Source organism: Megascapheus bottae, chromosome 10, assembly GCF_031878675.1.
Source record: "Megascapheus bottae isolate mThoBot1 chromosome 10, mThoBot2.hap1, whole genome shotgun sequence".
Classification (NCBI taxonomy): Eukaryota; Metazoa; Chordata; class Mammalia; order Rodentia; family Geomyidae; genus Megascapheus; species Megascapheus bottae.
In genome coordinates this window covers 38,682,487-38,818,068 of record NC_143518.1, presented here as the reverse complement: position 1 = coordinate 38,818,068, position 135,582 = coordinate 38,682,487, and the positions used below count along the sequence as shown (strand labels likewise).

The window sequence follows — 135,582 nt, the reverse complement described above, 5'->3', positions numbered from 1 at the left end:
CCAAAGCTTCCTGACTGGCCAGCATCCACCAGCCCCTCAGAAAGCTAAAGCCAGGTATCTCGGTCTGCTCTTCCACTTCATTCAGGACTGGGAGCCCCCAATCTAGCACCCTCTCTAGAGCTTGACAGCTACAGTCTGGAACAAACAAATTCCAGCAGGTTCCTCAACTGCTCCTCCAGGCGCTGTTCATCTCCATGGTTCTCAATGACCCAATCAAAGTCCCCAAAGTTGTCCAGGCCACATTCGGACTCGGCATCATCTACCCCTGTTGGAAGAAGCATGATGGAATAAGACAAACACCAGGTATGGATGCTGGCTTCCCAGGATGGGGTCTGCCCTTGACTTGTCTCTCCTCTGCTACCCCAGAGGCAAGCTTGCACACCTGGAACACTTGTCACCAGGTGACACACTGTGCCATTGTAATACAGGTGTAGCGGCCCACAGCTGGTCCCCAAGTCACTCCCCCTTCTGCTTCCTACCCCCCTCTTCCCGCCCTCTCCCCCTCTGGAGCACAGAAAGTGGGCTGGTTATCTAGAGCCACACTCATACCAAGGGGTCACACATCATGTTAGATCTGGCTAGCCGTGTCCTTTTCTACCCTTAAATCTAAAATTAAAATCTTAAATTCAATCCTCCTGGGAGGCCATGTGTACAAGGTTGGAGACAGAGGGTGAGAATCAGGCTCTTCCTCTTACTTTATGTGGCCCATCTACCATAGGTACAGGAACCGTGGCAGCAGCCACGGGGTGGGTTTGATGCAATGGTCAAGTGAGATGCTATATTTAAAAATGCTGCATGCAGCTGGCTGGAGCTAAGCTATGAGTAGTGGTTATAGCCATGGGATCTGAGCTCATCTGAGCTACAGTAACCTGGTATAGGACAGAAGCCTGAGCTGGGCTTCAGAACTTCCACAAGAGCGAGTCCTAGGCTGGTATCAGAGATCCCAGGGCCTCCATTAATCAAGTAGAAATGACGCTTTGTCAGCTTGTTCTCCAGGATCATGGAATGGTTCTATCAGAACCCAGAGAAACACAGTGGCCTGGAGAAGACAGCCCCAGCAAGACAACCGGGAGATCTTGACCCTTTCAAATACCCTCTGCCAAACTACTGTTTTGTATGTATGCCACTTCTGGGGCTTGAACTCAGGACCTGGGTGCTGCCTCTGAGCTTTTGTGCTCAAAACTAGCACTGTACCACTTGAGATACAAATTCAATGTCTGGCTTTTTTGGTGGTTAGTTGGAGATAAAAATCTCATATACTTTTCTGCTTTGGTTGACTTTTAACTGATTCTCAGATCTCAGCCTTCTGAGTAGCTGGGATTGCAGGCGTGAGTCACGAGGGCCTGGCTCCAACCCCTCTGGCACAAGGTGGGATTGCTGACCCTGTGTGCCATGCCTTGAGAACAGATGCTACGAAAGACTCACCTGGTGTGAACACCCAGCCCCGCCGCTGTCGGCTCTGCTCCGAAGCCACCACACGGACTGTCTGTGCCACAGCCCCATAGGCCTCCTGAAACCACTGGATGTCAGACAATCTCCGTGCGTCACTCACCAGCTGCAGAGGAGGGACATGGACAGGTGATAGGCAGAAGAGACTGCTAGAAGCCAGGGAACTATGGAAGCTGGGACAGCGATGCAGCTCCACTCCCATCCACTTGAACTTGTGACAGAGAACAGGCCTCATCTTCCACTTGGTTACTCACTGAGGAGATGCCACTGAGCACCAGATGGCTCATTCACCCAATGACAGCACCACGCGAAACACACCTGCCCTGCCCTCTCGGAGCTCCCAGTGCAGAGGAGCCACATGAAACCACAGCATCCTCAGTAACAGGGATCAGCACAGGTTGACAAGGGTCTCAGCGGAAACTCAACTCTAATCCCCCCCCCAACATACACCCTTCCTGTCTTAGAAAATGGCAGCTCTGCTTGTCCAGCTGCTCCAAACTAGATTCTTGGCACAGGCTCCTTTCCTCATACCCCACAGTCAAACCGTCAACAACTCAATTCCTGTTGTCTCAAGACATGTGCAAGGCTGGCTGTGTGGCTCAGCAGAAGAGTACCCCCTAGAAAGCATGAAACCCTGAGTTCAAATCCCAGGACCACACACACACACACACACACACACACACACACACACACACACACAAGCTACCTCGTCTCTCTATTCTACCAAGCTCTGAGAATACCAGTTTTGTTTTTGTCCTGGACTAGGCCTCTGCTTCTGTCCCTGCTCCTCTCCTGTCAGCAACAGAATAGCTTTTTTCCAGTGTTAAGCACTGAATCCAAGGGCTTAGTTGCATTCTCCCACTGACTACATTGCTGGCTAGCTTTTACATTTTAAGTTATGTCTTTCCTCTGCTCAAAACACTCCTCTCCTCAATGAGTCCCCATCATACATGGAAGTAAAATCTAGACTCTTCCCAAGCCTCTCAGGATCGTCTTTAACATCTTATAGGTCACTACTCTGGCCCTCTGACTTTTCTTTAAAACACAAAGTATAGCCCCCTGTAAGGCTTTCCTCCCTGCTCCTTTCTGGAGTACTATTTTCCTAAATATCCATTTGGCTCACCCTCTAATTTTGTTTATGCCATAATCTGCCATTGTATCAATAAGGTCCTTTCTGACACTCTTAATATAATAGTAACCCTGCCCCAACCTGCTTCATACCCTTGGCTGCTTTGTTCATTGCATGGTCTTTATCTTTGCCTGATAAATGCTATGCTCCACTCTCTCCTGCCCCAGCAGGACAGAAGTAAGCTCTAAGGTAAAGGCTTCAATGCACTTTTGGGCCAGTGCACCCTCAGAACCTGGAGCAGTATCTGGTATACGTAGATATCCCCACCATTTACTATGGCTTTGTATAAGGAAGGAAAAACAAGGGGTTCCAGGGAGCACCTGCTAGGAGCACTTATTAAGACTTGAGTTCTGGGGCCAGGAGTTTGGCCTAGTGGTAGAGTGCTTGCCTAGCATGCATGAAGAACTGGGTTCCATTCCTCAGTACCATATACATAGAAGAAGCTGGAAGTGGTGCTGAGGCTCAAGTGGTAGAGCGCTAGCCTTGAGAAAGTCCAAGGACAGTGCTCAGGCCCTGAGTTTAAGCCCCAGGACTGGTAAAAAAAAAAATAAATACTTGAGTTCTGGCCAGGTGTCATTGGCTCATACCTCTTATCCTAGATACTCAGGAAGCTAAGATCTAAGGATCACAGTTGAAGGCCAGCCCAGGAAGGAAAGTCTATGAGAAGGAAGGAAGGAAGGAAGGAAGAAAAAAGAAAGAAAGAAAGAAAGAAAGAAAGAAAGAAAGAAAGAAAGAAAGAAAGAAAGAAAAAAAGGAAAAGGGCCGGGAGTTTGGCCTAGTGGTTAAAGTGCTTGCCTAGCATGCATGAAGACCCAGGTTTGATTCCTTGGTACCACATACATAGAAAAAAGCCGGAAGTGGTGCTGAGGCTCAAGTGGTAGAGCTCCAGCCTTGAGAAAGTCCAAGGACAGTGCTCAGGCCCTGAGCTCAAGCCCAGGACTGGCAAAAAAAAGAAAGAAAGGAAAAGAAAGAAAGAGGAGAGAGAGAGAAAAGGAAGGAAGGAAGGAAGGAAGGAAGGAAGGAAGGAAGGAAGGAAGGAAGGAAGGAAAGAAGGAAGGAAGAAAGAGAAAAGCCTGAAATGGTGCTATGGCTCAAATGGTGGAGCACTAACCTTGAGCAAAAAGAAGCTCAGAGACAGAGTCCAGTCCCCAATTTCAAGCCTTATCACAAAAAAATGGTTTGGGTTCCCTAGGAGAGGAATACAAAGATGTAATTCCTATGTGCTTCCGATCGTAAACAACATTCATCAAAATGAACTCTAAGAAATGGAAACAAACAAAATCTTGGCCTGTAATCCTAGCTATTCAAGAGACTGAAATCTAAGGATCGCGGTTCAGAGCCAGCCCAGGCACAAAACTCTGTGAGACTCTTGTATGGATTTACTACCAGAAAAGCAGAAGTGGGGCTGTGGCTCAAGTAGTAGAGCGGGAGCCTTGAGCAATGCTCAAGGTCCAAGCCCCAGGAACAACAAAAAAAGAATCTTGGGTTTCCAGGGACTTCCTCGGGGAAATGATATGATATGGAGCTAACCAAGTGTAAAGGGTGAGAAAGGGCAGGCAGACAGGCAGGTAGAAGAACATATGCAAAGTCTTGATTTATTTAAGGAAGAGAGAAAAGCAGGGTGGTAGAAACTCAAGGAGAAAAGTGAGGCTAGCTACTCAGTTTGAAGCCAGAATAGGCAAGAAAGTCTGTGACTTCAATTAACCACCAAAAATTATCTCCAATTAACCAGCAAAAACCTGGAAGTGGAGGTGTGGCCTATGTGATACAGCATCAGCCTTGAGTGATAAAGCTAAGGAACAACAGTCAAGCCCAGAGTTTTCAAATCCTAGTATACACACACACACACACACACACACACGCCAGAGGCTAGACCATGCAAGGCCCAGGATTAACGACAAAGACTGATTTTAAGAATGGGATATAGTTCAAATGGTAGAACCGTGGCCTTACGAGCACACAGCCTTGAGTTTAAACTATGTACCACCAAAATGACATTGATTTTATTCATGAGAATATTGGGGAGCCATTGAAATAGATCATAGGAGTAAAAATGAGAGCCAGGCACATGGACTAGAGCAAGTGCCAAGGCAGGATTCTTAAGCCTTGGGACAGGATGGTAGCAACAAAGACAGAGAGATGGGCACAACAGAGGGTTGGGGAGACAGACTTGCCTCACGCTGTCATGGAGCCCTCTTACCCAGATGGGCTGGGACACGCCCTCCACGATCTTCCTGCAGAAGAAACCGGGGTCAGCCTGGCGCTTCTCCTCCCCCCAGCGGATCATATCCTTCCGATAGGCCTCCTTGTAGGTGCTGGCATCCAAGAGTTTCTGGAAGTCCAAACCATGGTCCTGCCCAAAGCACAGTCCATCCATGGTGCTGTCTCTCCTAAAAAGGAAGAACCAGCCTGCCCCGCCACCTCCCAGGCCAAGGCCAATATAGGAACAAGCAAGCTTTTCTCTGTAAGAGCATCCAGTAAGGGGAAAATCCTATTAGGAGATGGAAAAAAGGTCTTGGGATAATTCCAGAAAGTATTTGAAATGTGAAATGAGATGTGTTTTTTCTTCTGCAGTTTTTTACCTTCCCCAATTATTTCTGGCTTAAACTAATCCTGAAATTAGTTTGCATTCCCCAGGCATAGGCTTCAACCAATGATATATGGAGGAGAAGGAGGAGCAGAAAGAAAGAAATAGAAAGAAAGAAGGAAAGAAGGAAGGAAGGAAGGAAGGAAGGAAGGAAGGAAGGAAGGAAGAAAGGAAGGAAGGAAGGAAGGAAAGAAGGAAGGAAGGAAAGGGCACTGTGGCTCCAGTAGTAGAATGCTTGAGCACAAAGAAGCTCAGGGAAGCTGGGTGTGGTAATTCACACCTGAGCTACTCGGGAGGCTAAGATCTGAGGATCAAGGTTCAAAGCCAGCCCCAATACAAAACAACCTGAGACTCTTATCTCCAATTAACCTCTAGGAAAAAAAAAAAAAAAACCCAAGAAGTGGGGATTGGCTCAAGGGTAGGGCAGTAGCCTTCAGCTGAAGAGCCGAGGACAACACCCAGGCCTAGGGGTAGGGCTGTAGCCTAGAGTTCAAGAGCTCAAGGACAGCGCCCCAGGCCAAGTTCAAGACCTACCAAAAAAAAAAAAAAAGAAGAAGCTAAGGGACAGTGCCTGAGTTTAAGCCCTGCAACTGTGTGTGTGTGTGTGTGTGTGTGCTAACAAGAAAGAAAGAAAGAAAGAAAGAAAGAAAGAAAGAAAGAAAGAAAGAAAGAAAGGAAGGAAGGAAGGAAGGAAGAAAGAAAGAAAGAAAGAAAGAAAGAAAGAAAGAAAGAAAGAAAAGAACATTCCCTGTCCTTCCACTATCCTATGGCATCATTTGTCTCATCCCAAACCCCAGAGGGACTGTGACAAGTTCCAGAGACTTGCTGGAACAGCATCACGCCATTAGACTTTTGGCACATCTGGGCCCTCATATGCCCAGCCGGAGGATACCCTGCCCCAGGGGAACTGCTTCAAGATCTGGCATCCCCTTTCACCCAGGTACTGACAATCGGAACAGTCCCTCCAGAGGGCCTCAGGAAAGGAAGGGGTCTAAAAAAAAAAAAGTCTGGCTCTGCTACTAGCTCATTGCAAAAAGCCATCTTCCCTTGGGCTCTCACTTTCCTGGTCCCTATTCAGGACCTGCTGGGCAGCCACCTCTTACTTGTGAGCTGGTATCCTTGCAGGAGCATCATGGCCTGCCCATCGGTTCTATTTCCCACTGTGACTCTAAGAACCAGTACAGAGCCAGGCACTGGTGGCTCATTCCTATAATCCTAACTACTGAGGAGGTTGAGATCTGAGGATCACAGTTCAAACCAGCCTAGGCAACCATGAGATTCTTACCTCCAGTCAGCCACCAAAAAGCCAGAAGTAAACTGTAACCCCTCTATACATTATCCCGACAATAAAATAAAATAACAAGCCAGAAGTAGAGCTGTGGATCAAAGTAGTAGAATACTGAAAAGTGAAGGGAAACACTCAGGCTCTGAGTTCAAGGCCCATGACAAAAACAAAAAAGCGGGGCTCCAGTAGCTCACCCATGTAATCCTAGCTACTCAGGAGGCTGAGATCTGAGGCTCAAAGCCTGCCATGGCACAAAAGTCCATGAGACTCTCATCTCCAACTAACCACCAGAAAACCAGAAGTGGCACTGTGGCTCAAATGGTAGAACAGTAGCCTTGAGCTGAAGAGCTCAGGGACAGCACCCAGGCCTAGAGTTCAAGCTCCACGACAAAAAAAAAAAAAAAAATAGAATAACTTTTCCTTTGAGATCTGTATTTTGAGGTGAATAACAGCTGGCCTGTCAAGGACAGCCTTAAAACTGCCATCCCTTGGGCCGGGAGTTCGGCCTAGTGGTAGAGTGCTTGCCTAGCATACATGAAAACCAGGATGTGTACCACATACACAGAAAAAGCCAGAAGTGGTGCTGTAGCTCAAGTGGTAGAGCTCTAGCCTTGAAAAAAGCCCAAGGACAGTGCTCAGGCCCTGAGTTCAAGCCTTAGGACTGGCAAAAGAAAAAGAAAACAAAGCACACTAAAAACCCAATTTGAAACCAGTCTGAGCTACAGAGTGAGACTATCTTAAAAAAATAAACAAATAAATACATAATCTAAATACATAATCCTTTCCCAAAAATATGCTAACTCCCAGGTCAGGCATGGTGGCTCATGTCTGCAATTCTAACTATTCAGGAGACAGAGATTTGGAGGATCACAGTTCAAGACCAGCCTGGGAAAAAGTTAGACCTCCAGCTATGCTTGAGTCATAAATAGGAGGATGAAGATCCTAAACAACAACCACCAAAAATACCAGACTCTATTTGAAAATTAACAAGAGCAAAAAAGGGCAGGGACCATTGGCTCAAGGGGTAAATCTTATAAGGCCTTGAGTTCCCCCAGAACTGCCAGTCACCAGTACTAGAGCTTGAACTCAAGGCCTCCCACTCTCTCAAGAACTTCCTGCTCCCAGCTGGTTCTTCACCACTTGAGCCACATCTTCACCTCTCATATTTACTGGTTAACTGGTGATAGTCTCTCACATTTGTCTGCCAAGCTGGCTTTAAATCACAATTCTCAGATCTCAGCCTCCTGAGTAGCTAGGATTACAGGAATAAGCCACCAACACCCGGCATTATCTATATATCTTGACAATTCTAGCAACTAAATGTCTCAGGAGAATATTCCAGAGGTTGCATCAGGTCAGACAGGTAGGGAGGGTGGTGATGTGAGGTGTCATATATTTTCAGTAAGAGGACATGCTACTCACGCAGCATCAGAACTGTCAACTCAAAATGTCTACAGCTTGTTCTGTCTACCCTTCTTGCATATGCATAAATAAGGTTACTAGAAAAGAAGTTTAAGCTGACAATGACCCACCCCCCCTCCAAAATCCATTCACAGAAAACTAGGAGTTGGCTACCACCCGTCTAGCAGTAGTCATGGAAACCATGCTGCTGACTCAAACAGCAGCCACAGCTCCAAAGCTCTGGAGTCGCTGCTCTCAACCATCAGATTTCATGAGCTACCACCTACCTTAGCAAACTGCTCCTTCAACGGACCAGAGAGCCGGAGGATAGCACAGACATCATTTCCAAGCCTAGGGGTCAGAGAGATTATGAATCCAGTTAACTTTGAACTTTGAGTTGATTCCAGCCTCCAGAAGAGAAGTATAATAGCCAGGACTGAAATCTCATTTCTACTACTGGTATCTACACAGCTCTGACAGGTCTCAACTTTCCTCATTTTCTTTCGTAGTAGGGATGACGCTCTTGCTGCCTGTTACAGGACTGTTGTGAAATTCAAAGGAATATAAGAGTTCAGAAACTAACAGGTAGGACCTAAACTTGAGAAGGATGTGTTCATTTCTAAGCTTGACTATCTTCTGGCTGGATTCTATTACTGCTGGGACTCGAAACTTATTTTCTCACTGTTAGGGTTATTGTGGTCTCAATTGACCAAATCACCACAACATAAGTAAATAATGCATTCCTTCAGTTACGCAGTATACTTAAGCAGTGATTTATTGGATGGTACATTTAGATCCAGGGAAATACAAATGGGAATAAAATACTTGATTCCTGCTCTGGACTTGAAATGCACACACATACCTTTAAATATTAGCACAGTAAAATAAGTGTTTTGGATGAGAAAACTGAGGTTAAGTGAGAATGATTCACCCAAAGCAACATGGTAAAAAATGAAACCAGTATTTGTAAAATAAAAAGAAAAAAGCCAACATTTAATTCCTGAACCTTTACTAGCCATTTACATGCATTATCTCATTGAGTCCTTCTTTACATCCCATCATTATTCCCACTTAACAGGACAAAACGAAGGCAGAGTGGATAAGTAATGTGTCCCAGAGTCGAAACTAGGATCTGAGACAGGACATGAAAGCCAGCAATATAGCTCCAGAGTCTATGCTTCTGATGACTATCTGATCTCAGTGTTTGGGACTAAGAGAAGACCCAATTTATGAAACATGGTAAAACACCTAGAAAACATGGTAAAATACTTGGTAGTGGCCTCTCCCTGAGGTTTTTCCAAATATCTCAGAAGCCCTGAAGAGTAACCTCACCCCATTCTCTCCCTGCTTCTCTCCTGTCCCAGCCCAGGCCTTGCCAGCAATGCTGCCCTGATCATGCTTCCAGGCAAAACACAGAGAGAGAGGGGATTGGTATTTGGGGAGATAGTGAATATAGAAAGAAGCCAATTCCAGGAGCCAAAGTTGAATTTGATGAACTTTTTTTTTTTTTCTTTTTGGTAGTATTAAGAGTTTCAAGTCAAGGCTTTGCACTTGGTAGGTAATGCTAGTATTAAGCCATATCCCTGGAAAAGACAGAAAGAGGCACAGGAATTTGAACTCAGGGCTTCAGACTTGGTTCACTTGCTTGTTAAGTTGGTGCTCTACCATTTGAGCCATGCTTCCTACTCCTTTAACGTTTTTTTAAGAGACGAGAACTATGTTGTCTAGCGAACTAATCTGTGACAAACAAATGCTAAGACTACGAATAAAGAGGTCTTCAAGACGAAATAGCACATGGAGACACATAGTGCCCAGCATGTAATAAAGATTCCACAAACCCCTTCTCTCAAGATGGTGTATTGGATACAGATTCTCTATCCACTGGGGACGTTACTAATTTAGGGAAATCTCCTATCAGCACCTCAGTTTCCTTATCTGTGGCAGTGACTTTAGGAGCTTAACGTTGACAATGGCACCTGGAAAGTGGTTTGGTAAGAACTATTACTAATGCTTCTTGAAGACAGAGCTACAGCTTCGGGGCTGGTTTTTATTATTATCATCATCATCATCATCATCATCATCAGAACACGTGTAAGCATGTGTCCTCCGGTCCGCCACCGACGACCCCTGATTCAGATGGGAACACCCCCCGAGGAAGGTGACGCGCAAAGCTCCCTCTCCTCTTTCCCGCCCCGCAAACACCTGCTCCGCAGCGCCTCGGTGACGAAGTCCTTCCCGGATTTCCTCTTCCCGCTAAACAGCAGGACGAGCCGCGGGGCGCCTCCAAGCGGGGCCATAGGGTCTCCACGCTTCACCATCCCCGAAGTTGACACTTCAGCCCCCGCAGCTCACGCCACCCGCGGAGCGGAGTGGACTCGTCCAATAGCGGCAGCCAGGGGGAGGCATTCCGCCCCGCTTCTCCACTGCTGCGGGACCGACCGCAGCCTGCCGAGACTCTAGACATTCTCCCCACGTCGGAACAAATACTGAGAAAAGAGGGAGGAGCTGCACCTAGAAAGAAAGAGCTGTGCGTCCAGGGCAGCCTTCTTCACGAAAGAAGCTCCCCCACCCGCACTCACTTGGCACAGCCCAGCTCCGCCCACGACGCTGCGTCACAGCCCCGCCTTCTTAACTGACGCCTAAGGGCGCAGTGGACGCAACTACTTTCCGGGAGGAGGGGGGGGAAATGGCTTAAAATTTCCTAAAATGACACCCCCTACCTCCCTTCCGCACAGTTCTACCAACACTCCGGGAGAAATGAACAAGCGCCCTAATGTGAAGACGGCTTCCATGCGCTATTTGTTTTGTTTGTTGTAAAAGCAAACCTGTGTCTTCCCCTCAGTGAAGAATGGGTCTGCCTAGCCGGTGAGTCCTGAGGGTTGGGGGGTTGGGTCGTGACGTCACACTAGAGGAGCTCATTAGAGCTCTCGCTGACTTACTGCTGAACAGGTTTTCTAACTAGAGAAACTCTTGATGCTCAGCAAGAAGTATTTCGTCTGTTTCCATAGCTATAGCATCCTCTCTAAAACTCCCTGGAAGCCAGCGAGTGCGGGAGACAGCAATAGCTTAGTTGGAAACAGACTTTTTTTTCTTTTCTTTTTTAAACTCCAAACCCTTTTTGGACCAAGATTCCATAATTTTACTCAGGAGTCCAGCTCCCTGCCGGGAAATGAGAGGCAAAATTAGAAGTCCAGTTGGAGTCAACTCCAAGTTAACTATGACTTTCTGTCGTGATTTTTTTTTTCTCCTGAACCTCAGAACAGAATGCACTGCCTCATCTTGATGTGTGTGCACACACCCTCTTCCAGATATCAACTCCTCTGGGCTTTGTCATCCCTACCACCTCACACACTCATCCACACAACCCTTCCAGTCACATGCTCACATTCTCCCCAAAGCAGCACATCCCTCCTAAGTACTCCACTAGCTGTTCTACAATAGTTGCCCTGCCTGACTGCCTTCCAGTGCCAAAGGGAATGTCAGACAAGGGGGTGGGGAAGGAAGTCTCTGCAAGCTGTGGAAAGCTCTGGAAGCACAGATGTGAGATACTGGTTAAGTAAGTGATGGCTGGATGCTGGTGAGGTGGAGACAGGAAGAAGGGGTGAGCCAGTACTGCCTAATAGAGTCCTGGGAAACTGAGACTATAAGTTGAGGATGTTTGATACCACTGCCCCCAAGGGGGTTTCTGGAGGCTGATGCTCAAGGAAGCCACTGCAACAGTGAGGTGTCTCCTGTAGTCAGGAGCACAATGACACCAAAAGGCATCCGTCACTAAAAGTGTGGACCACTGAAGAAGAGGTTTGCCTCACAGGCCAAGAGGACAGCTTAGATGTCAAACCAGACCTATTTGAATGAATGCTGCTTGAAGTATTCACATACCTTAAGGTGTTATAAGCGTGCCGGGCTATTCTATTCAGCTGCACAGAGCCTAGGAAATGGGGAAGGCTGGCTTTGTCTGTGCTGGCATAGGGTGCCAAGGTCAACCCCCTCCCAAGGCCAGCCTGTCCCTTCATGGAACAAGAATTAATATGGTCCAGCTCTCAAACACTGTCAACTGCCGCTGCTTTCTCTCCATGCTTCCTATTCCAGTTTTGTTCTCCCACAACCCATTGCCAGCAAATACAGGCTGTGGATATCGATTGTGAATTGGTCTGCCTGATACCATTGCCCAGGAGCAAGGAAGCCTGGCAGATGAGGAATAGAACTGGCATGGTAGGGAATGAGAAAAAGGAGAGGATGAATCTCTGGGGGCTGCCTGGCAGGCAGGGCTAGCTCCTTTCAGCAATTTTTTTTGCCCAACACTATATGCAGTACTTTTCTCAGTTTCAGGAAAGCACATCAAACCACACCGACCGAGCCTCAAGCATAGGAAGAGCATCCCCAAGTGATAGATGATCAGAAGAAGAAGGAACACACAAATGGGGGATTCTTCAGGGAATTAGACTTTTCCTCTGAAGCTAGACGAGCCCCCTCCATGGGTATCCCCAGGGCTTGGGGGATACAACTTCATACCCCATTATGCAAGGTCCTGGGCTCCTTAAAGCCACTCCTGCCCTTCCATCTCAGTCCTCCAAGAGCCACTCTCCTAGCTCTCTTGCTGCTGCCCTCCTGTGGCCACCATCAGACATCTTTGCCCACAGAGCTATAGTAAGGTCATATCCCAGAGACAAGAACCTGACTTGTAGCAAACAGCTCTTCCAAGCCTCAGCTCAGAGCCTAAATCCCAAACTCCAAGAGTTAAGGATAGGGAGTGGAGTGAGGAAGGAGGAATAGGAGGGTCCTTGGCTCTAGTGGTCGGACCACTGCCTAACAAATGCAAAGCCCAGAGCCAGATGCCAGTGGCTCATGCCTGTAATCCTAGCTACTCAGGAGGCTGAGATCTGAAGATCAAGGTTTGAAGCCAACCCAGGCAGGAAAATCCATGAGACTCTTATCTCCAATTAACCACCAGAAAACTGAAAGGGTACTGTGGCTCAAAGGGGTAGAGCATTAATAATAATTATAATAATATTTATTATTATTATTATTATTAGCTAGGGGTCAGCAACCCTAAATTCTAGGCCACACTCTGTTCTGAGCAAGTTGGGATCTTGGACAAGTCACTTTCTGCTCTGAGCCTCAGGTTTCCATCTCTGAACAAGAGGTGGGACTGATTATCCTGAGAGGCTCTTCTCAAACTGCTTCTCACCTACCTACAAGCCAGGGCCAATGAAGGAGCAATTGGTGGTCAGAGGAAATTCCTTCTGGGCCAGCTGTTCAGATAGCTGGAGTTGAGATAACAAATGGAATGCACAAAGCCAGTGACACAAATTTACCAATGAAACAGAAATGAAGGCTGGAAATGTAGCTCTGAGCACTTACCTAGCATCCTGAAGGGCCTGGGTTCAATCCTCAGCAGAAAGAGAAAGAAGAGAAAGAAAAAGTGGCTCAGAGCTGTACACAGTGGTTCACATCTGTAATCCTAGCTACTCAGGAGGCTGAAATCTGAGGATCTTGGTTCAAAGCCTAGGCACTAAAGTCCGTGAGACTCTTACTTCCAAGTAACCACTAGAAAACTAGAATTGGTGCTGTGGCTCAAGGGGTAGGGCAGAAGCCTTGAGCTGAAGAGCTCAGGGACAATGCCCAGGCCCAGGGGTAGGGCAGTAGCCTTGAGCTGAAGAGCTCAAGGACAGCACCCAGGCCCAGAGTTTAAGCCCCATGACCCACAAAAAAAAAAAAAAGTGGCTCCTCCCAGACCCTGCTGTGAACATGTGAAAGGAGACTAGGACAAGGCTGGAAAGAGATCTGTGTTTGCACTGAGGCATGGCTTACATGATAGAACACATGCCTAGAATGCTGCAGGCCCTAGGTCCAAAGCCCTAGCACTGAAGAGAGACAGAGACAGAGACAGACAGAGAGAAATACAAGGGAAAAGGAAAGGAGGGGGACAGGAGAAGGGAGGAGGGGGAAAGGAAGGGAAAGAAGAGAAGAAAAGGGAGAGAAGGAAGGGGAGGGGAAGAGAGAGAGGTTTCTACAAGGTGGCCTTGGGAGTTTTCCATGCCAGTGGCCAGCTGGGCGCGTATCTGTCCTTGAGCCCAGCAAAAGAAAATGGGAGTGACTCTCAAAGGAACACATGCCCTGATTCTCATGGAGCTGACAGGGATGGCCAGGCCTGTAGGTGACTCACCACCACCCCAGCGGTCACATCAGTTGGGAGTAAACAATAGGGCCTAAAGGACCTGGGAAACAGGAAGACAGAAGAGATCTCACAGGAGGTGAGAGGCCATGGATAGAAGGTGGTAGAAAGCTAACTTGAGGGTGCTGGGGGAAAGGGAAGCTCTGGAGGAGCCTGGGAAAGAGGTGAGGGTTGGAGACTGAGAGGTAAGAATGGAAGGAAAAGTGAGTGGGAGCCAACTGGGATAGTTCTGGGAACTGGCCAAAGAAATAGAATTTGTCCCTTAAAAATAGAAGGTCTTAGAGCCGGGAGTTTGGCCAAATGGTAGAAGTGCTTGCCTAGCATACATGAAAACCTGGGTTTGATTTCTGGGTACCACATACATAGGAAAAAGCTGGAAGTGGTGCCATGGCTCAAGTGGTAGAACTCTAGCCTTGGGAAAGCCCAAGGACAGGGCTCCAGCCCTAAGCCCAAATCTAGGACTGACAAAAAAAAAAAAAAAGAAGAAGAAGGTCTTGGGCTGGTTGTGGTGGTGCATGCCTATAATCCCAACTACTTGGGAGGTTTAATAGGAGTATTCAGAGTTTGAGGCCAGCCAGCCATAAGTGGCTCATGGCCTACAATCTTGGCTACTCCAGAGGCTGAGATCTAAGGATTGAGGTTCAAAGCCAGCCCAGACAGGAAAGTTCATAGGACTCTTATCTCCAATTTACCACCAGAAAACCAAAAGTAGAACTCTGGCTCAAAGTGGTAGAACACTAGCCTTGAGTGAAAAATTTCAGGGACAGGATCCACTCCCTGAGTTCAAGCCCCATGTGCCTGAGCACAATCTCACCTCAAAACAAACAAGAAACAACAAAAAATAAGGAGTGTGACTCAATGGTGCTTGCCTAGAATGCAAGAGTTCCAGCCCTGGGTTTAGTCTTGAGTACAAAAGAGAGAAGAAGAGAAAGTCCAGGGCTAGCCTCCACTCCACCTCCAGCCTTCCGGAGCTGTGCTTTTAGGGCAACTGGTCCATTTCCCCATGAGTTCAGGTAGCTCACTTAGCTGGGAAAGGCCAACAGGGATGTGGGGCAGAGTCCAGGGTTTCCACTCACAGCCTGGACCTATCCCCAAGCCATGTTGAAGGAAACAGTGCTGTCTGCAACTCTGTCCTCCCCACCATAACTTTACACACTTGCTCCACAGTCAGAACACCCTGTGATCAAGCTGGGTCTCCCCTCTTCACCAGCATTTCTGGGCCACATGGAGGTAATGGAGAGAGAGGCCTTAGAACTATGGAGTGTAGGAGGAACGCTTTCCAAGGGCACTCGAGAAAGAGAGAGTCGTGTGGTGGCTAATGTCCCGGGTCTCTCAGCAACTCCCCAGCATGTCACTTAGGTTGCTGACTCTGAAAACTTCAGCTCCGCGGATCTATTCCTGAGTAGGTAAGGAGAAGGGGACTTGGGGTGCCCCCAAAGGCCCTAGAGTTCGTTATGCAAACAAGGGAAATGGGCCCTAGAAAAGAAACCAAAAGACTTGAGGCGCCCAGGTGGGACCCACGCACATCTCCCACCCCAGGCCGCACCTCCCTGCCTACCCACTGCTCTGAATCTCTTTCAGCATCAGGGCTACAAGTCTGCTACTCAGGCGGTAAGAGACCCTGTGAAGGAGGGAAATGGTGGTCCCCACAGCTGGCCCTGGGTGATACTCACTCCTGTGCCACCCCTATTCTAGAAATTGAAGAGTCTTTTTCCAGCTTATTTACCTTCTACCTGACAGGAAGTTTCTTCCTCAGGTCTAAATGCAACCCTTTCTGATGCAGAAAGTACTCTCCACTAGACCACAAGCTTCTTAAGGAGGCGCTGTGGTACCAGAGCCTCACTATTTCTGGTTCATAGACTTCAGGTTTGCTAAATAAGTGGTTCCATCCCCAGCCTGGCCTGCTCTGTCCCAGAATCATAAATTTAAAGCACTTAAAGAGTGGCACAGCCTCTTGCTAGGGCCCTCCTCCTAGCCTCCCCCTCTTCCAGAGCCCCTAGACCCTCCCCTTTGTAACTAGCAACACAGCTGGTCTTGAGTGCTTACTTTGCTCCCAGCACTATGTACATTACCTGGGTTGTCATGAGGCCCATTGAGCTGTCAAAAAGGATGGGATTAGAACTGAGGAAGGACTTCCCAAATAAGTAGTCAGGGGGATTCTGGGTCTTCTTTATAGCGAGTAAGTGGGGTGGGGGGTCTGAGACTTGGGGATGCTTAATAGTGGGGAGGAAATGACTCAAGAAATGCAGAGCCAGGGTGCCACCTAGTGGCTTCCTCGATTTTTCCCCCCTCCCGCCCCCCCCCCCCCCCGCCGGGGACCAGGGTGAAAGCTCTCTTCTCTCCACCAAACCTCGCTCCAAAAAAGGCAAAATTTCTGAATGCCAAAAACAGGTCATCCACTTGCTTTATTTACTCTCTTTCTCAGTCCTTTGATCCCCAGAGTTGACTTAGCCAGGACCACCCCGTCGGGACCCAAGCCCAAGGTCAGACTCCAAATTGACATTTTTATACCATGAGGACCCAGCCTCAAGGGCAGAGGCTTCATGAGGAAGGTGAGGCAAGAGGAAAGGACATCTGGGGGGAGCTAAGTACCAGGGCCTAGGAGGGTACCCATCCACTCAGGTGTCCCTGTATTTATGTTTAAGGTGTCCCCTATGCTTAGAACAGCCCCCCCCAACACACACACACACACACACACACACACACACACACACACACACACACACACACACAGTGGCAAAGCTCTAAGTTCACACAGGGAGGAAAAGCCATGTGAGAAGCAGGAGTAAAAAGGGGACTTCACCCCCAGGGGACAGCTGCTTCCAAATCTAACAAAACCCCAGGGAAGGTCCTCACAGCGGGCTTCCAGCCAGCAGCTCCAGTCACGTCCCAGAGGCGCCTTGTCAGCATGGGGGGTGGGGGAGAAGAGGACACATGTACACACACAAGAGGACAAAAGCTCTTTGGCTTCAAGTTCAGAAACCCACCCATCCTCCCCCCTCCTCTCCCAAGGGCTCTGCACACTGGCACAACACAATCAGTCTACTGGGCACAGCCCAGGCCTAGGTATTTGCATACTACATTTGCAAAGACAAAACAGCAAGTCCGAGAAAGTCCTTTTCTAATGAAAGTGGAGTCAGTGCAGGGCTGGGTGCTGTCTCTCTCCACAGTGAAGGGCATTCAAGGACACCAAAGAGCCAGGGGAGGACAGCTGGATGGCAGGAGCGTGGCCTCCAGGGTTCAGATGGGGATCATGGGCTAGGTTCAGGCCCAGGCCAGTTCCCCGGAGGCAGGGGTCAGAATCAGCCCCTGTGGGGATGCTGGTGGTGGTGGTAGTGGCTGGGCTCCTCCTGGGGCCCCACAGCTCTGGGGCTCCGCAAGTGCTTATCCTTCTTCCCTGACCTGTGGAAAGGCATGGAGCAGGAAGAGGCCTTTACTGGACAGTCCTGTGGTGAGAGGAGATCCCACTCTCCCAGGATTAGGGACCCCCTTCTCCCTAAAAAAGAGAACTCGGGCAGCTGCCATGGGAAACAAGGTCTGTTCTGGATGAAAGCTCCAGCTAGAGAGGTAGAAGGTACATGCAAGGACAGGTAAAAATCCCCTAGCCCAAAAGACTACTGTGGTCCCTCAAAGACACATAGGACACCTGAATGCCATCCGGGGACTGAGAAGTCCTTGGGCTATGGTCTACTCGGGGCTAGTGCTCCTTTACAACCCTCTTGCCCTACCCCCCTCTGCCTCTCAGGCTACCCTACCCCAGAGCTGCCCACCTTTTCTTTAGTGCTTTATCTCCAAAGAAGTGCCTGAAGATGAAGTCCTCAAAGTCATCCACCTCATCATCATCACCTGTCTGTCGCACTGCCACCTCCTCTAGGCTGTCCTCCAAAGCATCCACAAAATCCCGGAAGCGAAGGCGGTCATGACGGAAGACACCATCCTCACCAAAGTAAGCAGGTGAGAGGGGCAGCTCCTTGGTCAGTTGCCCCGCCCAAGGCAGGCGTGCCAGGTATGTTCTCAGCAAAGAGGCCAGCTCATGTTGTCGTACTGGGGCCAGCTCCATGCCAAAGAAGGCTAGACCCTCCTGCCGGGCACACTCATCCACACCTGAGCAGCCCTGGGGTGCCCGGTACTTGTGTCTCAGTAGCTGTTCCCAGGAGGGCAGGGGACCATGACTGTCTTTAGCTCCCTCCTTCCCCCAAGGATGCTTCTGCCTTTCTCCAGAATGTGGGCCTCCATGTTTCCTTTGGTACTCTTTGGGGTCCTGCCGTTTTCCATCCTTCCTGCTCCCCCACTCCTCTACCCTTTGCTTACCCTCTTTCCACCTCCCTGACAGCTCTTGGTGCTCCTCACCCTCCCAGCTCTTCTTCTTCTTCTCCCAGCCAGATTCCTCCTTCTTCTGCTTCCAGTGCTCAGCCTTGCGGTCCCTCTGCCCACTGTGCCACTTTTCCTTTCCACTCCACTCTCTGGGATTCTGGGAGCGAGGCTTCTGATACCAGGCCTCGGATGCATTGGCAGGTACAGCAGGATCTTTGCCCCAGTGCTCCAAGCCCTGCAGAGTCTGAGCCAACCTGTGGCCCAGTTCGGTCAGGCTGGCATGAGCAGGGGCTCCTCGGCCAGCTGCCTTCAAGCCCCTCTGCAGGTCCTGCTGCACAGAGCCCAGCAGCCTCCGTTGCCGCTGGAGCTCCTGCCTAAGGGCCTGAGCCTCAGCTTCCAGCCGTTTCTGCTGCTCCAGGAAGCCAGGATCTGGCTCCTGTCCCCTGTGGCCTTGCTCTTCAGGGGCCTTGCCACCCTGTGGGCCTCTGTCCCAGCTGAGGCATACCCCATCTGGGCCCCGAACACAGTTGGCCTCTAGCCCCTGGAGCCGAGCCCTCAGTTGCTGCAGCTCTGACTCCAGGGCCTTCTGGGAGGCTTCACCCTGCTGCAGGGCCCCCCGGAGCCGGGCATTCTCCTCCTCCAGTCCTTTGGGTTGGTGCATCAGGCTCTGAAGCTCTTCTTTCTGGGCCTTGAATGTGATTAGGAATCGAAGAAACCACAAGAGTCCTTGTCAGGATGGGCCCAATGTCTTCTACCCCAATTCCATTCAGCTATTGTGGGCAGGGGTTGAACATGAAACTCCACTGGTAGAGTTCTCACCTTGCACATGTGAGGCCCTGGGCTCAATCCCCAACACCAAGGTGAAACCCAGAGGATTTGGTTCTCATCCTCCTTCCAATGCTCAAACAAGAACCAGACTCTGGGATTCCCAAATGTCATCCTGGGCCTTGGCATCTATACACTTCTTAACTTTAAAGAGACAATATTTGGCTCTCATAGTCTCATTTCTACCTCGCATGCCCTCGCTATTAATTGAGGTCAGTGCTTGGGATATTTGGTATAGCCTTGGTAGGTGCTGGGGCTTGAACTCAAAGCCTGAGCACTATTCCTGATCTTTTTTTTTTTTTTTTTGCCAGTCTTGGGCTTGAACTCAGGGCCTGATTAATGTCCTTGGACTTTCTCAAGGCCAGAGCTCTACCATTTGAGCCACAGCACCACTTCCAGCTTTTTTCTATGTATGTGGTACCGAGGAATTGAACCTGGGTCTTTGTGCATGCTAGGCAAGCACTCTACCACTAGGCCAAACTCCCGGCCCTGTTCCTGATCTTTTTTTATTTTTTTGGCAAGGCGATTAAACTCTGGGCCTGGACACTGTCCCTGAGCTTTTCAGCTCAAGGCTACTGCACTACGCCTTATGCCACAGCCCTACTTCTGGTTTTCTGGTGGTTAATTGGAGATAGGAATCTCATGGACTTTAGTGCCCAGGGTGGCTTTGAACCTCAATCCTCAGATCTCAGCCTCCTGAGTAGCTAGGATTATAGGATGAGCCACCACTGTGCGGGTTTTGTTTGTTTGTTTTTGTTTGTTTGCCAGTCCTGGGCTTGAGCTCAGGGCCTGAGCACTGTCCTTGGACTTTCTCAAGTCTAGAGCTCTACCACTTGAGCCTCAGCACCATTTCCGGCTTTTTTCTATGTATGTGGTACCGAGGAATCGAACCCAGGTCTTCGTGCGTGCTAGGCAAGCACGCTACCACTAGGCCAAATTCCCTGCCCTGTTTGTTTTTAATTCAAGACTGGCATTAGAGTTTCAATCTTGCTTGCCTGGGCTGGCTTTGAACCCTCATTCTAAGATCTTAGCCTCCTGAGTAGCTAGTATTACAGGTGTGAACCACTGGCACCCAGGTTGGCATGTTCTTCAAAGCCTTCTTTATACAATGACCACGAAGGCCACACAAATCAATCAGAGTTGACATGCCAGCCTCAAGGCTGTGCCCCCTCTAGCATGAGGGATGTGAACAGGGAATCAGGAAGATGCTCAGGCTACAGCAGGAAAGGGAGGGGCTCAGGGTGTGAGTGAGAAGGGAAAACTTTAAGGGGTGGTCACTGGGACAACATAAGGGACTAGCCAAGCCCACTCCCTCCTGCTGATACCCACCTGCAGCTGAGCCTGCAGCAACCGAATGTCCTGGTTCTCCTTGGCCAGCTTGTCCAGCAGAAGACCCATGTTCTGCAAACTGGGGACACCATCAGAGGACACTGAGGTCTGCAGCTGTTCCCTTAATCCATCCTGAGAGCAAAAGAGCCAGTTACTTCATACTGCCAAATAGCCAGGGCATCCAGTTTCTTGCCACCAGGCGCCACACACCGGTAGAGATATCTACACATACCTGCCTGTCCCCAACAGTATCTACCAACTCGGCCTCTGACCCAGGATCTGGGAAGACCTGCAGCTCTGCCTCTTCCATTTGCGCTGTGAGAAAGTAAAGTGTAAACTGGGCACCAACGCAACCAGAATCCATTCTGTCCTCTCCCTGTCACCTTTCCTGCCTTTGATGTATCCCTTGGCTGAGAGGCCAGTGAGGTAAAGAGCCCAGGGACATGCTGAAAAGCTCAAACATTAGTAACTAAGAAATAATGTGCTCACCTAGTATGCATGAAGCCCTGAGTTCGATTCCTCCGTACCATATACACAGAAAAAGCCGGAAGTGGTGCTGTGGCTCAAGAGGTAGAGTTCTAGCCTCAAGAAGCCCAAGGACAGTGTCCAGGCCAGGCCCTGAGTTCAAGCCCCAGGACTGGCAAAAAAATAATAAGGTGTGACCCCTCACACACCTAACACCCAACCCAGAGGACCCCAACACACACACCAGCACTCACCAGTCCCTGACTCTGAGAGACCACCTGAGGGGGGAGATAGGAGTGTGGTGAGGTGTCAGGGGAGGAGGCAGGGCTAGCCAGGGAACAGGTGAGGAGGGCAAGGCCAGAGTGCAGGCCAAGGCCCCACAGGGGAGAGTCACTCACCTGAGAAGAGGAGGATCCCCAGGCCCAGCAGAACCAGGGCCCCCAGGAGGCACATGTTGAGGGAGATGCCCAGCTCCCCACCCGAACCCTCGCCTCTGGCTTGGTCTTCCACATCCAAGGCTACCACAGGCTTCAGTGGACTAGGCTCCCGTCCTCGCCGTCTCCGGAGACCTTCCACGTCCAGATCAGTGTCATCGTCACTGCTAGAGCGGCGGCCCTCCTCCCTGATCCAAACTGACGGAGGACAGGACAGTGAGGCAGCTAGAGACAGGACCCAGGGAGAGGAAAAGAGGAGGAAGGCAAAGGGAGGCCCCTAGCCCTGACCACGGAAAGGGACATGAAGACTGCCCACTTCTGCCTGGACATCAGTGGCCGCACCTGCCCAGACCGGAGGCAGGAGACCTTTCCTTCCAATCTAGAAAAAGCCACATTCATGCTGAAACAATCTTCCTTCCTCCAACTTGAACCTGGCATCAACTTGGGCAGCCATGCTTCTGGAAGTGCTCACAATTCTCTGGCCACTCATTCTGCCATCCTTGTTCTTTCCCGGTCTTCTCCCTTCGAACCTTCCTAATTCTAAGCTTCTCACACTTTCTACAGGATCATAACTCTCTCACCCACCAATCCACTTCCCTGACTGGAAACAAGCTCCTAACCTACCGCCTGTCCCTCGCTCCCCAGAACCCTGGGCCTGTGGTCTGACTGCCTACAGCCATGCTTGTCTATTTTCCTTATGGACCAATCAGCACACTGCCCTTCAAAATGGCTCTTTTCTGGAGTTTTCCAAATCAGGTACGAGTACCACTGCTGTTATCTGGCTGACCTGAGCCATCCCTCTCCAAACAATTGGCTAGGTCTGCCCTTGAACTTCCAGACTCTACTCTCTTCACAAGCCCATGTCTTTAGGTCAAGTCTGTATCACCTTTGCCTGACCACTGTGGCTGCTCCTAAATGGCTTCTGGCCTCAGCTTCTCTTATCCCTCCCCTTTGGCCCCTGTCAGTCTTCAACAGAGTTAACTCCTGTATGTCAGGGCCACCGCTTGGAACACACAGGCCCAGGGTTCTGGGGAGGCCAAGGAGAGGTTGTAGGTTAGGAGCTTGTGTGTAGTTAGGGCAGTAACTATTTATGTTGACCAATAGTCCAGGCTGATGCAGGAATAATTTACAATCCTGCCTTAGCCTCCCAAGTTCTGGGATTCTAGCATGACCCGCCAAACCTGATTTCTTGTGGCTCTAAGTCACAAAGTCACTGGGGCTAGGATCTCTCTGAGATTCCTGAGACACATTCTAACACTGAGCCAGAGACACAGTTAGACCTATGAAGGAGTACATAGAGGAGATGTAATTAAGGAGCTCCTAAAAGAGAGGAGGGAGGTAGTTCAGTCAGAAGGCATGCAGAGAACAAGGGAAAAACAGGGATAACTGGAGGTGCCATTTGAATGGAATTGAGCACAGAGTAGGTAGAGAGGGCAAGAGGAAGAGAACATTCTAGGCTAAAGCTGCAGCATCTGGAGGAGTGAGGCCACATGTCTGTATTGATAAGGCTCTACATTAGACCACAGGCCTAGGCTTCTCAGTTGTCCTGGGAGTGGCTGCAGACTTTTTTTTTTTGTCAGTTGTGAGATTTGAACTCAGGGCCTGGGTGCTGACATTAAGCCTCTTTTGTGCTCAAGGCTAACACAAAGAGCCACAGAGCCACTTGCAGTTTTTGAGTGGTTAATTGGAAATAAGAATCTTATTGGATCTTTCTGCCCAGGCTGGCTTCGAACTGTAATCCTCAGATCTCAACCTCCTGAGAAACTAGGATTATAGACATGAACTACCCTGGCTAACATGGACTTCTTTGTGGAGTGAACGTAAGGAAGAGACTCTAAAAATGAATGTTGAGTTCTACTCAAGAAGAGGACACACAGAAGAGAGGAGTCACCCAGCTATTGACCTCATTCACGTCCTTTTCTCTGAGCTTCCATGTCCTGAGGAGTGGTACTGAGGAAGGACGGCAACAAGCTGCAAAGTCTTGACTTTGAACATGTGGACTTGAACATGTACTCAGGAATAATAGCTGCTCCCTTGCCCATACCTCCTAGGACAGTGAGGGAAGGAAGCAAGGAGGTGGCCATCACCTGTTTGGGGACTTGAGGGAAGGTTCTGGTCCTCCAGGTCCTCTGCGTCTGGTCCCAGGCTTGTCACCAAAGAAGTGTCCTCCAAGTCTTCCTGGACCACTGTGTCCCCCGGACCAGGAGACTCTGTCCCATAGTCATCACCTCCCAGAACAGACTATGTGGACACAGCTGTGAGTAATGTCCTCTCCTTCCCCCTAGCCTTCCTTCCCTCCCCCAATGAAGAGCCTCACCGTGGCCTTGGTCTCTTCCACCTGAGTGGGACTTTCATTCTGGGGGCTTTCAGTCTGGAAGGCGGTTCCTGTGGTAGGAGAAAAGCCAAGGAAAAACCACCATCCTCAGCTGAGCTTTCTACACAGCCTTCCAGCTCTATTTGAACCCCACCAGGTGGATAGGGACAGGAAAAGGCCTGGGTGGTGAAAACAGACATCTATAACCTGAAGCTAATAGGGAAATAAGACCAAGCAGTATCCCCTTCCCTGAGGAGACAGACACCCCAGAAGATGGAAGGTAGCTATGCCTTACTCTCCATGGCGTCCCCTACCTTTCCCATCCAAGGTCTCAGCTAATTCTTCATCATCTGCCTTGGAGAGGCTCTCGGGGTCCTGAGTGGGTCTCTTGGATTCTGAATCTGTCCTGTGTTCAGGGCCCAATGTCTCCACAGGCAGGTTCTGTGGAGTGGGATATGGAATGCTCTCAGGGATGATCCAGAGGAAGAAAGGTAGCACAAAGGCAGAAGCAGGGATGCTGATGGTGGTGCTTTGGGTCAGCTACACTCAGGGACCCCCGCCCACATCTGGTTCAGTAGCAAGCGGATTCAAAGTGAGCCTCAGCTCAGCCATTCCCTCACCTTATCACTGATCCCATGAACCTCCAGAGGCCAGGCTCCCAGGAAGCCAGGAAGCACCAGGCCCTGGGCCACTGCATAAGCCTGCTAGCCTCTGAGAGAGGCCAGCTGGAGCCTGAGGCCCTCCTGTCCCACAAGACCATCACTAACTAAGGGGTAGGAGATAAGAGGACGGCAAAAGAACAAAGTCTGCTGGGAGGCCAAGGGTCACAGACACATTTTAAGGGACATCCTATAGCCCCTCTCACATTAACCCAACCACTTCCAAGTTCTGAGCTTTTCTGGTTTTCCCCACTGTCTCCAGTCTCCATTCCCCCATACTGCTGACAGAAACCCAACTTCCCCCTGCTGCAGCCAACAGGACACCCCTAAGTAGTGCCTTCTCCAGCCCTGAACACAAAGCCCTGCCTCGGCTTTCTGCATGCTTCCCAGTGGCAGGCTCAGAGCCCGCTCACCCACCCTGTCTATGGCTCCTACTCCCTCTCCAAAAATAATTTGTGACCTTAATATATTTCTTTGCAATTGTCTAATCATGTGATTCTGGATACCCTTACAAGGCAAGGATCATAACACTGGTTTTCCAGAAGAGGACAGAGGTAAAATGGCTTGGCCAAGCTCCCCCAGCTGTCAGCAAAGGCACCCCTACAGAAGGCCAAGGCCAACTAAAAACGCAGCGTCTATCCTCTCCCCAACCTCCTCCCCCTCAACCCATGAGCCATAGGTCTTGTGTCCTGCTCCAGTGCTATTACTGAGGGAAACTCCTCACTCCCATCTGGGCTCTTCAATAGCACCTCAAAGTCCCAGGACCCAAAAGGAGCTTCTTAAAAAAAAAAAAAGCCTACTGGCCTACTGACCAGTAATCCAGGCCAGGGCAGGTACAACGAATAATGAAATAATGCTTCTGCTTCTAGGATTATAGCAGGACCTACCCAAACTGGTTTCTGGTGGCTCTAAGACACAAAGCAGGAATCTCAGAGAGATCTCAGAGACCAATTCTTCCCATCCCCCTTTTATCTACCAGGGTCTCATTTTGACAACTCTTCTCTCTTTTCAAGGGCTTCAGGGCTTCTCTGGGTTCCATCCCAACAACCGCTACCTGGATAGCTATAGAAACTTGGGAAACACTGTCCCTGCCCCAGCCCATGGAGTGGCTTTGCCTCTCTCCAACCCCTTCACTGACTGGCCATCAGGATAAGGCATGCCTGCCTCACCAAACCCTTCAAGCTTCCTGAGATTCCCAGCTCTGCTCTGTCTCTATCCAATGACCTCCTCAGTCTCCCCAACATGTCTCCCCCATTGTTGCCTCAGGTCCTTGTTCCAGCAGATCTCCCCACCAGAACTCCTTCCTTAATCCTCTCAGTTTACCCAAATGGAACCTTCCCTTCCAGGTATGACCCAAGTCTCAGCACAGGCCCAGATCTCTCTGCCATTGAAATTAATTTCTTTCTTCCTTTTCTTTTTTTCTTTTCTCTTATTTATTTATTTATTTATTTATTTATTTATTACCAGTCCTGGGGTTTGAACTCAGGGTCGGTGTACTGTCCCTGAGCATCTACTATGTGAGCCACAGCACATTTCCAGCTTTTTCTGTTAATGTGGTACTGAGGAATAGAATCCAGGGCATCATGGCCACACTCTCAGCCCCTGACATTTCTTTAACAGCCAATAGTAGGCAATGTAGTTCGTCAGGAGCAAGGAAGAGGATGGACCCAAGAGTAGCTCAGCCCAGCAGCCCTACCCCCAAATGTGGTTCCCAGGACAGTTTTTCCTACCTCTGAACCAGCCAGCACCCAGCTATTATCTGAGTCCGGGCAGGAGGCCATCGTTGCTGAGGTCCCAGGGGTTGCCGGGGTTGCTACCTGTGGAAGAAAGCTCTGTTAAGGACAGGAAGCTCCCTTTAGAAGAGGCAGGATGTGGAAAGCAAACTTGGCAAAGTTCTAAGGATAGAAGGTTGGGCAGCAGCCTCCAGAACCCAGGCTGCTTCCAGTCCTGCCCCTGATCTCTCAGCTCTTCTGGGCAGTATTTGCCTTGCAAATCAGCACCTGCCAACAGCCACAGAGAAGCTGTCTCTTCCCAGAGCCTCAGGCCCTTGGAAAGCTATCGTGACCTTGAAAGGTCAAAGCTAAGACTGGAAAGGGCCCTGGGAACATAGGGTACAACCCCTTGATGATGCTAACAGTCAGGGAAAAGAAAGCCCCAAAAGGCTAACACAATTTGCCCACAACAACAAAACAAAACAAAAACTAATATGATTAAGAAAAACAACAACATAGCCAGGCACATGGCTCACGCCTGTAATCCTAGCTACTCAGGAAGCTGAGATCTGAAGATCTCGGTTCACAAAGCCGAGAGACTCATTCCCAATTAATCACTAGAAAACGGGAAGTAGGGCTGTGGCACACGGGTAGGGTAGTAGCCTTGAGCTGAAGAGCTCAGGGACAGTACCCAGGCCCAGGGGTAGGGCAGTAGCTTGAGCAAAAGAGCTCAGGGACAGCTCCCAGGACACAGTTCAAGCCCCATGACCCCCCTGCCCCCCCAAAAACAACAACATGATAGGACCTCCCTCTTTACAATATCACACAGCTCACAAACACCTCCTGGAGAGATATGATGTGTTTCCTTCCAGCCTGAATCTCCATTGTCAATTTCCCATCAGTCCTCCTATATCTAGCTCAGGGTTCTCAACATTCCCTGGCAGTGATGTCCCCTCCTTTCTGTGGGACTGCTTAGACAATTCTCAAGTGTACCTAGGACTAAGCAATGCTTATAGAGCTTAATCCACACAACACACCTTTGTTCACTCTCCTTGTAACAGGACTGTGGTCCTATCCTCAGCTTATCTGCTCTGACTTGGCAAGGTCATGGTGAGGGCATGACTTCAGCCTCCAAAGCCTGACACAAAGCAAGGCAAGAAAAAGGGTCAGGACCACACTGGGAAGCTGCAAAAGGGACCAGATATGGCAAAGCGATGGATGGGCTGATTCCTTCAAAGTCCTGCATGGAGGGTGATCTCTCACAGGAAGATAAATAACTACTTCCCAACGGACCACAAAGGCAGTATATGGAAAGCAACAGTGAGAAGGGGCTGTGGGCTGAGAGGCTCAAGAAGTGCTACCCTTGAAATCAGCCACACGGCCCCCATCTGTTTCAGCTGGTTTTAAGTTCTGTGGTTCTCACAAGTGAAAATTCAAGACCAGAGCCAGCACCAGTGGCTCCTCCTGTAACTCTAGCTACTCAGGGGGCTGAGATCTGAGGATCAAGGTACAAAGCCAGCCTGGGCACAAAAGGACCTGAGACTCATCTCCAATTAACCTCTAGAAAATAGGAAGTGGGGCTTGGCACAAGGGTAGGGCGGTAGCCTTGAGCTGAAGAGTTCAGGGACAGGGCTTAGGTGGAGTTCAAGCCTCACCCCCCCTAAAAAAAAGATTCAAGACCAGGATCAGTGAAAGACACTCAACAGAGGTATAAGGTTCATGCATCCCAGACACACACACACACACACACACACACACACACACACACACACACACACTTGATGCAGAGCCAGGAGAATGGCTGCCATGACTACTACCAAGTCCAACAAGACACCACTGGGTAGGTTTCTCTAGATCCATCGTCACTGCTGTTCAGCCTTCTGTTCTCAGTCCCTCCTCCCCCACTGTTCTGTCATCATATCCCCCACCCCCCCACATTGCTGCTAGTGACTGTTAACAGGTGGTGTCAGGAAGGAAGTAGCAGCAGCTTGGGCTGAAATCCCTGTTTATCCCTGGCTTTGAACAGCCTGATCAGGTCCTCCAGAACCAGGCTCCATGGCAACTACAGTGATGTCAGACCCAATGTTTCCATAGAAACCAGCAACAGTATTTGGGTCAACAAGACAAATACTTTAGAAACAAAAACAGGAGATAGTCTGGAAGCCCTGCATTCAGGGTCCTAAACTATGACACCTGTCTCTGGGTGTGTTCACCCAAGACTCCAAGATACCCTGTTCCCAAGGCAGCCTCTCACTGCCTTATTAGGAAATTTCTTTTTCTACTTATTCTCCACCCTTTGCTGCCATTTTCAGAGTTTTATCTTCTGAAATCAAAACCTCTGGGAAGAAAACTCCCTCTCTCCCCTCCATCCCATTCTCCTTATTCTGACAAGATTCAACAAAAACATCTTGTTTGAAAGGTTGTCAAAGACGTCTGTCATTTCTAAGAAGCAGCTAAAGGGGGAGCTCTCCCACTCTGCAAGAAGGAAGTCTCGGCTCCAGCTCAGTTTACCCCAACCGTTCAGTTGTTCCCCCAGAGCTTTCTGGCAAACAGACCTAAGGCAATAAGAACTTGCCCAAGAGACCCAGAACAAGTCCTTGAGTTAGAAATACCCATATCCCTCCTACCCCGGTCCCTGAGGTTCTTGAAAAGCAGCTGCGTGGATCCAAGGTAATGGCCATTCCTCCTAGACTTTTGTCTCTTCCTTTACCTAGGGATAAGGGAGTCTGTGAGCCCTTCCCAACACGGGCATTACCTGACCCAGCTCTGCTTCGGTCTTCAGCTAACTTGTAGCAGTCAGCCCAGGTTTCCAGCTCAAGAAAAAGGCTGGATCACGTGATCAGCAACTAACCAATAAAAAGTCGACTTCCCCAAGGAGGGTGGAAACTTTAAGCGAATAAGAGCTAAAGCTGGAGAGCCTGGGGGAGGAAGGAGAGGTCTACGCAGCACCCTAATCTGCTTTTGCCTCCTGGTGGGCAACTGGGGACTGCTGCGAATAGAAATGAGTCGTCTCCCTTTCTTTCCCAGTGTGTAGAGTGTCTGGGAAGGAAGAGCCTAGCTGAAAAGCTGGTGTCTGCTGAGGTGACCAACACAGGGAGCCACACTGGGCCCTAGACAGACAGAGACAGCTGTGGGCTGGGGGGGGGGGGGAAGAGAGGAGGAGGGACAGGTGGCAAATCTGTAAATTCAGAAATAGAAATAGCCTGCTACGCTCCTCATTGGTCCTAAGGGGCAGCCAACTGAAGTGCTGCTGTGAGAGAACAAGAAAGAGAGAGAGAGAGAGAGAGAGAGAGAGAGAGAGAGCGCCAGCCACTGATGGTGGCTCATGTCTGTGTTCCTAGCTACTCAGGAGGTTGAGATCTGAAGATCAAAGCTAGCCCAGGCAGGAAAGTCTATGAGACTCTTAGCTCCAATTAACCAGAAATGGAGTTGTGGCTCAAGGTAGAGCATTACCCTTGAGCAGAAAAGCTCAGGGATGGTGCCCAGGCCCTAAATTCAAAAACCACACCAACAAAAAATAGGAAAAGAAAAAAAAAAAAGCAAGGTGGAGGGAAGTAGGTTGGAAGTATAATCCCAGGACTGAGCAAGGCAAGAAAGTGAGTTCTAGGCCAGCCTAGGTTACCTACTCCTGCTCAAAAAAAAAAACAAAAAAAAAAGGAACAACAAAATGGGAGTGGGGCTGAAAATGGATTAGGAAAACATCTAGAAAATGAAATCACCAGATTACAGGTGGCTGGCACCCGGAATCCTAGCTACTCGGGAGGCTGAAATCTGGAGATGGCAGTTTGAAGCCAGCCTAGGGAAGAAAATTAGTAAGATTCTTATCTCCAATTAACTACAAAAGCTCAGGGACCATGCCCAGGCCCTGAGTTCAAACCCAGGACCAGCACAAGAAAGAAAAAAAAAACTGTAATAACCTGGCAGACTTAGCTGCCAAATTGTTTTTGTTTTTGTAAAAATGCTTAACCTGCTCAAGCCCCAGCGTGTGGTCTCATCCTTGTGGTTATTGACTATGAGCATTGTAAGGTAATGTCATATGGTGACGACCATCTACATGCAGTGTTTACCTTTAAAAGCTCAGCCCTGCTGAGGGTCGGGAATGCTATCAGCTAGAAAGTGGAGAGTAGCTGCTGTGCTGTGCTGCTATTAAACTGACTCCTAGCTCAGCTCACTGAGTGCTGGTGATTCTATTGCTGGGGGGTTCAGATCCCCCCACCAAATGGCTGGGATATTACAAAACCTGCTGGGTGCTCATGATTGGAGTTACATTTTACAGCTAGCCCAAAATAACTGAGAAGTATTAGTGGGCACTAAATCCAGAACTGAAACACGGGGTCTTCCAGAGGCTTTCATGCTAAGTCTCCTGCCTGGCTCCAGGCCCAGTCCAGGAATGTGCCCAGAAAGGAAACATGGTTTCTCACAGCTTGGGACATAGGGAAGGGAACAGTAAGGGAACACTGGCCAGCTTTGGCAACCACAGAAGCAGAGTCTGCTGAAGGTTGGGAGTGGGCTCAACCTTCTTGTCACTCCCTCTTCCAGGGATCTTTGGGAGGAGACATTTTATCTTCAAAGCATCCTCCTATTGAAGAATTATCCTTGGCTAGTAACTATGCTCAAGGTAAAGGCCAGTTTCCTGGAATGTGAGTTGGGAACAGACTAGGTAGGGCTGTCTAAATTGGTAGTGGGAAGCCCACAACGCATTACTTTAAATAATACAGAAGAGGTAGTAACAGGATGTCATGACTGTGACTATACAGCTAGAAAGGAACTGCCCACCTGGTCATATCAGCGTGCCCAACCTTTTGTATATCTGACTAATGCCCACTTTTGCGTGTAGCATCTTGTATAAAACCCAGGGTGTCTGCTCCCCTTGGGTCCAAACATCTTTCCCACACTAGCCTAGTTTGGGTGGCTTTCAATAAACTGCTTTAACCACTCTAAAAAGTGGTCTTTTGGCCAGGAGTTTGGCCTAGTAGTAGAATGCTTGCCTAGCATGCACAAAGACCCAGGACCCGGGTTCCATTCCCCAGTACCACATACATAGAAAAAAGCCGGAAGTGGTGCTGAGGCTCAAGTGGTAGAGCCCTAGCCTTGAGAAAGTCCAAGGACAGTGCTCAGGCCCTGAGCTAGAGCCTGGGACTGGCAAAAAAAAAAAAGTCTTGATCTCTGCTGGTCGGCACTGATGCAACATTAGCTGTAACTGTGGCACATTCCGACCTTCTTGCAGATAAACAGCAAGAAGTCCTTGTCTGTATTTTAAAGTCATTTTATTAATCCAACCATACAAAAGATCCCATGACCACATCTCTGCCACCCCACTTTCTTCCAAAAAGTAGAGAGGACAAGGTGGCAGATGGGACAGACACTCCCCAGGAGCATTTTACAAACTGTGGAGACCACACAAAAATACTAACAAGTATAAGAAAGGCAAACAGAACCACAAACACAACACAAAGTGAGCAGCAGGGAGCTGCCACCTACGCTGTTTCAACGTTGGGGAAACTGGGCAAGAAAAGCCAGTCCTCTTCCTCACAGTCTCAAAGGCCTACTGGCTTCACCAAACAATGTGCAGGGAACTGAGAAGTAGGGGTAGTAGGAGACAGGAGGGCAGGCAGGCTATGCAACCAAACCCAGCACTCAGAGCTCAGACTTCTCTCAGGAGGGACACTCCCCAGCTTGCCTTCCCATCCCTTTTAGGAATGTGTGCATGTTCACTGTTAGAAGAGCACCAGAGAGAGCTCCAGGTCAGGCCCCAGTCTCATCACTGGCAAGCATGTCTTTAAAAATAATAAAGACAGGGGCTGGGAGTTTAGCCTAGGAGAAGAGTGCTTGCTTAGCATGCACGAAGAGCTGGCTTCAAATACTCCGTGCCACATACATAGAAAAAGCTGTTAGTGGTGTGGTGGCTCAAGTGGTAGAGCTCTAGCCTTGGGAAAAAGTGTTCAAGGACAGTGCCTGAGTTCAAGCCCAGGACTGGCAAAAAAATAAAACAATAGGCACACAAACCTACAATCCAGCAGCTCTGAAGGCAGAGCCAGAAAGATCATGAATTTAAGCCAGACCAGACAAAGTTAGTGAATCTTTATCTAAAAGCGAATTAAAAAAATTAAGAGCTCAGAGTGTGGCTCGACTCCTACAGTACCTGGTTGGGTAAGGCCCTGGGCTCAACCCTTCAGAACTGCAGAAGAAGGGAAGGGGAGAAGAGTAGAAGAGGGGAGGGGAGGGTAGTCCAGAGAAGGACTTTGGCTGAGCAATGAGAATTGCTAGATCACCAGGCCTAAGAGGATACCAAAGGATAGCTAAGAAAAACAAAAACAAAAACCCCAGGCTCTTGTACCTTTTAGTTACCATGGCATTGTGGATCTCACTGCCTCCCACTGCCTCCAAGGCTGGATCCTTTCATATGGAAGGAAATGAGGTATAAAAGCTCTAGGCCATTCTAAGCTTTAGTTCAATCAGGCCAGAGCAGCAGGGAAAGAAGGGCATCAAAAGCTGAAGAACAGCATGAGGTGTGCAACAGCTGGGGGAGGGGTTACCACCAAAATTTAGACTATCAAGATGGCCCAAACTTCAAATATTCTTGTTTATAAAACCGTATATCCAATTTTTTGGCAAAAAATATGGTCATTAAGAGAAAAGCACAAGAGAAGCTGAGAAAGGACCAGTGACTTTGGTATGAGGAAGATTTGTCCTGACAGCATCCCAACCTTACCTACTGTCTTGAAGCCACCAAGAAACTGCAATAGCCAGGCACGCTCCTGCTTCTTCAAGCTATTTGGTGCTCTGAATGGGGAGGGGTTAGATAAGCCTAGGGAAGGGCAGAAAAGGGGAGAAATCCCCAGATAGCCCCTAAAGCTGTCTCCCAGAGCCCATGAAAGGGTTATGAAGAACTCCATTTCTTTTTAGAGCCAGAAACCTTGAATACTTGACTTTAAAAGCTAATGTTGGAGCTGTGGGGCTAGACAGGGATGTTAGGCACAGGTAGTAGGTATCATCTGCACATAGGACACCTTGCTTTCCAGGACTTCCTTCATCCCCTTTGCACCCCCAGGCCTCTAGAGGGCAACACACACAAAATGGCTCTGCTCAGCAGGGCTTTGGTTTCCTGGATCTCTATAGATCTCAAGGCATGTTCCAAGAAAAGTAACAAATATGGGCTCTTCTACTTGCCCACATCAGTTTTTTTCCCCCGCTCCCAGGAACAAGTGTTTCTGCTCCATGGAGAAAGAAAGCCAGTGGAAACAAGTACCAAGAGCCAGACAATCACCCTGGAAGAGCAGGGAGGAAATATACATTTTCCCAGGCCATCCTGTCAGTGTCACCCATCATTAGCAGCCACCAGCTGCCCCATTCCCTCTCGGATATAGACAGATTGAATCTCCTTGGTCTTCAGGCAGAGATCACAGGCCCAGACAGCAGAGGCCTCGGTGGTGAGCAGTCCATAGGCGTTCTCAGTCATGCCTGTGCATTCCCGGTGGAACCACTTCTGGCAGGAGGCCTCACACAGAATGGCATCCTGGTCATCATTCACCTCACTTCGACAGGCACCACATGGGTACACCAGGCCTGGGGGAGGCTGGGGCCCCGAGCCCCCACCTGTCTTGCCAGAGGGCGCCAGGCTGTTGGCATCTGGAGTGCCCCCACCACGTCCACTGCTATTTGGTGGAAAACTGGGCTGATTCCCATTAACAGCGGCAGCAGGGGAGCCTGAGTGGGGCTCTTGGGGGAAAGCAGTAGGAGCAGGTGGGTTCAGGGGCTTTCCCCCATCCTCACCACCAGGACCAGGAAAGCCAGGATCTGGACCAGGGAAGGGACTTGTGTTAGGAGGCAGGCTGGGGAGCCCTTGACCAGGTCTCTGGAGAGGAGAAGGGCCAAAAGGCGCCCCTGGTTGAGCAAAGCGTTGGGGAAGGGAAGGAGGGCCCAGCTCTCCTCTAGGAGGCTGTCCCATGGTGGGTGAGATCATGGGGCCAAATCCTCCCACTGGACCTGGCATCATCTGCCCACCAGGAGGACTAAAGTTTTGCCCCAGTGGCTGGTTGAAGGGTTGGTTGGGAAAGTTCATATTGCCTGGTGGTGGGTAGCCAGGGCCCTGTGGAGGCATGTTGAAAGCTGGGCCCATAGGATTGGGAGGGAAAGGGGGAGGCTGTCGACGAAGAGGCTGAGGACCCCCTCCTCCCCCAGTGGCATAGCCTGGGGGTACCTGGCCTGCCATGCCCCCCTGCACACGAAAGCCTCCAAAGGGCACAGGACTGCCAAGAAATGGAGGGGCTGCAGCCCCCACCTTAGGGGCTCCGAAGTCATCCTCAAAAGGGTTAGAAGCAACCAAGTGATCCACCATGGGAGTCGGCGGTGGTGCAAACTCGGTCAGATGTGAATATGCAGGGCCCTAGTGGAAGAGAGGAAGAAGACGATCAAAGAGGGAGACACAGCCAAACACAATACACACCACGGAGGCACAGATCAAAACTCAAGATGGACCTTAAGAATGCATAGAAAAAGCCAGGCACGGTGGCTCAGACCTGTAATCCTAGCTACTCAGGAGGCTGAGATCAGCTTTCTTAAGCCAAGTAGAGTGCTAGTGACTCCTTGTAATCCTAGCTACTCAGAAGGCTAAAATCTGAGGATCAAGATCCAAAGCTATCCAGGCAGGGGCAGGGAAGTTCCTGAGATTCTTATCTCTAATTAACAAACACTACCACCACCCCCACCCCCACACCTAACTAGAAAATAGGAAGTGACGCTATGGCTCAAGTGGTAAAGCACTACCCTTGAGCACAAGGAGACTCAGGAACAGTGCCCATGCTTTGAGTTCAAGCCCCACAACCAACTAAATAAAAAGTAAATAAGAGGGCCGGGAGTTTGGCCTAGTGGTTAAAGTGCTTGCCTAGCATGCATGAAGACCCGGGTTCGATTCCTCGGTACCACATACATAGATAGAAAAAAGCCGGAAGTGGTGCTGAGGCTCAAGTGGTAGAGCTCTAGCCTTGAGAAAGTCCAAGGACAGTGCTCAGGCCCTGAGCTCAAGCCCAGGACTGGCAAAAAAAAAAAAAAAAAAAAAAAAAGTAAATAAGAGCCAGGAGCATTGCCTAACATGCACAAAGCCCTGGATTCAATTTCTTGGTACCATATACAGAGAAAAAGCTGGAAGTGGTGCTGTGGCTCAAGTGGGTAGAGCACTAGTCTTTGAGAAAGCCCAAGGACAGTGCCCAGGAAAATTCAAGCCCCAGAACTGGGGGGGGGAGGGGGAATTCAATTCTGGGCTGGGAGTTTGGCCGAGTGGTAGGGTGCTTGCCTACCATGCACGAAGAAGACCCAGGTTCAATTCCTCAGTACCACATATACAGAAAAAGCCAGAAGTAGTGCTGTGGCTTTAAATGGTAGAGCTCTAGCCTTAAGAAAGCCCAAGGACAGTGATCAGGCCCTGAATTCAAGCCCTAGGACTGGAAAAAAAAAAAAAAAGTAAATAAAATAACTCTCTTAAGCCAGACAAGACTTATCCTCACCCATAAGACTTTTGCTTAAATCATCTCTTGGAGGAAAATATATAATCAGACACAGAACAAGACAACTGCCTCTTCCTCTGGGACTGACAGAAGACACAGAATGACAACAAGACATAGGTAGACAGTGCATTTCAGGCCTGCTAAGAATGACTCCCACCAACCACCACCATTCACCTGAGTATTTGACTTCCTTCGCTTCTTTTCTGGGCTCTTCATTTGCAGACCTGAAAGAGCAGCCAAAGGCAGAGAGAGTTTTCCCGAGGTTTCTATCACCGCCCTTCTCCCCCACTCTCCCAGAAACCACTCTAACTTCTTTATATATTTGTTTGGCTATTTAACAGGTATTCATCCAAGTCACATGAAAAACGGAAACACAGCTAAGTGTTCCTGGAAACCACAGATCCCCCATTCCTTGATACCATCTGACTTCAAGTGCCTCCTACTCTCAACGTGGCTCCAAACCCGGCAGTGGTTCTGTGACCCGGGCCCCCCAATCCCTGAAGAGCTACACCCACTTATCTTTTCCACGGGAGCCTTCTTCCAGTCCCACGGATCGCCCGCCATTTATCAACCCTCCCCTCCAAGGTCTCCAAATCTCGGGCCTCGCGGGCCACGGCCTCTCAGGGCGCACTCACCGGCCTTGCCCTGCTTCCTCCCGGTGCTGGGCGGCGCAGGGGGCGGTGCGGGGCCGCCACCACCCTCCAGCTTGTCCGGTGGGGGCGGCGCCGAGGCGGCCATGGAGTGGGGGACCGGAGTCAGCGGCGGCGGCGGGGGGTGGAGGCGTCCTCAGGCCGCACCATCGCCCGGACGGGGAGGCAGGGGCAGCGCTGGGCCCCCGAGTCGCAGGGGGTGGCGCGGCGAAGGGGTGGCGCCCAGCCGGAGCGCCTAGTGCGCGCTCGCCAGGGCCAGCCGCCCGCCCGGAGCTGCAGCAGCCGGAACCGGAAGTGGACTCGGCCGCCACCACCGCCGCGCGCGTGGCGGGGAGGGGACCCGGGACGGACCTTCGGTGGGGAGCCTGGCAGCGGGAGGCCGCACCCCCCACGGCCCTGGTGGCGTGCGGCTTCCCGCTGGAGGTCGGGGGCCGGGGGCGCCCAGCCAGGGCCTGTCCGCGGGGTGCGCCGCGGAGCCCAGCCGTCCACCCCTTCTGCAGGCTGTACCACCTGGCGGGGGCTGCCCGCGGGGAGGCCCTGCTGGCCGCCGAGCCCGCCCGCCTGCGCTGGCCTCCTCCTCCAGGACACCCCCGCGGCCCGGAGAGCCTGCTTCAGCTGGCCACGCCCCTGCCACCGTGGACGCGGGCATACCCCTCCACCCGGGAGGCCAGGTGGGGCTGGCCGCCACCTCCCACCGCACCGCAGCCCCGCGCACACAATAGACTTTCAGAAGACTGGACACCGCGGTAGAAGAAATAGGACTTTAATGAAGGCTATTTCCCTTTGGTATAAGTGAGACCGTGAAAACATTCAAAAAAAAAAAAAAAAAGGATGGCCAGGATTGAAACATTCGACCTTCCCTTATCCCCGAGCCTCAAGACAGAGCCTGGCCAACTTCTCTGTCTGGCCAGCTTCTGTGGGCCACACAAGCCACTGTAGAAGGTACTTCACATGACAAGGCAACGCTACTGTCACAAACTTTGGCTTCCCAGCCCTAGAGGGAAACTGAGTTCTCCCAGATGTCTCTTCTAAAATAAAAAGATAATGCTGCCAGTTCAGCCTCGGGTGAGAAAAAAAAGGCTAATAGTTGTAAAAGGGGCTCCAAAAAGTCAGATGTATAAATGTAATCTATTATCATTTTGTGCTCAAAAATAAGCCGTGGAAAATAAACCTACAGCCCTAACATATAGGCATATAAAATGAAACGAATGCAGTTCCCATTCTACAGATAGTATCTGGATTGTCTACTGCTTTAGTCTCTGCGCCCCTTTCTGGCCTCCACAAAACTCACCTTGGAGTTAAGGGGACAAGAGGCCCAAATTCATTCATTTACCACCTCAGAAAGAGACAGTGAGGGCTACAGGAGGTAGGGCTGTAGATTGGAACAGGCATGCAACATGGGAGGGGGCGGGCTTACAAAACATATGTACAGACCCCTTGGGTTAAAGGGGTTCCCCACCCAGGAGGACTGAGTATTGGAGGGGTCCATCTGGGAGGGTGCTCTGGGATAATCTCTAAGAGCTGCATGTCCCCAAGGAGAGGGACAGTTGCCACTCCTACCTTGGTTCTCCAAACCCAAACCCAAAGGGGTACTGAGTGAGGAGAGGACAGGGTCCAAGAAGCCCAAGTGTTAGCACCCCTGTTTTTTAATTCAGGGGCCTGAGAACTCTTTGCATAAAGTATCTGCAGACCTAAGAGATGGTCAAAGGCACAAAGTTTTAACATAGAAGTGTTAAACACATAGGGGAGTGTTCAGAAGGGTTAGGGGAATTGTGAAGTCCAGGGGTAGACCAGAGGTATGATTCATTCCCCTTTCCCAGAAGGGCAACTGTTCCACTGACCTATCACCAAAGGACATTTTCCATTACAAGCACCGGCCTTCTTTGGAAATGGAGTGTCAGGTTGGCACAGGAAAGGCCTAGATAAGGAGGCCACTCTGTATATTAATACTTTGGTGAGGTTTGGGGGAGAAACAGGATTCTACCCCAGGCTCCTGACTCAAATCTTCTCAGCTGGATACTAAACCCAGTATCAGTACTACTCCCTCCTCTTACTCAAGGCCCAACCCATAAAACTTCCCAAGTGAGGTCCTGAGAGTTAAGGAATAGGGTAAAAGAGGCTGGGAGGGCATCTCCTGGGAGACAGTCAGGGAAAGATCACAGCTTCCGTTCCACAGGTTGCTGTAGACACAGTTCACTGCCCGCAGAGATGATAGGCAAGTGATTGTCCATGTGGTAACTGATGAGGTGACTGACACTCTCAAAGCGGTGATCCTTTGTCCGAACCTGGGAAGATGAGAAAGAAGAGTTGACTTAGGTGGAAACAGTCCGATAAGACCTCTGCCTCCAAGGAAAACAAAATGGACAGTCAAGAGAACTTGAAGGAGAAAACAGAGGGAAGGGATGTCACAGCCTTAATTATCTAGGCTTCTCTACAAAGAAAAGCTATTCAAAGCTATGGGAATGGGCAGATCAGTGAAGTATGAAAAGGTGAAGGAGACAGCCCAGAAATCATGAAGCTGAGGCAAAGTGGAACATTTCCTAAGTTGGTGTAGACATCAGTGGTTTGCACCGTGATCCCAGCTAGCTACTCAGGAGGCTGAGAGCTGAGGATTTCAGTTTGAAACCAACCTAAGTAGAAAAATCCAAAGTATATCTAGTTAATCAGCAAAAAATGCCAGACTGGAAGAGAGCAAGGGAAAGGGTGACATTGAAGAAATGTACTCATTACCTGACTTAAGAAAGAGGAACCAAGAGTTTGGCCTAGTGGTACAGTGAACCCCAAAGGCAGGGGTTCAATTCCTCAATACCACATTTACATAGAAAAAGCCAGAAGTGGTGCTGTGGCTCAAATGGTGAGAGCTAGCCTTGAGAAGGTGCAAGAAAGAAGGAAGGAAGGAAGGAAGGAAGGAAGGAAGGAAGGAAGGAAGGAAGGAAGGTCGGTCACACTCAAGAGAGATGAAAGCAAACAACCCTAAGCTACTTCAGGAGGACGTCAGGCACCTCGAAGAGTAGCAGAGACCCAAGCAGCCAGCAGGGGAAAGTTTATAAAACAATGAGGGAAGGGAGCTTCATGAGGGGGCTCTGTCCTTAGCTTTCTGCCATTCCCCCACACTTCTGCCACTTACCACACCCTCAGGGTCTACCAGAAGCAGGTGCTTGGGCTGTCCACTCTGCAGGCCGGTGAGCACATACTGGCCAGGGGTGGTCGTGCTCTCTCGTACCAGGAAGTCCCCATTGAGCTGTAGCAGTGCTTCAGCCTCTCGCCGGCTCAGCTTCCCGTGGAACCAGGGTTCCCCTCGCAGCTGCTCAGCCATGGACAGGGACTGGGGTGGTGGAGGTACGCGGAGGGCATCTTCAAAGGGTTCTGGGGATATAGAACGAGGGCTAGGAGAAGCAGCTGACCCCAAACTCACTTAAAACCAAGACCTTCATCAAGGGAGGCCAGACAGAAAAAGCAGGATATACAGAAGAAAAAAACCAAATAGGAAAGTAGGAACACACCCTGCCCCCCCTCACACACACAAAATACATACATACACACACAAGCATAGAGAGGAAAACTCACTCATGTCAAAGAGGTCCCGGGATGCACTGCCATTGATGGCAGGATTGGGGGGCCCAGTCCCCACTGCTGCCTGCCGAGCCTTGTCTAGGTTCTGGACATTGACGTAGGAAGGATCATCGAAGAGCTCTCTGCCTGCTGAGGAGAGGAAGGCCATACAGTGATTTGTCCCACCTTCTGTGCCCCTGACTCCACCTGTCTCAGCTCCTCCTTCATACCTGGGCAAGGTGGTGGTGGCAGCATCTGTTTGCGGACTTCAGAGTCTCCTACACATGGCTGACCTATGGGCTACAGAGATCAAAATCAGGTGAGACCTGAGGCCCTAGTCAGCCACCCCCATCTTAGACCCAGACACCGCCACCCAAATCACTTACCAGTGTAGCTCCCAGGTGGCTAGGGGTCTGGGTATTGGGTGGGGTGGGTCGAGCAGCCCCTGCAGTAGCCCCTTCCCGAAGCCTCATATCTACTACTCCCCCAAGAGGGGGTTCCTTCCCTGGGAAGTCATTATAGTACTGATGGTCGGGTGGCTCTTCTTCTTCTTCATCCCATGCTGAGCCATCAAACCCAGCCATCCTGTGAAAGAAGTAGATGTAAATTTGTGGTGAACAGGAGGCCAAAAGAGACAAGAGTGTGTGGTAAAAAGATTTGACAAGCTTCATCACAATTAAAAGGAGGCAGTACTATCAAACTTTGATAGCTATGCTGTCCCCCAAGAATAGGAACACTATGGAGAATTATTTCCCAAAATTTTGGGGCCAGACTTCCAAAGTCCCTCACAGTTCCATTGCACATCCCAAATGAGATATATTTCCAATTAAAAAAAAAAAAGGTTTTTGTCAGATATAGGGCTTGAGCTCCAGGCCTAGGTGTTATCCTTGAGCTTCTTTAGCCCAAGGCTAGCACTCTATCACTTGAACCACAGCTCCACTTCAGACCTTTTCTGTTTGCCTGGTACAGAGGATTGGAACCCAGGGCTTCATGCATGCTAGGCAAGCACTCTACCACTATGCCACATTCTGGGCCCCCCCAACTTTTTTATGCTTATTCTGGGGCTTGACCGCAGGCCCTGTGTGCTGTCCCTGATTTCTGTTTTGTTTCTTTTCTTTTTTCTCAAGTCTAGCACTCTACTACTTCCAGTATTTTTGGTGCTTAACTGAAGATAAGAGTCTTATGGCTGGAGCAGGGAGCGGTGGCTCACGCTTGTAATCCTACCTACTCAGGAGGCTGAGATCTGAGGACCGAGGTTCAAAGCCAGCCCCAGGCACTAAAGACTATGAGACTTTTACCTCCAATTAACCACTAGAAAACTGGAAGTGGTGCGCTGGCTGTGGCTCAAGTGCTGGCTATGGCTCAAGCTGACTGTGGCTCAAGCACTAGGGCAGCAGCCTTGAGCTGAAGAGTTCAGGGACAATGCCCAGGCCCAGAGTTCAAGCCCCATGACCAAAAAACAAAACAAAACAAAACAAAAGGAGTGTCTCATGGACTTTCCTGCCCAGGCTCACTTTGAACTATGATCCTCAGATTTCAGCCTCCTGAGTAGTTAGGATTACAAGCACCCAAATTCTCAATAGCTCCTACAGATAAGAAAACAGGATAAAGGATGAAAAATAGGCAAGAAAGAGAGTCAGGTTTGATATAGTAAAGCTGGTAATTAAACTCATCCAGCCAGAGAAAGATATGCTAACAGCTCCACCACAGGCAACAAGAGCAAGAACTGGCCCTGGCAGGAAATATAATAGCAGGAAGAAGGAAGCAGGGGTACACAGGTTATTTCCTTCCCTGAACCACTTGAAGCTCAAGCATGGATAGAGAAAGCCTACTTTCCCAGTCCCAGTGAGGGGTCCAATGGCCACCCCACACCTTTCCCGTTCACTTACCTGTCATGGGGGGTGACCAGTTTGGGCGGGTTCCTGAGGTATTGTTTGAAGCGCAACTCAAAGGCCTGACCAATGGTGCTGATGACGTCCTGGGCAAGACCTTCAGGACATTCCAGGATATGGCAGGCTGGGGACACAGCAGACGGAAGCTGTCGGTGAACTCTGAGGTCTGTTTAGGTGCCCTCAGCCTCCTCAGCAGAAGCCCCTATCAACTGTACTGGGTAACGCAGGAAAGCCAGCCCCGGCCCCAGCATGCATACTCACCCAGGGCTCCCCACTACTCCTCACCTCTCTGATTCACAGGGTCTTTGGCAACGTAGGCGACATATTCGGCCGTGTCCTGGGATGGAAAAGTCAGAAGAAGCCAGTTAGCTCAATTTTATAGTTCCGTCTTACATCCAACCCTTCCAATCAATCCTTTTCAGAGTCCTCAATCCTAGCAACCCCACTTCTGTAGTACTTTTCCAATTCTAGCCCTTTATTCTCCCTGCCCCACCCCACTTTTACTCTGTTTCCCAACTCACCGGGTCACCGCCGGACGCAAATGAGATAGATTGCATGTGGTGGTTGGCAATGATCTGAGGATCGGGGCAGGAGGTGGAAAGGAAGGGAATGTAAGTGTCCACATGGATGCCCTACCCAGAACCACTGAGTCTCAGACCTACTCGCTTAGCCTCTGACCCCAGGCCTTCCTCGTTTTCTTCCTCCTCAAGTCCCCATTCCTATCTTTTGGCCTTATTACAGATCTCCCCTTACAACAAGATCTCCCATCAGGGTTTCCGGCCCCCTTGAGAAACCCCTACCAACCTGTTTACAGTCTGCAGCCATGAGGTTGAGGCTACTGGTAGAGACGGTAAGCGTGATTGGCATTCCAGCAAATTTCAGGTTACTCCTCCCCAGGATAGAGCTGAGTGGCCGGCTACCAGGCTATGGAAGGGCCCAGAGACTCAGAAGCTGAGGACATCTAACACCAGGAAAGCAGACTTCCACCTCGACTTCCCCACATGCTCTACACATGCATTCCCCCGGCCCCTCCATCCCCATCGTCCCATCAACCACGTACCTTTCTCCTCCTTGTTGCCCCCTTAGCACCGGGCACAGCCTCACACACCAGAGTGATGGCCTCCCTAGGGAAGGAGGGCTACTCAGACTCACAGCTAGCCTCCTACTCAGCTGGGGTTGCCACAGAGCTGGGGGAAGGGAGGACTAGGCCAGACTCCCAGGGCACTCCAGGCTCTTTGTCGTGGTGGATTGAATTAAGGGCCTTTAATATTTGATGACATTGAGAGCCCGCTTCCTGGCTGATTGGGTTAAGGCCTCAATGGGCATAGCCCCACCTCTTCCTAGCTACTAAATAAATGTCCTGTTCTTTTCCCAAAAGCAGCAATAACCTTCTATCTACCTCTGCTTTGCTGTTCCAGCCTCACTCTACCAGATGCTTCTGCTACTTTCCTCTTAATCCCCAAGGCTGGATAGGAAATGAGGCTTTAGGCCTCATTTCAAAGACTCCCCTAACTTTCTCTTGATCCTCCTTACCACCCCAAAGATAAGGGCACCATTGACACCAACACAAAGCACCCCCACTTTCCTACTCTTCCTTCCCATAGCCTCCCTGTCCACAATCCACACCCCTCTCTACCAACCTTGTGACCTGAGTGCGGGTATTGAAATCCAAGGCACGCATTGACTGAAGAACCTCCACACAGCCCATGTACTGAGGGGAGAAGGGAGAAATAAGTCAGCTACTCCCCCACCCCCCCCACACACAGCCATATCACAAAGGGCCCTAGGTCTTTTTGGTCTTTTCATATATGGGCCCTAAAGGAAATAAAGGTGAAGAAGCACTCTTCCCACTGCCTGGGGCTAATCCCACAAGTGAATGAAAAAAAAAAGGGGGGGGAGAACTAGGAGGACTTCATGCATCGCTGGTATGAGAATCTGAAGTAGAGTGACAGGCACTGGGTGGGACAAAGTGACAACTTTGGAAAAGGGGAGGAGTCTGGAGGGGAGAAAGGAAAAGCCACTCCACACAGTGTTTACTGAGTGCCTTTGATGTGCTAAGCACGGTGCTAAACTGAGGGAGACTGGGGGAGGGGTGGGAGGAGGAGGCAGGGAGGGTCCCTAAGGCAGGAAGGGGCTGGAAAAGGGTAAGGAACTGGAGAAGGAGCAAGGCAGGTTTATGAACTAGGACAATGACTCCTAGGGATGCTGGGGGAAGAGCAGGAAGAGAAAGTCCTTGCAAAGCTGGAGTGAGCAAAGGAACTAGAGGGAGGATCTTGGAGGGAGTGGAAGGGAAGATGTTCACTCACCCGAACCAAGTAGGAAACCCCAGGTCCCATGACTTTGTCGTTGGGATGCAGCCAGCCCCGCGTGGGCTTATTGACAAAGCTCCCGTGGCGGGTCCACTCCTCGCCCCCCAGCTGGCCCCCTTCTACCCGAGTCCTGCGCCCGCCGCCTCCACTCAGCTTGTTCATGTCCTGGAGGAGGGGCAGGGGACCTGAGTCCAGCATGGCTGTCCCTTCCCCATCCTGGGCAGCCCTTCCTGGCTCCCCCTTAGGCCCCAGGCGACCCCCAGCAGGGTTGGCCAGCTTCAGGTTGCTCATCCGGGGGAAGAAGGAGCACAGGGTAGTGGGACTGTCGTCTCCAGGCAGAGAAGGCAGGATGGGCCCCAGGGATGAGGCTGATGGGGAAGGCAGGTCCTCCAGGGGAGTCGACCCTGGGGTCCCCTCCTCCAGCGATGACAGAGACTCATTCCGAAGAGGGTTGTACTTGGGCTTGGGGGGAAGGAGATCCATGGCTGAGATGAAAAGGGGACTGCAGCCCAGCCTGGCCCCCCTGCCAATTTGGGCAAGGGGGCCAGGCAGGGGGGCATCCCCAGGCCCTTAGTTTGGTCTGACCTCTGCAGCCCAAGGGTCACAGAGGTCCTGGGGAGAGCGAAGACCAGTAGCTTCCACACCTCCAAATCAGACCCAGTCAGTTTTAGGCCTTATCCCCAGCCCAACCCAGTTTGCAGCCTCTTCTCCCGTCTGAGAAGAGAACAGGCTGGACCCAGAGCTGCCTGGCTCCTCCCAAGGGGCGGGTAATGAAGGAAAGAGACCAATCCAAAGGACAGTGCTGACTCACAGGCTCAGAGGGGCTGGGCCCCCCACTGACCACCCCAATCTAGAATTCCTGCAGCAGTAGAGCTAGCCAGGCCCCACACAAACAACTGGAAATCGGGAGTGGAGGAAAGGGAGGGGGAGACGGAAGGATGGAGGAATAGAAGGAAAGGAAGCAGATAAGCAGAGCCCTGGATCCATCCAAACCGGACAAGGGCAGGCAGAAGGGAGCAGGAAGCTAAGAGAGGCCAGTGAGAGATGAGGGAGGAAACAGAAGTCGCTGGGGGTAGAAAACAAGAGAGGATCCCAGAGCTCTGCATTTCCCTTCCTGAAAGGGTTGAACATTCAATTTCCTACTCTCCCGCCCAGACCAATGCCGACACCACTGCCACCACCACTACCATATACTGTGGGGTGGTGGCCCCAGGAAGCCTGGGCCATTAATATGCTCTGCTGTGACAGCTGTGGACTGGTGCTAAGGATACCAGGAAAGAAAAGAAGTAGTCCCAGTGGATGCAGAGCATGGCCAAAGGAAAGGCAAAACTAGTGAAACAAGAGGCATAAAGTCCAATTTGGGTGGTATATAAGAGAGGTACCAGGCAAGAGCTGGACCAAAAAGATATGTTGGTCAAGTCACTATGCATGGTACCTACTAACCAAGGAGCAATGGCCCAGAACTGTTCTGCCCCTTTTCACAGACCCAGTTAGCAAAGCAAGATGCAAATGTAAGAAAGTTGGGTCAGAACACTAAGTTAAGATCAACCCTTTGAACCTGCCAGGTACAATCACACTCAACAACTCCTGCAGAAAATCAGTTCCTAAGTCTCACATACAGCAGTGTCCCTAATACTAGAAGAGGAGTCTAGCTGGGGGGATATGGGGAAATGTAACAGTTCCTAGGGAGAACTGGGAGCTACAGGCCCCGACCTGATGAGATGTCACAGGGCAAATCAGTGTCAATAAGGAGAGAAGAACCCAGGCTCCAGAGAACCAAGGTTCAAAGTCAGCCAGGACAGAAATGTCTGTGAGACACTTATTCCAATCAACCACCAAAAACTAGAAATGGCACTACGGGTCAAAGTGGTAGAGCACTAGCCTTGAGCAAAACAGGTCAGAGATAGCACCCAGGTCCTGAATTCAAGGCCCAGGACCGAGAGAGAGAGAGAGAGAGAGAGAGAGAGAGAGAGAGAGAGAGAGAGAGAGAGAGAGAGAGAGAGAGAGAGAGAGAGAGAGAGGGAGAGAGGGAGAGAGAGAGACAGAGACAGAGACAGAGACACAGAGAGACAGAGGCAGAGAGACAGAGAGAGAGAGAGGAAAATGAAATATCAAAAGTTGGGATGAGGTTGGGCATGATTAGTAATAGGCCCAAACCCATTCCTTCCACCCACAGCTTCCTGCCATAGTTCTGTTTGAGGCGCATAAAGGAAGTTAGGAAGGGACTGAAATACAAGAAGTAAAAGGTACATTTTTCTCTCAGGCTCAACTTTTAGAGGATTTTTTAAAAAATGTCTATTATTACAGTGATTAAAATACTAACACTTCAAAGATTCCCTATGTTTATAACTCTTTCACCGCCCCTTATTGTCCCAGAAGACCTTGTCACTAAATACTCCATTCCTCAGAAGGAATTCTGCCATTACCTTACACTCCTAACTACACAAACGCACCAGTCCACCTTTATCTTTGAAGATGGTTTTATGTAGGGAAATTGAAGCCGGGTATGCCCAACAGGTGTGGGGGGAGAGGGAGGGAGTGGGAGGGAGAGGAGAAAGTAGATCCCAGACTAGAAGTCCAGGTGATGGTGGAGGGTGCACGTTGCTACACAGCCCAGCAGGGAGGAGGCTAGCGCTGCTAAAAGTAGCAGGAAACGGCGAAAGCCTCAGGAATGTTTCCAGCAGGAAAGCTCCACAAATGGAACCAGAATGAATGCCGGGATTAGAGCTCCAGTGAGGCTGGGGTGTGGGGGTGCGGAGGGGGGCGCGGCGGGAGAGGATGGGAAGAACCAGAGAAGGGGGACTGAGAAGTCTCTTTAAACCAACACACAAGGCACACGACACAACACTACTTCCTACTCCTGACTCCAAACCAACCAGAAAACGTTTGCTTCCCTTACGCAGACAACGAACACATCCACAAACCCTTTGCCTTGTGTCCAGCCAGGGGACAGGGACGCCCTGCAGCTGCTGGAGTGGGGAATCGCTGAGCCAGTCTTTCTCGCTCTCACCCCACACCCCAAGTCCAGCCCCCTGCAAAGCTGATCTACCCCAGAGGGAGAGTAGGAGAAAACGGATGTCTCTAAGGGTTTGCCATTTGGCGGGGCTCAAGGCGCAGAGAGAGACCAGGAGGTATCAGCCAGTGGGAGTGTCTGGGATTGAAGACCCGGTGAAGTGAGGAGCTGGCTCCCACGAGGACAAATCTCTTCAGGGGGCAGGGTCCCCGGCAGAGCCGGCCTCAGACTGGCTCGGCCCGCGTCGGGGCACTCCGACGTGGACCGCGGAAGGGGCGGGGTCCCCGGAGGGGGCGGAGCCCGGCGAGAGGCGTAACTCCAACCGAGAAGGCTGGTTTAGCCCTTTGGGGGTTTTTTTTTTGACCGCAGTTAGCGGAGAATCCCGGTCAAGGGGCGGAGTTTCGGAGAACGGGGCCGACTCCTGGAAGGGTTTCTTAAGAGTGGGGCCTGGAAGCACGTCTGGAGCGGGGTCTTCCAGAAAAGCTAGGGCACAGGGTGTGGTCACAAGAGCCAAAGACAAATCTGGGTCCGGGAGCCCCCTCAAGCAGGGAGGTGGGACTTCCGGAGAGGGGGTCTCAGAGGCGGGACTTCTAAATGACGACCGGAAGTAGGGTCCCGGGAGAGGGGTTCCGGGGTGGAGGAGTGGGTCGCCTAAGGAAGAAAAAAAAAAAAATCAAGACTCACCAGGGCCTCATGGAGTCTCCGCACCGCGCCGCGGGCCAATCTTGTTCCGTTTCACGCCACTGCCTGCCCCAGTCGCCGTTCCAACTTTCTCCCTGGCCCGGGCCTCCCCGGAGAAACTTTATTCCACTCACTTCCGGCCTCACTAACCCCTGACCCTCTACCTCACGGTCCCTCCTTCACCCTGCCCACTTTTCTGAGTCAGCCAATGACATCGCGAATATGAGCACAGGGGTCGTGACAGCCAATAAGAGGCCTAATTTTGACCCACGCTGCGTTCTCCAGAAACGTAAGACTTCCCGCCAATAAGAACTCGAGAAGAAACAAATCTACGCCAATCAGAGGCTTCCAATTGGAGTTGTCCCGCCTTAAGCCAAAAGGACCAATAGGAAGTGCGGGCGGTGTGTTTGAAAGCGAGGCCAAAGAGGGTGGGGAGCGCGTGCTGCTGGGAGTTGTTTGGAGGTTGGAGCTCGCGGCTGGAAATTCAGTGGCGGAGCGGTCATGTCGCATAAACAAATTTACTATTCGGATAAATACGACGACGAGGAGTTCGAATACCGGTTAGTGCCGGCACGGGGCCCATAGTGAATTCGGTAGCTTTGACTTTAAGGGCACGAAGAGTTACGGAGACGGGGGGCGGGGGGCGGGGAGGAGAGGCGCGTACGCTCTGCGCATGCGCAGGAAGTTAACGGGGGGAGGGAGGAGGAGCGAGATTGGTTGAAAACCTAATTGGCCTGCGCCGAGTGTTGGGTGGTGGTAAAAACAATGAAATGGGATGTGGAGTGAGCCTTGAATACTACCATGGGTGACCGCCTTCACTTTGGTAGCTTCTGGATTCTTCTCTGGAAGCCGGGCGCCGAGGCTCACCCTGTAATCCGAGCTACTCTGGAGGTCTGAGGATCAGGGTTCGAAGCCAGCCCGGGCAGGAAAGAAAGCCCGTGAGACTCTCATCTCCAATAAACTACTCAGAAAAAGGCGAAGTGGCGCTGTGGTTCAACTAGTAGAGCGCTCGCCTTGAGCCGAAGAAACTCAGGGATAGCCGAGTGTAAGCCTAGGACCGACAGTAAATAAATAAAATTCCCTTCAGGAATTCGCTTGTGTCACCGTAATCCTTTAAAGCCTGCCCCAAGGAGGCAAAAGCGGACCTGGAATTTCCCCAATGCCCTCCATAGTTAGGGGAGTTTTGAAAGAGGTTAAGAGTGGCTTATTGGAAAGTAAAGGAACATGGGACAAAAAAAAGTGAACTGTGGTCCTTGTAGATACCCTTCAAATACTTGAAGAGTGGTGGAGTGCTTACAGGTTTCTGCAAGTCACAGTCACAGACTTAAAAATACGGAAGGCTGGGGCCGGGAGTTTGGCCTAGTGGTAGAGTGCTTGCCTAGCTTGCCTAGCATGCACGAAGACTGGGGTTCGATTCCTCGGTACCACATACATACAAAAGCCGGAAGTGGTGCTGAGGCTCAAGTGGTAGAGCTCCAGCCTTGAGAAAAATCCAAGGACAGTGCTCAGGCCCTGAGCTCAAGCCCAGGACTGGCAAAAAAAAAAAAAAAAAAAAAAAATACGTGAAGGTAATGGGTAGACTCCAGGAATGATGTGAGGACACACGCTGTTTACTTGACCTATGGACCCGGTGTGATGGGAGGCTGACACTGAAGTGGTTTGGGAAACATTGGCTATCTGTCTCCCAAGGATTGCTATTAGTATCAATTAGTTGTTGAAAAGGGGGTTATTCTGTCATGTTTATGCACACTGTGTACCTTGATTAGATTCACCCATTCCAAGGATTTGGTAAGTTCTGGGTCCGTAGTAATTCTACACTGAAAAATGGGAGAATGCAAAGGGTTCTACAAACGGTGGCATTACAATAATCTGTGTTAATTGTAATACTTGAGGCAACTTCTGGTTTTTTTGTTCAGTTGGAGAATCGTGTTTCCTCACCCAGCCTAGTTAAAGGTTTTGGGCACTTTGGAAAACTTGGTGTGTGTTGACAAGTCTATAACTTACTTTCCTTGAACCTAATTAACTTTCTTGTCTTCAGCTGCTTTTCTCTACATTGTTACTTTAATTAAAGCTATATGCTTGGGGTGGGAATATGGCTTAGATGCGGCGTGCTTCCCTAGCATAATGAAGCCCAAGGTTCAATTCCTCAGTACCACAAAAACAAAAAGCCAGAAGTGGCACTGTGGCTCTAGTGGTAGGGTGGTATCCTTGAGCAAAAGAAGCTAAAAGACTGTGCCCAGGCCTTGTGTTCAAGTCCCAGGACTGGGGGGTAGGGGGGATACTACATTTAAAAAGAAAAAAAACAAAACAAAAACACTATATGCAGCCGTTTGTGGTGGCACACACCTGTAATCCTAGCTACTCAGGAAGCTGACATCTGAGGATCAAGGTTCAAAAACAGCCCAGGCACCAAAGGACTCTTATCTCCAGTTAACTTCTAGAAAATGGGGAGTGGGGCTCAAGGGTAGGGTGATATCCTTGAGCTGAAGAGCTCAGGGACAGCACCCAGGCTGAGTTGAAGCTCCATGACCCACAGAAAATTATATTTGTAAAGCTCATAAGAAATCAGTACATATTTTTTTTTCTTATTTTTTGCTTGTCCTGGGGCTTGAACTCAGGGCCTGAGCACCGTCCTTGAGCTTTCTCAAGGCTACCACTTGAACCGCAACACCAATTCCAGCTTTTTCTGTGTATGTGGTACCAAGGAATCGAACTCAGAGCTTCATGCATGCTAGGCAAGTACTCTACCGCTAGGTTACACTTCCAACTGAAATCACTAGTTATATTCCCCCATTTAACTTTTAGCAGCAGTGACATTTTTGTTTAAGAAGGGATTTTTGGTTTTTGTAATGAAGCCAAATTTGGTGCCAGGGGCTTGTTAGAGATTATAAACTATTTTCAGACATTTAGAACAGAATTATCTCGTGTCAGTAGCACGGAGAGAACATTTAGTACATTTTCTCTGAGTATGATAAAGTCTTTCTGGGATAGTCTGATTCAAGTCAGAATAGTAATTTATTTGCTATTAGCCTTTGATTAGAAAGCATAGAATTTCCCAAGTATCATGTTAGGAAGAGTAGGTTAGGGTAGACATTTACATCATAATACCCCTTAAAACTTCTGTTATCTCTGTGTGCTTTGTGGGGCTTCCATTGTATTGCCGGTAATCAGCCAGAAGATACATATCAACAGTGTCTGGGTTTTAGGTGTTAGCATCTATTTTAATTATTCACTAGTTTTGTGGGGATTTACATGATTAGGTCTGTATTTCTAGCTATTTCTATCCCACAGTAAGATTGTATATACTATTGACATCAGAAACCAGTTTGTTGTTTCTGTCCTTGTTTGTATACAAGTATGTGCCTAACAGACTGTACCCAGTTCTTACACAAATTCCTCACCTCACCATGTTTCTGATACAGGCATGTCATGTTACCCAAGGACATAGCCAAACTTGTCCCTAAAACCCATTTGATGTCTGAATCTGAATGGAGGAATCTTGGCGTTCAGCAGAGTCAAGGATGGGTTCATTATATGATCCATGAACCAGGTCAGTGCAATGGCTAAAAGCAACCATGCTATACTGAGAAACTAAAAGAATAAGAAATAAGATTGCATAACCCCAAAGCAATAGGAATATAGGGAATGATTTACTGGGTCTTTTCCCCCCACTAGCTATCTAAACAAACTGTAGAGTTCCCCCCCACCAAAAAAAAAGAGTAAAATAACTAGGAGATCAGAGACAACTAGTTACTGAAAAGCCTTTAATCCTAATTTGGACAGAAGGCACTCTTTAAAGCCACATGTACACTGGTTGTGGCCTCTGCTTTGTTTTCCATCAGAAAGTAAGGTCTTGGAGGTATTCCAGATAAGCAGAGGAAATTATATTTCTTGATAAGATACCAGACACCCAGCTGCCAGGCAAAACTAATAAAGGACACCCCAAGGCTGTCCAAACATAGAAAAAGAATTGATATTAACAATTCTGTTCTTGGCAGACAGGCCAGACTTCTGGGTCTGCTTCTGAGGCCATATGGTTGAATCTTAGTTTAGTTATAAAGGTCTGAATGGATGGCAGCTAGGAGTGGTGGTGGGTGCATTAGAGTTGTGCATAGAACGGTGAGAGCTTGTTTCTTAGAATGTACTTGCTCTTTCAGAACCTCACATCTTGCTGTTCCGGAGACCACTACCCAGCAAGCCAAAGAAATGAAGCTGGAGAACCGTTCTCAACCTCAAGCTTTACATAGCTGTCCTTCCTAACATCTTTCTCATAGCATGGTTCTATTGCTTTCTTATTTCTCACTTTGATATTTAAAGGATGTTTGATACACTGTTTGAATGTGCTGAAAACTGCTTTGCTTCTTGAGTAGAGCCACCACCACAGCCTTGCCAGAAGAGTACTTTGTGGGCTGCAAGCTCAACTGAGTGGGATATCAGAAGTCATGATTGTGCTCTGAATACACAGAGCACAGGCAGAGGGAGGAAGTGTCTTAAGAATCAGACCATGGCTATACCGGGATTGTGTAAACCTGCTATTTTATTTTTTCCTCCTGGGTACTGTATGTATGTTGACTTGTGGATTTCTCTCTCAATGTATTGGAAACTTTCCATTTTATTCAAGAAATCTGTTCTATGTTTCAAGACTTGATTAAAGAGGAAGTTTTTTATAATCTAATTCTGTGATCATAAGGATGTTTTTCTTATTCTTGGGCTTACCATCATATGGTAAGCATCATGGTTCTAATTATATACCATTCAATTTGATAATGAAAACTCAACTCTTTCCAAATGAGGTTTAAACAGTCCAGTAACTAGCTTGTAATTTACTTGAAACAGATTTGGCTGCCAGACCTTCACTGCAATGTTTTCCACTATAACTACAAGCATGAGGTAGAGCTTACATTGGGGCAGTCTCATCTCACCAAAACAAATGAACTGTTCCCGATAGTCAATATAGTTTCAAGTATTTGAAGAGTTCATAAAAGTTAAGGGGAAAAGCTGTCAACTAGAGGTTGCCCCTTTATTCGAGTTCCTGCCCAAGACTAGCACACCTGTGACATGTTCGCAGTGTATGACAATTAATTTGGGGAAGTTTTCAGTAAGCAAATTTGACTGAGCATTTGAATTACAAATTCTGATGCCCATCTGAGCTGGTTGTAGAGTCTGACTAAACTAGTCTGGAATTTCTAAAATAGGTAGTTACAACATTAAGCTTAAAAAACAAGTATAAATTTGACTATTTCACCAAGTGCTGGCAGCTACGGCTCACACCTGTAATACTGGCTCCTTGAGAGGCTGGGAATGGGGAGATCTCAGTTTGAGGCTCAGTGGAAGGAAGTGCCGAGGCACTGCCGTGCCTGCGCCCTATCTCAAGAACACCAGCACAAAACCAGGTCTGGAGGTGTAGCTTAGAGGTAGAGTGCCTGAGCAAACCCTACTACCACCTGAAAAATTGCAAAAAGGACTATCTCACCAATGGTTTGTGTTCTAGGTCAGGCACCTGTAGCTACTTCTAACCTGGCTGAGATCTGAGGATTTGGTTTGAAATTGACTGTTGGAGCAGACAAAACAGACTTTATCACCAGTTAACCAGCAGAAAGTGAAGGTGTGGCAAGTGTCAGCTTTCAGTCGAAAAGTCAAGAAAGACTCAAAGCCTGGGTAAGAAAATGTTAAGGCTGGGGCCGGGAGTTTGGCCTAGTGGTTAAAGTGCTTGCCTAGCATGCATGAAGACCCGGGTTCGATTCCTCCGTACCACATACATAGAAAAAAAGCTGGAAGTGGTGCTGAGGCTCAAGTGGTAGAGCTCTAGCCTTGAGAAAGTCCAAGGACAGTGCTCAGGCCCTGAGCTCAAGCCCAGGACTGGCAAAAAAAAAAAAAGAAAGAAAGAAAATGTTAAGGCTGGGAGTTTGGCTTAGTGGTAGAGTGCTTGTCTAGCATGCACAAAGACCCGGGTTTGATTCCTTGGTACCACGTACATAGAAAAAAAGCCAGAAATGGTGCTGAGGCTCAAGTGGTAGAGCTCTAGCCTTGAGAAAATCCAAGGACAGTGCTCAGGCCCTGAGCTCAAGCTCAAGACTGACAAAAAAAAAAAAAAAAATGTTAAGGCTGGAAGTTTGGCCTAATGGTAGTATGCTCACCTACCATACACAAAGACCGGGTTACCACATACATAGAAAAAGCTGGAAGTGGTGCTGTGGCCCAAGTGGTCGAGCTCTATCGTTGAAAAAGCCCAAGGACAGCACTCAGCTCTGAGTTCAAGTCCTAGGACTGGCAAAAAAAAAAAAAAAAGATATTCCAACATGAAGAAAAAGATATTCCAACATGAAGCTTATGTCATTAGGTAAAGAGGGTTTTTTGTGTGTGTTTTGTTGTTTCATTTAGCTGATTTTTGTTTTTTAGGTTTTTAATTTTTTAATTATTATAACGATGATATACAGAGGGGTTAGTTACAGAAGTCAGGTAAAGAACACATTTCTTTTTGGATAATGTCACCCCTTCCCAGTTTTCCCCTACCATTGCCACCCACAAATTTTTTGTTTTGTTTTTTTCTGTCATGGGGCCTAAACTCAGGGTCTGGGCACTGCCCTTGAGCTTTTGTGCTCAAGACTAAGAAGAAGACTAGTAATGCACCACTTTGAGCCACAGCTTCACTTCTGGTTTTCTGGTGGTTAATTGGAGATAAAAGGTTCACAGACTTTTCTGCCTGGGCTGGTTTCAACTGCGGATTCTCAGATTTTAGCTTCCTGAGTAGCTAAGAGTATAGGCATCAGCCATTGGTGCCTGGTATTTTGGCTTTTTAATTAAAAAAATAATAATAACAGCACTTAACCAGCACTTACCAGGTAGAGTGCTAGACTTGAGCAAAAGAAGCTCAAAGACAGTGCACAGGCAAGAACCAGCAAAAAAAAAAAAAGAGAGAGAGAGAAAGAATCAGACTGGCCCTATGCTTATAGTGTTATAGTACTTTGAAATCAAACTCAAGTCCGGAGCCAGTGGCTCACCCCTATAATCCTAGCTACACAGGAGGCTGAATCTGAGGAGCATGGTTTGAAGCCAGCCAGGGCCTGAAAAGTCCTTATGACCTATATTTCAGAAAAGCTGGAAATGGTGCTGTGGCTGAAGTGATAAAGTGCTAACCTTGAGCACAAAGGATCAGAGACAGGGCTCAGGCCGAGTTCAAGCCCCAAGACAGGTCCTGATGGCTCACTCCTCACTCATAATCTAGCTTCATAGGACGTTAAAATCTGATATATCTTAACTAGCTAGCTCAAGCAGAAATCTAAGAGGCTCTTAACGAATTAACCAACAAAAAGCCAAGATGTGGCCGCATAGTTCCAAGTGGTAGAACCCCAGCCATGAGCACAAAGCTAAGAAAGTGTGAGGCCAAGTTGAAACCCCAGTACTACCAAGGCAGGCATGGGGGGGAAGCACTTTTGGAGCCAGGAGTTTGGCCTAGTGGTAGAGTGCTTGCCTAGCATGCACAAAGACCTGGGTTCAATTCCTCCGTACCACATATATAGAAAAAGCCGGAAGTGGTGCTGAGGCTCAAGTGGTAGAGCTCTAGCCTTGAGAAAGCCCAAGGACAGTGCTCAGGCCCTGAGCTCAAGCCCCAGGACTGGTTAAAAAAAAAAAAAAAAGTAGAAGCACTTTTAGAACCAAAGCAACCGAAAAAAATGGGAGTAAGGCAGATTGATAGGATGGTGTGAGAATCCAAAGTGCACACAAGGCAGCCTATTTACTGTTTCCCCACCAGACCAAAGTTGAGCAAGTTAGCAATTCTCAAAATAATAGTAAACTACCAGCTCTTGCCCAGCTAGCACAGAAAAAAAAGATATGCATGCAAGATTTGGAAACAAAGAGTTAAATTAAGCCTCTATTTACTTTCAAGACCAGAAAGCTGCACCCCAATGTTTTTTGGAACAACTTCAAGCAGTGTTGCCGGTTTTGCGCCCCAAACCCTCCAAGTCCCGCCCTCCAAGGGCTAAGGTCCCGCCCCCACATTTCCGGACGAGGACTGAACCTGTGGTGTTGCCAATAACAACGTAGCGTTGTTCCCGCCTGCGGGACTAAAGCTCTTGAGTGACCGTCTTCTACACCAATAGAACCATGGGGAAGAATTTGAGCAACGTCAAAGGTGACCAATCGATAGGAAGTGGTGTAGGGCGGGACTTGGAGTACGGAAGCTGTCTCTGGACGCGAGGAAAGGCAAGAGAAAGACTGGTGAAAGGGCAAAATAGGCAGGTGAGATCCTGGAAAAGATCAGCAGTCTGAAGATAGGTGGGAAGAGGGGTTCCGGAATAGAAAGGGTGCTGAAGGCGATTGGGTGCTGGCCAGTGGCGGAGGTGGGGAACGTAGTTAAAGGGGCTAAGTCCCAAGTTAAGGCAGACATTTAAAGGGACAGGTGCCCCGCAGAGAAGGGACATTTAAAGGGGCAGATACCGAGCTAGAGAGCCTGCTTGAGGACGACTCGGCACACAGAAGACATTTAAAGTGAGATGTTCTCGGGAGAGTAAGTCGTGCTGAGGCTGGAGTCTAGACGTGGGAGCATGAGCTGGGGTTTAAGACACGTTTGTTAAAGATGCGGGAATAAAGGAGTTCTGGATGTGATTCGAGAATACCGAGTCTTCCTCTAAGGAGGGAACGTGTACTGTTACCCCCCATTGTCCTTTCTGGCTCCTCTAGGTTTCCTCGACTCCGGAGCCTGTTTCCAGCCTATGGCTCCCAGTGCTCTGTACCTGGTGGCCCCTCAGTACTTGCGGACCCTATTTTGGGGTCTGCGTGTCTACTGCAGGGCATTGCATAGGCACAGAGAAGGCAGGACCATGGCAGCTAGGGCCTCTGAACTTCCTCCGGGGCGCAGTGTGACAGCGGGCATCATCATTGTTGGAGATGAGATCCTCAAGGTGTGTCTGGGATGGAAGAGTGGAGGGCATGGTGATCTGTAGTTAAGGGCTTGCTCCATCCTGTTGAGGGAGGTGAACCAGGGTGGGAACCCCTTGTCTGCCACTCCAGAATCCTAGAGTGAATGCAGCATCCTGGAGAAAAATGACCAGGCCTTTTAGTGAGTCTGTTAGAAGACTTGCAGCAAATTCCCTATAATTTGCCAAGCAATGTGACAGTGGCAGAAGGGCTACACAGCAATGACAAGGAAACTAATGAATTAGAAGAGGTACAGGTGCATGTATTTGCGAATGATAGCCAACCTGTTGTAAAGTAGGTAAATGAGTTAAAAGGAAGGTACTAGCCTCTTTTTTTTCTTTCCAGTGGTGGGGTTTGAACTCAGGGCTTGGGTGCTGTCCCTGAGGTTTTGCATTCAAGGCTAGCCCTCTACTACATTGCACCGCAGCAACAGTTAGTGTTCTCTGATGGTTAAATTGAGATAAAGACACTTTTTTTTGGCCAGTCCTGGGCTTGAGCTCAGGGCCTGAGCACTGTCCTTGGGCTTTTTCTCAAGGTTAGAGCTCTACCACTTGAGCCTCAGCACCACTTCCAGTTTTTTTCTATGTATGTGGCACCGCGGAATGGAGCCAGGTCTTTGTGCATACTAGGTAAGCACTCTACCACTAGGCCAAACTTCCAGCCCAATAAAGGCACTTCTAAAGTAGGTAAATGAGTTAGAAGGAAGGTACTAGCTCCCCCGCCCCCCACCAGTTGTGGGGCTTGAACTCAGGGCCTGGGTGCTGTCCCTGAGCTTCTGCATTCAAGACTAGTCCTCCACCACATTGAGCCACAGCAACAATTGGTATTTTCTGATGGTTAAATTGACATGTGTTCCATGGATTTTTCTATCCAGGCTGGCTTTGAACCGATCCTCAGATCTCAGCCTTCCAAATAGGTGGACTACAGACATGAGCAACCAGCACCTGGCCTAGCCTCTTTTTGGTGGGGGGGGGTCAATCATGGGGTTTGAACTCAGGGCCTGGGCACTGTCCATGCGCTCCTTTTGCTCAAGACTAGCCTTCTACCACTTGAGTCACAGCACCACTTATGGCTTTTTCTGTTTGTGTGGTAATGAGGAATCAAACCCAGGGCTTCATGCATGCTAGGCAAGCACTCTACCATTGAGCCATACTCCTAGCCCCTGCTTTTGTCCTTAATACTAGCTTTGTACTTGCTAAACAGATGCTCCGACCTCTTCAAACATCCCCAGCCCTGGAAGAAAGATACTAAAAGGGAAGAATCTCTTCTCCCTTTTGGAGGTGTAACTAGACATTATAGGCATCAGGGTTCTGGTGGTGGTGGTGGTGACATGTGTGTAAACTATGGGCCTTGAGTTCACCTCAGCCACACTTCTATTTCCTGCCTTTTGTCTTGTAATGATGGTCTCGAAGATTTGTCTGCCCGGGCTGGCTTTGTACCATGATTCTGAGTCTAACCACCTAAGTAACAGATTCTATATAGGCCTGAGCTACTGGCTCAGGTTTGTAAAAACCACCAAACCTGGCACCTGGCTCAGATTTGTTTAAAAATACTATTGACCTTATTTTTGAGTGTTTACTGGAGCCTAGCAATGTGCTTTTATTACATCACATGTATGATTTTACAAGTCCTTACAACAATTCCATGAAGTTGGTGCCTCTATTATGTATCTGAGTAGATTACAAAACAGAGACATGTGCCCAGGACATGGTAGAGAAAGAATTCCAACCTGGTTTTCCCTTACTTCAGAACACATATTATTTTAAACTTTTGTGCTCAAGACTAAATGCCTTACCACTTGAGCCACAGCTCCACTTCTGGTTTGAGGGTAATTAGAGATAAAAGTCTTGTGGACTTTTCTGCCTGAGCTGGCTTTGAACTGTGATCCTTGAATCTCAGCCTCCTGAGTTAAGCTAGAATTACAGGAATAAGCCATCTGTGTCCCGTTAGAACACATATTTTACACTAATCTCTCTACAGAAAAGTCAAGTGATACGGAACCAGAAAAGTAGAAAGGTACATATTACAGACAGCTTCAAATGCCAGTAAAGGAATTTGAACTTTATTCCAAATACAATTGGAAGCAACAAATAGCTTTTGAGTCCAAGAGTGATGCAATTAGTGGCGCATTAGAAAAATTAATCAGAAGACTCTCCAGAAGCATAGTGGCAGGAGGCTAGCCAATAAACTGTTACTGTTGTCAGGGTGAAAGGTGCTAAAGACCTGCATGGTTGCAGTGGGAAGAGAGAAGAGAAGATAGAGAAACATTTCAGAAGTAGAGCTGGCATGAAGGTAGGCTCTGACTGGCTGCAGAGAGTGACTGGGGTGTCAGTGAACAAAGTGACAAGATCTGGACACTGATGGCTCGCATCTGTAATGTTAGCTACTCAGGAGACTGGAATTTGAGGGTCTTAGTTTGAAGCCAGTCCAGGCAGACAGAACTGAGACTTTTATCTAGTTAAAATCAGCAAAAACCCAGAAGTGGACGTGTGGCTAAAATGGTAGAGTGCCAATGGTGAGAAAGCAAAGCGAGAACATAAACCCTGAGTTCAAACCCTAGTACTGGCACAAAAAAAGTGACAACATCCAGGGATATATTCAAACGAGTCTGCCCAATAAATACTTGGAGTCAAGTGTTTATTGAAACTCAAGAGTATGTGAGCCAGGCGTGGTGGCTCCCATCTGTAATCCTAGCTACTCAAGAGGCTGAGATCTGAGGATCATGGTTCAAAGCCAGCCTGGGCACTAGAGTCCATGAGATTCTAATCTCCAGTTAACCACCAGAAAACCAGAAGTGGCACTATGGCTCAAGGGGTAGGGTGGTAGCCTTGAGCTGAAGTGCTCAGAGACAGCACCCAGGTCCCACAACCGACCCCCCAAGAAAAAAAGAGTATATGAGGAAGTGGACAAGTTGTCTACACAGACTTGATAACTGAATCTGTAAATATAGGAGAGGTCAGGTTCACGGTGCATCAAAGGAGGCCTAAAGTGGATCACTTATTCCCTGATTCTATTCAAATAGATTTTCCTAATGCTCTTCCGCCCAGTTCGGCCTCCTCTGCAGCCTGAAGTGATATCTGCCCAGGAGCACCCCATCATCAGACACAAGCCGCTAGCCCCCTCCTTTCCCCTTATCATCCCCACCACACTGACGATCTCATCCTCCTCCAACTCACAGGGACACACTCAAGACACCAACACCTACTTTCTGTGCCGGACCCTGCGCTCCCTGGGAGTCAAGGTTTGCCGAGTCTCTGTTGTACCTGATGAGGTAGCCACCATTGCAGCTGAGATCACCTCTTTCTCCAGTCGCTTCACCCACGTCCTCACTGCAGGGGGCATTGGCCCCACTCATGATGATGTTACCTTTGAGGCAGTGGCACAGGCCTTTGGGGAGGAGCTCAAGCCACATCCTGAGCTACAAGCAGCCATCAAAGCCCTAGGAGGGGAGGGCTGGGAGAAACTGTCACTGGTGCCTTCCTCTGCCCGTTTGCATTACGGTACAGATCCTCAAACTGGTCATCCCTTCAGATTCCCACTGATCTCTGTCCGGAACGTCTACCTTTTCCCAGGCATTCCGGAGCTGCTGCGACGGGTACTAGAGGGGATGAAGGACCTCTTCCAAAACACAGCTGTGCGGTTCCACTCAAAAGAGCTGTATGTGGCCGCTGCGGAGTCCTCTATTGCCCCCATCCTAGCTGAGGCCCAGGCTCACTTTGGGCGTAGGCTTTGCCTGGGTTCCTACCCTGACTGGGGCAACAACTATTACCAGGTGAAGCTAACTCTAGACTCTGAGGAAGAAGAACCCTTGGAGGAATGTTTGACCTATCTGACATCCCGTCTGCCCCAGGGGTCGCTGGTCCCCTATATGCCCAGCGCTGTGGAGCAGGCCAGTATGGCGGTGTACAAACTTGCAGAATCAGGTAGGAACCTCTTGAGAAAGGAGAAACCTGTACCAACCTTCTGGTGCCACTCTCGGCTGGCGTTCACGGGCCTTTAAGGGTAAAAGATAGCTGCTGTCCTTATTTGTTTTTATTTATTTTATTTTTTTGCCAGGCCTGGGCATTGTCCTGGAATGTTTCCTTGCTCAAGGCTAACACTGTACCATTTGAGCCACGGCACCACTTTCAGCTTTATTTGTGCATGTTAAGACAAGCACTCTATTACTAGGCCAAACTCCTAGCCCCCTGTCATTCTTTTAATAAATCCTATCTACTTTCATTAGCACTCTAGTTGTTGAGGCTAGAGCTTGGTGAGGCACATATTTGACTTGCTCTTATGGACCAAAGAAGGGTAAACATAAATAGGTGATTGTACATGAAATGGCACTATGAGAAAGAATACAACAGCAAGATGAGCCCTCATCTCATGTTAGAGAAGCTGAGTGATAGCCGGGCACAGTGGCTCCTGCCTGTAGTCCTAGCTACTCAAGAGGCTGAGATCTGAGGATCATTGTTCGAAGCCCGCCTGGACACGAATGTGTAAGGTGCTTAGCTCCAATGAACCAGCAAAAGATTAGAAGTAGAGCTGTAACTCAAGTGGTAGAGTACCAGCCTTGAGTGAAAAAAAAACTAAGAGAAGACAGGGAGCATGGTCCAATGGTAGAGTGCTTATCTGGCATGCACAGAGCCCTGGGTTCAATTCTTAGGTACCACATACACAGCAAAAGTTCAAGTGGTAGAGCACTAGCCTTGAGAAAATTCATGGACAATGCCCAGGCTCTGAGTTCAGGTCCCAAGACTGGGGGGGGGGGGGGGGGAATTAAAAAGGAGGGTATGGTTGTTGGTTGGACCCGGGAATGAGAAAGAAGATCTGGAAGGAAGCAGCAGTATCCTATCCTACATTCCCACTCCTTAGCTCTTGCTCCAGAGGAGAAACACTGAAGGCCAAGGTAACGTGAAGTATGGGATACACTGTAGGCTCTGTGGATAGCATGAGGGAGTTTGAACTTAATCCTTGGAACACTAGAAAGCTACTAAAGTAAAAATTTTAAGCAAAGGTAATATGGCTTCTTTGACAGCCATATTCAACCATCTGATGCCATCTTCCCTGCCTGCATGGCAGGGTCTTCTCTGGGAAAACAGGTAGCAAGTGCCTTACAGACCATTGAGACTGCCCTGGATCGGTACTGCCTCACTCAGCTCTGTGTGGGCTTCAACGGGGGCAAGGACTGTACTGCCCTCCTGCACCTTGTCTACGCAGCCGTCAAGAGGTGGGCCTGCCCCTGGGATGCACGGCCTCTTAAATACCTATGCTGTCCTTCATTTCCCCTGGGAAGTAGGGAGACAGGTAGCCATGCATCTGCTCTGTTCTCTCCCTCAACCTATTTATTGAGCATGGAACAAGTACCTGGCTCTGGATGTGCAGAAATCAGTCTGTTGGGTGTCTATCCAAACATTTAGGAAGTTGAGGTAGCAAGATTACCTGAGCCTAGGAGTTGGAGACTAATTTGGACAACACAGTGAGACCCCACCTATCTCCTAAGGGGTAGGGGTGAGGGGGAAGTAATCTCATTCCAGAAATTGGGATGCTCAGTTTGAGAGTTACAATAGTAGGCTTCTTAGAGAATGTAGTCTTTTGTTTTGTTTTTTGTTGGTGTGGGGCTTGAACTCTGACCATGAGTTCTTCAGCTCAAGGCTACCACCCTATCCCTTGAGCCGCAGCACCACCTCCAGTTTTCTGGTGGTTAAGGGGAGATAAGAATCTCACAGACTTTGCCCTAGCTGGCTTTGGACGTGATTCTCAGATCTCAGCCTCCTGAGTAGCTAGGATTACAGGCATGAGCCACTGCGTCTGGCGTGAAAAAGGTGATACAAGAACAGGAGAGGATCCATCCCAGACACTAAAGAACAGTGAGCTCTCTGGAGAGTCATTTTCCTGTGTGTCAGCAGGCCAATGGGTTCTTCCCTCTCCCCAGGAAATTTCCTGATGTTCCAAATCCCCTCCAGATCCTGTATATCCGCAGCACCTCCTCTTTCTCTGAGCTGGAACAATTTCTACAAGATACCATCAAGAGGTATATACAGGGGCATGGAGATTTGGGCTCCCAGAGGGGCTTGGCAGGACTCTGACCTTTCACCTCTGTTCCTTTCTAAGGTATAATCTTCAGGTGTTAGAGGCTGAAGGTGACATGAAGCAGGCCCTGGTTGAACTGCAAATGCGTTATCCTCAGCTTAAGGCTGTTCTGATGGGCACCCGTCGGACTGACCCCTACTCCTGTGGCCTAAGTTCTTTCAGTCCCACTGACCCTAGCTGGCCTTCCTTCATGCGCGTCAACCCACTGCTGGTAATGGGGCGGGGATTTACTGTCTTGGGTCTCCTGTGCCTCACCATTCATGGTACCCTGGCTCCCTGACAGAAGGCTAGAGTTTGAGGCTTGGACAAAGGGGCTCCATCTTCTGAGGAAGGCAGTGCTATTTGTTCATTCATTCTTTTTGACTACTACATACAGAGCATTAATTCAGTGGCAGGCATTGTGCTTTCTGCTTTGGGAAAAACATGATGAGGACTTATGCTGTCCAATAAGATAGCTACTAGTTACTTACTCATACCAGAATACTAATCAAAATGAAACACAGATTACCAGATTATATATATATACACAGATTATGTGTGTGTGTGTGTGTATACACCTAGATATATTTTTTCCATTCGTTTTGTTTTTCCAGTCCTGGGGCTTGAACTCAGGGCCTGGTCACTGTCCTTGCTCACTTTTGCTCAAGGCTAGTGCTCTGGCACTTGAGCCACAGCACCACTTCCCGCTTTTGGCTGTGTGTATATGGAGGAATCCATATGTGGTATGGAGGAACCCAGGACTTCGTGCATGCTAGGCAAGCACTCTACCACTAGAGCCCAAGTATATATTTACAAAGGACAAAGGACAAAGCTTATGATGTGTAAATGTATCTCAATTTTTAAAATTAAATACAGTTAGATATTTGCCTCTTCACTTATATCAGCCACACATCAAATGACCACCATATATGACAGCACAGATCTAGAACATTTCTGTCACTGTGGAAAGTTCCACCTGACAGTGCTGGTTTAGGCTCATGGTCTTTTCCCTGTCCTGGAACTTACACCCCAGGGGACAGTGGCTTGGAAATAGACAGGAGCAGAGGCTGAAGCCTTCTCTGTCTTATTTGTTTAGTTGACCCAGAGCAAGATTTACCAGAGAGCCAAATGGCCAGCCTCCCTCTGAGGCCAATGGAACAGAAGTATTAAGATGGGCTAGGGTGGCACGGGATGGGAATGGGTGAAGGGAATATTGGCAACTATTTTGTGACTCTGGCTTCTCAGGACTGGACCTACAGAAACATCTGGGACTTTCTGCGTCAGCTGTTTGTCCCATACTGCATCCTGTATGACCGAGGGTGAGGCAGTGAGGGAAGGAGGGTGGCTGCAGGGAAAACATGAGGGTGATAGGACAGGGAAAGCCTCCACAAGACCCCACTCACCAGGCCTTGGCCTTATATGTTCCTGCTTCAGGTACACATCACTGGGAAGTCGGGAGAACACAGTGCAGAACCCAGCTCTGAAGTGCCTGAGCCCAGGAGGGCACCCCATCTACCGCCCAGCATACCTCCTGGAGAATGAAGACGAGGAGCGGAACTCCCGCACATGATCTTCCCATGGGAGGGAGGAAATGGGGCTGGCCTGCAGTGTAACCTGTCAATAAACCATGCCTCTCACTGTGCCTGTTGCTCTTGCTGCACCTTCTTGCACCAGGGGGCTAAGGAAGCTAAAGTGAACCAGAGGCCGCCCACTTAGCCGGTTGTGCTCATGCTGATGAGTCTAAGGATGAGGCAGAACAAGCTATAAAGCTCATGAGCTGGGCACCAATGACTCACATCTGTAATCATAGCTCTTACTCAGGAGGCTGAGATTTGAAGATGGAGGTTCAAAACTTGCCAGGACAGGAAAGTCCATGAGACTCATGTCCCACTAGCCATAAAAAGGCCAGAAGTGGAACTGTAGCTCAAGTAGAACACTAGCCTTAAGCACAGAAGCCCAGGGACAGCCCCCTGCCAGGCCCTGAGTTCAAGCTCCAGACAGGCACACACACACACACACACACACACACACACAGCTCAAGTAAAACACTAGCCTTGAGCACAGAAGCCCAGGGACAGCCCCCTGCCAGGCCTTGAGTTCAAGCTCCAGACAGGCACACACACACACACACACACACACACACACACAGCTCAAGTAAAACACTAGCCTTAAGCACAGAAGCCCAGGGACAGCCCCTTGCCAGGCCCTGAGTTCAAGCTCCAGACAGACAGACAGACACACACACACACACACACACACACACACACACACACACGTTCATGATTCTCGATGTCAGCCTCAGCCAGAGCCCAGCAGAGGGCGAGAGCAGTAGTTGTGCCAACCACACAAGGCACCACCCAAGCCAGAAGAAGGGAAGCTGAGCTAGGCTAGCTATGGAGAATGAAAGGCTGGCCAGGCCCTCCCTCCTACTGACCCCACCCCTGCCTCTGCCTATAGAGGCTGACTCAGCCTGTCCTAGACCCAGAACCTTCCTTTGCTAGACCCTGAGGCCTTTGTCTATAGTCATGAGGCCTGATGGGGGTGGGGACAGTTGATAAAAGGCACCAAGGCAGCATCTACACTCTTCTCAAAACTGCTGCCCACATGCAATCCAGGACGCAGCCCCTAGCGCACGCCCTGCCCTTCTCCCTGCGAGATGCAGGGTTCCGGGTGCCTGTCATTAAGATGGGCACAGGGTGGGAGGGCCTGCAGAAGACCCTGAAGGAAGTTGCCTCTATCCTCCTCTGTTGCTGGTGTATCAAGGAACTGCTGGACTAGTGGCAGCAGAGGATTGTCTCCTCTCTCCCCTGGCATCATGGCTGGCAGCATTCAGGTGGGCAGAGGGAAAATGAGGTATGGCTGGCGCCTCTGTGGCAGAGTCCACGCTCAGCTCCCTGTTCTCTCTTCTGTAGCCCCATCAGGATGCCTAGGGCCAGCTGTGATCTGCCAAGGATGGGCCACAAACGAGTGAAAAGTGAAATGTGCATCCTGCTTTGAGTTGTGCCATCTGTCAAACTGCCTCATCTCTGAGCCTGTTTCCGGCCCCTACTTTTGATGGACCTCTGGTGGACAGGAGCCTGGCCTGCTGGCCAAGACCTCAGTTAAGGCCGCAGCAGGACCTGGCACTTCTCCAAGCTTGGCACAGTGAGCCCACTAACCCAGATGGCTGATTTTACTATGGTGTTAGTACCAGGAATAGGCTTCCTTTTAGGATCACTGTTTGAGAATCATTGAACTATACATCTAATAAATAGGCACTGAGGCCAAAAGTTCTGAATTTCTAAACGGGAATGAGGAAACGTCGGCACTAAAAGGTTCTTGGAACCAGAGTACAGACCAAAGAGGGAAGGAGCCTGTTCTGGGGGCTGGGGCAGGGGGGAAGGAAGATTGAAAAAACAGGTGTCAGGGCCAGGAGTTTGGCCTAGAGGTAAAGTGCTTGCCTAGTATGTCCGAAGCCCTGGGTTCGATTCCTTAGTACCACATACACAGAAAAAAGTGGCAGAGTGCTAGCCTTGACCAAAAAAAGCTCAGGGACAGTGCCCAGACCCTGAGTTCAAGCCCCAGAACTGGAAAAACAAAACAGGCTTCCTTATTCAGTAGTGCCTACATGAGGAGGATGGAGGACAGAAGTGCCAGGTTCCTCCAAACCAATATACAAGGAAGGGACTAAGCTTGGGGGCGGGGGCAGGGAGGGGTCTTCTGTGAGGCTCAGAGTATTAGGATGAAGATTTAAAGGACTCAGCTCTTCCCCAAATAGAAGACCTGCTCTAATGAGCTTCCGTTCCTGAGGAGTTTGGGGAAATCACAGAGCTACTCCTTAGCTCTCATAGGCCCTCGTGAGCTACAAAGAGATCTCAGCTCACACACAAAGCTATAAAGAGAAAGGCAGGTGCTGGTGGCTCTCATCTGTAATCCTAGCTACTCAGGAGATTGAGACCCAGTTCAAAGCCAGCTCAGGCAGGAAAGGCAGTGAGACTCTTACACTCAATTAACCACAAAAAGCCACAAGCAGAGGTCTGGCTCAAGTAGTAGAGCACCAGCTTTGAGCACAAAAGATTAGGGATAATATCCAGGTCCGGAGTTTAAGCCCTGGACTGGCTCAAGTGTGTGAGCACACACACACACACACACACATATAAAAGAAAAGCACCTATGTGGCCATATAAGAAGTCCCTCAGGCTTATTATAGTGAGGTTCTATCAGGACAGGAGCAATCTGGTTTTCCCTTGACAGCCACCGATCCATGCTTGCCCTGAATCACTCCCACATTTATTGATGTACTCACCAATCATAGGGTTTAGTCAGCATTTCTTTGGGATCATCATCAATGACCTGGAGCCCAGCTATTACCCATCTTCCCTTCTCACCACAGGTACTCACCTGGAGATAGGGGATGGGCCCTTTCTTTCCATTCCTGGAATCAGCCCTTCTTCAGCCTTATCCTCAGTTAACTCCTTTTTCTCTGGGATTTTTGTTCGTTTGTTAATTGTAAGAGAAAATCCGGGCGTGGTGGCTCATGCCTGTAATTCTAGCTACTCTGGAGGCTGAGATCTCAGGATCGCGGTTCAAAGCCAGTCCCAGACACTAAAGTCCCAGAGACTCTTATCTCCAGTTAAACACCAGAAAACCAGCAGTGGGTCCGTGGCTCAAGGGTAGGGCTATAGCTGAAGAGCTCAGGGACCGTGCCCAGGCCAGAGTTCAAGCCCTATGAACTTCCCCCACAGTCCCCTCCCCCCAAAAGAAAGAAAATCCCTACAGTAAACAACCTAAAAGAAAAAAGTTTTTTTGTTGTTTTGTTTTTCGGTGAGTCTTGAGGCTTGAACTTGGCCTGGGTGCTGTCCCTGAGTTCTTCAGCTCAAGGCTACCGACTTACCAAGTAGAGCCAAGTCCCACTTTCCGTTTTCTAGAGGTTAACTGGAGAGTCTCAGGTTTTTTTGTGCCCCGGCTGGCTTTCAACCTTGATCCTCAGATCTCAGCCTCCTGAGTAGCAGGATTATAGGCATGAGCCACTTTTCCCTGCAAGAAAAGTTTCTTATACCTATCTCTCAACTCGTTCAGCTTTCCTCCTTGGAGCTAACCATGGTTACATACTTCTTTTTTTTTTTTTTCTTTTTTTCCTTTTTTGTTTTTTATTGTAATTAGTAAAAGGGTTACATGATATTTGCCAGATAGAAGGTGCATTAATTCACAGGTTACATACTTCTTAGAGAGCATTCCAGAGGTCTTTCCAAAGACTGCATCTTCATTGGTTCGACAAATATTATTGCTGGGGTTGTCGATCAAGTGGTACAGTGCCTGCCAGCAAACTCAAGCCCCTAGGTTCAATCCCCAGCACCACAAAACAAACAAAAGAAAAACCTCAATAAACAAATATCATTGAGTGTCTACTATTTGCCAGTCTGGGTACTTTTTATACAGTGGTATGTGAACAAAATCAATCCCTATACTTATCAAGTTTGTATTCTAGTAGGCAGGAAGTCAAGTCCCAGCATACACACACACACACACACACACACTGGCTACATCTTGGGTTCTTATTCTTCACATTTGGTTAGCATACTCTGCCCATCGCTCTCTACATTTTTCCCTTCATATTTTTGTGCAGGATTCTATGGATACTATCTTTAGTAGTGGGGGGAGGGGGCAAAGGGAGAGTCAGAGTGTTAATAAGTAGCTGAGGATAGCCCCAAATTCCAAACACTCCAAAATCCTGCCTCTACTTCCCCCGTACTGGGATTACAGATGTTCTTTTCTTATGGCAGCATAGTACTGGAACTCCATGTTGTTTCTTATCCCTGGCCTTGTCTGTCAGCATGCTTGTTTAGACATTTACAACAGGCAGGACTGCCTGGTTCCTGCAAAGCCCTCCTTCTTATAGGGAGAAAGGTAAGATGTTGACACACAGCAGAGAGAAGTAAGTGGTAGGGGCAGTCAAGAGAATTCACCTCTCCCTCTGACTCTGGGGCTTCTCCCTCTCCCCTATAGCCTGTACTTTGGCCAGCTGCAGACCATTCCAGACTCAGTCTGGCTTCTTGCCTTCACTTCCTTTCTTAGGCCCCCACTCCTATTAAGCTTGGTAATCCCTAGATATGGAATCTAGTCTCAGGTCTGGGCACAAGGCCTTTGCAGGGGTGAAGATGTCTGGCAAAGAAAACTGGGGAAATAGTGTGTGGAAGAAAGTAGATTCTAGGTCTGTGGTGGGGAGCTGGAGGAAGAAAAAAAAGGTGGGAGGGAGAACTGCCAGAGGCCCAAGGAATATACCAGAGCTTAAAAGAGAGCCTTGATAGTGGAAATACTGGGAAGAAAGATGGGGAAAATGAAAAGAAAGAAAGAAAGAAAGGGAGAAAGAAAGAAAGAAAGAAAGAAAGAAAGAAAGAAAGAAAGAAAGAAAGAAAGAAAGAAAGAGAGGCCATGTGCTGGGCCAGTGGCTCACATCTGTAATCTTAGCTGCTCAGGAGGCTGAGATATGAAGATCACAGTTCAAAGCCAGCCCAGGCAAGAAAGTCTCTAAGACTTTTCTATAATTAACCAGCAGAAACTAGAAGTGGTGCTGTGGTTCAAAGTGATAGAATGCTAGCCTTTTGAGCAAAACTGCTCCAGGGACAGTGCCTAGGCCCCTAGTTCAAGCCCCATAACCTACATAGAAAAAAAAAATTTACAGGGGCCAGGAGTGTGGCCTAGTGATAGAGTACTTACCTAGCTTGCACAGAGACCCAGATTCAATTCCTCAGTACACATACACAGGAAAAAACTGGAAGTGGTACTGTGGCTCAAGTGGTAAAGCTCTAGCCTTAAGAAAGCGCAAGGTCCGCACTCAGCCCCAGGACTGGAAAAATAAAATAAAATTAGAATACACACACACACACACACACACACACACACACACACACACACACACACATTCTGGGGCTTCTTTTCATTAACTGGACTTCCTCTCCTAAACTGAGCTTGTGTTGTTGTCCTGGGAGACAGAGCCAGAGCCAGACAGGGCAAGAGAGGAAGGTACATCCTCACCTCCCATCCCATCTCAACCCACAAACCACCTGCTTCCTACCTTGATTTCCCTTGATTTTTGGCTTCTTGAGTTATTTGAGAGTTACCTAATCTACCCAGAGCCAGATCTTCCTGGCTCACAGCTCCCCATACCTCCATAAGAGAAAAAGAAATGTCAGGAGTCTCTTACAATGTTCTCTCTCAAATAGAGAAACTGGGCTTTTGAACTTTTAAACTACCATCTTAGGAACTCATGTATAAGTGGATGTATAAGTGGGTGAGGAACTCACACAGGAGTGGGGTGTTTAGGGAAGCAGGGTGCTAATATGGGAGGGGAAGGTAAGCCCCCACACTTGCTCCTGGGCTCCCCAAGGCCCTCTATTATAACTACAGGTAGTGGGATCCGTGGTATTGAAATAGAGCTGACAAAACCAATCAGATGGGAAGTGGCTCCCAAGTACAACAGCAAAAGAGGTTTGCTATCCAGACTGCCTTGCAGATTACATCAGATATTAGAACCCTACTTCACTTGAGTTCTAATACTTAGAATGGGGGTCCCATTTTTCCCAGCAACACAAAGAAACTAGGAAAGGAAAAAGGGGTGTGGTAAGCAGTGCTGTTCCCTAAGCCCGAGGCAGGTTCATATGTGCTGGGCTTGAACTCAGGGCCTGGGTTCTGTCCTTTAACTTTCTCCACTCAAAGCTGGGTGCTCTGCCACTCCAATCATATCTGTACTTCCAACTCTTTCCTCCAGCTAACTGCAGATAAGAGGTTCATGACCAGGCCCGTTGGCTCATGCCCGTAATCCCAGCTACTCAGGAGGCTGAGATCTGAGGATGACAGTTCAAGGCCCGCCCCAGGACGAAAGTCCGAGAGTCTTACCTCCAATGAATCACTAGAAAACCGGAAGTGGCTGTGTGGCTCCAGGGGTAGGGCGGCAGCCTGGAGCTGAAGAGCTCAGAGACAACGCCCAGGCCCAGAGTTCGAGCCCCACGGGCCAACAACAACAAAACAAAAAGAAGGAGGGAAAGAAAAAAGAAAAAAGAGGTTCGTGGACTTTCCTCCTAGGGCTGGCTTCGAACCGTGATCCTCAGCTCTCAGCTTCCTGAGTAGCTAGGATTACCAGGCTCGGAGATGGGTAACTGCGTTTCTTTTACCGGTGAGTTCTTTCCCCCCAATACATAGAAGCCTCCGGACCCGCGCGGGTTGGGCAGCCGGGAGACCCGCGCCGCCTGGTGGCTGTCCGGGGCGGCCGGGCGTCGAGGGGCTCTGTTCCGACGTGGAGTTTTGGAAAATGTTCCCCAAAGCTTCCTGAAGCTAAATTTACTTCCCCCGGCCCTGGGGGGCGCGGAGATCCGGGCGGCGATAGCGCCGCGCCGCCGCGCAGCCGGCTGCGCCCCGAGGCCCGGAATAGGCGCGGAGATATAAATAGTGCTGCCCGCAGGTGTGGGGGAGGCGGCGCCAGGGGGACCCCGGCAGCCACGGCCCCTTTAGGTGGGTTGGGCGGTCGCGGCGGAGGCTCTGGGGGGCGGCGGGCGGGGGGGCTGCGGTCGGAGCGCCCCCGGCGGTTTCCTGGGCGGCGGGTTTTTCGAGGGAAGCGGAGGCTGCCGGGGGGCAGAGCGGGGCCGCGGGGAAGCGGTGGGCGCCGGGCGCGGGCTGACGCTCGGCGCTCCGCCCAGCCCCCCACGTTCCGAGTGCAGCCCCCCCCCGGCCCCCCAAACCTCTTCACCTCTCCGCAGCTTCCCCTTCACAGCACGTGGCCCCAACCTGTCGCTGTCCCCAAGCCCAGGTCTACATAATTCACCCGGCTGGGGCTTTCATCCTGGCTCGGGACAGTCTACCCTCCTCTGCTCGTACGGTCGCCTGAAGATCCATCTGAACGGACAGATCTGGGGTAGCCCCCCTATGCCCGAGGAGAGGCTGCAGGCTCCACACGTGTTTTTCGGTTCCTAATTCTAGTCCTGGGGTTCCGTGGGAGCCAGTCAGGGTTTCTGGATCGCTGCTGTCTCAGTGGCTTGGAGCGATAAAGGGCCTTGAAACTAGGGGTAGGCAGGAATTTCAAGTCGGGGTCCCCCCCCAACCCCATCCGAGGTAGGAAAGGAGCTATTTGTGTGTGTGTGAGAGAGGGGGGGGGAGAGGTGCCACTGAGGAAATAACAGTAGGTTCCAAGATTGCTGGCACCGGACTGGGGAGTGGCGATCCAGACGCAGAGAGATCCGGGTGGCGACCAGCCCGACCCGACCCCGGGATGGGAGGCGGGGCGAGCAGATCTATTCCCTCGGGTCCCTCAGGGCTGGCGTCAACAGGCCCGCTCTAGCACTGCCTCTGGGGCCCTCGGAACCACTTTTCTACCCCAATCTCCAATCCTCTCCTCTGCGTACCCTCCCTCTCGAAGCAACCCCCTCTCCATTTCAGGGGCGCATTTGGCACTACCGCCTAGACCTAGGCACGGCCCCTTCCCCGGCCAGAGCGACCCCGACGGCAGAAGGGAAAAATCCTGGCCGAGACTCCACCCGTTCCCGGCCCTCGAGACCAGGAAAGGGTCTGGAGGGGCCGACGAGAAAACCCGGAGCAGTGGCCATCCCAGGGACCCAAGGGGTACAGGGATGATAGGAAAACATGGAGTGGATTGCTCCAGGCGGAGCTCCCCTGGCCACTACTATCCTCTCCTTTCTGTAGCCCCCCTGATTCTCCAGTGAGATAATGTCTGGGGTGGGGGGCTGTTTGGTTTGGCCTGGGCCTTCAGGGGCGCCTCAGACTTTCCGCCCCTGGCTGGGGCGCAGGGCAGCGGCCCCGAGGCTGAGTCACGGCAGAGGGGTGGGGGGAAGAGAAGAGAGAGAGAGAGAGAGAGAGAGAGAGAGAGACCCAGCTCCAGCTCCGCCCCTCCCCCTGCGCGGGGATCCCGGGTCAGCCCGGGTGAGGGCCAGGGCCCCCCTGGCGCCGCCCATTGTGGTCCAACAGGTTGAGCTGGTGTCCCGCGGAGCCACCTGCTGGAAAGGGAGGGAGGCCTGCTGCAGAGGGGGTGGGGAAGGGAGAGCGAGTCCGACCCGCTTCGGCCTGGCCGGCTGCTGCGGAACCGAACCTAGCCCGAGGGAGCCGGATTTGATTCCGTTTGACACCGGTGGGAGGGGCCCTTCGGGGTTCGCAGCGCCGCGGGCCCAGCGGGAAACATCCCTCGCCCGCCGCCTTTCTCGGCTACTGGGGGCCCTGAAGTACGTTTGCCGGCCCTCTCCAGATCCACCTAGACACACATCCCAAGACCGCCGGGGCGCCTTCGCCATCGGCGTCAGAACGCTCCTCCTTCGGGAGACTCAGTTTCTCCACCGGCGGGACGGAGGCGGAGAGCCGAAGCTGGAGCACACCTCCCCCTCTCCGACTTGGCCCCTCCCCTCGGACAATGCCAAGGCCGCAGCGGGCACCGGCTGGAGCGCAGAGGCTGCGCGCCCTGGGCGCCGTTCCCTCCCCGCAGGGCGCCATCACGCGTGGGGAGGGACACCGGGTGCCCGCAGCCTCAACTCCCCCGCTCCCTCCGGGGGGAGGGGGTGGGGCTTAGGGGCCGGAGCTGAAGGCCTAGTGGCCGGCCTGCTCCGCCCTCCTGGGGCCCTTGACCTGATTATAGCCCCTCAAGGGACCCCATCTCTCAAGACACCAGGTGTTCGCCCCTACCCAGTCTATCCTATGCCTTTACATATTTCCCTGCCGAGACGCTGACCCTGTAAAAGCCCCTCTCGGAAGAGAGGGAGCCTCAGAGGGGCTGCTCTATTCCTAGGGCCGCAGCGGACACGGCCGCCTCCCCCCCTCCCCTCCAGATTTCAGGCCAGCCCCTCGGCTCCGCCCCCTCCCTGGATGAACGCTAAGGCGGGACTCGTTTAGGATAAGCGGGCGTTCAGGCCAATAAGCTGTTAGGGCGGTGCAGGGCGGAGGCGGGGCGGAGCTGCGGCAGAGGGCTGGACGGGGGTCGGGGGCGGGGCTCCCGTTAAGGTGGACGGAGAGAGATAGGGGCTGGAAAGGAGAGGGGTGGAGGGAGAGGGACCGCGGCAGGTGAAGGGAGATAGAGAAAAGGAAAGAGGGGGAAAGCGGAGGGTGGGAAAAGCTCGGAAAGCAAAATAAGAGCTTGGAGGAAGGGGCCAGAAAAGGAAGGAGGGACCTGTCTGCGCCCTACGGGGACTGGCTGGACTAAGGGGTTGAAGTTTATGTCCTTATTGGGCGGAGGGAGGGGGCCAGGGGGGGCGGGTGAAAAACCAGGAAGTGACAGAGGGTGTTGCTAAGGGTGTGGGGGGGAGTTTGGGGGGTGGCAGGGGGCGGGGGGAGGGAGGGGAGGGATGGGGGGGAAAGCAAGCGGGAGGACAGGTGAGACAGCAGGACAGGTGAGGCGGGCCCTGAGGGGGGGGCGGGTGGGAGCCAGGTGAATGTACGGCTCTTGGCTGCCGAGGGGGGGCGGGCAACAGGAGGAGGCAGAGGGCGGCGGAGGAGGAGCCCCCCAGCAGCGAGCGGCGAGCGACTGACCGCGGCCTTCTGACCAGGACCGGAGCAGGGCCCCAAGCCCCCGGGCCTGGCGGGGGACGCGCTTCTTCCCACACCCTGCGCCTCTACAGCCCCAGCCAGCGGACCTGACGGCCGCGAGGTAAGTGCTCCCCACTTCTGTCTCCTTGCTTGGGGGTCCGCTAGACCCTAGATTACTGCAGTGTCCTTCAGTCCGTCCTGTAAGCGGGACCCCCCCAGTTACACTCGCATGCGGACCCGATTCCCAACAGTCCCCCTTTCCCGGTGTTTTCCCGAGTCTTTGAAATGGGTTTTCACTGGAAGGAAAGGTGGAGAAGGAACTGCCTCCCTCCTTCTGCCAGCTCTGGGCGGAGGGTCCCCAAAAACTTTGCACTTCTCTCACGATCGGGCTGCGTGTCGGCCGCGGGATGGAGAGGTGAGGCGGCGCGGAGTGCTCCCCAACTCTTTTTCGAGACTTTAAGGGGAGACCCCAGACCCGACCGAGTTCGGGAACGGAAAGGCTGGAGGACTCTAACTAGGACGAGGCGTCCCCCCCATGCCCCCGGCGCGGCGCGTTGGGCCCCGGCCAGTGGCTGGAGGGGTGGCGGGGGGGGGGGGGCGCCGGAGGAGCCGCGGCTCGGGGGAAAGTTACCGGCTGGACGATTCGGCGTCTTGCGCTTCCCGAGCCGCGCACTCGCTTCTGCGGTCGTGGGGCTCCGCCACCACCTCCGAACCCCATCGAACGACCCTCTCCCCGCCCCAGGCCCTCAGTCGCGCTCCCTGCCTTCGGGCTGCAGTCCCGCCGCCACCTTTTCCAAGCCCGATCTGGCCCGGAGAAGCTCGGGGCAGGGTGGGTGACTGGGAAGAACGCTCCTACCTAGCTCCCCGTCGCGCCCCGGGCGCCGGCGCACCTGCCCCTACCCAAACTGGGGGTCGCCACTGTGTGGTAGAGCCCAGCGTTCCACAGGGGGTGCCATGCGAAGGGGGTGGGGGGCGCTGCTTTCAATCTCCAGCCCTCTCTCCCCTCCTCCCCACCCCACCCCAAGTAAGAGAGCGACGTGTCCCGGTCAGAGCGAGGGGGGGGACTGGAGTGGGGGGGTAGCGTGGGCAGCGGGTTGTGCCCGGACACGTGCCTGCCCAGGCGCCCCGGCCCTGCTAGTGTTTGGAGAGAGGGCGGGTCTCCTGCCCCCCCCCCGCCCCGTACAACCCCCATGTATCAAAGGGCGTCTGAGACGTGGTGAGACCTCGGGGCGCCCTGGGGGGCGGGGGGGAGGCGGGGAGCCTGGGTCCGGAGCAGGGGAGGGGCAGAGGCGCCGGTGCTAGCTGACCCACAGGAAACGAGCGCTGCTGACCTAGTTTGGGACACCGGAAGTGGGTGCTGGGGAGAGGGGGAGCCCAGCAGGCTGTCCTGGCTTCCGGGCCAGGTGGAGGGCGTTCTCGAATTGACCCCCGCCCGAAGGCCTCAGAGACCCCTAGCTGCAGCTGAGAATGGAAATGAGTCAGCACAGCTATTCCCGCTTCCCCCAACTTATTCCTGGAGGAGGGAGGCATTTATCAGGGGTAGGGGTAAACCAAATTGGCTCGTGAGGGGTTAAGCCAGGATGGGAACTCTCTGTTCCTTAAGGGAGTGCTGGGGGGGGGGCGGGGGGACACTAAGGCCTAGAGGATTATGGGGTGGCCTCCTTGTGCCCCAAACACACCAACTGGTTTGGTCACCCCTGTACCCTCCTGGCACTGTTGATAGAGTTGGCATGGAGTGGGCATCAGATTGGGAGTAGATATCAGCCCTAAGGAGTGATGCAGACTGGAGAAGAACATATTATGACTAGGTTTGGGTGGTAGTTAGTTCTCAGCGGTGACTGGGGAGAAGGGCAGGGGGCTCCCCCTGGAGCAGCTGATGAAACAAGAAGAAATCTCTGCCAGTGCTCCTGTCCCTGGCCCCCGGGACCCTGGCTCCCCCAGCGTGCCTCTGTTACATGGTTGCTGTGGGCACGAGGCTGCCTACTGGCACCCCCAGACACTGTCCTCTCCCCTGGGTACCACACCCCCAGATTTGGCACAGGGGTCAGGAAGGGGTTAATACCACCAGAAAGGGGCTCTGGGGAAGAAAGTAGGCAGTGCCCACTAGGCTCAGGTGTCAAGGAGACAGGCTTGCTCTAATGGGGCCCTCTCATCCCTGTCCAGCCCAGACCAATATGGACCCTGTATCTCAGAGACAGGTGTTGACTTCTTCCCCCTTCTCCATGGTGCCCCTTGGCACCCAGGGCCCCCAGCTCCTCCTTGGCCTGGTGCCCGTCCTGGGAGGGCGCGGCGGGCAGCGGGGGCTGGGCTAACAATGCACCATCGGGCCCTTTGTGTGCCTGCACTTGGCACCCTGGGGAAGGGTGGGGGAGGGGGACCCGGCAGGCATGGGGGGCGGAGCGCCTCTGGGGTGGGGACAGTAAAGGCTAGGGGAGAGAAGCAGAGAATGAAAGCAGGTGGGGAGGAAAGGGAAGTAGGTCAGATAGGGTATTGGCCCCCCATTCCAAGCCAAGGCTAAGAGAACCAGTCTCTGATATGGGTGGCATCATGCTGGTACTTGCAGTCCAACCTAGGACTGGACATTTGGGGTGATAAGTCACTACCCAAGGGACTGCTCAGTGGAGGAGACCTGGCTCTGTGCTGCCCACACCTTGATGGCCGAGAGACCCAGTTCTCCTGGCCCAAGGCCAAGGCCCCAAGACCGGAGTAAATGGACTCCAGGCAGGGCACTGCCCTCTGATAGAGAAGCCTTTGGGCCTGCTTGGCTCTCTGACCTTCCTCCGAGTTAAGACTGCCCTGCCACCAGGCCTTAGGGCCTATGCCTGTTTGGGCCAAGGGCTGAAAAGGAGAGTGGGGGAGGAAGGTGGGGACAGGCAGACGGATAGGACCCTGGCATGGGGTGTGCCCGCTCTGGCCTCTTCCCCCTCCTTCTGCTGAGTAAACTCGTGAGTAAACTTGACGTTTTGCCCGGACAGTTTGAAGTTGCCTTGCTGCTCCCCCCCCCCCCCCAGTCCTGCCAACACACAAGCAGCCAGCTGCCAAGGCGGGCCTGGGGGACTGGGGGGAAGGGGCCAGAGATACTGTCATCTATCATCGAGGGGTTGGGTAGCAAGAAAGACCCTGTAACCAACCAGGTTCATATCTTGGCAGGAGTCGGGGCTGAGGTTTGTTAGCATCTGTTACAGAGCCTTGGGAAGCCCAGAGAAAGTGTCCTCAGAGAGGTCTTGCCCATCCCTGACCCTCATCCCTGCTAGAGAAAGACATCCAGCAGCCCCAGCCCCCTGAGATGTCATCTTTAGTGTTCACAGGCTGTTTGGCTCAGGGGAAAAGCTACCTTTAGTAGATTCCTTGGGGACATCAGAGGAGAATCTTCTGATTCTTGTCCCACAGCCTGAAATAGGTGGTAGAGTAGGTGGCCTTGGCATCTTAGTTCTCTTTTCCTGGAACCTCCCAGCTGCCAGTCTCTGCTCCTTCGTTGATCTCATACTTTGACCTAACCCCATACATGCTTCCACTAGGTCTACCAGAAGGCCTGCTCCTAACCTGCCCTAAACCCATCCTTTGCTTTCTAGCTTTCCCAGAACTCAATTTGCCTTTAGAGCTTCCCAGCCAGCAGATTCAGATTCAGGGGTGGAGGGAGCCCTGGGAAAAAGAGCACTGATGGCAGGCAAATGAACCAAGTGACCCCCACAAATATATCTATTTGCTGCCAGTGAGCATCACTAACTGCGCTTGTGCCTTCTCTGGTCACCAGAGTGACAGGGGGAAATGCCTTCCCAGTCCCTGCCAGGCCTCAGAGTGGGGCTCCCCCAAGCCCTTGCTTTCGACCTCATGTCTCTGGCTTCAGTTTCCTTCCTGTTTCCACCCCCCCCCCCTCAACTCCTCCCCACCCATATGCCCCTTTCAACAGACATCCTCTCCTCCTTCCTTCCTCCCCACCCCCCTTTGCCTGAAACAGGGGTCTTCTCTCCCCATCTTGAACCTCTGATCTTCCTTTTAGAGATAGTCCCCTTGGAGATTTGTGACCAAGTACTCTGTCTGTCTTCCCCACCCTACCAACTAGGCTCCAAGGAAGTGGAGAACCCAAGGCTTCTCAAGGGAACTACAACTCCCAAGGTATACATGAAGCAATTGTGGTGTACACTGGGAGTTGTAGTCCTTTAGCTCTGAAGTTGTCTGAGTCTGAAGTATCCCTGGATAAGGTAAAAGACAAGACTGAGGTGGACTACAACATGGGTACCCTTTGAGTCCCTCCCACTTTGTTCTTGTCATTCCATGTGATACCATGTACCTGTGATTAACAACCAGCTCCCCTAACATGCTACCCATCCTTACCTTAGAGCTCCACCCCAGAGATGCCCACACCCTGCCCTGCTGCCCTTGGCAGGAGTGGAATGAGGGGCCCCATGAACTCCTTCCCTGCCCCCTGCCCTCTAGGCTGGTTCCCTCCCTTTATGGGGATCAAAGGGCAGGGAGCAGCCCCACCCCACTCCCTCACAGGCTGCAGTCCCTAGACTACGCTCTTAGGCATTGCAGGGACTTTGGTGCCCAAGCATTTGCTTGGGTAGGGGAAATGCCAAGAGGTTGGCACCTGGTGGCTGAAGAGACACTGGTCCCCACCCTGAGGCATGGAGCCTTTGGTAATTGATCATGGGGCTCTCCAGGCCTTCCAGGCTCTCCCAGTGTAGGCTGTGACCTGACCATTCCACTACTTCTTAAGGAGGTGGCCTAAGAACAGGGTCTTATCCTTTATCTGAAGGGCCTTGGGGCCTGGGCCTGTCTGCCTGGCACCAAGGCACAGGGGTAACCCTCCCCCACCCCAGGCCCACAGTTGGCATAGGGTGCAGGGAGCAGGGGGGGGTAGGAGAGAGAAGGGCAGGACTGCCAGCATCCTGGTGGGTAGGTGCCAACCAGGCCGGGAGCTGGTGAGGGGCAGCAGGCCAGAGGCATTGAGCCAGCAGCTGTTGGGGGGGAAGAGGAGGGGGTACTTTAGGGGGCATTTCTGTGGTTCTCCCCCCCAGTCTAGCAGAACTTGGATGGCCTAGATCTAGAGGTCACCTAAGTACCTTCTGCTGGGAATAAGGGACCCCAGAAGTTGTCTAAGTGAAACTTTGTGGCCCACCCATCTGGGCTCAGAGCCCTCCTGAGTGGCCCCTCAGGCCCAGGCGGGTCCCACCCAACCGGCCAGGGTGGCAGCAGCTTGCGCAAGGGGTGGGGCCTAGGCGCTTCCCAGCAGATGCCCCCTCCTAGCTCCTTCCTCTTTCGGTGCCTACGGCTCCCCCCATCTGGCTACCCCACTCAGGCCAGCTCTGTCCCCCCATCCTCCTAGCCACTGGGGGCTGGCATGAGTGCTGCCCCCTGGCCTGGTTGGCAGGGGCTGGCGCCAGGCGAGGAACTGTGGTATGTGAGTGGGTTTGGGGTGAGGCTATGGGGAGGGCGGGGTGCCGCCTTGCCCAGCCCCTGAGGGCCCCAGCCCAGTACAGGGTGGAGAGAAATCGGACAGTTCCCAGGGGATAGACGTGGCGCCTACTGGGGTCTCTGGAGCCTCTTTGTGGTCCTCTAATCCTACATGCCCTCAGGGGCTGGGACCTGGGCACCTGTCACTGCTGGCATTGACTGTCCAGGGTTCCCCTCCTCCCTCTTTGGCCACTGCTGCCATATGTCCCCGCCCCTTACTTCTTCCTCCTCATGGTCCCACCTCCAGCAGCCTCTCCTATTGCTCCTCCTCACCTCTGTCCTCCTGGACTGTCCCAGCGACTACCTTTCCTACCCCTCACCTTTTTCCCCTTTTAAGACTGAGTAAGGACAGGCGGGGGTGGGGACAACTGGGGCTTCGGGCACCACAGGCAAGATACTCTGGGCCCTCTCCCACGCTGCCAGCCCTCCAGTAACCCCTCCCTCTAAGCTGGGGGGGGACAGCACCCAGAGGGTTAAGGCTCTAGGGGGGAGGGGCTGGGCCAGGTCGTGGGCGGCCCCTTTGAAGGAGGGAGCTGGAGCGGGGAACAGCTACCCTACCTCACCCCCCATCCGGGCCCTCCCCCACCCCTCCCAACGTGCTGCCCCCAGGGGCCAAGAGGAGTTGCTGGCTAGGCCCCTCAGCGTTCAGGTGAGTAGGCTCTGCGCTAGCTCCTGAGGTCAGGCCCCAGGGGAGGCTCCAAGGCCTAGAATTGGCCAAGGGTCAGAGAAGGACTGAAAAACAGGCTAAGAAGAAGGGTGCCTAGATTTCACTGGAGGCTTTAGGGAACCGAGGATCAGAGCTGGAGTGTGGGGAGGCCTCAGAGTCTAAGAGACGCAAGAGGACCAGAAGAGGCAGAAGAAGGGGCCTACAGGAACAGAGTGATTGCTGGGCCAGGCCAGGAGGTTGGACAGGCTGGCAGGGAGCCGGGCTCCGGGGATCGGGCTGGGGTGTCCTCTGGGGCTGGGGGGCTCAGGTTTCTGCTGGCGACTTGGCGGGTGTGGGGTTACCAGCCGGCTCGGTTACTCAGCCGGAGACACTAGGCTGGGGGGAGGGGGCACAGGGTAGACCCTGGCACCTTGTGCTGTCTCCTAAGGCCCTAAGGGGAGCTAGTACTGCCTGGGCAGACCCTGCTAAGAGCCTTGATGACCGAGCTCTGTCCGAGCGGACAGATGTAGGATGGGCACTCTCAGGGAAAGTCCAGCAGCTCCAGGGCTGGAAACTCTGACGGGCAGAGAGGTACCGGTTGTCTTCTCTCACCCCACATCCGCTCTCACTGAATACTTCCCTCCACCACCTATTTTCAACTGGCTCCCAGATTTTAGTCCCTTGCTTTATCCAAAGAGGAGGTTTGGGTGTCCTAAACCTAGTCATGTCATGGCCAACCCAGGCCTTGGAGGACAGGCCCTGGCTTTGATTTTATTCCCCTCAACTGCCCATTTACCTAGGGAGAAGAAGACAAGATTGCTTGGAACAGAGGCAAGTGGGAATGGCTTGAGTTGAGAGGAGGTGGGAACCGAGAAGGAAATGAGAGTTGGCCATGGTTCCAGTGGGAGGCCTGAGTAAGGACAGGTGTAAGGTGCATGGCAAGGGCTGACTGAAGAGGTAAAGCAAAGAATAAATCAAGAGAGGACAAGGGTCAGAGAAGGGAGGAAAGGGACAGAAAGAGGAGTCTTTAAGAGAAAGGCTGAGAGAAAGCAGTGGCGGATGGCCAGAAGGTACCGGAAGGTGGAATGGTGACAATTTGGAAAGGATAAGGAGACCCATTCCATCCTCCGCCATCTTCTAATGCCCTCTGTTCTTCCTGGTAGAGCTAAGGGGTAGGACTGGTGTCTTGCAGAGGTGCCCTGAGGCTCCCTCAGGGGCTCCCATGCCAGGATTGAGGATAGAGGGGTAGAGCTTAACCCCCACAGCACCGGGAAGCAGCCAGCTCCCCTTGCCTCCTTCCCCCTTCGTGGCTTGCGGTCTTTCTTCCCCGCCTTGGCCCCCAGGAAGTGTGAGTACTGGGGGTGGTGAGGTTAGGAGGAGGGGGAAGCGTCACATGGGGGGTGGGGAAGGCATGCAGAAGCCTGGAGGGGCAGGGGGAGTTCCATAACTTGTCTCGGGAATCCCTGGCCAGAGATCCTCTTCTTCAGACCTTGCCTTCAAACTTCCAATCCTCCAGATATAGGCTCAGCCCCTTCACTCTGTCTTCCCAACTGGGCCTGATGGCAGTGGCTTCTGAGCCTACAGGCCCTTGGAAAGGGTGGAGTAAAAAGGAATAAGGATTCCCAGATTCCTGAGGACTTTGGACTGGATATCAAAACTGTGTCCCCAAGCCCCCTAGTCCAGCCCCAGGCCAAAGCCTGGTCTTCATGCAGACTTCACTCCAAAAAAAAAAACAGGAAGAGAACCTGAGGGGGGGGGGAGGTGGGCAGAGGAGAAAGAAGGGGGAGGGGTGGCACTAAGAGGTATTGGGAAGGGCCTCAGCCCTCTCCATCACCCCTGGCAGAAAGATGAGAAAGATGTCACAGCCTGGTCCTCATCCTTCTGCACCCCAACCTGCTGCCCCAAGAGAAACCTAGCCAGGCCCCTCTCAGGCTTCCTGGCAGAGCCTGGGGTGGGGGGGGGCTCCATGTGCTTGTGTCTCAGGCCCATATCTATTTTCTCTGCCGTTAATCCTGGTTCCGCCTGCTGCCCCCCACACTAAGCCTCAGTCCCCTAATCCCCAGGGTGGGGAGAAGGGGGGCCAGCTTTACTCAGCTGCCCCATTCAGAGCCTCCTATCCCTGCCTTTCAGCTGGCGCAAGCCAGCAGTGTTGGCCTTGATGCCCCCCTGCACTGGACAGTGCCTGAGGTCAGCACCTGAAAAGAGCTCCGTCTCCTTTCTCTTTTCAGGATGCAGCTGATTTCTTAGTGGTGGACACCTCCTGGCAGGTGCCCTCAGACTCTGAGGGACAGGTTTAGAAGCTGTCACCTTTGCCCCCTCCTACTTTTCTTACCCTCAAGTCTTCCCCAACCAAAGATGGGGCAGGTTTGACACAAGGCCCAGTTTCAAGAGAGCTGCCCACTGGCTTGGCCGGTCTAGCAGGCCTGACAGTGAGGGGAGCCTAGGGGGGTGGCAGGAAAGAGGGGAGCATTGGGGTGGGGCCCTCAGTTCTCCCCCCTCACCAGGCAAACAGATCTTGCCTAGTTCCTTGGCATAGTTGCCCCCCCAACCAACACACACCCATGCCCACAAGGTCTTAGCAAGAGGGGGCATGCCAGGCTGGGTGGAGATGGGCCGCCTGCATGGGGCGTTGGGGGACTTGGCCCTCTGGGATATAGAGGTGGGAAGAATGCCCAAGGTGGGGTGGGCACCCTGGTAATAGTGCCCCACCCTGGCAGAAAGAAGGGGAAGGCTTCTACCCCACCCAGTCCTCCCAGATGATGGGGCTAGAAGTGCCCCCTTGGCCTGGTTGGCACCATTATAGTTCCAGGTGGCACCTCTGCTGGCATTGGTGCCAGAGCTCTGGGTAAGGGCTGAGGGAGTTTCCCTGAAGCTGGAAAGCCAAATGAACACCCTGTCCTCCCCAAGTGTGCCCTCAGCATCTCCTTCTTCCTTACCCCCTCTGGACGGCGGTTATTGGATTTGGACCTAAGGGGTTAAACGCCCACCCTTTCCCAAGCCCTGTGTCAGTTGGTTGTGAACCAGCCCAAGCCTGTGACCTGACAGCATGGTCAGCCAATCAGCACCCCTGCCACATGAAGTTGCCATGGAGACTGGCCCAGGGGTGGGAGAAAAGAGGATGGTTTAGCAGCTGGAGTGGGTGGGGTGGGTACGGCAGAGGGGAGAGAGTGAGCCACGTGCTTGCAAGGCCCAATGGACAGTGAGGACAGCTCCACCCATCCCTCTTGGAGAGAATGATCCTCTTGGGCCCAGGATGGTGCCCACTGCTACTTCAGCAGCAGCTACTGAGGCTGCCTTTGCTGCTCCACCTGGGTTTTGTTGGTTATTAAGTCTTAGCACTATTTGTTTACTTGTACCATAGGCACAGTGAGAACCAAAAAGGGGAGGGGAGGGGAGAGATGTGGTTTGGGGACTTGAGGGAACAAATGACCTAAGGATGCTTAGGCGTGACTTCTGAGCAGAGAGAGTCTGTGAGTGCTGCTCACTCAAGGCTTTCTCACAGGAGCCCTGGCATTGCAATAAAGGTGGTGAGCAGAGAGACAGACAATGCAGTTCTTGTGTCCTAAAGAGGAAATTTGTAGCCCATGACTTCCCAACCCCCAAGGAGAAAAAAAAAATCAAAACAAACTTTCCCCATCAGTGGCCAGAGCTGATCAGCTAATCAGGCAGGACACTGACAAAATGTCCTGGAGACTTATCCTAGGGATCATCTGGGCTAGCCTTTAATATTACACATGAGGAACAGGCCTCCTCGGGAAAGGAAGTGACTTGTCCAAGGTCAGGTAGCTCCGTAGTAACTGGCTCCCTCAGGGTGATCTGAAGCAGGATGGCAGAAGCCATCTCTACATAGAATCTGCCTCCAAGCCAGACCTAGGCTACATCACTGACTGGGGCCCCACTGTGTGTATGACATTGTGGCACACTTGGTCTCTTTTGTCCTGGTCACAACCCCAGGGGTCAGCTGGCATGATCCCATATTGTAGAATGAGGAAAGAGGCTGGGAGATAAAAATCACTTGTTTGAGATCATGGAACTTAGAACTCAAACTGGAACATGGCTGACTCCAGAGTCCAGCTCTCGGAGGGCCCTGAAACTATCTCCAGTTGCTCCAGACCCACAAAATATCAGGGCTGAGCCCTTGGGGCTACCATTCTCACCACTGCCTTGAACTGCTGAGGAATGTAAAAAAGAGAAATGACTTGCCCACCCAAGGTCATTAAGCAAAGTAGCAGCAGAGCCAGAATTTGAAGCCCCGCTTCTAGGCCAGACTCATGCTACCACCTCTGCTTACCCCCTCTCCTGCCCCCTGACTGACTGGGCCTTGGTAGGAGAAGCATTGCGGGTGGAACCTTGGCCCTCCTGGAATGGGGAGCAGTGATGTGGTAACTGAGGGGGAAGAGGGGAGTGGGACTAGAACTTGGCCTATTGGCAGGGGGGAGGGAGCAGGGGCGATGCTTATCTGTGTGGGGCAGGAAGTCCCTGCGCCAGTGACACCCCAGCAAAGGGTGGCTGCTCGCTCACCCTTGGGGGAGGGGAGGATGTGGGAGGGGGCGCCCTGGGAGTTGTTTGTCCTCTAGAAGCGGGATCTGGGAGGGGGTATGAACTTTGGGTGGTGAAGGGAGAGGCTCGAGAAGGAAGATTTGCAGTGTATTACAGTATATTAACCTACCTGTTTTTTTAGAGAACCTGGCCATGCCTGGCCTCCAGCAGACCTTGTCCAATGTCAATCTGAACTCTTTTGCCGCTCCTGTACCTGAGCCAGGAGGCAACTCTTTCCATCACTGGCTGTGATGCACTTTTCACAGGATAGAGGCCAGACAGAGCCACCAGAGTCTTTCAGCCCAAATTCCCTATGGCCTAAACCAGGACCCTGGCACCCTCCCTCCCAACCCCATGCTGCTTCTGAAGAGATAGGGATTTGAGACAGATGGAGTACATAGAGCTCTAGGAAAGAACAGAAAGGCAGGACTGGTGAGGTGGAGTAGTACAATGACATGAAGAATGTAGACACAGGGCCCCAGCCCAGTGTGGAACCCCTCCACTGCACTTTACTTGGAAAGTTGCTTCACCCCCTCAAACCTCAGTTTCCTAGTGTGGGAAATGCATGACAGTCACCCTTTCGAGGGATGTGGAGATTAGTATAAAGCACTTAGAAGAGTGGCACATTGCCACACCTCCGTAAAGTGTTGACCAATGTCCCCAAACCCCCTTGCTAGGCCAAGCACTCTGAATTGCCTGTCTACTTGACTCTGCAGGAGAAGATGGGGAGCCCTGAGGATGATCTGATTGGAATCCCATTCCCAGACCACAGCAGCGAGCTCCTGAGCTGCCTCAATGAGCAACGGCAGCTGGGCCACCTCTGTGATCTCACCATCCGGACGCAGGGCCTTGAGTACCGCACACACAGGGCTGTGCTGGCTGCTTGTAGCCACTACTTCAAGAAGCTGTTCACCGAGGGCGGTGGTGGGACCGTTGTGGGGGCCGGAGGGGGTGGGACAGCCTCTGGAGGAGCTGGGGCCGGTGTCTGTGAGCTGGACTTCGTCGGGCCGGAAGCACTGGGGGCCCTGCTTGAATTTGCCTATACGGCCACCCTGACCACCAGCAGTGCCAACATGCCAGCTGTTCTCCAAGCTGCCCGACTATTGGAGATTCCATGTGTCATTGCTGCCTGCATGGAGATTCTGCAAGGCAGTGGGCTAGAAGCTCCCAGCCCCGACGAGGACGACTGTGAGCGAGCCCGACAATACCTGGAGGCTTTTGCCACGGCCACCGCCACCACCTCAGGAGTTCCCAATGGTGGAGACAGCCCACCACAGATGCCCCTCCCACCGCCACCTCCGCCGCCCCCACCTCGGCCTGTTGTCCGCCGCAGTCGCAAGCCCCGAAAAGCTTTCCTGCAGACCAAGGGGGCTCGGGCAAACCACCAGGTACCAGAAGTGCCCAGAGTGCCCACCAATCCCTTGCCCTTCGAGGAGGAAGAGGTGGTGGGCAGAGTGGGCAGCAGTGGGGGCAGTGCACTGGGGGACAGTTACAGCCCTCCTACAGGAACTGCCTCACCTCCTGAGGGGTCCTTGAGTTATGAGCCCTATGAGGGTGAGGAAGAAGAGGAAGAGCTGGTATATCCCTCAGCCTATGGGCTGGCACAGGGCAGCGGGCCCCCACTGTCCCCAGAAGAGCTGGGCTCAGATGAGGATGCTATTGATCCAGACCTGATGGCCTACCTAAGTTCACTGCACCAGGACGCCCTGGCACCGGGCCTGGATGGCCAAGACAAGCTGGTGCGTAAACGTCGTTCCCAGATGCCCCAGGAATGTCCGGTCTGCCACAAAATAATCCACGGGGCAGGCAAACTGCCACGCCACATGAGGACCCATACGGGTGAGAAGCCCTTCGCCTGTGAGGTCTGCGGTGTGCGTTTCACCAGGTGAGCATCAAGTGAGGAAGAGGCCTAGCACAGGCTGGCGGGGTGAGGTACAGGGGCTGAGTGGAGGCAGATGGTTCTAGAAGGGCTAACACAGGTGTGGGTTCCTGGAATGTGTGAAGTGATCAAGAGAAATGTGGGAGGTGGTCGTGAAAGAGCTGGTCAAGAAGACTGCAGGTAGAGAGATAATTAGGAGCAGGGCCAAATTAAGCTGGAGGGGATGAGGCAGTGAGGGGTGAGAGGGATGTGGCCAGGGGGCCCGGCCAGAATGCACCAGAGCCTATCCTGAACACCTCCCCCGTCCCCTTCATCTCCACTTCTGTGCCAGGAATGACAAGCTGAAGATCCACATGCGGAAGCACACAGGAGAGCGCCCCTACTCCTGCCCACACTGCCCCGCTCGCTTCCTGCACAGCTATGACCTCAAGAACCACATGCACCTGCACACGGGGGACCGGCCCTATGAGTGCCACCTGTGCCACAAGGCTTTCGCCAAGGAGGACCACCTGCAGCGCCACCTCAAGGGCCAGAACTGCCTGGAGGTTCGCACCCGGAGGCGCCGCAAGGACGATGCACCACCTCACTACCCGCCACCCTCCACCGCCACCCCATCCCCTGCTGGCCTTGACCTCTCCAATGGCCACCTGGACACTTTCCGCCTCTCTCTAGCTCGATTCTGGGAGCAGTCAGCCCCCACAGGGCCCCCTGCGTCTACCCCTGGACCCCCTGATGATGAGGAAGAAGAGGGGACACCCACCACACCCCAGGCTGAAGGTGCCATGGAGTCCTCTTAAAGAGGGACAAATGGCCAGGCTGGAACAGCGCAGGGCTGGGGACACCCATGCCAAGCAATGGGAGCAGGGGGCAGGCAGAGCTGGGATTGAGGGTGGGGGGAGGCTCTGGGCCTTGCTGGAGTCAGAATCAGCCCCTTCTCCCAGAGCTCTCATTCCAATTCAGAGCTGAGGCTTTGCAGCACAGGCTTTCCCAGATATTGTGTATATATTTACAACTCTATTGTAAAGCTGGGGTCCCTGTCCCCAGCTACTGCTGGGGAGTAGAAGCAATAATGTATTTGATTAGTTGGGTCCCCACTTCGGCTATGCGGGTTTCTAGGGGTCTGGGGCCTGGGGACCAAAGCCTTGCCCCACTCACACGCCCCTCTGGGGTTGTGGCCGTGTATGGGAGTGAAGGACTGCCCCTCCCTTCCGAGACCCCTCCTTCCTGGTTTCTGTTCCCTTTTCCTGACAGTGAATTATGCAAAGGGGGGGGGCGGCAAAGGAAGGGTAGGTGGGAGGAAAGAAAGGTGAAAACTTGAAAGACTGGGGGGACTGGGCCTGTAAGGACGGAGCCATCCCAGTCCCCCTCCGCCCTGCTCCAGCGCTGAGTCATGGGGTCCTGGAGAAGGGGGCGGGGTGGCCTGATTGGCTCGCCCGCCCCTGGGGGCAGAGGGGCGGGCCCAGCGCAGCTCAGGGAGCCTCCCCTCTCCTCCCCTCCCGGCCCTCCCTCCCCTCCCCTCCCTCGTCCCCAGGCAGGGAATGTCTTGTTCCCGCCGCGCCCTCCCCGGGGCCAGAGGGCAGGGCGGGCTGGGCTGCGTCTTACCCTCTTCTCCGCCTCCCCGCCCAGGTGCGAGCCGGAGCCGGAGCCACCGCCGCCGCCGCCGCCCCTGACTCACGCCGCCCCCGGGCCGGCGGGCGCAGGGTGTGGGACGGGGTGAGGGGTGGGGGGAGCCCGGCGGGCAAGCGGGCGCCATCTGGCGGCCGTGCCCTGCAGGGCGGGCGCCCTGCCCGGGCGGCTGGCGAACGGGACCCCGTCCCGGGTCCTGCCTGGGCTGTCCCTGCGCTCGATCGAATCCACGCCCGTTCTGTACATAGCCTCTCTGTTGGTCCTGTTGAACTCTAGGTTCAGATTTTTGACGACCCGACTCTGCTGGGATGTGCGGGAGGAATGGCTCCCCGCCTCCCTTCCTCGCTGGGTGCTGGACCCCCGTTGCAGCCTGGGCTCTGCCTTGCACTATTTACCTTCCTTGGCCTGGCGGCCCTTCCCCCTCCTTAAAAGGGGCAGGTTCAGGGGCCCGGTGCTCTCCTTCCCCCCCCATGCACCCCAATGCCCATTTGCACAGCTGCCCAGGTACCCCCAACTGTGGGGAGGGGTGACAGGGAGGGGGGGTAGTGGGACCAGTCCCTGTATCTATTTAAAAAGTGATGATGTAATATATTGGGGGGAGGGGAGGTTGAGTGCCCTGGGCCTCATCTTAGCATTTCAGGTGATGGGGGGAGCCTAGAGCTGGGGAGACCTGGGGCTTAGCCCCAAAGAGTGGAAACTCCCTACTTGTGGCTTTCCCAGTCAGTGCCTTAGGCGGGGAGACATTTTCCCCCCCCTCTCCTGTTCCTTTCCTCTACCCCTGCCCCCACCTCGGGTGTAAAAGACAGGAAGAAATAATAATAATTTAAGATTCACTCTTGTGTCTACTTTTGGTTCCTTTATTTTTGGAGTGGAAGGGAGGGATCCAGGAGAAGGGGGGAGGGTGACAGAGGGCTTGAGGTTCCTGAGGGGGCCTACTTTGTGGAAGCAGGAGATTTCTGAAGGTCTACCTCAGAAATTCTGAGAATCACTGTTTGGGGACAAGGGACTATCAGCAGGCTGATAGGCTTCAGGTAGGACCTGTGGCTGCTGCGCTGTCCGAATCCCATCCTCATCCAGGTCACTAGGGAGAAGAGGAGGAGGGCAGCCCTTGTTTCCTACTTTCTGTTGTCCCAGGTGCCTCCCTGCCCCTGTCTCTTCCGTTCAGGCCCAGCTCCTGGTTCTAACCAGCCAGTTCTCCTAGCTCACCTCATAGAACTATCCATTAATATATCCTTAGGCTGACGCTGAGGGACAGGGGTTGGGGACAGACTTTCCTAAGGCCACATAGCCAGTGAGAGCAGAACCACTAGCAGCCTTAGCAGCACTCCAGCCCAACCTTCTGCTGCTACCTGACAGAACCAGTTGTGTGATTGTGGCTTTTGTTTTTGATTTTTGTCTGTTGTGAGACTTGAACTCTGGGCCTGAGTGCTGCTGTCCCTGAGCTCTTCAGCTCAAGGCTACCACCCTTCCCCTTGAGCCCCACTTCCCATTTTCTAGGGGTTAATTGGAGATGAGAGTCTCAGGTCCTTTTGTGCTCTGGCTGGCTTTGAACCTTGATCCTCAGATCTCAGCCTCCTGAGTAGCTAGGATTACAGGCTGTGAGCCACCTCACCTGGCTTCCAGTTGTGTTTTTGTTGTTTTCCTGTTTTGTACCAATAGTGGGGCTTGAACTCAAGGTACTCTTCCTTAGCTTTTTGCTCAAGGCCAGGGCCTTGAGGCCACACCTCTATTTCTTTTTGCTTGTTTGTTTGTTTTTTTCTGGTTAATTGGAGAGAAGAGTCTCTCAGGTTTGTCTGCCCAGGCTGGCTTTAAACCTTGATCCTCAGATCTCAGTCTCCTGAGTAGCTAGGATTACTGCTGTGAGCCACCAATATCCACCTCGCAACCAGCTTTTAATTATCTTGGACCCTCCAGAACCTCTCAAAGAAAACTTTGCCTTCCCTTCAGCCATTCATCTCATTCATGTCATCCACGGTTCACACTGGAATGTGCTCACTGGACAGTTTTCTTTTACAGTCCTCCCCAAAGCAGGCAGCTTATTCTTCTCAAAACCCAGCTGGCCTGGAGGGTTTGTTTGTTTTGGATTTTGTTTTGTTTTGTTTTTTAAGCCCCTGGCTGCTACAGCATCTCAGCCAGCCACTGCCACAATAACAGGCATCCAGAATATCTTGCCATATCCAACCAAGATACCAACCATAGCTGTTGGCTGCTTGGGTGGCCCTGCAGCCCTCTCACGGGGGCCCTAACTATTCTCCCAGTCTCCTTGGCCCTGAGAACCTTTACCTCTGCTCCCACTCAGATATCCTGAGATATCCTTTGGCCATGGCCCATTCTCTGAGGCCCTTCTATCCCGCCAGCTCTTCCTCCTGGCCACTGCCCCCTCTCTAACATCTTACTTATAAGGACATAATCTCTGGACTTGCCCCCCTAGGGACTTAACTCCTCAACTCCTGGTCTTCTTCAAGACTAATACTTCAAGACATTGTTTCCTAAACACATCCACTCTTTCCCCAAAGTGTCTTTCCCCTGACCTGCTCAGAAAAAGTCTTTAACCATTAAAGCCTATTCATGGCTTAAACATTTGCCAGAGTCACCCAGAACCAAACCACTAGAGCCCTCATCACAGGCTAGTTTTCAACATCACCGGGGCCTTGAACTCAACCTGGAAATCTCTTTAAACTCCCCAGTCAACTTCTTTGCACAGTCCCCAAGGCAGGTATTTCAGTTGCCACCACCTACTCCTTGAAATCTTAATGCCACCCCCCTTGCTCCTTCAGTAAGTGTCCTTGCCTCCTACTCCCCAGAGAAAAGAGGCTATCAGGTAGGTGCAGGCTCAGTTCTGAGGAGAGGGACTGCCACTTTCCTCTTCTGCCTCAGCTAAGCCTGCAACTCATCTACCTGGCCTAGGACCCATCTCCAGTATCCTCTCTTTTTCACTTCCTAAACTCACAGATCTTCCTGTAGTTGGATATCGAGATACCAATTAGTATGGAGTCCCTTTTCAAGTTACTATTATAGCTGAAGTGCTTTTTTGTTTTTTTAATGGTGGTGCTGGTAAACCCATAACCTCAAGCAATCTAGCCAAGTGCTTTATTTTAGCACTGGGTCACATTCCAAGCCACAAAGCTAACTTTTCCATCAAGCTTCCTGTTTTTGAGCTAGGTGTGATAGTACATACCTATAGCCCTAATACTTGGGGGGCTGAGGCAAGAGGATCTCTAGTTTGAGGCCAAGTTGAGCTATACAGTGAGACTTTATCTCCCAAGAATGTTTCCTGTTTATAACTACCATGGTGTTTGTAAAGGAATTCTCAGACTTCTGATGATAGTGATACATGAGCATGTGTCCTGTTTCTGACTCCTCTCTAGTCACTCTTCATGCTCTGGTTTTGGCTTTCCCAATACCATGAGATGTTCCTACAGAAATGATGTTAACTGGTTTCTGTGGCCAGACTTCAGTCTCTGTCACTTCACTGCCTCTCAATATATGTGGCTTTCATGAGTGTGTGTGTGTGTGTGTGTGTGTGTGCTGGTCTTGGGGCTTGAACTGGGGAGCCTGGGCATTATCCTTGAGCTTTTTTTCTCTCCACATTTACTGCTCTGTCACTTGAGCCACAGCTCCAACTTTTTGGTGATTAATTGGAGATAAGAGTCTCATGGACTTTCCAGTCTGGCCTGGATTTGCATCTCAGTCCTCAGATCTCAGCCTCTTGAGATTACAGGCATGAGCCACTAGCCCCCAGCTTTTCCCTGTTTTGAGCCTATTGTTTCTTAGGTTTGTCATTGAGCTCCTGTCCCCTGTCTTACTGTGTTCTTCCATCCTATCAAGAGAATAAAGCTCATCCTCTCTTACTCTATATATCAACGACACAGACACCTCCAACCCAGAGCCCTGCTGGGCAGCTTTCCAGCTCAATGTCCTAGAGACACATCACAGATCTTTCACCCAAGCAGCTCTGTCTCTCCAGAGCCTGTTTCTCCTTCTGTTCCAACACCTGCCTAAAACCAAGCACAGATACCACCATTCTTACCATTCCATCTGCCTAACCACTGCTCTGCTGCTCTTCTTTTTGGTGGTGCTGGGGATCAAACCCAGGACTTTGCATATGCAAACATGCTGAATCACCTCAGACCTTAGCTTGAACTCAGGGCCCGGGCACTGTCCCTGAGCTTCTTTATGCTCAAGGCTATCACTCTACCACTTGAGCCACAGCTCCACTTCTGGCTTTTTCAGAGTAGTTTATTGGAGATAAGAATCTCATGGACTTTTTTGAACCAGCAATCTTCAGAACTCAGTCTCCTGAGTAGCTAAGATTGTCACAAGCCACTGGAGTCCAGCTAATACCATGAGATGTCTTAAAAAAGACAAATATGGGCCGGGAGTTTGACCTAGTGGTAAAAGTGCTTGCCTACCATGCATGAAGACCCGGGTTCAATTCCTAGGTACCACATACATAGAAGAAGGAAAAAAAGCCAGAAGTAGTGCTGAGGCTCAATGGTAGTGAGTGTTCTAACCTTGAGAAAGTCCAAGGACAGTGCTCAAGCCCTGAGCCCAAGCCCAGGACTGGCAAAAAAAAAAAAAAAAAGAAATAAATAAAAAAAGACAAATATGGCCAGGAGTTTGGGCTAGTGATAGTTTGCTTGTTTAGCATGCACAAAAACCCAGGTTCAATTCTTCAGTACCACATACATAGGAAAAAAAAAAAAGCCAGATCAGAAGTGGTGCTATGGCTCAAGTGGCAGAGCTCTAGCCTTGAGAAAGCCTAAGGACAGTGCTCAGACCCTGAGTTCAAGCCCCAGGACTGGCAAAAAAAAAAAAAAAAAAGATAATTATGATCATATTATTTAATAACCTAAGAGCTTCAAGTAGCAAGTGAGGTCCTTATCTATCTCCCCTCACTTGGACTTCCAACCTCATCTCCCGGCATTCTCTGAGGTCCCATCCAGACCCACATATACATACTCCCCACTTTGGCTTTATTTACCTTTCTGAATGCTTCACATTCTCCAAACTCATACAAGCATGCTTTCTTCCACTTAGCCTAACAAACCACCAGCTTGCCCCAAAAGCCAGCTCTTTTTTTTCACCTTTGCTTTGAAATATCCATTAATATATCCTTATCCCAGTTACGCTACTTTTTTGCTTGGTTGGTTTTGGTTTTGTGCTAGTCCTGGGGCTTGAACTCAGGGACTGGGTGCTGCCCTTGAGCTCTTTATACTCAAGACTAGTATCCTACTACTTGAGCTACAACCCCACTTCTGGTTTCTCTGGTAGGTAGTTGGAGATAAAAAGTCTCATGGAGGACACCAGGAGTTTGGCCTGGTGGTAGAGTGCTTGCCTACCATGCACAAAGACGGGTTCGATTACTTGCTACTACATACACAGAAAAGGCCGGAAGTAGCACTGTGGCTCAAGTGACAGGGCTGCTAGCCTTGAGCAAAAAGTATCCAAGGACAGTGTCCAGGCTGTGAGATCAAGCCCCAGGACTGGAAAAAAAAAAAGTCTCATAGATTTCCCTGCTCAGGCTGGCTTTGAACCATCATCCTCAGATCTGTCTCCTAAGCAGCTAGGATTACAGCTGTGAGCCACCAGTGTGTTGTCACTGTCTCCATCATACGGAGGTAGGCTTCCGAAGACAGAGGTGCAGGTCCTGGGCAAGCCTCAATTACCCACCCACACTCATCTCTACTCCTATCAGAGGTTCAGACACACAGGAAGTCTATTGTAAATCCAGCAAAACATGTTCCCAATTCCCAAGCCCAACCTGCTCACCTCGACTCTGTGGAGGACTCCTCAGAGAGGAGCTGTTGCTGTAGAATCGGCTCCTGCTCAGGGTCTCCATTTTGAGCTGCAGCCAGCCATAGCTGGGGAACTTCCTCATCACTAGAATCCCTGGAGAAGCCTCACATCTCAGTTATCCACAGATGTCCCTTGGGAGAAGGTTGGCGATTCCCACAGTCCCCACAGACTCCAGCCTCCCTCCACCACAGAAAGACTCACTGTTCCAGGTCCAGGTTCCCCTTGGAAGAAAGGGGAGATGCACACAGAGAACAGGTGTTGTCCAGGAGGCGGAAGCAGGTGTGGCAGTAGAGACCTAGGGAAGCCAGGAAGGAAGGTGACTTTGAGCTCCCCTAACCCGTGCTCCCCAGTCCCCAGCCCCTCTCTCCGTGGCCCACTCTGGAGGATCATCCTTGTCAAGTGCACAATTGCAATGTCCATTGCATATGAATCTCCTGCATACCCAGAAGAATCAAGGAGAGCTTGGAGAAAGAGATCTACCCATGGGTTCTATGTAAATGAGAACATGCATAGTAATGAAGGACATTCAAGAAGTAGGATACAAGAGAAGTAGGACCACAGCTGATTACCATATGCAGATATGGCAAGTCCCTGCAAGAGAGCACATTAAGCCAGCCAGGGTCTCACCTCTGCAGCCTGGAGTACTACAGGACACAAAGTTCCCCAGGTTCTCTTCAACTTCTGGCTTCCCACAGCCCAAGCACTGGATTTGATGCTGCTGAAATCGCCTCAGGAATGGCCTTAGGAAGGGGCACCTGAGGAGAGGAGTCGCAGAAGCTCAGCCTAGGTAGCCCAACCTCTAAATGATGGAGAAGTCTTCTTACAGTCCCATTTTCATCTCTGACTGCATCTTCAATGATCTTTATTTCTATTACCCTACACTTCCTCCTGCTACTCCCTACCCCCAAGAATTCTCCTCCTTTTTTTTTTTTTGTTGGCCCTGGGACTTAAACTCTGGGCCTTGGCACTGTCCCCAAGCTCTTCGGCTCAAGGCTACCACCTCCACCTTACTCTCCTCCTTTTTTTTTTTTTTTTTTTTTTTTTTTGCCAGTCCTGGGCTTGAGCTCAGGGCCTGAGCACTGTCCTTGGACTTTCTCAAGGCTAAAGCTCTACCACTTGAGCCTTACCACCACTTTTGGCTTTTTTCTATGCATGTGGTACTGAGAAATCGAACCTGGGTCTTCGTGCATGCTAGGCAAGCACTTTAACCACTAGGCCAAACTCCCGGCCCCCCTCTCTCCTTTTTTGTATTGTGTTTAGGAATCTGGGCTTGAACTCCTCAGGGCCTTGAGCCCAATCTCTTAGCTTTTATGCTCAAAGCTAGCACTCTACTACATCAGCCACAGCCCCACTTTCAGACTTTGGAAATAAGAAATAAGAATTTCACAGCTTTCCCTATCCAGGATAGCTTTGAATTGAAATCCTCAGACCTCAGCCTCTTGAGTAGCTAGGATTACAGGTGTGAGTCACCAGCGCCCCACTAAGAATTTAAGAGTTTTCATTCTCTTTTTTCTGTTTCTTTTTATCTGTGTGTGTGTGTGTGTGTGTGTGTGATGGGCTTGAACTCAGCCTAGGTGCTGCTGTCCCTGAGCTCTTCGGCTCAAGGCTACCACCCTACCCTTAAGCCAAGCCCCGCTTCTCATTTTCTAGTGGTTAATTGGAGGTAAGAGTCTCAGGTCCTTTTGTGCCCAGGGTGGCTTTGAACCTTGATCCTCAGATCTCAGGCTCCTGAATAGCTAGGATTATACAGGTGTGAGCCACCGAGTCCAGCTTAGAATTTTCATTCTTAATTTTCCCTCTAAGGACATGAAAGGCACCCTCTACAGAGTCACTGGGGAAGGACATGATCCATTCTGACTTCTGGTTCTTTTTTCGTTCACTCTCACCCCTGTCTTATAGAAGAATAGAGGGCCTGGGCGCAGGAGGCTCTCGCCTGTAATCCTAGCTACTTAGGAGGCTGAGATCTGAGGATTAGCCAACCCAAGGAAGTCTATGAGACTCTTCTCTCCAATTAAACACCAGAACACCAGAAGTGGCACTGTAGCTCAATGTGGTAGAGTGCTAGCCTTGAGCTGAAGAGCTCAGGGACAGCGCCCAGGCCCAGACTTCAAGCCCCACCACCAAAATAAAATAAAATAAAATAAGAATGGACTCACCGGATAACCAGCACCTGGAGGATACTCAGCTGGCCCTGGTCAGCTGCTCGTCGCCTCACTGCTCGCTGCACGGAGGCCAACAGGTTGGTTCGGCGGCTCAGAAGTAAGTTGTAGAGGTAAGAGATCCTTTCCTGGTATAGGAGACCAGCGATAGGGTAGGGTTCTATTTAATCCTGTTTGGTTTCTGTTTATTATTATTATTATTATTATTCCTCTCTCTCTCTCTCTCTCTCTCTCTCTCTCTCTCTCTCTCTCTCTCTCTCTCTCTCTCTCTCTCTCTCTCTCTGTACTGGGACTTAAACTCAGAATCTTGTGTCCTCTACCACCTGAGCCATGCCCCAGGCCTTTTTGGTTGAGTTATATTTCAGGTACAATCTTGTACTTGGCCAAGTATGAACTAAGATCCTCTTACCTACAGCTTCGATGTGCACAATAGCACCATGTTCAACTCATTTGTAGAGATGGGATCTTACTTTTTGCCAGAACTGGCTTCAAACCTGATCCTCTTGATCTCTACCTACCAGATAACTGGTGTTACCTGTTTTATCTGCCTGCCATGTCCTCCTTGCCATCTCCACTCCTGCCTTTACTCCTAGATTTACTAAAATTCCCCTTCTCTCGGAGACCTTCCCCAGATGTCACCCTCTTCTGCTCTTCCATAGTCCATAATTCATCCTAATGAAAGCTCCTTTAAATTATCTCATTGAAAGCCTGTGCAAGCCGGGAGCCAGTGGCTCACACTTGAAATCCTAGCTGCCTAGGAAGCAGAGATCAGAAGATTGCAGGTCAAAGCCAGCCTGGGGTAGGAAACCAGTTAACCAGCAAAAAGCCAGGTTCAAGTGCTAGAGTGCTAGTCTTGAGCAGAAAAAGCTAAGGGACAGTACCCATGCTCTGAGTACAAACCCTGTACTAGTGTACACTCGCACACACAACACAACCACACAAAATGAGACTTGGTTAAACAATGAGCTCCAGACTGTTCCCCATGGTGTCCTTGTACTTGTAGACCAGCACAGTGACTTGCAGGCAGTAGCCAATCAGTAAATGAGTTTCGATCCTGTGACATGCTGACACTTGCCCATTTTAATAAAACCTTCAAGACATGTCCTGCCCCAAGTGATACCATTTCTTCTAGCCCCATCTAGGGCCCAGAGACCTATAAACCAACCAGTTCAGATCATCTGCTTTGCACTTCTTTTTTTTTTTTCCTCAAGGGTAGCACTCCAGCACTTGAGCCACAGCACTACTTCCAGATAATTCTGTGTATGTGGTATGCCCAAGACTGTGTGCATGCTAGGCAAGCACTCTACCACTAGGCCAAACTCCCAGCCCCTAGAGTTCTTCCAGAAGCAAGAAGACTGGGGCTTCCAGGCACCCTAAAGCCAAGCCAACCAGCCAGCCACTAGCTTATCCCCGCTTCCCATGGGGAGCTAGGGATTAGCTGCCAGCTTTAGACCCCTCACCTGCTCCCGGGATGGGTAGTAAGAAGCACAGATGACTCGCCGCAGCCGGCTGACATAGCTGCCCAGCAGAGTGGCAAAGCAGCATAGGCCATACATAATACCTGGGGGCACAGTAGATGCAGTAAATATCGCTGGTGTCACAAAGTGGCAGCCCTGACCCTGGCCTGCCTTTCCCTTCCCCTACGCCTCCCCGCTGCAGTCCGAGCCCTTAGGTGTGTTGGGTACCGATGACTATGTAACCATTCGAGTCTGGTTCTGAGGGGTGCAGGAGGCAGCGGCGGGACAAGATACTGATGTTGCCTTGTTGCAGGACATTGAAAGCTGACACCAGGTCACGGTAAATATTCCCCGTATAGCCAGTCCCTTCCACAGTGACAGACACCAACACAGGACCTGACATAGAGACACCATGTGAGGAGGACATGGGCAGTGGTCTCTGCCCTGCTGCACAGAGAAAACCCAGAGAGAAGCATTTGTTTGTTGTAGGGCTGGTCCTATTTTATCACTTCAGCCACAGCTCCACTTCTGGCTTCTTTTTTTTTTTTTTTGTAGTTTATTAGAGATCCTGCCCAAGCTGGCTTTGAACCTCAATCCTCAGATCTCAATCCTTCTGAGTATCTAGGATTATAGGCATGAGCCACCAGTGTCCAGCCCAGCTGTTTGTTTCTGGTGATACTTGGCTTTGAACTCAAGGCCTTAAGTTCTTTTGGCTTGCCTGCTCTGCTGCACTCTACCACTTCAGCTTTCACTTTTTGCTGGTTAACTAGAGATAAGGGTCTCACAGGCTTTTTTGCCCAGGCTGGCTTTGAACTTCAGTCCTCTGAATGGCTAGGATCATAGGCATGAGTCAGGAGCATCCAGTTTCGGACCTGGGTGCCATCCTTGAGCTTATGTACCACTTGAGCCATAGCTCCATTTCTGGCTTTTTGGTGGTTAATTGGAGATAAGAGTCTAACAGACTTTCCTTCCCAGGCTGGCTTTTAACCATGATTCTCAGATCTCACTCCTGAGTAGCTGGAATTACTGGCATGAGCTACCAACGACCAGCAGAAACATTTATTTATTTATTTATTTAAATTTTTTTTTTTTTTCTGCCAGTCCTGGGCTTGAGCTCAGGGCTTGAGCACTGTCCTTGGACTTTCTCAAGGCTACCACTTGAGCCTCTGCACCACTTCCGGCTTTTTTTCTATATGTGGTACCGAGGAATCGAACCCGGGTCTTCATGCATGCTAGGCAAGCACTTTAACCACTAGGCCAAACTCCTGGCCCCAAAAGCATTTATTTTAAAGCAATGGCTAAGTGCTGTCTGTGTAGTAGATACTGGGTAAAGTGGATTATCATGTTTTAGTCTTAGGTCTTTCCTTCCCTTTTTTTTTCTGGTTTTCTCTCTCTCTCTCTCTCTTTCTCTCTCTCTCTCTCTCTCTCTCTCTCTCTCTCTCTCTCTCTCTCTCTCCCCCTCCCTTTCCCCCTTTACTTGGTATTTGAGCTCTTGTACACAGATTCATTATATTCTTAGACTTGTGGCAATTTCTTTTTCTTTTCTTTTCTTTTTGCCAGTCCTGGGCTTGAGCACAGGGCTTGAGCACTGTCCTTGGACTTTCTCAAGGCTAGCACTCTACCACTTGAGCCTCAGCACCACTTCCAGCTTTTTGCTATGTATGTGGGGTACTGAGGAATCGAACCCGGGTCTTCATGCATGCTAGGCAAGCACTCTACCACTAGGCCTAGGCCAAACTCCCGGCCCCATTGTGGAAATTTCTTTAAGAAAAATTTTTTTTTGCCAGTCCTAGGGCTTGAACACAGGGCCTGAGCACTGTCCTTGGGCTTTCTCAAGGCTAGAGCTCTATCACTTGAACCTCACCATCATTTTTTCCAGATTTTGCTATGTATGTAGTAGCGAGGAATCGAACCCAGGTCTTCATGCATGCTAGGGAAGCACTCTCCCACTAAGCCAAACTCCCAGCCCCAATGTAGCAGTTTCAACTAGCATTCTAGTTAGGTATTCCACATACATAGCTTCATGGACTTGTTTCAGTGGCCCAGAGAGTGACTATAGTTCTCCCATTGTTTAGACCAGCTCTGAGAGGTTAGCAATTAGATTAAAGCCACTGCCTGACAAAGGCCTACATTCTGACTTAGAGTTTGACCTTGACAAGGATACAGGTATTACTATGTATGGAGAGGTGGAGTGACAGTGACATGGGGACATTTGATCATTCGCCCCTCACACAAGACCCACACAAATACACACACTCACAGAGTAAGAAAAAGGGAGAGACTCCGGGAGGATGAAGAAGACCCAAGAGCCCAAGGATTGACTGCAGAGCCACAGGGGGAGGTACAGGCACTCACTTCTAGCCACAACCTCCCCCTGGAGCTGGTACCGGGCCAGGTCGAGCACCCAGAAGACAGCATAGTCCAGGAAGATCAGGAGCGTCACGAGGATGATATGGCGCAGAAGATGAAACATGTCCATGATGTACACTGTCTTCTCCCATCGGGACATGCGGATGGAGCCTGAAGCGGTAAGCGGTTAAAAGCATGCTCTCCATTCTCCCTCCCACCAGACCCCAGCTCCTGGGTCTGTTTGCCCATCTGGACCAAAGAAAGGAAGGAGGCTATGAGGACCTTTGGCAAGGGTGGGAAGCATTCCACAGGAGTGGGGGCTCCTTAGTTAGAGGTATAGGCCTTCTGGTTCCACTTGGGCCCTGTGGCCCATCCCAGGCTCCTGGGCCCCTCTTTTCTCTCCTCAATCCCACCTCACAGGTAATCCTCCTCTCCATTTTAGCACTTCCATGTTTCTTGCCCTCAGAAAGCCTTTCCAACTTCACCTTCCCCACTCCACCTCCACTCCTGCCAAGCCTCCCCTCGCTGTGGTCCTGGTCCCCAGGATGCCCCCAGATTCCTCAGCTGCTCCTTTCCTTGCCCTTCCTAGACTTTTCTCCTCCCTCTGCCCCTGCCCCAGGTCAATCAGAACCCTGCCTGAGCTTTAGACTGGGAGTTGAGGCCATAGGTTTGGGGGAGGCGCTGTCCTCTTGGCCCTCACTTGGCCGGATGTAGTGTTTGGCCTCGTGAGCGCTGAGGGGCAACACTGTGGGCAGTCCTGACATAGACCGGACAGTCTCCATGTGCCGGAAGCGCCTGGTGATGTAGATGTTGTCGAAACTATCATGGTTCAGGTAGCAGTACCGGTAATACAGAGCTCTAGGGAATGGAGGTAAACAAGAGGTCTCTCGGAACCCATGAGCAGGCCCACTGGGCACCCCGGTCTGTCCTGCCCCCCCCCCCGCCCCATCAGCCTTCTAGAATGCTGTGAACCAGCCAGTCCTGCATCCCAGGCCTCCCCCCATGGCCCCTGCAGCCCCTCACTGGAGGTAGAGAAACGTCAGCAACAGAGGCAGCGTGTAGCCCATCAGAGACAGGGCCTCCCGGATACGGTGCACCTTCAGGCTGACAGCGTCATGGAGATCTAGAGCCACCTGGGACAGGCTTCGCGAGGCATTGAGATCCACAGAGAAGTAGTGGGTGGCCGTCATGTTGAACTCGAACTCCTTCCGCACCCGCTCAATCAGCCATGTCATGGCTGCAGCCACAGGTCCAGAGTAAATGGGAGCAAGTGTGAGAGAGCATGGCTGCCGGGGAAGAGGGGTTGTCCCCATCCAGGGGTCACATGGGGCCCAGAACAGCCAGAATCCCCAGAGCTTAGACCTACGGTGGACCAGGAGGGTGCGAAGCCCCCACATATGTGCATCATGTGTGCTCAGTGCCCAGCACCAGACCCACCCCGACTACAGAATCCACTCCAGCTCCTCCTCTGAAGTGAGCTTCAGTGAAGATGTCCCCTCCTCTGGGCCTCTGTTTCCCAAGCCAGGCTGTGTAGACCTTGGCCTTTCCTGCTCTTGGATTTTCATGTATGGCCGGGAAGCCTCAACCTGACAGTGGCCACAGCAGGATGAGCCTGCAGAGCAGCCAGGGCAGGGGTCACTCACGGACACCGATGACCTTGCGCAGGAAGACCTGGAGGATCTTGGGGATGATGCAGAACACCTGGATTACTGAGAGTCAGTGGGGCTGGTGTCAGGAGCAGGGGCAGAAGCATGGTCTGTCACTCCCACCTCCAGGGACCCTCATCCCCCAGGGCCTTCTAAATATCCTTAGCTTTACCCGTCAGCCTCCTATATTTGCTCAAAACCTTTAGCCCTTCCTTACTGCCCGGCCCCCAGCACTGGCTCCTCCCTATTCCCTACCCCCACCCCAATACTGAGCCCAGCATGCTTCTGAGTGTCCTATTCATTGTACCCTTGTCTCCTGGGCCTACTCTCCTGACTCCTGAATTCTTCCCCATGCCCCACCACCTCATGTCCACTGCTCCCTGCCAGGAAGCTCCCGGCTTTCTCACTGCTGGCAATTCCACAGAGCACCGCTTTGAAGGGGACGAGCGAGTAACAGAGGAAGTAGATACTCGGTATGGCCTTCATGCAGTTGTCCTTGGCGTCATCAAAAACCTTAGCGCACTTTGAGTAAGGGTTACCCACCTCCGCGTTGCACACGTCGCCAATGTGGAGGAGCCAATGCCACACGTTCCGCAGAACCCTGACTGGGGACAGGTGTGGGGCTGGGATCCAAGGCAGGAAGCCTGCAGCCTCTCTCAAGGACTTGGGGAACACCAACCAGCACTCAGAATTGTAGAGGCTTGTGGTCAGGGGCCAGCTGTGTTGTATTCAGTGGACATTTGTCAGAGCCCAAGAGGGACCCCCAAGCAAGCCTGGACAGGAAGTGACAGTGAAGGGACTGGGTACATTTTGACCTCCCCAAACAGACGTGCTAATGTGCTTACCTACATGTTTCACTCCGTCTATGATTGACCGGAAAAACTTGCGGACCCGGTCAGCCACCACTTTGGCCCTCTGGGCAATAGCTTTAATCTTGCTCAGGGCACCTGGGGGACAAGGGACAGCTGTTCTGTGGGCCTCCCACTCTAGAAGCTGATTTTCATCTGGAGCGGAGAGGAGGCTAGCAACAGCTCGGAGGTGGGGACCCTGAATGCCTGGATTGTGGAGGTGGCTAATTTGGCAGCCCAGGGAACAGGGCCCAGAGGGTTTAGCTGAGCCCAGAAGTTTCTGTCTAGGCCCAGATACTTTGAGCATAGGACACAGTTTCAATGGAGGAATGAGGCTAAAGGGCTGTAGATCATTCAGATGCTGGAGACGGTGGGGGCTAGAGGAGATGGTGGTGGGGAACTTACTGACAAGGGGTTGCTTGGCTTTCTCTATCATTTTAGCAGTCTGGTTCAGGGCTAGCTCTGCCCCACAGGCCACAGCCTCACTGGCCCGAGTAAAGTTGCGCAGAGTGTTGGCACAAGGCCCTTGTAGCACCAATCCAAACGCAGCCAACAACAGCAGTGCTCGGCCATGAGCTGGGGGAGTGACAACCTGAAGATAGCAGCCAGTCCCTTACACAAAACCATGTCCCTGCCCTTCCCAGTGGGTTGCCAGACTCACTGGAGAAGACCTGGGGCAGCAGCAGGAAGACAGAGACTCGGACTTGACGGGAGAATCCCATACCTAGGCTAAGAAAGATTGCCAAAGCAACAGTGCCTACCAGACAGACCCAAGGCGTGTGCCCCTCCACCAGAAGCTCCAGAAGCCCATAGACTGTAGCGAAGAACAAGCCCACCATAAAGCCACCCACGCTGCGGACCAGGGCCCGAGCCACACTGGGCTCCTCCAGCTCAGAAGGCCTCACACCACCCGCCATGACACTTTGGACTTGGCTTCTGGGAACCCAATGTCTGGCTGTCTCCAGGAGATGCCCTTAGGTTCTGTAGTCCTGGAATTCCTCACCCTGTTCTAACATTCTACCGGGCCTGTACTGTGTGTCTCGGAATCCTTACCCAGTTCTGAGGACCAATGAGGGGACAGGCCTCTTATCTTCCCCCTTTGACTTCAGACTTGGGCTGTGAGTGAAGCAGGGGAGACAGGAGGCCCCTCCCTCCCTCCTCTCAACACAATCTCATAGCCAAGGAAATCCTCCAGGAGACTTCTAGCATACAAGAAGCTTCCTCGGGGCAGATATATGGACGATACGTATCAGGATGGAACAAGAAGGCCGAAGAAATTACCCCACACCAGTGAGCCCATGCCCAGAGACTCCACCCTTCCAGCTTTCCTCCCATCTGGTCTCTTCTCCAGCAAGTCCCTCAACCTTCCTCCCATTTGGGGGTCTCCCTTCTCTCCTTCACGCCCACTCCCCATTTTCAGGGTCCCTCAAGCTCCTCTATTGCCCCCACTCCCACCTCAGTTCCTGCCACCCATCCTTCAGCCTCCATCTTCATAGTCTCTGCCTAGTGAGCCCCTTCCCAGCCAGAAGGGGGTGCTGTGTCTGATCCATCCTATCTCTCAGCGGTGCAGAGGGTCTTGAGCTGGGTGCTGCCCACCTCCTGTTGCCGGTTCCTGTGGCGCTATCCGGGCGAGTTTCCTGTCTCTGCTTTCCTGCTGGGGGCAGGCACCGGGGGGTTCCTGGCCATAGGCAAGTATGAAGCAGGGGGGCTAAGGCTGGGCCATGGTGGGGATGCATCCGTTGACCTTTGGTTTCACTGGGCACCTTTAGGTCTCTTTCAGCTCCTGGTGAACCCCATGCACATCTACGAAGAACAGAAGATGGTGGTTTTGTACAGCTTGGTGGGTGAGTGCCGGGCAAGGTTGGGTTCTTTGAGGTCTGAGGAACACAGTCTGTCCTGGGTGCCAAGGACCGAGCGCCAATGAGCTTGCTCAATCCCTGCCAAGTGCTCTGTGGCTTCAGCCTCCCCTTGAGCTTGGCCCCGCCCTACGAAGCCCAGCGCTTGCCTTCAGTGAGACTCCTCGGTCTGGTGACAGATTGCCACACTGCCCACGTGCTCCAGTCCAAGCCCTCCCACCCTTCAATACTTCATCTCTTCCGTCCTTTCTGCCTCATTTCCTGTTGTTCCTGAGAAATTCACTTCATTTACTCAGTCCCTCATTCATTCATTCATTTGTTAAGCACGTACTGAATTCTACAGCTGTGAACAAGGTTGATAGGCATCAATCAGCTTTGCTGGAGTTTATTTATACTTAGAGTTAGACATGGAGCCGGGAGTGTGGCCTAGTGGTAGAGTGCTTGCCTAGCGTGCAGGAAGCCCTGGCTTCCATTTCTTGGTACCACATACCTAGAAAAACCCCCAAGTGGTGCTATGGCTCTAGTGGTAGACTGGTAGCCTTGAGAAAGCCCAAAGACAGTGGCCAGACTCTTGAGTTCAAGCCCCAGGACTGGCAGAGGGCGGGGGGAGGGAGAGGGAGATACAATGGGCAGAGTCATGGCTCAGTAACTAGAGTTCCTGTCCTGCAAGCTGTAAGCCCTAAGTACTAGTGAAATTTAAGAGCTTTTTCTTCTACTTCCTCTCCTCTCTCTCTCTCTCTCTCACCCTCTCCCTCTTCCTCTCTCTGCCCATCCTGGCTTAGGACCTGAGCATTGTTTTTGACCTTTCTCAAGGCTAGAGCTCTACCACTTGAGCCACAGCACCACTTCTGGCTTTTTCTATGTATATGAACCCGGGTCTTTGTGCATGCTAGGCAAGTACTCTATACCACTAGGCCAAACTCCTGGCCATTTTTTCTCTTTTTGAGTTGTGTATTTTTTTTAAATATTGTAAAGGTCAAATATTGTTACCCCTTCCTCATTTTCTCCCACCTTCCCTCCCTGCTGACTCCCTTCCCATCCCCAAGTTGTAAAGTTCATTTCCTTCTTTCATGCTGGTGCTAGGGCTTGAACTTGGGGCTGGGGAATGGGGGGCCGTTCTTGGCCTTTTCTTTTGCTTAAGGCTGGCACTCTACCACTTGATCTCTACCTCTGCTTCTGCCTTTTTACTGGTTAATTGGAATAAGAGTCTTATGAACATTTTAGCCGAGGCTGGCTTTGAGCCATGATCCTCAGATCATAGCCTCCTGAGTAGCTGGGGTTACAAGCCACAAGTACCTGGCTAAACAAGAGCATTTCTGATGGTGGCAACTGGTATGAAAAAGGTTAAAGCAGGAAATGTGTGAGAAGGGCTGAAGAGCAACCTTACCTTGAGTAGCTAGAGACTTCTCAGGAAAGGTGACATTTGAATGGGGACCTTTTTTATCAAGAACAGAAAACCCACCTACATAAAGTTCACTATCTCACATTAAAAAAAAAGTCTCAAAGCAACATGTTTTTGGAGTTTGAATAATACAGCAGCTCAATAGCCCCATCTGAAAATCCAGTGTCCTCTGTTCTTCTTTCTGTGTCATCTTCAGCCTGTCTACCAGTTCCATTTAGATCACAAAGTGGCTGCAGCAAGTCCAGGCATCACATCTTCAGACAATGGCAAAGATCAGAGAAGAATGAACAATCCCTTTTGAGGAACCAGAAAAAGTGCACAATAATCTCCCCAGCAAAGCTGTGAAGTAGCCAATCCACTCCTCATTAGGATTTCAATTTCACATTTCCAAATGTCCTCCCTCCTCCATGCCCAGCTCAGCCCCATCCCCTGCATGAGGTCATGCAGTGGAAATGGGAGCTTAGCCTTCTTTTTCTCCCTTTTCTCTACTTCCTTCCCTTTGTGGTTTTCCTGGTGTCAGTGTAAGAGGAAAAGGGACAAAAGTCACCAGTGCTAGTATAATTCCATTGCCTGTGCCCTGGGGATGGTAGTCGCTTACACCCTAGCTATCTCAGGAGGCCACTTCAGCATCTCTTTAGAAGCTGTGTGGACCTCAACAGTACTGGGTTTCTTGCAGACAGCATTTCTACTTGGCTGACTTCCCATGAAGCCCCCTTAGCTCTTGCAAGCCCTTTGTCCTTTGGAATTCCCTCCTGCCCACGCAGGTAGAGTCTCACCGCTAGCCCTGCCGTGCTGCCTCCCCGTGAGCCTGCTTAACTGCATCTTCCAGTGGCCCTCTCCCCTACCCTGGGAAGAAGCAGGTTCCTATTCCCTCTCCCCCCACACCTTGTTCTGGGCAGGCCCTCCAGTGGCCAGTGAAGCTCTGCAGCTTGGCAAGCATCCAGTCCCGGAGGTGTGAGGCAGCTTCCCCTTCCTGCAACAGAGGCCCTGGAGGGTCTCAGACTCCTGACAGTCCTCACTAGACAAATGACACCCATTTCTGCCTAAGCCAACTGCTTTTCCCCACTTCTAGAAAATGCACATTTAGGAGGGTCTATTTTTTTTTTGCCAGTCCTGGGGTTTGAACGCAGGGCCTGAGCACTGTCCTTGGATACATTTTGCTGAAGGCTAGCACTCTGCCCCTTGAGTGCCCAGTGCCACTTCCAGCTTTTTCTGAGTATGTGGTACCGAGGAATTGAGCCCAGGGTTTGGCGCATGCTAGGCAAACACTCTACCATTAGGCTACGCTCCCAGCCCTAGGAGGGTCTATTTTTATTTTCTTTATATGTTTACTTAATGGTGCTGGTGGTCAAACCCAGGCTTTTGTGCAGGTGATGCAAACACTCTAAGCCACATCTCCCCCCCCCCGCCCCCCCCCCCCCCCCCCCGTCCTGCTTTCTCCCTGCCCCACCCCCAGCTTGTGGGCTTGAACTTAGGGGCTGGGCACTGTCTCTGAGCTCTTTTGCCCAAGGCTACCAGTGAGCCACAACTCCACTTCCGTTTTCCTGATGGTTAGAGATAAGAGTCTCCTGGACTTTCGTGCCTGGGCTGGTTTTGAACAGCAATCCTCAGATCTCAACCTCCGGAGTAGCTAGGATTACAGGTGTGAGCCACCAGTGTCTGTCTAACACTGCTCTTTTGATATGAATTACATGGGTAGAGGAGTGGCACTAGTTCTGCTCTTTCGAGAAGCCTGAAGAAGATACTTAAAAAGTCCTCCTTCTCCTTAGAGCTTATAGCAGCTATTTGTCAGCTATTGTCTCAAGTAGACTCTTTGGCCAAAAGGTCCAAACCACAGAGCAAGCCTCTTGCAATGTCTATAATGCCATGATTGGTTTAGACAAACCTGACATCCCCTACCCCCGATGGAAGCCAGGGCTGGGCCAGGCTATTGCCCTTGAACAAAACCCAAGTTGTATTAGGGAGAAGGCAGGGGAAAAGCCTGTGGGATGACACCCAACTGGGCTTGCCACAAACCTGTACGGTTAGGTGGAGCTAGCCACGTGAAAGACAGGGCTGAAGGGCTCCTGGCCTGTTAGCAGCAAGCCCTAAGAACTGCAGGGGGAGGGAGGCATGTGGCATATTCAAGGAGTGGTAGCCAGGTCGCTGTGGGGGCACATGGTGGGAGAAAGGCTGAGTCACCTGAACTCATGTCAGGGGCCGAGCAGGGGCTGGATCGCCAAGGTCTATTCTCTCGACTAAGTGTAGTAGAAAATTACTGAGTGGTTTACTCAGGGGAGGCTCGTGATCTGATATGATAAATACAGCAGTCAGAGAGGAAGTAGGAAGACCAGTGAGAAGCAAGGACTGGGCAAAGCCTTAAGTTTGGCTCCTTCCACTCAAATGAAACCACCACCACCAAAGGCTCTAGTCTCTGAGGGAGACAATGGGGACTCTAGGAAGACAGTGGAGACTGAGGGAAAAAATAGAGATTTGGTATTTTGCTTTGGCATTCGTTGGGCAAACCCTCCATCTATGCAAGAATCTTCTCATTTCTCTGACTAACGCTCCCAGTTCCTTTGGCCTGGACTGCCATCTGTGCCTCCCAACAACACTTACTCATCTCCCAGGCTCAGCTGACACATCATCTCCTTTGTCCAGCCTTCCCAGCCCCACCCCTCCCTGCAGAAATACCCCCCCCCCCCCCCGCCCTCCTTGGCTCTCAGCTCTCCCCAGAAGCACCTCCCTGCAGCCCTGAGCACATCGCGTGGTAGTCATTTGTTTACTTGTCTGTCTCTCTCCCTGGATTATGAGCCTGGAGGAGCTCCTTGTCTCCATGTAGAGACCACAGGGAGACTTGTGAAACTGCTGGAAGCTACCAGCCGTCCATGATTAAGGGATAATGAGAGGGAGGGGCCGGACTATGAGTGGTATAGGTGTCAGCTCTGGACATGTCAGGGTGGACTCTCACCCTTCTTCTGGCTACTCTGAAATAGGCTCCAGTACCTATTTCCAGAATTTGTTTCTTTTGCTCACTTGTCTCACTTAGCATCCTGAGTGAGCGTGAATCCAGCCTCGATATGATAAGTATTAGCTTCCTTCCCTGATCTACCACACACACACGTCAAGCCATCTCTCCATGCCCTTCCAGAAACTGGCACAGCGCTGAACTCTGCGAATGGCTGAATGAATGTGAATGTGAATATGAATGAATGAATGTCTTAGGTGTATCAAAAGTCAGTGTGAATGGGGATGAGGATGGGAGGGTGGGGGATTCTAAACAGGGAGCAGCCTTTTCACTTTTCCTCCCCACCCTGGGGGTCTGTTGGCAGGTTTGGGGGCCATAGGTTGGGGGACATCCCCTCATATTCGCTGTGCCAGTATCCTCTTGGTTCCCAAGATGCTGGGTAAAGAGGGCAGGCTGTTGGTCATGGGATATGCTTTGGCTGCCATCTATGCAGGTGAGTGTATGTCCCTGAGTGCCAGCTGGTGACAAGAAGTAGTGACCCTGGGGGGACCAAGGGAGGGGGGCTCAGCCTGAATCCCATCCTGAATTTCTCAACCTTCCTATGAACTCTTCCTCCTCTCCGGGCCTCCTTGGTTTACACAGGAGAAATGTCAAAGGTTGACTGAAAAGAGCTCTTACCAGGCTCACTGAGTTCCATCACTGTCACTCTGACAGGAGGTCTAGAAGGTGGTCTGCAGGCAAAGGAGAGGCGAGGGGGGATGTTTGGGAAGGCCCTGATCCTACAGGAAGATAAGGTACTGGGTCTCTTCCTGCAGGGCCAGTAACCAATGTGCGGCACAACCTCAATGAGGTGGTCGCATCACTGGGCTGCACTGTGGAGCTGCAGATCAACAACACCCGGACGGCCTGGCGCGTCTCCACAGCCCCCTTTAGGGCAGTGTTCAAGGATCTGCTGGTCAGTGCCTGCCCCGGCAGGGCATAGGGGTCCCTCCAGAGCTGAGTAGATTTGAGCAGGGAGCTGGGACCCTCAATTTACAATTTCTCAGTGGATTTTTTTTTTTTTTGTAGAATTGTCTCCAAATATTGCAGAACATGCCCTAATCCTGGGGCATTAAATGCCTCCACAGCATCGGGACATGCCATTTCCAAATGCCTAAGTGTGTGGTGCTTTGGGCAGCCGAATTAGAATGTTAGGGAATTGGGGACATGGGCCTTTGAAGGGACTGGGAATTGGTTATCAGAGGACTGCAAATTAGGGAGTTGGGACTAATAGAAAGGTAGGAAGTTGGGAGATGGACTCTGAGGGTTTTAAAAGTCAGGGACATTCAGATGGCATAATGATCTGAGAAACTAGTTCCAAGGACCTGAGAACTACTGCCCCTTAAGGGTCTAGGAAGGAAGGCCTGAGGAAAAGCTGAGGCCTGGAAGATAAGAGGCCTTGCTGGGGAGAGGTAAGGCCTCCCAGGACTAGGAACAGAGGGGAATTTGAAAAGAGAGGCTGTGCCTCAGGCTTAGCTCCCTGTCAGCATGGGGTAAGAGTTCAGAGCTGGGCATGGGTAGAGATAGTAGAGAAGGCCCTGCCCTAGTGCTCACGCCTGTAATACTAGCTACTGAGGAAGCTGAGGTCTAAGGTCAAAGTTCTAAACCAGCACTGGCAGAAAAGTCTGTGAGACTCATTTCCAATTAACCAGCATTTTTTTTTTTTTTTTTAAAGCAGAGCTGTGGCCGGGAATTTGGCCTAGTGGTTAAAGTGCTTGCCTAGCATGCATGAAGACCCAGGTTCGATTCCTTGGTACCACATACATAGAAAAAAGCCAGAAGTGGTGCTGAGGCTCAAGTGGTAGAGTTCTAGTCTTGAGAAAGTCCAAGGACAGTGCTCAGGCCCTGAGCTCAAGCCCAGGACTGGCAAAAAAAAAAAAAAAGCAGAGCTGTAACTGATAGAGTGCCACAGTTTGCCTTGGGCAAAAAAGCTAAGAGGGAGTTAGAGTCCCTGAGTTCAAGTCCTGGTACCAGCATTCTGTGTGTGTGTGTGTGTGCGTGTGTGTGTGTGTGTGTGCATGTGTGTGTGTGTGTGCATGTGTGTGTGTGTGTGCGTGTGTGCGTGTGTGTATGTATACATATACGTGCACATACATATATGGGGGAGCAGACACTGACCTCCATTCCTCCTTTCTTCCCTCCCTTACTGCAACCCCAGGGCAGCAAAGAATCACTGAAAAGAGAGACTCAGAACATCTCCACCTCCTTTGATGAGCTGGATGCTCAGGTGAAAAGTGAGGCTGGCTACTCACCTAAAGATGGCATGGACTTACAGAGAGCAGCCCAAGGCAAAGAGACCCGCGGGGTCCCCAAAGTCAAAGTCCCTCTGTCCACACAGAAGATGTACGAGCTGAAGACGAAGATGCGATGCACCCGTGAGGGGTGTGCCTGGGTGGGCGGAGGGGGGGCAGATCCTGGGGCGGGGGTCGAGGCTCAAGTGTGAGGACCTCAGACATTCCTGGCTTCTTTCCCCAGATGTGGTGAATCAAGGCATACGTAGTTGCCGCCGCTGGTTTGATGAAAAACATAAAAAATGCATGAAGAAGATCTGGGTTCCAGTCCTCAACCACCTGCTCTGCCTGCCGATGAAGTTCAAGTTCTTCTGTAACATTGCCAAGGGTCAGCACCGTGGAAGGAGGATAGGGAGTCCAAGGGCTGAGTCTTTGGGGACCACAAGATTCGGGAGGCAAGAAAGCAATCAAATAGGGAAAAGTCTAGATTCTCTGGGAGACCACTCACCTGCTGCTCACTTTGTACCCCAATGAGTTATAGCTTCATCTCTTCATTGAAAAGATGATAGGCATAATAATAATTCTAAGGGGCCGGGAGTTTGGCCTAGTGGTAGAGTGCTTGCCTAGCACACACGAAGACCCGGGTTCCATTCCTCGGTACCATATATATAGAAAAAGCCGGAAGTGGTGCTGTGGTTCAAGAGGCAGATCTTTAACCTTGAGAAAGCCCAAGGACAGTGCTCAGGGCCTGAGCACTGATTCAAATCCCAGAACTAGCAAAAAAAATAGTAGTAATAATAATTCTTAGCCCTTTAGGATTCCCTCCCCCCATCCACTTTCTGTGCGAGTACTGGGGCTTAAACTCAGGGCCTGGGTTCCATCCCTTTTTCACTCACGGCTGGTGCTCTTCCTCTTGAGGAGCCAACTCTCTTCTTTCAGCTTTTTGGTAGCTAATTGGAGATAAGAGTCTTATAAACTTTTCTGCCTGGGCTGGGTTTGAACCAGGATTCTCAGATGTCAGTCTTCTAATTAGCTAGGATTACAAGAGTGAGCCATGGGTGATTGGCCCCTTTAGGGATTTTAAGGCATGTGCAGCAGATTCCAGAGCAGGCACTCAGAAGAGCTGTTCTATAAACATTGGCTATGATTTTTGCTATTTGCTGCTGTTAGGGACAGGTGAAAACAATGAGAATGAGGAATCAGAGCCTTGTTCTTGGGCAGAGGAATCTAAGGACAGTGGAGAGGGGAAAAAAAAGAGAGGTAGAAAGTCATAGGCAGAGAAACAAAAAGCATGGTGAAAAGCCAGTCTCCATAGCTCATACCTGTAATCCTAATTACTCAGGAGGCTGAGTTCTAAGGACCATGGTTCAAAGTCAGCTGGAGCAGGAAAATCTATGAGACTCTTTATCTCCAATTAACCACCAAAAAGCCAGAAATGGAGCTGTGGCTTAAGGAGTAAGAGAGCTAACCTTGAGCTAAAAAGCTCAAGGACAGTGCCTAGACCCTGAGTTCAAGCCCCAGAACCAACACACACACACACACACACACACGTGCACTAGTCGCAGGCAGAACTCACAAGGAGAGCAGACAAGCCAGCCAGGCCCAGGCCTGCAGGCCAGAAAGGGGGGGGGGGTTCCTGGTCCTGATCTAGCCCTACTCTTCACTAGTGATGGACGTTTGGTGTCGCAAGCGCATCCCAGTGGAAGGCAACTTTGGGCAGACCTACGACTCCCTCAACCAGTCTATCCATGGTCTAAATAGGGAATTTTCAGCTAACATTGACATAAAGGTAAGAGACAGAAGTATGAGTGGGGAGTGGTGGGCTGGTAGGGAGAGGGAGGCATTAGAAATAAAGCAGGAAGAAGAACAAGTGAAAAGCCCAGGAAGAGGAAACCCGAGGAAGAGACAATGAATGGAGAGAGATTCTACCTAGAATGTGATATGCATGCACCTGGCTTAGGGATGGTCAGGTAGGTATGAGATGGTGCAGGGAAACTGTCATAGAGAGTGATGGGCAGGGGCCAGGAGTTTGGCCTAGAGGTAAGAGGGCTTGTCTACCGTGCATAAAGACCCGGGTTCAATTCCTCAGTACCATATATATACACACACGTGTGTGTGTGTGTGTGTGTGTGTGTGTGTGTGTGTGTGTGTGTGTGTGTGTGTGTATGATACCTGAGCTGGGCTCCAGGTATCATACCAAGACTGATGCTGGGTCTGGCCAATGGCAGATGTTTGAGTCTGCCCATGTGCTCTCCCCAGGAAGAGAAGCAGAGTGCGCTGGTGGGCTCCAACACCAGCTGGGAGCATGTGAGCACTGAGGTGCATGACTACGTGGAACGACAGGAGGCCCGTCTGGAGTGGACACTAGCGTTGCTACATGTGCTGCTGCCCTGTTCCTTCCTCATCCTCTTCCATGTGTGAGTGACGCCTGCCCCCTCCTCACTGTCCCTTCTGCTGCCCAGGGTGGGAGCCCTGACCCAAAGGGAAGCTTTAAAGATGGAAAAGCAGAGCCCAACCCCTGTTCTGAATCTGTCTAGTCTTAGCCTTTTTATCAAATTGGATTGGCTGTTTACATGAAATTAAAGAACAGGTGGACATTTTCAAAGAAGAAAATGTTATCCGTGTTCCTAGCATCGTAAAAGGGCAACTGCCTTCATTCATCTACCCCCTTTCAGCCTTTATTCCCAACACTGATTTTTTTTTTACCTTTAGCTTTGACTTTTGATTTTTTTTTCTTGCCCTTCATATTCCTCTTGGCTAAGACTCTGTGCCATTTTTATGATCCAATTTTGCTTTCTCTCTCTCACCTGCTGCGTTGGCAGTGACTTTGTGTTCATTTAGAACAAAGTCCTCAACCCCACCCAGCCTGATGTCCAGCTGAGCTGTCCTGGGCCTCCGTCTGCTCTCTGCCCTGGGCCTTGCCCGGGTCCCATTCTGGACCCTCTGTTTCCCATCTCTACCCTCAAATGTCTGAGCTAGGTGGGGTTGAACAGGGACAATCAGAGGGGACCTTGCTCTCTGTCCCTGTCTGTAGGGCTAGAGTGACTGAAAGTGAGTGGTTATGGATGCACTCAGGGCCCCGTGGGAGGACAAAGATGGATGAGCCATCTTCCTGCCTTCAAGATGCTGCTGGCCTCATTGCTGCGGTGAGAGAAACAGTTACAAGACAGAGATGATCCAAAGGGCTGGGGATCCAGGCAAGGCATGGGAGATGAGTAGATGCCTCCGGAATGGCCATAACTGGGCTCCAAAAGGCATCAGGAGGAGAACTATGTGGAGGAAAGAAGGGGGTAGTATCTTGAGGAAAGGTCTTGGATATCTGTCAGTGTGCAGGGCAGAGGCTGGGCTGGACTGAGCCAAAGAGGCATGATCAGAAGAGTCTGAAAAGGCCTCCAGTAACTCCCTAAACTGAGAACGGTTAGGAGATGAAGTAGGCAGGGTACAATTAGGGATGCAAGGCCAGGTCATAGGTTAAGGATCTTGGCTGGGATGGGGCAGAACAAAAGAGGACCCGAGATGGAGGGAGCAGCAGGTCTCAGAGCCAGGTTGGGAAAGGAAGGAAGAAGGCACACAGTAAAACGTCACTTCCAGGCTTTAACCTGGATGAGATGAGTCACTAAGGGGAAAGGAGAGGAGGCAGGGCAGGCTCCAGTACAGGAAGTCCAAGTAACCCCACCTTAGGTCTCTCCACAAGGGGGCGCTCCAGACCTGCCTTTGCATTTGTAGTTCTTTTTCTTTTGGGGGGGAAAAGGGGCACCTCTGGGAGTTGAGGACCAAACCCACCGAGTTAAATCCTCAACCCTACAATTGTAGCTATTTCTATCTCACAATAAAAAATGTGGATTTCTTTTTTTAAACAGGGTCCCAGAACCAATGACATTAGAACTTACATTTCACACCTTAGAGTTTAATATAATTTTACAGTTTTCAACACAGTTCAAGCAATTAACTTTTTTTTCCTTTTGGAAACAAATGTGAGATTTGGGGAGAGAAATGGAGGCTAGTTACATATGCAGGCACATAGCCTCATTGTGAAGGGAGCAGTGGCTTGGAATGAGTTTTGCTTGAAGTAACTTCTGGAGAGATGTGTCAAAGGCAAAACCAGGAAGCAAGATCTTTTTTCTTTTCTCTCTCTCTCTTTCTTTCTTTCTTTTTTTTTTGTCATGGTGCTTGAACTCGGCCTGTCCTTGAGCTCTGAGCTCTTCAGATCAAGGCTACTGCCCTACCCCTTGAGCCATTGCACCACTTCTGGTTTTCTAGGTTTGTCTAGTAATTAATTGGAGCTAAGAGTCTCATAGTCTTCAGTGCCTGGGCTGGCTTTGAACAGCGATCCTCAGATCTCAGCCTCCTGAGTAGTTAGGATTACAGGCGTGAGCCACTGTGCCCGGCTAGGAAGCAAGATATTGAGGGGAGACTGTGGATGTTGAAGGGAACTAGGTGATTCCTAAAAAACTTGAAGGGCTTCCTACCTCTGGGCCTCAGCAAAATATATGCACATATGCAACATATAGCACATTCAACCCACTTCCCCAAGACTGGCCATGCCCTTCTCTAAGTCCCCTCATCTTTGTTGGGTCTCAGCAGCCATGTGGGTACATGGCCACTGCTACACCCCTGGAAGGCAAGGAGGGGCACAGTCTGCTTCCCTTGTCATCACTACCATGTACCCCATCTTTGACCACAGGGGCTCAGTGTATGCCTGTTGGTCCACTGAATGAATGTGCCTCAAGGAAGCCTGTGGTTGGGGATGAGTGAGGAGATCCTGGAGCAGAAGACTGAGAATTCACTTGTCTGTTCACAGGTCCTTCTCCTATGTAGACAGCTATAACGGGGACATCCGCTTCGACAACATCTACATCAGCACCTACTTCTATCAGATCGATGCGCGCAGGAAGAAGCTGGTGAGTGGGCTTTGCCCTGCACACAATGCTTTGCTGTGCTGTCTGTGAGCTTGACAGTCTGGGAGGTCAGAGGGGAAAAGAGTATACAGAGGGGGTGTGTATGTGTGTGTTTGCATGCGCGTGTGCACTTGCTTGAATTCAGGGTCTGGGTACTGTCTCTTGGCTCTTTTACTCAAGGCTGATGTTCTACCACTTGAGCCATAGCACCACTTTCTGCTTTTTGCTGCCTGAGCTGACTTTGAATTGTGATCCTCAGATCTCAGCCTCCCGATAACTAGGATCACAGGCACGAGTCATAGGCCCCTGGCTGAGGTTCTTAATGAGGGGATGTTTATTTCCAGGGAAAGCGGACACTGCTGCCACTGCGCAAGGTGGAGAAGGCGGCTGTCATCTTTCCCTGCAAGCCCACCATCCAGGCCTCGGAAATGAAAAACCTGGTGAGGCTCATGTGGGGCTCAGGACTCTGGATGAAACCACAGACTTGACTGTGAGGGTGGAGAGCAAAGGGTTCCTAGCAAAGGCAGTCAGGGCAGGAGATGTCAGCCTAGCCCATGCCCCCGACAGGTGAGGGAGCTCCTGGAGACTCTGCCTGTCGTGCTGCTGTTGCTGCTGTTGTGTGTCCTTGACAGGGCTCTCTACACAGTCTTCGACACCATCCGCCAGCATTCCTTCCTAGAATACTCCTTCCGCAGTAAGCCGTACCCCTAGAGATCTGCAGTCCCCCCCATTTAGCCTTCTCCTTCCTTCCGTGACCACTTCCTCCCTGTCCTACCCTAAGTCAAATCTCAGTCCCACAACCCAGAAGCTATTATGCAGGGAAGGGGACTTCAATTATCCATTCACCCAGAAAAACAGGTGAAATATTTCTATGACCCCCCCGCCCCCTCCAGCTCCCATCTGGCCCCAGCTCTTAATTCTAACTTTTCTCTAATTCTGCGCCCCCCCCCCACCCCGGGCAACCTCCTATCCCAACCTTAGGCAATCATAAACTGGAGGTGAAGGTTGAGGGAGATTCCATTCTTGCCCGGCTTTTTCGGAAAACTATTGGAGCCCTAAATACCTCCTCAGACATTTCAGTGGAAACCAACAACATGCGTGAGTGAAGCTGAAGATTGGATTTATGGAATTGGGGATAGGGAGAACAACAACAAAAAAGGAGAGTGAAGGTGTGGCAGCTTTGAGTGAAAGTGCCAGGGAGGGACTGGGAGTGTGGCTTAGTGGTAGAGTGCTTGCCTAACATGCATGAAGCCCTGGGTACAATTCCTCAGTACCACATACACAGAAAAGGCTGGAAGTGATACTGGGGGCTCAAGTGGTAGAATGCTATAGCGCCTTCGCACAGAGGTTCAAGGACAGAACCCAGGCCTTGAGTTAAGGCCCCAGGATGGGGGGGGGGGGGAAATCCAAGGAAAGCTTGCAGCTGATTTCAAGCCCCAGTACAAGTACACACACACAACGCACACACACACACACACACACACACACACACACACACACAAATTCTGGATTTTGGGGGGGGGGTTATGACTTGAGTGTGGGGAGATGGGATTGAGACAGATAAAGTGGGAACATGCTGGCTGGCTGTGAGCTAAGACGCCCAGCAATGTAGGCGGTAGTATCAGTAGAACATTGTTTCTCTTCTCTTCTCTTTTCGGCCAGCTGTAGGGCTTGAACTCGTGACATGGGTACCATCTCTGAACATTTTTGCTCAAGGAGTGCTCTGTCACTTTGAGCCACAGCTCCACTTCTGGTTTTTAGGCAGTTAATTGGAGTTAAGAGTCTTACAGACTTTCCTGCCTGGGCTGGTTTCGAACCTTGATCCTTAGATCTCACTTTCTAGAGTAGGTAGGATTACAGGTGTGAGCCACCAGCACCTGGCTAGAACTTTCTTTCTGATGAGAAACCTCCAGATGCGTCCAGACCCGTGTTGGACCCAGTGGTCATGGTGCTGACTGGGCCCTGCCCCGCAGGTGAAGGGTGGCAAGACAAGGAGACTAGAACTTCACTGCTTCCCAGGGCCCCAGCCCTACCTCCAACTCCTGTGGGCAGTTCAGCTCAAGGCTGGCCTGTGTCTCAGCTTGCTCTGACCAGACCACTGACTGCTTTTCCTTTTCCTCAGCCTGCCTTCCCCAGCCCGTGTGCATGGATGCCAAGGCCTACTGGAGGGCTGGGCGACCCACCGGCCTGCTAGTGTGTCTCTGCTTAGCCCAGGCTTTTGGGTACCGGCTCCGGAGGGTGATCGCAGCCTTCTATTTCCCCAAGGTGTGCTGCCCCATGCCCCACACAAGAGCACTTCACCCCTAAACACCCTCACACACACTCAGCTCTCTACCAATCCCAACTTCCTGCTAAGCACTGTCTCCATCACTGGAACTCCCCTTCCATTACAGAGAGAGAAGAAGCGGGTCTTGTTCTTCTACAATGAGCTCTTGAGGAAGAGAGCTGCCTTCACGAAATTAAGAAGGGCTGCCATCCTGAGGCGGGCACGCCAACAGAGGGCTCCGGTAAGTCCAGGCCTGCTATGGGGGTCCGTCTGCCCAGCACCTGTGTGCTAGGCCTACTGGAGCAGAAGGAGTGTGACAGGATGCTGAAGGTCAGGAATGTGGCTCTCTACGAACCTCAGGATTCAAGCCACCCTGAGACTCTCCGTGGACAGTCAGGAAACCAGCAGAAAAGGGAAACCAGATCTGATATAATCTGGTTGAAGGAAAGCAAGCGGGGTGAGGGAACCCAAGGCAAAGCCACAGGCTCTGATGAAGGGGCTGTCAGACCAGTTCAATGACATTTAGAGGAGAGGAGGAAGCAGGTAGGCTCTGGGTCAGGGAGGCCTAAGGCATGTGCATTATGATAACAGCAAGGAGTCCCAAGAACCAAGTTTCAATGCACATACTTCCTCAAGTTGTGTGACCTTGGTCAAGGTCCTGACTAGGTCTTCCTTTCATCCCCTGAAACATGGGGAGTTAGACAGATCTGTCTGTATGGTCTTCTCCACTTGTCAGTTGCCAAAGAGCCAGGGTTTGATTCCTAACTCCTTCCTTTATTGGTACAACTGTGAGACCTTGAGCACCTTACTCAACTGTTATGGTTTGGTTTTTCTTTTCTGTAAAATATTATTAAGTACTTCAGGTTGCAAAGATTAAGTGAATTGTATGACTCTGGCGTGAAAACAAACCTTGTTATCTTGTGTCCCTTGGGCAAATGTCTCTCTAAGCATCAGGTGGTTTTTTGTTTCGTTGTTGTTGTCATTTTTTTGTGTATGTGGGTCCTGGGCTTGGACTCAGAGCCTGAAAATTGTCCTTGAGCTTTTGTGCTGAGCACAAAAATAAGACCAATTGAGTCTCAGCACCATTTCTGACTTTGGAGTTACTTAAATGAAGATAGGAGTCTCACAGACTTCCCTACCCAGGCTGACTTTGAACCATGATCCCCAGATATCAGCCTCCTGAGTAACTAGGATTACAGGGGCAAGCCATGTACACTTGGTTTCATCAGTTCTTTTACATGAAAAAGAGATGATAGGGCCAGGAGGGTGGTCTAGTGGTAGAGTGCTTGCCTAGCATATACGAAGCCTTGGGTTCAATTCCTCGGTTACCACATACATAGAAAAGGCTGGCAATGCTGCTGTGGCTCAAGTGGTAGAGCACTAGCCTTGAGAAAGCCCAAGGACAGGTGCCCAGGCCCTGAGTTCAAGACCCAGGACTGGCAAAGAGCTGGGGGCGGTATATGGATAAAAACTGGAAACACAGCCAGTGGCTCACACCTGTAATCCTAGCTACCCAGGAGGCTGAGATCTGAGGCTCACAGTTCAAAGCCAGTCCAGGCACTAAGGCCCAGGGTTAGGGCAGTAACCTTGAGCTGAAGAGCTCAGGGACAGCACCCACGCCCAGAGTTCAAGCTCCAGGACCTACAGAAAAAAAAAAGAAAAGAAAAGAAAGAAAAAAGCAGGCATGGTGGCTCACGCCTATAATCGTAGCTAATCAGGAGACTGAGATCTGAGGATCATGGTTCAAAGCCAGCCCAGGCACAAAAGAACCTGAGACTCTCATCTCCAGTTAGCCCCTAGAAAATGAGAAGTGGGGCTTGACTCAAGGGTAGGGTGGTAGCCTTGAGCTGAAGAGCTCAGGGACAGCACACAGGCTGTGCACTAGCCCCATGACCCTCAAAACAAAACAAACAAACAAAACTGGAAACAATGGAAGTCTCACAGTTCAAGGCCAGTCCAGGCAAATGTTATTATGATCCCATATCAACCAATAAGCCAGGTATGGTGGTGCAAGCTTGTGTGTGATTCCCAGCTATATGAGAGGCCTTAGGTAGGATCTTGGTCTGAGGCTGGCCACAACCAAGACCAAGACCCTACTTGAAAACCTAAGTTTCTACCTGTAAATAAAGAAAAAAAGAAAAAAACAATGACAAGTGATAGAGTGTCATCTAGTAAGTTGTAGGTCCTGAGTTCAGTTATGGGTCTTGAACGTGGGGCCTACGCGCTATCCTTGACCACTCTGAGGTTCAGCACCACTTCCAGTGTTCTGGTGGTTAATTGAAGAGGCTCATAGACTTTTCTGCCTGGACTGGCTTTGAACAGCAAGCCTCAGATCTCAGCCTCCTGAATAGTCATGATTATAGCCATGGGCCACCAGTGACCAGCACAGTTATTATTTAATCAGCCCTAACACAGTTCATAAAAGTGAGACTAAATCTTCTTGACTTTTTCTTTCAATACCTAGGCCTTCCCAGCCTTTATGACTCACAATAAAGATAGAAAAAAAATGTCTGATTAAAAAAGAACATACTGGGATTCCTTGACCTGGTCCTGAAGTAAACTGGAGTGGGATTGGCAGATAGAAGGAACATGCAATCTAAGCCAAGGAAACAATGTACAAAGATTCAAGGGTCCAAAGGGTATGCCAAGTACCCAAGGCTGGCTAAGGATAAATTAGCACAATAGAGGCAGTATTAGAGAGGTGGCGCAGAGGCTAGAAAGCAACAGATTACCAAAGGCCAAGCCCAAGAGTTCTTTTGTCCTGCAGGCCGTGGGGCCCTGGGAATTTCTGCAGCAAAGACTGACCTGATGGGGTGGTTTGTGAAGGATTCCAGGCAATTGTATGGAGGGAGGGTGGGGTTGGGGCAGGGCGTATAGATAATAAGGCTCTTAATTTGGAATCAGGGCCCTCAGATGTGGTCTGGTTTGACCTATTACTAGAAAGTTCCACCATCTCTCTGAGATACACATTTCTCATCTGTTATTTGGGGATGCCTAGTCATTCTATTTGCCCTACTTATTTGTAGGTCTTGCCATGTGGACCAAATAAGATGATTTAAAGGTGCAATGGTAGCTACTGCGGATACATTCCTCAGCCCCCTGCATTCCATCCCAGAGTTAGGGAGGGAAGAGGCTCTCTAGGACTCCTTTGCAAAGTCCTCTCTCGCCCTGCAGGGGGTCTTTGGTGTTCAAGCCAGCCTTCTCCAAAGCTAGGCGATGTCAGGCCTTGGTGACTTCAGACAGAGCCCCAGACAAAATCCCCTTTCCCCTCTGGTTTCCTATGTGGTTCTAATCCCCCCACTCTTCACCACCCTCACCCCCCCCACCCCGCTACTTCTCGACAGCGCCATCACGTGGTGGACGTCCTGCACCGCCGCTTCCCACCCCTGCGTCGCTGGCTGTGCCGGCGCTGCGTGGTGTGCCGGGAACCCGAGACACTCGAGTCGTACGTGTGCCCGACGCCGACCTGCCACGCCGTGTACTGCCAGTCCTGCTGGGACGACATGCGGCAGCAGTGCCCGGTCTGCACGCCGCGCGAGGAGCTCTCCTCCTCCGCCTTCAGTGACAGCGACGACGAAGTGAACTACGCCGAGTGAAGGGCTTGCCGCCCGCTGTCCTGGTTAATAAAACGCCGGGCCCGTTCCCGCTATCAGTACTTGGTGGGGGTCGGGGACGCACTGCGCCCGGCGCCGTCTAGCAGACAGTGGATCCCAGCCACCCAGGTCCCCGGCACGGATCTGAGCGATGCCTGGGTAGAGGGAAGGGAAGCAGGTCGGACAGGGTTTGCCGCGCAGTTTCGGGAAAGTGGCTTAGGCCGAGAGGCGGAGGTGGGGCTGGTGCTAGGGAGCCTGACCGCTCCTTTAGGAGTCCCCGGGCGGGGGCGGGGCCTCCGGGGGCGGGGCCTCCCGGGGGGCGGGGCCTAGCTCCGGGCCGGAGGGCCAGGCGGGGCCTGGTGCTTCGCTGCGCCGCCGCCGCTGCGCGAGCGTGGAGCAGACCCCGCGCCCCGGCTTACGGCAGTGGTCGGCGCACCTGCTGCCCTCGCCCCGCCCGGGGCGCTGCTGCCATGCCGCTGGCGCTGCTCTGGGCCCTGGGGCTCCTGGGCGCGGGCAGCCCGCGGCCCTCTCCTCCACTTCCAAACACAGGTGAGTTCCGGGCCTGGAAGGGGTGGAGGAAAGATGCGGGAAAGTGAGCCGGCTTTGGGGGTACAGGAGCGGGCCGGACAGCCCAGCCAGCGCGCGGCCTTCCTGGTCTGCCCGACCTGGGCCTTGGCGACTTGGCGATGGAGTGGACAGGGGAGGAGAAGGGATGGATACTGGTGCCCGCTGGCCGGTCGTCCTCTGCCCTGTCCCCCGCAGATACTTTCAGTTCAGGTTCCCGACACTGAGCGGTTCTTGCCCAGCATCCCCTTAAAAAGTCGTGGAGAGTCCTCCTCTCCAGGACTGACGCCTTTGCTCCTCGGGAGCCCAGCTGCCGTTCCACAGGGTGCCAGGGGCCCGAGTGGGCACGATTCCTGAGACCTAAGAGAGGACGATTCTTTCCATCACACTACCCCCCTTCCAGTCCGGGCCCCGCTCGCCCCCGGCCACCCGCAGCCTGGCTGGGCGGGAGGATCCCGGAGTAGGGAGCCTCGCCAGGAAAGAGGCCGGGACACCAACTCCTCCTTGGAACTTTCACTTCCCGCTGCTGTCTTGGGGGGGGTGGAGTGTCCGGAGAGAGCCCTGGGGAGGGGGGCACTGCGGGAGGAAGCGGAGGCTGTGTGGAGCGGGTGTGCCCGACTGGGCATCAAGGCTGTTTAGAGAGGTGGGGGTGTTTGCACTGCTCACCCAGAAATGGGTGTTGCCGGCCTTTCCGAAGTGAAGGAAAGGGAGGGTGAATGGGCACTCAGCCACAAGGCTTCGCCCAGTGCTGAGAGGGTGTTCCTGGTGATGGGGTGGGGGGGAGAATAATCGGAAAAGAGTGGAGAAGGGGGGAGCCCCTGGGAAAACCTGAGATTGGCCAGAAGGATCGAAGGAACAGTTGCAGGCTGAACAAACTAAACTCTCTTGAGATTTATGGATGGGTTGGTGGAAAGCAGCCCCTCCCTCTAGTTTCTCCCTTGAGTTGCAGCATGCAATACACAAAAGCCCACGGGGTCTCAGGGCCCCAGTTGCGCTATAGATTCCCTCAACATTCTCTTGAGGTTCTCTGGGGCCTTGCAGGTGGCACTGAGGAGCAGCAGACCAGACCAGAAAAGGTCCTGAGTAGGCCCTTGGAGCTCCAAGTCCTTCAAGACAAGCCTCCGATTCCCCTCGCAGAGATGCTGCAGGTGAGTCCCCTCCCCCACCATCTCCCAGCTAATAAATGCAGCCACCCTCACCCCTGGTTCTCAAGTATCTCAAGGCCATAGCTCAGCTGCAGAGCCCATGTGGGGAGAGAGTTCTTGTAGCACCTGAAGTAACTTAGCTCCTCTCCTCTCTGCATGCACACTCCCCATCTATCCATCTCCACTGGAGAATTCTGACTAGACTTGCTCTTTTCATCTCACATGATGTCAGGCCAGGCCTCACCAACAACCACTCCCCCCACCCAAACTAAAGCTGAGTCAGAGGAAGGGTTGGGGCCCTGCGCTGGGTCCTCCATGATGCTTCCTCTCTGGACAGGAAGCTGAGAAGGGGCGGCTCAGATACCTTCCTTGACCTCCCCACACAACCCCCCAGAACAATGCCCCAGTCCAGGCAGGGCTTCCTGGCCACTCCCTTGGGATCCCCCACCAGGGATGACCTAATTGTTGGTGCTCTTGTGGGCAGAGCTGGGGGGGTGACATCTTTCTGGTACTCATAGACCAGTCCACCTGAGGCCCTCAGGGTTCAACTGGAGCTGGATGGTGAGAGTCATATCTTGGAGCTGCTACCAAATAGGTAAGATGGCAGGAATGCTAAATAGTCGTGTACTCACATTTACCTAGTATTTACTATGTGCCAGGCACTAAGTTAGCCTATACTCACATAGGTTCTTCATAACCAGCCTGTAAGACAGACAATGATACGTGATTGTCCTCATTTAACATATGAAGAAGTTGTGGCACAGAGAGTTTAAATAACTTGCCCTAGGTCACACAGCCATCATGTGTCAAAAGCTCAGTTGGAACCCAGATAGCCTGGCAGAGTTAAGTGGATCAACTCTTGCTGCCTCAGGGGAAGTGGGAAAGGTATAGCTTTGCTTGGCCCCCAGACTACCATCCACTACCCAGTGAGTAGCTCAGCCACTGCCCTTCCTTTCTCTTCACTTCGTAGGGATTTGGTCCCAGGCCGCCCAACCGTGGTGTGGTACCAGCCTGATGGTTCTCGGGTGGTCAGAGAAGGGCACACTCTGGTGAGTCAGACCTGCTTGTGTCCTTTTTCTAGCCTGGGCAAAGGAGGGAGGGACAACTGGAGGGAGGCAGTCGTGGAGAAAGTGGGAGGACACTGTGGGTCCAGACTCCTGGGTTCAAGTGCTGCTTGCTCCTCCTGGAACAGGAAAACTGCTGCTATCAGGGAGGAGTGCAGGGCCATGCGGGCTCCTGGGTCTCGATCTGCTCCTGCTTTGGGATCAGGTACAGTGGGTAGGTCCTATGACAGGGGAGCCAGGCTCAGGCATGGAGCTGAAATGTTCTGACTTAGTGTCTCTTGTTAGGGGAGTGGTGGTCCTGTCTGGAGAGAGAAGCTATGCCGTGGAGCTGCAGCCGGGGAACCTGCAGGGGCCTCCTATTATCTCTCGTATCCAAGATAACCTCCTGCCAGGCCACTCCTGTGCCCTGAGCCGGCGGCTTGTCCCTATGCCCACAAAGGCTTCACCGGATCTCCCCCTGGGACAGCACCACATTCGACGGGTAAGGAAGAAAGACACGGGGCTGGGCTTCAATTATGCTGCCAGATTTACTCTTCCCATCAAGCCTAGCAGTCAGGGATGGTCTATTTTTTAATGAGGAAACACCTGGGTACCAGTGACTTAACTCTGTAATCTTAGCTTTTCAGGAGGCTGAGATCTGAGATTGTGGTTCAAAGCCAGCTAAATACGAAAGTCCATGAGACTTTTATTTCCAGTGAATCACCAAAAAGCCAGAAGTGGAGGTATGGCTCAAGTGGTAGAATACCAGTTTTTTGCAAAAAGAAAAAAAACAAAAAACAAACTAACAGTTCCAAGACCCTGAATTCAAGCCTCAGGACCAGCACAAAAAATATAAAATAACATGGGGCCGGGAGTTTGACCTAGTGGTAGAGTGCTTGCCTACCATGCATGAAAACCTGGGCTTGATTCCTTGGTTTCACATACATAGAAAAGCCAGAATTGCTGCTGTGGCTCAAATGGTAGAGTTCTAGGCTTGAGAAAGCCCAAGGACAGTGCTCAGGTCCTGACCTAAAAGCCCAGGACTGGCAAAATGTGTGTGTGTGTGTGTGTGTGTGTGTGTGTGTGTGTGTGTGTAAAACAATAAATAAAATGAAGAAATTGCAAAGTTGCCTAAAGTCATACCATTAATAAGTTATATATCTACCATCAGAAGCAAGAGTTCCACTCAAAACTCCTTTCTTGTCTTTTTTGTGGGGGTTCTTTTTTCTTTTTTTGGTTGGTTATGGGGCTTGAACTCTGGGCCTGGGCTCTGTCCCTGAGTTCTTCAGCCCAAGGCTAGTGTTCTACCACTTGAACTATAATGCTACTTCTGGTTTTCTGGTGGTTAATTGGAACTAAGTCTCACAGACTTTCATGTTGGGGCTGGCTTTGAACTGTGATCCTCAGATCTCAGCCACCTGAGTAGCTAGGATTATAAGCATAAGCTACCAGCGCCAGGCTTCCTTGCTTGTCTTACAACTCCCATTTGGCCTTGTGGTAAGAGTGCTTGCCTAGCATACACAAAGACCCGGGTTTGATTCCTGGGTGCCACATACGTAGAAAAAGCTGGAAGTGGCACTGTGGCTCAAGCAGTAGAGCTCTAGCCTTGAGAAAGTCCAAGGACAGTGCCCAGGCCCTGAGTTCAAGCCCCAAGACTAGGAAAACAAAACAAAAAACAAAAAAACAAAAAAACCAAAAAGAAACAGAAAAACAAATCCCATTTGCAAAAAATGTTTACTTGGGCATAGAAGAAATGTAGTTACTAACCAGAAAGCAGACAAAACTCCCACTGTCTAATTTGTAAAATGGGGAAAACAGCACTGCTTTTGAGGTTGATGTGAAGATAACTGGATCTATCTCTCTATGTAAAGTGTCAAGAACTGTGCCTGGTACATGATATTTGATAGTTGTCTTTATTGTTGTTATTATTATGATCATCATCATCATCACTATTATTATTATGGCATTCTACCCTCTAAACCACAACCCTTTTGCACCAATTATTTTTTAAGACTTTATTGGCGCACATTAGTTGTATAGGGGTCTTATTATGACATTCCCGTCATGTGGCAGTGTACTCCATTACCTTCACCCTTCCTTATTAAGACAATTTCAACAGATCTTACTGCTATATTTCCAAACACATGAAGTGTCTTCATTAATGTTTGCCCTCATTTATCCTTTCTGTTTACCCTTCCCACTAATACCCACCCTAAACTGGTTGTTTTTGAGGTCGAGTCTTGCTTCCTGCTCAGGCCTGGACCATGATCCACCTATTTTAGGCTTCTTATCCGCAAACATGCCCAACACCTTCCCATTAAGATGAATTCCTGAGGGCTTCAAAGAACTTCAGTCCTTCCAATCTCAGCCTCTCATGTAGCTTCAATATGTCCTCATACAGCATCTTTCCACTGAGAAGAGTTCTTGTGACCATTTCTATCCAGGCTAGCCTCAAACCATGATCCTCCCATTCTCAGCCTCCCAAAGGATTATAAGCTTAAGTGATTAGAACCTGGTTTATCTTTTCCTTTTTCTTTCTTTCTTTTTTTTTTCCCAGTCCTGGGCTTGAGCTCAGGACCTGAGCACTGTCCCTGGACTTTCTCAAGGCTAGAGCTCTACCACTTGAGCCACCACACCACTTCTGGCTTTTTTTCTATGTATGTGGTACCGAGGAATCGAACCCAGGTCTTCGTGCATGCTAGGCAAGCACTCTACCATTAGCCCAAACTCCCAGCCCCTCCTTTTTCTTTCTTTAAAAAAAAAAAAAATTTCTAGGGCCGGGAGTTTGACCTAGTGGTAGAGTGCTTGCCTAGCATGCACGAAGACCTGGGTTCGATTCCTCGGTACCACATACATAGAAAAAAGCCAGAAGTGGTGTGGTAGCTCAAGTGGTAGAGCTCTAGTCTTGAGAAAGTCCAGGGACAGTGCTCAGGCCCTGAGCTCCCCAGGACTGGAAAAAAAAAATTCTAAGTAAGACAGAGTTTATAGTAGGAAGACAGGGCTCTACTCTTGTTTTATAATCTACTTTTTAGCCCACAATGGACAAATAACTAGCCTCTCCACGGTTCATCTGTGTCATGAGCTCTTTCCTCTTCTCTATCCAACCTCACGGGCTGTGCATGAACATAACTTGGTCCCTGCCCTGCCAGGCAAGTTTGTCTGACTCTCTGTCCCTCCTTCCACAGCGGAAGCGGGATGTGATCGCGGAGAGCAAGACTGTGGAGCTGGTGATCGTGGCTGATCATTCGGAGGTGAGGCTGCTGGCCCTGCCAACCTCCCCTGCCCCCGGCCCACTCTGCCGACTTCCATGGTAACCTTTTGGCCCATAGGTCAGGAAGTATCCCGACTTCCAGCACCTGCTGAACCGCTCACTAGAAGTGGCCGTCCTCCTAGACACAGTGAGTGCTGGACTGAGCAGGGCCCCACAGCCCATGGACCTCGGCAACCCCTCTCCTGAACCCCATCTCTCTTCCAGTTCTTCCGGCCGCTGAATGTTCGCGTGCTACTTGTAGGCCTGGAGGCCTGGACCCAGCATGACCTGGTGGAGATAGACCAGAACCCAGCTGTCACACTACAGAACTTCCTCCACTGGCGCAGGACAAACTTGCTGCCTCGACTGCCCCACGACAGTGCCCAGCTGGTGACGTAAGGTCCCCAGGATCAACTCCCTACTTTAGGTTCTGAAGTGCTGATGACAGCAGCTTTAGGCTCTGACCTTGGACTTCTCCTCCCACAGCGATGTTTCCTTCTCCGGGCCCATGGTGGGCATGTCCATCCAGAACTCCATCTGCTCTCCGGACTTCTCAGGCGGCGTGAACATGGTGAGCCTTTCACCTGTCTCCCCCTGGTCCCCAGGCAGCTCACTAAAACCCACCAGCTTCTAAACTTACCGGGGAACTCCTCCCCCGTGGCCAGTGTGTCATAGTCTAAGACATACTTGATTCCCTATTTCTGCAGGGTAGGTGAAGGACTACGGAGGCACAAAGAACACGGGTGAAGCTGAGCACTGGTGGCTCATACTTATAATCCTAGCTACTCAGGAGCCTGAGATTGCAGGATGAGGGGTTGGAAGCCAACCTGGGCAGGAAATGTCTGTGAGACTCTTATCTCCAATTAACTACAAAAAGCCAGCAGTGGAGCTGTGGCTCAAGTGGTAGAGCACTAGCCTTAAGCAAAAAGAGCTCAGGGGCAGTGCTCAGGCCCTGAGTTCAAGTCCTAGTACCAGCACACACAGAAAAATCCCACAGGTGGTCTCCAGGGGCTAGGTGATGAGGGAGGTGACAGAACTAAGCCAGAACGTAGAATTTTTGTTTTTGTGCCTGTCCTGGGGCTTGGACTCAGAGTCTGGGCACTATCCCTAAGTTTTTAGGCTCAAGGCTAGCTCTCTACCAACTAAACTACAGCTCCACTTCTGGCTTTTTGATGTTAAATTGGAGATAAAAGTCACACAGTCTGACTTCAAACCATGATCCTCAGATTTCAGCATCCTGCCTAGTTACAATTACAAGTGTGAGCCATTGGCACCTGGCATAGAACTCAGAATTCCTATCACCTACGACTGGATTCTTCTCGTACTTCAAAAGTAATTAAGGAGGTTGAGTACAAAAGCTCAGGGACAGCACCCAGGCTCTGGCATCAAGCCCCAGGACCAGCACCCACACACAAAACCCACAAAACACCCCACCACACAAAAACCATTAAGGAGGGAGTCCGTGTACAGTCTGTGCCAGTAGTTTGGACGGAATGAGCATTGGGTTGGGGTCGGGCTGGGCTGGACCTCGTATCCCCTCTCTGATGGCAGGACCACTCGACAAGCACCCTGGGGGTTGCCTCTTCCATAGCCCATGAGCTGGGACATAGCCTGGGCCTGGACCACGATTCACCGGGGAGAAGCTGCCCCTGTCCTGGACCAGCTCCATCCAAGAGCTGCATCATGGAGGCCTCCACCGAGTGAGCAACTGGGGAGGGGAGTGAAGGGAGTATGCAGGCCAGGAGACTCCTCAACCCCAACTTTCTTGTTGTTCCCTTCCCCCAGCTTCCTACCAGGCCTGAACTTCAGCAACTGCAGCCGGCAGGCCCTGGAGAGAGCCCTCCTCGACGGGCTGGGCAGCTGTCTCTTTGAAAGGCTCTCTAACCTACCTGTGATGTCCATTTTGTGTGGAAATATGTTTGTGGACCCGGGCGAGCAGTGTGACTGTGGCTTCCCGGATGTAAGCCCCTCACTCAAGTCCTTCCCCCTCCCTTCTGCCCCGGCACCTTGACTGGCTGGTCTCCTGAGCTGCGATCTGCTGCCGAGGGACCTTCCCGTCTATAGGGTCCGCAATGGTCTAGCTGCTCTAGCTCTCATTCACTATGGAGTTTGAGCACCTTCTGGGTTTGTGTCTGGGGAGGAGGAGTGGAGATGGGTCTAGGGCTCGGTCTGCTCTGAGGCTTGGCTCCCTGTGCCCACAGGCTTGTACTGACCCCTGCTGCGATTCCTTCACCTGTCAGCTGAGGCCAGGAGCACAATGTGCATCTGACGGACCCTGTTGTCAAAACTGTCAGGTAGGGGCAGACTAGAATAAGCTGTTACCCAGAGCTCCCCTGCAGGAACCCAGGGGAGAAAAGCTCATCCTGACCCTGAACTTCTAGTTGAGTATGCCCAGTACCCATGCCGCGGCCTTCTCACCCTCTGCAGCTGCGCCCAGCTGGCTGGCAGTGCCGCCCTCCCAGAGGTGACTGTGACCTCCCCGAGTTCTGCTCAGGAGACAGCGCCCAGTGTCCTGCTGATGTCAGCCTGGGGGACGGTGAGCTCTGTGCTGATGGGCAAGCCGTGTGCATGCACGGACGCTGTGCCTCTTACATGCAGCAGTGCCAGTCTCTGTGGGGACCCGAGGCCCAGCCTGCTGCCCCATTTTGCCTCCATATAGCCAACACTCGGGGCAATGTATTTGGGAACTGTGGACGCAGTCCCAATGGCAGCTATGTCCCCTGCACATCTAGGTAAGTGGGAAAGCCAGGCTCCACCTATGGGTTGTTAGGAGACCAGGGCCCGTGTCCACTGACCCTATTTTGCCTTTCCATCAGAAATGCCATCTGTGGGCAGCTGCAGTGCCAAGGGGGAAGAGCCCAGCCTCTGCTGGGCTTAGCACAAGGTTTGCGCTGGGAAACCCTGGCAGTCAATGGGACACAGATGAACTGCAGCTGGGTGCACCTGGACCTAGGCAATGATGTGGCCCAGCCCCTCCTGGCTCTGCCTGGCACAGCCTGTGGCCCTGGCCTGGTGAGTAGTCTGCGTGGGCAAGACCAGATAGAAGGTGATGGAACCCCAGCAAACAGTGCCAGGGTCTCCCCGTCTACTGGTGTAAAATGGCTCACCAGCAGTCAGATTCTTACCTCAAATTGAGGTTTTGGTCACTCATCTGTGAAAGCAGTGAAGGCTTGAGTCTCGACAGCCTGCCAGGCCCGTGATCTTTGCTCTTCTCTCTCCATGGGGCAGGTGTGCATAGACCATCAATGCCAGCCTGTGGATCTTCTGGGAGCACAGGAATGTCGAAGCAAATGCCATGGGCATGGGGTGAGCTGGTGTGAAGTGAGAAGGGGAGGAGGGAGCCTCCAGGAAAAGAATGAGAGGCTGTGGAAACAGAGGGACCCGAGTGCCCAGCGTTTGTTCTGCCCCTTGCTAGCTCTGTGGCCTGGGGAGGTTAGTAACCTCCCTGAGCTCAGTTTCCTCATCCACCAAGTGGACACACTGGTACCCACTTCCTATGGGAGGGATGTGAGACGAGTGTGAACAGTGCTAGCGTTTCCTCTGACCCGGCAAGACAACTCCTCTCCGGAGCTCTGGTTTATCCTTCCAGCTGTGGAAGTCCAAGCTCTTGAAAAACGGGATACAAGGAAAGGAAAGGGTTGCAGCACACAGAGCCCCTCACCACTCACCCTGAACCTCCAGGTCTGTGACAGCAACAGGCACTGCCGCTGTGAGGAAGGCTGGGCACCCCCCGATTGCATCACCCAGCTCCGAGGTAAGCTGGGGGGGAACGTGGCTGACCCCACTAACCCTTTAACTTCCAGTTCCCTGACTCTGACTCTTCCGCATGCTCTGGCAACTTCACTCCTGCCCTCCCACCCCTTCCCGGGTAGAATTCTTCACCCTTCACACTGATTGAGGCAGTATTGGAGTTTGCTCTCAGGGTCTTGTGCTTGCTCAACCACTTCATCTATTCCACCAGGCTTGAGCTCAGGGCCTGAGCACTGTCCTTGGGTTTTTCTCAAGGCTAGAGCTCTACCACTTGAGCCACGATATCACTTCTGGCTTTTTTCTATGTATGTGGTACTGTGGAATGGAACCCAGGTCTTCATGCATGGTAGGCAAATACTCTATCACTAGGCCAAACTCCTGGCCCCAACCAGCCCTTTTTGCTTTACTTACTTTTGAGATAGGGCCTCATATTGATGCCCAGGCCCTCCTGGCCTGTGATCCTCCTATTTTAGCTTCCTGTGTAGTTGGGATGCCAGGTGTAAGCACCATTCTCAGATTTACTGCTTGAGATGAGGTTTCACCGACTTTGCCTGGGCTAGCCTCAAACCACTCTTCTACCTCCTCCTGCCTAGCAGTTAGGATTACAGGTGTGGATCACCACGCCTGGTCTTGCCTACCTTAAAGCTGATCATCTCCACAGCAACTAGCTCCCTGACCACAGGCCTGCTCCTCAGCCTCCTGCTGTTGTTGGTCCTCCTGTTACTTGGTGCCAGCTACTGGTACCGCGCCCGCCTGCAACAGCGACTTTGCCAGCTCAAGGGAACCAGCTGCCAGTACAGGTATGCACATCCTTTCCATATCCTACAACTGGGGACAACTCTCACTTCTGTGCAGCCCCTGCCCCTGCTTCTGAGCTCCAAGCTTCCTGGGCCCTGAATTTGCTGTCCACCACTGCTCGCCATCCATCACTGCAAACTTCCCCTCCTTTGTTTTCTCTCCCAGTCCTGGGCTTGAACTCAGGGCCTGAGCACTGTCCTCAGGCCTTCTCAAGGCTAGAGCTCTACCACTTGAGCCACAGCACTGCTTTCAGCGTTTTTCTACGTATGTGGTACCGACGAATCAAACCTGGGTCTTCGTGCATGCTAGGCAAGCATTCTACCACTAGGCCAAACTCCTGGCCCCACAAAACCTCTCTTTCTTGCAGGTGTCCTGTAGCCTCCTCACTGCCAGGTTTACTCCCTGGGGGAGGGTGGACAAGCGGGGCACAGGGCCATTTCTCCCAGGAACTTGGTGTGAGATACAGTGGCCCTTCTGCAGAATAATTTCTCCTTCACCCATTTGGCTACACCACACAAAGCTGCTCTCCAAAGGGCTACAAAGGGTTGATTTTGACCAAATCCAGCAGTCATCAAACCTCATCTGAGGCTAGACCCTTAACTTCTTTCTTTTTTTTTTTCTGGTCTTAGACTGGGACTTGAACTCAGTACCTGATACATTAGCTGGCACTCTAATTTATTCTTTTATTTTTTGGCCAATGCCGGGGCTGGAACTCAGAATCTGGGCACTGTCCTTGAACATTTTTGCTCAAGGCTAGCACTCTGCCACTTGAGCCACAGCACTACTTTCTGGCTTTTTCTGTATGTGTGGTACCAAGGAATTGAACCCAGGGCTTTGCATGCATGCTTGGCAAGGACTCTACCATTAGGCCATGCTCCCAGCTTGGGACATGAACTCTTGATTTGACACTTTTATTCACTGGCGGGTACTCTACCACCTGAGCTACTCGTCCAGCCCGCCTCTCCCTTGTGTTTTTCCTCATGCTCAGGGCAGCGCAATCTGGTCCCAGTGAACAGCCAGGACCCTCACAGAGGCCCCAATTGATGCCAAACACCAAGGTGAGCCCTGGACACCAGAGGAAAGGGAGCCCACCTTGCCTGACATTCACCTTGGGCTCTAGAGGTGGGCATTGAAGGTTCTAGACTCAGAAGATGGTCAACATTGTTCAGAGTCAGAGGAGTCAGGGCCAGGCCTCCCCACCTCTGCCCTGGCTGCAGACAAGCTGGCATGGGAGGGTAAGAGGCTCAACCAGAGGCTCAGCTGAGCTCTTTCAGGTGGCCCAGCTGATGGCTTTAAGAGGTGGGTCTGTCCCTGCCCTTCACAGTGACCAGTGCAGGGGACAAGGGGGGTGGTGCTCAGAAGGGCCCTCAGTGTGCCAGGACCTGACAAGGCCCAGGACACCAAATATGGAAGGCCTGGTGAGTGCCCTGGGCCTGAGCCCCGTGGCTCTGCCAACAGGAGTCAGTGTGTGCGAGCAGCCTGCATGCCCACTACACCACTGGTCACCCCTGCATGCAGTGAATAACCGCATGCACAGCCCCACACTGTTAGGGCCCTGCTGCGCCTACCTGGACACTAACCCCTCTCTGCTCACATCTGTCTCTCTGCTCCTTCCTCCCCACTCTGCCTGTCTGCTCCTCCTGACCTCTCAGCAGGCTAGTGCTCTTGGCTTCCCGGCCCCCCCTTCCAGGCCGCTGCCGCCTGACCCTGTGCCTAAGAAACTCCAGGTAAATCTGGGATGGGCCCCGTCCTGTCCCAAGACAGGTGGGAGGCTTTGTGTCCATCCACAGCTCTCCTCCCTGTGCCCTGCCAGTGGTGCTCTTCATTAAGTGACCAGGGTGCCCCTCTCAGCCTCCTGACCCCAGCAACAGCACAGGGTGAGCTTCCTGCCTTGGTATCTACCGCCACCCGGTGGTCAGTGGCGGGGCTGCAGTGGGCCAGGGACTCCAGAGTTGACCCACACCTTTCTTCCCCTTCAAGTGTCTATCTGCTGGCATGCACACGAGCCCTCTGCACATGCCCCCTTCTCACGGGTCCCCTGGCTGCCTTTGCATGTTGACTTGATATTTCTGGGAGGGGCGGGAACTTCTGCATGTCCACTGCCTTTCACAGCCACCACCTCTTTCTCTGTTCAGGCTGAGCTGGCTGACCGACCCAAACCCCCCACCCGCCCTCTGCCCGCTGACCCCGTGGCGAGGCACCCGAAGGTAACAGTGAGGGGAGAGAAGGGCACAGCCTCTCCCTCACCTAGAGCTGTGGTGCTGGTAGCCGTGGCAGTGGTAGCTGTGGTGAGATGCCCTTTCTGTGCCTGGGAGCACAGATCCCAGTGGCATCTTTAATGGTGACAGGTTTGTTTGGAGACAAGGATGGTCTGTGCTGCTGCCCCCCAAACTGGTGCTTTCCAGCACTAGTGTGTCAAGGGTGGGCAATACCACCACTATCCCCCAAGCTGCCCCCTGCCCTTCTCTCCCAGTCTCAGGGCCCTGCTAAGCCCCCCCCACCAAGGAAGCCACTGCCCGCAGATCCCCAAGGTAGGCGACCATCACATGACCTGCCTGGCTCGGGAGCTGGGATCATACCACTGGTGGTGCCTTCCAGGTAGGTGAAGAGGTTGTGCGTGAGGATGGGCTGGCAGGGTGAGGGATCTAGGAAAAGAGACCTCTGACCTTTTTCCTTTGCTTCCCAAACTCCAGACCCGCACCCCCACCCCCAGCACCATCCTCACTCTACCTCTGACCTCGCCTGAGGTTTTGCTGTTGCCAGCCAGGATTTAGGACTTAAAGAAGCAGAAGCCCTGCTGCAGTTCCCCCAAGATGACTGGAGGAGCAGAATCCTAGTCATTGAAGTGCCTAATGTTAAGGAACCAGGCCCCGTCAGGCACTGTCTAGCAGCATCCTGGGGACAGGTTAACATAGATTCAACCCAGTCTTGGGGAAAGGCTGGGGTTGGATGGAACGGAGTGGCACATACAGTCTGCCTTTGCTCTCCTACAATAAATGTGAGATTTTTGTGAGCGCCTGAGTTTGTTGCCCCAGCTGTGTTGCATTTCCAGGTGTAGCCGCCAGGAGACGCTGCTTCCTCAGACAACTGAGGGCTGGGGAGGGCAAGAACTACAGAAAGGGTCAGTCACAATGTATCCCAGGGATGCTGAAGGTTTGTTTCAGGGATGGTTCTCCAAGCAATCCTGTACCGCAGGAATTGTTTGTCCCTAGTCTCTCAGAGTCCTCACCCCCAACACTGCCCAGCCC

At 51.5% G+C, this 135,582-nt stretch overlaps 10 protein-coding genes across 27 annotated transcripts in view; 6 read left to right on the top strand and 4 right to left on the bottom strand.

Annotated features, from left to right (window-relative positions):
* Pmvk (phosphomevalonate kinase) overlaps positions 1-10,269 on the bottom strand; it is an 18,280-nt gene extending 8,011 nt beyond the window's left edge. The window contains exons 1-5 of one of the 3 annotated variants that reach the window (XM_090340872.1): positions 10,054-10,209; positions 8,139-8,202; positions 4,779-4,931; positions 1,426-1,555; positions 1-265 (exon numbers count right to left, since the gene is read on the bottom strand). The exon at positions 1-265 is cut by the window's left edge and continues 164 nt beyond it. In XM_090340872.1, coding sequence (XP_090196998.1) covers positions 129-265; positions 1,426-1,555; positions 4,779-4,931; positions 8,139-8,202; positions 10,054-10,169 — 600 coding nt within the window. In that variant the 5' untranslated portion in view covers positions 10,170-10,209 and the 3' untranslated portion in view covers positions 1-128. Of the gene's footprint in view, positions 266-1,425; positions 1,556-4,778; positions 4,932-8,138; positions 8,203-10,053 lie in introns of all 3 variants that reach the window. The other 2 variants (XM_090340873.1, XM_090340874.1) reach the window with 2 other exon arrangements.
* Positions 10,270-16,413: 6,144 nt separating this feature from the next.
* Pbxip1 (PBX homeobox interacting protein 1) lies at positions 16,414-36,448 on the bottom strand. Of its 7 annotated transcripts, none has more exons than XM_090340865.1 (13): positions 36,217-36,448; positions 35,756-35,805; positions 34,360-34,464; positions 26,097-26,183; positions 24,022-24,148; positions 23,711-23,778; positions 23,481-23,634; positions 21,358-21,591; positions 21,214-21,237; positions 20,727-20,809; positions 20,495-20,626; positions 17,797-19,028; positions 16,414-17,428 (listed from the first exon to the last, which is right to left on the bottom strand). In XM_090340865.1, the coding sequence occupies exons 1-13, from the start codon at positions 36,317-36,319 to the stop codon at positions 17,329-17,331; spliced, it is 2,499 nt and encodes an 832-aa protein (XP_090196991.1). In that variant the 5' UTR covers positions 36,320-36,448; the 3' UTR covers positions 16,414-17,328. The 7 variants fall into 7 exon arrangements, with proteins under 7 accessions (XP_090196991.1, XP_090196993.1, XP_090196992.1 ...); XM_090340867.1 differs by lacking the exon at positions 36,217-36,448 and adding an exon at positions 36,097-36,163; XM_090340866.1 differs by lacking the exon at positions 21,214-21,237.
* A 529-nt stretch (positions 36,449-36,977) lies between these two features.
* Shc1 (SHC adaptor protein 1) lies at positions 36,978-47,849 on the bottom strand. Of its 4 annotated transcripts, XM_090340864.1 has the most exons (13): positions 47,682-47,849; positions 43,982-44,149; positions 43,316-43,386; positions 42,736-42,799; positions 42,480-42,599; positions 42,197-42,250; positions 41,961-42,012; positions 41,673-41,799; positions 40,170-40,368; positions 40,014-40,083; positions 39,799-39,933; positions 39,359-39,597; positions 36,978-38,516 (listed from the first exon to the last, which is right to left on the bottom strand). In XM_090340864.1, exons 2-13 carry the CDS (start codon positions 44,144-44,146, stop codon positions 38,388-38,390), a joined length of 1,425 nt encoding a protein of 474 aa, XP_090196990.1. In that variant the 5' UTR covers positions 44,147-44,149; positions 47,682-47,849; the 3' UTR covers positions 36,978-38,387. The 4 variants fall into 4 exon arrangements, with proteins under 4 accessions (XP_090196990.1, XP_090196987.1, XP_090196988.1 ...); XM_090340861.1 differs by lacking the exon at positions 47,682-47,849 and having other exon boundaries at positions 43,982-45,692; XM_090340862.1 differs by lacking the exon at positions 47,682-47,849 and having other exon boundaries at positions 39,799-39,930; positions 43,982-45,692.
* Positions 47,850-48,098: 249 nt separating this feature from the next.
* Positions 48,099-52,353, top strand: Cks1b (CDC28 protein kinase regulatory subunit 1B). The gene is made up of 3 exons (XM_090340859.1): positions 48,099-48,238; positions 51,101-51,228; positions 51,836-52,353. Exons 1-3 carry the CDS (start codon positions 48,180-48,182, stop codon positions 51,886-51,888), a joined length of 240 nt encoding a protein of 79 aa, XP_090196985.1. The 5' UTR covers positions 48,099-48,179; the 3' UTR covers positions 51,889-52,353.
* A 3,430-nt stretch (positions 52,354-55,783) lies between these two features.
* Flad1 (flavin adenine dinucleotide synthetase 1) lies at positions 55,784-64,293 on the top strand. Of its 3 annotated transcripts, XM_090340856.1 has the most exons (8): positions 55,841-55,919; positions 56,361-56,581; positions 59,776-60,520; positions 61,662-61,809; positions 62,515-62,613; positions 62,694-62,883; positions 63,897-63,970; positions 64,086-64,293. In XM_090340856.1, the coding sequence occupies exons 2-8, from the start codon at positions 56,393-56,395 to the stop codon at positions 64,219-64,221; spliced, it is 1,581 nt and encodes a 526-aa protein (XP_090196982.1). In that variant the 5' UTR covers positions 55,841-55,919; positions 56,361-56,392; the 3' UTR covers positions 64,222-64,293. The 3 variants fall into 3 exon arrangements, with proteins under 3 accessions (XP_090196983.1, XP_090196982.1, XP_090196984.1); XM_090340857.1 differs by lacking the exon at positions 56,361-56,581 and having other exon boundaries at positions 55,784-55,919; XM_090340858.1 differs by lacking the exon at positions 55,841-55,919 and having other exon boundaries at positions 56,400-56,581.
* Positions 64,294-65,255: 962 nt separating this feature from the next.
* Positions 65,256-65,429, top strand: Lenep (lens epithelial protein). Its single transcript, XM_090339859.1, has one exon. The coding sequence runs from the start codon at positions 65,256-65,258 to the stop codon at positions 65,427-65,429; it is 174 nt and encodes a 57-aa protein (XP_090195985.1).
* Positions 65,430-73,948: 8,519 nt separating this feature from the next.
* On the top strand, positions 73,949-89,127 carry Zbtb7b (zinc finger and BTB domain containing 7B). Of its 2 annotated transcripts, XM_090340852.1 has the most exons (4): positions 73,949-74,011; positions 74,168-74,268; positions 85,506-86,674; positions 87,000-89,127. In XM_090340852.1, exons 3-4 carry the CDS (start codon positions 85,512-85,514, stop codon positions 87,463-87,465), a joined length of 1,629 nt encoding a protein of 542 aa, XP_090196978.1. In that variant the 5' UTR covers positions 73,949-74,011; positions 74,168-74,268; positions 85,506-85,511; the 3' UTR covers positions 87,466-89,127. The 2 variants fall into 2 exon arrangements, with proteins under 2 accessions (XP_090196978.1, XP_090196977.1); XM_090340851.1 differs by lacking the exon at positions 73,949-74,011 and having other exon boundaries at positions 74,037-74,268.
* A 1-nt stretch (position 89,128) lies between these two features.
* Positions 89,129-103,529, bottom strand: Dcst2 (DC-STAMP domain containing 2). Its single transcript, XM_090340850.1, has 15 exons — positions 103,214-103,529; positions 102,958-103,128; positions 102,550-102,651; positions 102,112-102,309; positions 101,702-101,767; positions 101,082-101,295; positions 100,759-100,916; positions 100,065-100,229; positions 97,938-98,105; positions 97,713-97,813; positions 96,250-96,380; positions 94,721-94,848; positions 94,295-94,388; positions 94,067-94,186; positions 89,129-89,375 (listed from the first exon to the last, which is right to left on the bottom strand). The coding sequence occupies exons 1-15, from the start codon at positions 103,467-103,469 to the stop codon at positions 89,264-89,266; spliced, it is 2,184 nt and encodes a 727-aa protein (XP_090196976.1). The 5' UTR covers positions 103,470-103,529; the 3' UTR covers positions 89,129-89,263.
* A 92-nt stretch (positions 103,530-103,621) lies between these two features.
* Dcst1 (DC-STAMP domain containing 1) lies at positions 103,622-121,837 on the top strand. Its single transcript, XM_090340853.1, has 16 exons — positions 103,622-103,842; positions 104,115-104,240; positions 104,322-104,396; positions 109,122-109,250; positions 109,573-109,712; positions 110,955-111,171; positions 111,272-111,415; positions 112,695-112,816; positions 113,287-113,444; positions 115,829-115,928; positions 116,270-116,365; positions 116,493-116,619; positions 116,907-117,023; positions 118,048-118,190; positions 118,319-118,432; positions 121,536-121,837. Exons 1-16 carry the CDS (start codon positions 103,788-103,790, stop codon positions 121,785-121,787), a joined length of 2,115 nt encoding a protein of 704 aa, XP_090196979.1. The 5' UTR covers positions 103,622-103,787; the 3' UTR covers positions 121,788-121,837.
* A 296-nt stretch (positions 121,838-122,133) lies between these two features.
* Adam15 (ADAM metallopeptidase domain 15) lies at positions 122,134-135,355 on the top strand. Of its 4 annotated transcripts, none has more exons than XM_090340847.1 (23): positions 122,134-122,333; positions 123,390-123,496; positions 124,012-124,088; positions 124,464-124,542; positions 124,686-124,762; positions 124,843-125,038; positions 127,722-127,787; positions 127,866-127,934; positions 128,012-128,181; positions 128,273-128,357; positions 129,338-129,486; positions 129,572-129,746; positions 129,988-130,080; positions 130,214-130,518; positions 130,603-130,798; positions 131,015-131,092; positions 131,468-131,540; positions 132,198-132,336; positions 133,323-133,392; positions 133,990-134,061; positions 134,470-134,541; positions 134,808-134,932; positions 135,028-135,355. In XM_090340847.1, exons 1-23 carry the CDS (start codon positions 122,255-122,257, stop codon positions 135,068-135,070), a joined length of 2,595 nt encoding a protein of 864 aa, XP_090196973.1. In that variant the 5' UTR covers positions 122,134-122,254; the 3' UTR covers positions 135,071-135,355. The 4 variants fall into 4 exon arrangements, with proteins under 4 accessions (XP_090196973.1, XP_090196972.1, XP_090196974.1 ...); XM_090340846.1 differs by having other exon boundaries at positions 133,987-134,061; XM_090340848.1 differs by lacking the exon at positions 134,470-134,541 and having other exon boundaries at positions 133,987-134,061.
* The last annotated feature ends 227 nt before the right edge of the window (positions 135,356-135,582 follow it).

Excerpts from the sequence above, each read along its gene's own strand:
- Pbxip1 (XM_090340865.1), bottom strand. The coding sequence starts at position 36,319 with ATGGCCGCCTCGGCGCCGCCCCCACCGGACAAGCTGGAGGGTGGTGGC. Across the intron at positions 23,779-24,021 it reads TGAGACCTTGGATGGGAAAG|GAACCGCCTTCCAGACTGAA; the intron begins GTAGGGGACGCC and ends CTCCTACCACAG. Across the intron at positions 20,810-21,213 it reads TCTCTCAGAGTCAGGGACTG|CGCAAATGGAAGAGGCAGAG; the intron begins GTGAGTGCTGGT and ends ACTTTCTCACAG.
- Shc1 (XM_090340861.1), bottom strand. The coding sequence starts at position 44,467 with ATGGATCTCCTTCCCCCCAAGCCCAAGTACAACCCTCTTCGGAATGAG. Across the intron at positions 43,387-43,981 it reads GGGTTTCCTACTTGGTTCGG|TACATGGGCTGTGTGGAGGT; the intron begins GTGAGTGAACAT and ends TTCTCCCCTCAG. Across the intron at positions 42,013-42,196 it reads TTGCGTCCGGCGGTGACCCG|GACACGGCCGAATATGTCGC; the intron begins GTGAGTTGGGAA and ends TTTCCATCCCAG.
- Cks1b (XM_090340859.1), top strand. The coding sequence starts at position 48,180 with ATGTCGCATAAACAAATTTACTATTCGGATAAATACGACGACGAGGAG. Across the intron at positions 48,239-51,100 it reads GACGAGGAGTTCGAATACCG|GCATGTCATGTTACCCAAGG; the intron begins GTTAGTGCCGGC and ends TTTCTGATACAG. Across the intron at positions 51,229-51,835 it reads TTATATGATCCATGAACCAG|AACCTCACATCTTGCTGTTC; the intron begins GTCAGTGCAATG and ends TTGCTCTTTCAG.
- Flad1 (XM_090340856.1), top strand. The coding sequence starts at position 56,393 with ATGGCTCCCAGTGCTCTGTACCTGGTGGCCCCTCAGTACTTGCGGACC. Across the intron at positions 56,582-59,775 it reads TTGGAGATGAGATCCTCAAG|GGACACACTCAAGACACCAA; the intron begins GTGTGTCTGGGA and ends TCCAACTCACAG. Across the intron at positions 63,971-64,085 it reads TGCATCCTGTATGACCGAGG|GTACACATCACTGGGAAGTC; the intron begins GTGAGGCAGTGA and ends TTCCTGCTTCAG.
- Lenep (XM_090339859.1), top strand. The coding sequence starts at position 65,256 with ATGCAATCCAGGACGCAGCCCCTAGCGCACGCCCTGCCCTTCTCCCTG.
- Zbtb7b (XM_090340852.1), top strand. The coding sequence starts at position 85,512 with ATGGGGAGCCCTGAGGATGATCTGATTGGAATCCCATTCCCAGACCAC. Across the intron at positions 86,675-86,999 it reads TGCGGTGTGCGTTTCACCAG|GAATGACAAGCTGAAGATCC; the intron begins GTGAGCATCAAG and ends CTTCTGTGCCAG.
- Dcst2 (XM_090340850.1), bottom strand. The coding sequence starts at position 103,469 with ATGGCGGGTGGTGTGAGGCCTTCTGAGCTGGAGGAGCCCAGTGTGGCT. Across the intron at positions 101,768-102,111 it reads GCTCTGTGGAATTGCCAGCA|TAATCCAGGTGTTCTGCATC; the intron begins GTGAGAAAGCCG and ends ACTGACTCTCAG. Across the intron at positions 96,381-97,712 it reads ACTACCCATCCCGGGAGCAG|GAAAGGATCTCTTACCTCTA; the intron begins GTGAGGGGTCTA and ends CTCCTATACCAG.
- Dcst1 (XM_090340853.1), top strand. The coding sequence starts at position 103,788 with ATGGACGATACGTATCAGGATGGAACAAGAAGGCCGAAGAAATTACCC. Across the intron at positions 111,172-111,271 it reads GACGAAGATGCGATGCACCC|ATGTGGTGAATCAAGGCATA; the intron begins GTGAGGGGTGTG and ends TTCTTTCCCCAG. Across the intron at positions 113,445-115,828 it reads TTCCTCATCCTCTTCCATGT|GTCCTTCTCCTATGTAGACA; the intron begins GTGAGTGACGCC and ends GTCTGTTCACAG.
- Adam15 (XM_090340846.1), top strand. The coding sequence starts at position 122,255 with ATGCCGCTGGCGCTGCTCTGGGCCCTGGGGCTCCTGGGCGCGGGCAGC. Across the intron at positions 130,081-130,213 it reads CCTGTTGTCAAAACTGTCAG|CTGCGCCCAGCTGGCTGGCA; the intron begins GTAGGGGCAGAC and ends CACCCTCTGCAG. Across the intron at positions 134,933-135,027 it reads CCACTGGTGGTGCCTTCCAG|ACCCGCACCCCCACCCCCAG; the intron begins GTAGGTGAAGAG and ends CCCAAACTCCAG.